This window comes from Dipodomys merriami, unplaced genomic scaffold (genome assembly GCF_024711535.1).
Source record: "Dipodomys merriami isolate MVZ:Mamm:240054 unplaced genomic scaffold, mDipMer1.0.p SCAF_70, whole genome shotgun sequence".
Lineage (NCBI taxonomy): Eukaryota > Metazoa > Chordata > Mammalia > Rodentia > Heteromyidae > Dipodomys > Dipodomys merriami.
The window spans coordinates 2,782,447-2,918,966 of record NW_027206291.1 but is presented as its reverse complement, the minus strand read 5'-3'; the positions used below and the strand labels follow the sequence as shown (position 1 = coordinate 2,918,966).

Here is a 136,520-nt window from a genome sequence, read left to right as displayed (position 1 = left end):
AGGTGAGCGGTCGGGATTCCCACGCGCGTCCCTGAGAGGACCTCAGGGAGGGGCCGGAGCCCGTGGAGGAGGCTGGCTGCGTGGGCACAAGTCAGAAGATGAGCAGAAAAAAAAAAGAGTAGACCTGAACAGTTTGCTGCCAACCATCACCAGCCACCTGTGCGGCCCACGCCGCAATCCCAGCTTCTCAGGAGGCTGAGTGAGCTCTGAGGGTTAATGTTTAAAGCCGGTCAGGGATGTATGTACGTGTGTGCCAGTCCTGGGGCTTGAACTCAGGACCTGGGTGCTGTCCCTGAGCTGCTTTGGCTCCAGGCTACCTCTTGAGCCACAGCGCCACTTCTGACTTTTTCTGTGTATGTGGTACTGAGGAATCGGACCAAGGCTTCATACATGCTGGGCAAGCCCTGTACCACTGAGCCACATTTCCAGCCCCCTAAGCTTTTTTTGCTCAAGGCTGGTGCTCTATCACTTGAACCACAACTCCACACTTGTTTGGTTGTTCATGAAAGATAAGAGCCTCATGGACTTTTCCTGCCCGGGCTGGCTTTGCATTCTGATCCTCAGATCTCAGCCTCCTGAGTAGCTGGGATTATAGGCATGAGCCACCAGTGGTGAGCTTTAGTGTGGTTTTGATTTTCATTTCCCTTATGGCTCATGCCGCGGACTCTGTCTTCCTCTACCAGCTCTAGCCATTTGTATCCCTTCTTCTACAAACCCTCCAGTTGATTTGCTCTCTTATTAACTGGATTATTTATTATTCTGTGGTTCAACTTTCTGGAGCTCTTTAATCTGGACATGAAGACCCTCTCCCAAGGGAGAGCTGGCTGCAAGACAGGAGAAGTCTAGCTCTGCCCAGGGTAGTATGGTTTGTTGGGGTTCAGCTGAAGTCTCTCTCCTCCCTTCAGCCCCAGGAGGAGAGGAGGTGGGTTCTGGGGAAGTTGAAATGGGATGTGAGATTCTCACTGAGCAGAGCTTGGCCAGCTCCCAAATTGAGGCCGTGGTGGTCAGGCTGTTGCTTCAAATCAGAGCCTGCCATTTAACCAGACGCACAGAGGACCTGGGGGACCCCAGCGGTTGAGCCACGCTCGCGTGGAGACATCAGCTACCTCACACTCTTTCTAAAGCCCTCTCCATGCCCCACTTCACCCTATCCACTCTTGTCCTCTTCCCCTCCTCAAATACAGCCCACTGCTGACCCCAGGGCCTTTGCAATTGCTGTTGTCACTGTGTATGGCTGTAGCTAGTAGAGCCCCCTGTGAAAATTGGGTTATCTGCCCCATCCACCGTGGAAACCAGGGGCCCTGTGCAGCTGCTGAGCTCCAGGAAACTGGCCAGGTGTGACTAGAGAATAGAATGGACAGTAGAGCCTGGTGTAGTGGCTCACTCCTGTAACCCCAGCGACTCAGAGGCCTGAGAGCTGAGGATCATGATCTGAAGCCAGTCCAGGCTGGAAAGTTTGTGGGCCTACCCAAAAGCCAGAAGTGGAGCTGTGGCTTCAAGTGGTAGAGCTGTAGCCTGGAGCAAAAGAGCTCAGAGAGAGAGCCCAGGCTCTGAGTTCGAGACCCAAGACCAACAAAAATAGATAGATAGATGCCAGACATGGTAGTGTATGAACTGTGTCTCAATGAAACTATTAGCAACGAATAGAAACAAATAGCAACAACAAAAACAAGCAGAAGGTGGGTGAGATTTGGCTGGTGAGCTAGCATCTGCAGATGCTCCTCATGGTAGGCCCAGAGCGCTATGAGAAGGGTGTGTGTTGTGGGGTGTCTCCTGAGTCTCATCCCTGCCTTGCACGGATAGAGGTTAAGTCCCTGCTCACACTAGCATGCCACAGGAAGCACACAGCATCCTGAAGTTTGGGCCTAGTCTCTGTCTCTATGCTCCAGGCCTGGCTGACCTGCCCTGCTCTTGCCCCGCCCATCCCTCTTGCCCCGCCCATCCCCCCCAGCCTGGCGTGGTGGACCGCGTGGCCGCCATGCCGCTCATCAGCTCCACCTGCGACATGGTGTCCGCCGCCTACACCTCCACCAAGGAGAGCCACCCCAACGTCAGGGCCGTGTGCGACATGGCGGAGAAAGGCATCAGGACGTTCACGGAGGCTGCGGTCAGCGGGGCCCAACCCATCCTGTCCAAGCTGGAGCCCCAGAGTGAGTGACCCACACAAGCCCGTGGGGGGAGCTCTCTGCTGGCTGGCCGGCCGGGGTGATTGCTCTCTTGGGCCCCTATGAGAGGGTGACAACTCTTATCTCTGCTTCCTCCCATCCCCTCGTAGTCACCTCGGCCAGCGAATATGCCCACCGGGGCCTAGACCGCTTACAGACAGTGCCTATCCTGCAGCAGACCTCAGACAAGGTAAAGAACAGCCAGGCGGCCGGGGCTCGGTGAGGTCACCTGGGTATGGGGTCTGTAGGTCCCAGCATAATCAGATGAGACAAGCAAGCAAGAACCTTCATTCCAGGGAGGCAGGGGAGGCAAATAACCTGAATATACCACCCTTCTGTATCCAGCCCCAGGACCTTTGCACATACTGTTTTACCATGGATCAATTTCTCTTTTTCTTTCTTTTTTTTTTTTTTGTCAGTCGTGGGGCCTGAACTCTGGGCCTGGGCGCTGTCCTTCAGCTCTTCAGCTCAAGGCTAGCACCCTACCATTTGAGTGTCAGCCCCACTTCTGGCTTTTTCTGCTTATGTGGTGCTGAGGAATCAAACCCAGGGCCTCATGGATGCAAGGCAAGCACTCTACCACTGAGCCACCTTCCCAGCCCCTGGATCAATTTCTTGTTGTTGTTTTTTTTTTTTGTCAGTCGTGGGGCCTGAACTCGGGGCATGGGCGCTATCTCTCAGCTCTTCAGCTCAAGGCTATTGCTCTACCACTTGAGTCACAGCACCACTTCCGGCTTTTTTCTTTTTGTTTATGTGGTGCTGAGGAATCAAACCCAGGGCCTCATGCATGCAAGGCAAGCACTCTACCACTGGATCCCAGCCCTGGATCAATTTCTTCAACTCTGATTTCTTTTTTTTTTTTGGTCAGTCCAGGGGCTTGAACTTGGGGCCTTGGCTTCTTTTGCTCAAGGCTAGCATTCTACTACTTGAGCCACAGCACCACTTCTGGCTTTTTCTTATTATGTGGTACTGAGGAATCAAACCCAGGGCTTCATGCATGCAAGGCAAGCACTGTACCACTAAGCCACCTTCCTAGCCCAACTCTCTGATCTTGAAAGGGTTTTCTGCCCTACTTAAGAGGTCCTAGCCAGGTACCAGTGGCTCACGCCTGTTATCCTAGCTACTCAGGAGGCTGAGATCTGAGGATCATGGTTCAAAGCCAGCCCAGGCAGGAAAGTCTATGAGACTCTTTTTTTCTTTTTGCCGGTTTTGAGGCTTGAACTCTGGGCCTGGGTGCTGTGCCTGCGCTCTTCAGCTCAAGGCCAGCGCTTTACCCTTAAGCCACAGTGCCACTTCTGGTTTTCTAGTGGTTTATTGGAGATAAGAGTCTCATGGACTTTCTTGCCCAGGCTGGCTTTGAACCGTGATGCTCAGATCTCAGCTTCCTCAGTAGCTAGGATGACAGGCGTGAGCCACTGGTGCTGGCTGTGATACTCTTATCTCCACTAAACCACCAGAAAATAGCCAGAAGTGGAGCTGTGGTTCAAGTGGTTGAGCATTAATTAGCCTTGAGCAGAAAAGCTAAAGGACATTATCCAGGCCCAGAGTTCAAACTCAAGGAGATACACACACACACACACACACGCACGCACACGCACGCACGCACACACACATGAGATGAGCTAGGGAGTGTCTCAAATGGTAGAACCCCTGCCTAGCAAGCAGCATACCTTGCGTTCAACCCCCCAGTACTACTGACAAAGTGAAAAAGCCTGCCCCCCTTCGTGGGTTTGGGGTGACAGAAGGTGAGTTCCACGGAGGCCCCAGGACGTAGCCCCAGCGTCCTTGCCCTCTCCTCCTCCCTGTGATTGCAGCAAGTCCTGGAATGTCCCGCGGCTGCTTCTGATTATGGAAAGGTGAGCTCAGTCTCCAGCTGTCCAAGGTCATCCAACTGGGCCAGGCCAGGGGGCCCCCAGCTCTTGGTTGGGATCCTACAGCAGGGCAGGCTTTCCCTGGGGCCCAGGGCTGGAGATGGGTATTGTGTGCTTTAAAGGTGAGCCTCGGGCTGGGAAGGTGGCTCAGTGGTAGAGCGCTTGCCTTGCATGCTTGAGGCCCTGGGTTCCATTCCTCAGCACCACATAAGAAAAAAGAAAAAAGCCAAGGGGCTGGGAAGGTGGCTCAGTGGTAGAGTGCTTGCCTTGCATGCAAGAGGCCCTGGGTTCGATTCCTCAGCACCACATAAGCAAAAAGCCAGAAGTGGCGCTGTGGCTCAAGTGGTAGAGCGCTAGCCTTGAGCTGAAGAGCTGAGGGACAGCGCCCAGGCCCCACAACTGACAAAAAAAAAAAAAAAAAAAAAATTAAAAACAAAACTCTTAAGAGACTCCATCTCAGAGCTAGACACAGTGAGAAGCCCAGGCAGGAAGCCAAGCCCTATCTCAAAAATAACCAGGGCAGTTGGGCGCTGGTAGGTCATGCCTGTAATCCAAGCTATTCAGGAGTTATCTGAGGAGCACATTTCAAAGCCAGTCAGGACAGGAAAATGTGTGAGACTTTTACCTACAATCAAACAGCAAAAGGCAGGCATAGAAGTGTGGCTCAAGTGGTAGAGGGCTAGCCTTGAGCAAAAAGGCTAAGGGACAGTGCCCAAGCTCAGAGTTCAAGCCCCAGAACCAGCACACGTGCACACGTGCACATGTGCACACATGCACACACACACACACAAACAGTGCAAAAAAAGGGCTGGAGGCATTGCTTCTTAAGTGGTAGAGCACACAGCTAGCAAACACAAGGTGCTGAGTTACAGGAAATGAGGATGCGGCCACATTCCACCATCCTAGGGCGTGGAGATTAGTTCTGCATTCTAAGAATTGGAGGAAGAACATTCACCACTCTGGATTAAGGAAACAGAAGCTGGGTGCTGGTAGCTCATACCTGTCATCCTAGCTACTCAGGAGGCTGAGATCTGAGGATTGTGGTTCAAAGCCAGCCAGGGCAGGAAAGTCCGTGAGACTCTTATCTCCAATAAACCACTAGAAAACCAGAAGTGGCACTGTGGCTCAAGTGGTAGAGAGCCCACCTTGAACTGAAGAGCTGAGGGACAGTACGCAGGCCCTGAGTTCAAGCCCTGAGACAGACCCAAAAAAAAAAAAAAAAAAGAATCAAGTTGAGGGCCAGGCATGGGTGGCTCATGCCTGTAATCCTAGCAGCTACTCAGCAGGCCGAGATCTGAGGATTGTGGTTCAAAACTAGCCTAGGCTGGAAACTCCACGAGACTCTTATCTCCAATGAACCACCAGAAAACTGGAAGTGGTGCTATGGCTCAAGCGGTAGTGGTCACACCTTGAGCTGAGCTCAAGGACGGCGCCTGTTCAAGCCCCATGACCTACGAAAAAGAAAGAAAGAAAGGAAAGAGAGAGAAAAGAAAGAGAGAGAGAGAGAGAGAGAGAGAGAGAGAGAGAGAGAGAGAGAGAGAGAGAGAAAGAAGAAAGAAAGAAACGAGGAGGATTTGAACCTAGGCAGTCCAGTTGCAGGTCCAGGAAAGGCTGGGGCGGGATTTGATGCTCTTTGGCACCCCCTGGTGGCTACTCTGGGGTACACAGGGCCCAGGCCAGGAAGGAAGGAAGGAAGAACTTTGTCACTGTCCTCTTCTCCTTAGGTCCTGGCTGACACCAAGGACCTGGTGTCAACCAAGATGACGGAGGCCAGAGAGATGTTCTCCAACACCGTGTCCAGCGCCAAGGACACCGTGGCCACGAGCGTGACCGAGGCAGTAGACTTGACAATGTCCATGCTCAGCATGGGCATGAACTCAGTCATGGGCACCCGCATGGGTCAGATGGTGACCAGTAGGGTGGACACCATGCTGGGCAAGTCAGAAGACTGGGTGGACAACCACCTGCCCCTGACGGATGAGGAGCTGGGTGAGAGTGGCCTCCTGGGGACCTCTGGGATGTGTCTGTCACCTGCTGTCCTGTACCTCCCTTCCCCACTCACCTTCACCCTGAGTGCTGTCTGTCCTCCCCAAAGCCGCCACCAGAGGGCGCCTGGAGCAGAGGCCGGTGTGCCGCCTTTCCTCCCTCCCCCCATCTTCAGCCCCCCACCCTGTTTCCTCTGCCTACAGTCCTCTGGGCTCCCATCTTCCTCAGGGCCCTGCACAACCTGCCTGGTCCCTTCCCTGCCTCCTTCTTCCTCTGCCTCTCTCTGCTCCTTGCTTGCTTCTCCGTCTGGCCAGGCTCCATCTATCCTGCCTCAACGTCCCCTTTTGTTGGCTTCTCTTTGCCCATTCATTTGGTTGCCGTTAGCCAAATTGTGGAATCTATCCAGCCCCCTCTCAGTTCTTTTCCGTGTGATTGTGTGATGTGTATGCATGGTCTGGGTGCTTTTGTGCTCAAGGCTGGTGCTCTACCACTTGAGCCACAGCTCCACTTCTTGCTTTTTGGTGGTCATTTGCACATAACCATCGCATGAACTTTCCTGCCTGGGGCTGGTTTTGAACTGAAAATCCTCAGGTCTTCCTCTCTTGAGTAGCTAGGATTACAGGCCTGAGCTACTGGTGCCCTACTCCATGTGATTTTTTGTCCGGGAGTGGGGTTGGGGCGGGCAGTATGCGTCTAGAACTTGATGCCTAGCAAGTATTGGGTGAGCGTTTTGTTTTTGGGGTGCTGGGGGTAGACACAAGGGCAGGGCGGGCAAGCACGCACCCCTGAGCCCCACTCCAGCCCTTGCTTTTCTGGTGTTTGTTTTGTTGTTTTTGAGACAAGGTTTGCCCAGGCTGGCCTGAAACTTGATCCTCTTGCCTCTGCTCGGGATTACAACTGGAATAAGTTCAGAATAAGAGCTGGAATGACCCCACAGCCACCACACCCTGGCTTCCTTGGAATTGTTGGTTCCTCTTGGTATGGGGAAATCCATTCTAGGCCACAGTGGGTAGCCTGAGCCTGAAGCCGGTGCCCTGCTGTGATTGGTCAGAATGGCTGCCACTCAAGCCCTGCCCCAGCTTCCATCCTCCACCCCCCCACCCCACCCTGACCTGGATTGTACTGGTATGAGGCCACCCAGAGAAGGGAACACGTCCCTGCAGAGCTGCTGGCGGGACTAGCTATGCACGGGGAGAGGTGGTGCGTGCCAGTCACCCCTGCAGGCTGAGGCCGGGATGGAGTTCCCAACCTCATGTGCATGAGGTGTGGATTTTTTGCTTCTGTCTTGGGGCTTGAACTCATCCTTGAGCATCTTCTTTTTCTCAGCCTCCTGAGTAGCTAGCTAGGGCCCCGGCTAAGAGTACATCTCTTTGGGGGCAGTGTCACCCCTTCCCTGGCGCTCTCCCAGCTGGTGGGGACTCTTCTATAAGGCGACCATGTGAAGGGTTGCGAGGGTGGGAATGGGGGCCCAGGGCCCATAGAGACTCAAAGCGCGAGGGCGTGGCCTGAAGTGTGGGCGTGGCCAAGCGCTGGGGGCGTGGCCAAGCGCTGGGGGCGTGGCCTGAAGTGTGGGCGTGGTCAAGCGCGAGGGTGTGGCCTGAAGTGTGGGCGTGGCCAAGCGCTGGGGGCGTGGCCCGCGCAGAATTCACATGTGAGGGCGTGGCTGTGACGGGGGCGTGGCTTTGCGTGGTAGGGGCGGGACTCCAGCCGTAGAATGCGTGGCTCCCTGGGATGTCAGACGTTCGAGCTCCAGTACTCCCACGAAAAGAAGGAAAAGCTACGAAGGGAGTGGCCATCCAGGCCAGCTCTGCCCCCTGGCCGGGTGGTTTGAGCAAGTTGCTTAACTTCTTTGAGCCCCAGTTTCCTATTTTAAAGATCACATAACCCACAGATGGGGACCCCCGAACCTAAGCCCCTGCACCCTGACATATTAAGCCATTAGCGCTCAAGGGGAAATGCCTGGCACCAAGCACCGAGTTAACGACCAGCCCGTGTGGCGCCGGGCCATCATCCCAGCCCGGGCTTCGCCGACAGGTACCTCACCGGCCCCTCTGTCCCCGCAGCCCGACTGGCCGCGTCGGTGGAGGGCTGCGACCCGGCCTCGGTGCAGCAGCAGCGGCGGGAGCAGAGCTACTTCGTGCGCCTGGGCTCGCTGTCGGAGCGCCTGCGGCAGCGCGCCTGCGCACACGCGCTGGGGCGGCTGCGGGGCGCCGGGCAGGGCGCGCAGGACGCGCTGCAGCAGCTGGCGCATGCGCTCAGCCTGGTGAGGGGGCGGGGCGTGGGTGAGGGGCGGGGCCCGGGCGGGACTCAGATCGTGGTCTTCCTGTCGCCCCTCGTCCGCTGGCGCCTTCCGGCCTCTGTCCTTGTCCTTGTGTGTGTCTGTGTGCTTGCCTAACCTCGGTGATGTGTTTGTGGCTTTCGTGGGTATTTTTTTTTTCTGCCAGTCCTGGGACTTGAACTCAGGGCCTGGGCGCTGGCCTTGACCTTTGAGCCACAGCGCCACTTCTGGCTTTATGGTGGTTCACTGGAGGTGAGACTCACAGCCCTTCCTGGCCAGTCTGGCTTTGAACCGCGATCCTCTGGTTTCAGGCTCCTGAGTAGCTTGAATTGTAAGTGTGAGCCGCCAATACCCAGCTGACTCATCTTTTTCTTTTTTCTTTTGGTGCAAGTACCGAGGCATGAAATCAGAGCCTTGTGCTCTTGTTTTATGTTTTCCTCTCCAGGCTAATGCTCTACCACTTGAGCCACAACTCCAGTCCAGTTTTGTGCTGGTTGATGGGAGATAAATGTCTTACGACTTTTCCTGGTTTTGAACTGTGATCCTCAGATCTCAGCCTCCCAAGTTGATAAGATCACAATGTGTGAGCCACTTGTGTCCAGTTCCTTCTTTTTAGGGCGCTGGCAATGAAACCCAGGCCCTAAGTGTGCCAAGCAGGTGCTCTTCTACTGAGATGATCTTCCCTTGCACATCTCAGCAGCATTCAGCGTGGTCACCTGGCTGTTCAGCCATTCCCCCCGCCCCCCATTATTGGTTTCCAGAACCTTCCATCTCCCAGACTGCAGCTCTGTCTGTCTCCAACTCTAACTCCCCTCCTTTCCCCCTTCCTGCTTCCTGTTTCTGTGGCTCTGATCACTCCTGGGACCTGAGATCCTTTCCTGTCCTTCTATGTCTGTCTCATCATGAGTGTCATCTGCATATTCAACTGTGGGTTCAAAATTTTCTTTTTTTTTCATGGCTGAATAGTATTCCACTGCATGCAATTTCAAGCTTTCATGTCCCTTTGGCTAAAGCCAGTCTAGTGGCCAGGCCTTGGGGCAGGAGGAGGGAACACTATCTCCCTACCTCCCCACTGGACAACTCACATGGAGGGCGGGCGGGGGTCAGGGCCCCCTCTGGGCCTGGGGCGGGGGAGGAAGGGGGTGTTAGACACTTTCCTCATCTCCTCCTCCCTCAACTGCAGATCGAAAGCGTGAAGCAAAGTGTGGATCAGAAGCTGGGGGAGGGGCAGGAGAAACTGAGCCAGATGTGGATGAACTGGAAGAACATGAAGACCCCGAACAAGAAGAACAGTGAGAGGGACCCGGACCCCGCAGAGCCAGAGGTACCCACCGGACCCCCCGTGTTTCCCACCACACTCCGGTCTGTGGATCCGTCTGTCAGCAGTGATTTCTCTCCTATAAGCGGCGGTTATTGGCCGTGCCACCTCCTCCAGGAAGTTCACCTTGCTTTCTACTCTGTGGCGTGGCCGCGGCCTCTTAATGATGAAGTGGCTCCACCTGTAAAAGCCAAGTCTTGGTGTCTTTCATGCCCCATCTGTCCTGTGGGTTCTAGTGTGGCAGTTCATGACTCCCAGTATTGTCTTCCATGGTCCCCACGTCTCTGTGTGTGTATGTGCATGCGTGTGCACGCGCATGTGCACATACATGCACCAGTGCTGGGACCTGAACTCAGGGTCTGGGCACTGTCCTGTGATTGTTAATCAAGGCTGGCACTCTACCACTTGAGCCACACCTTGCTTTTGACTATTTTGGGGTAACATAAGATAGAGATAAGAGTCTCTCACAGGCTTTCCTGTGCTGGGCTGGCTACAAACCTCGGCCCTCATCTCTCAGCCTCCTGAGTAGCTAGGATGATGGGAGAGCCACTGGGGCCTAGCTATAGGTCAGTTTTAAGAAGGATTAAATGACACCAGGTTAACTAATGAACCACAAATATCATGGTGCCTGCGAGCTGCTGGCTGTAATTCAACTTTCCTTCCCCCCGCCCCCCAAGTCCTGGGGCTTGAACTCAGGGCCTGGGCACTGTACCTGAGCCATTTGTGCTCAAGACTAGCGCTCTACCACTTGAACCACAGCGCCACTTCCTATTCTCTGGTGGTTTATTGGAGATAAGAGTCTCACAAACTTTCCTTCCTGGGCTGGCTTTGAACCGTGATCCTCAGATCTCAGCCTCCTGAGTAGCTAGGATGACAGGCGTGAGCCACAGATGCCTGGGTTAAGTCTCTCTCCTATCCTCTTCAGCCTGGCTGTTCAAAAACAAAAGTAGGGAGCTGGGAAGGTGGCTCAGTGGTAGAGTGCTTGCCTTGCATGCATGAGGCCCTGGGTTCGATTCCTCAGCACCACATAAACTGAAAAAGCTGGAAGTGGCGCTTTGGCTCAAGTGGTAGGGTGCTAGAGCCTTGAGCTGAAGAGCTGAGGGACAGCGCCCAGGCCCAGAGTTCAGGCCCCAGGACCGACAAAAAAAAAAAAGTAGGTTCATGGCAGGTGCACTCACACATGGAGAAAAGTGCCTGTGGAGTTTGACAACAGGGTTGGGGTGTGGCTCATGGGAAAGGCCTAGTTCCAGTAGCCCAGGGGACTAGGAAAAGCTTGACTCTGAATAATAAAGTGGGTTTTGGTATATTTACAGAGTTACACAACCATCACCACAACTAAATTCCAGAACCTTCTCTCCCCATGACAAAAGAAACCCAGTCCTGGCAGGGAGCTGCCTCCCCAGCCCCCTCTAGTCCACTTCCTGTCTGTGGACTGGCCTGTTCCAGCCTCAGGTCCCCATGCTGTGCGGTGGATCAGAGCCTTGTCCTGCTCTTGGCTGCATGGTACTCTGGCATGGTGCCCACTCATCATGATAGAAGCTCGGGATTAGGTTGTCTTTCTATGAAGCTTCACGTACAAGTGTGGGGTAGGAGGAGCGGGGCGTGGTGGCTCACTCCTGGCATCCTTGCTAAGATATGAGGATCATGGTTTAAAGCAAGCTCAGGCAGACAAGCTGGAGAGACTCTATATCCAATTAACCAGTAAGAAAAGGTAGACTGGGGCTGGGAAGGTGGCTCCGTGGTAGAGTGCTTGCCTTGCATGCATGAGGCCATGGGTTCAATTCCTCAGCACCGCATAAGCAGAAAAAGCCGGAAGTGGCGCTGTGGCTCAAGTGGTAGAGCACTCGCCCTGAGCCGAAGAGCTGAGGGACAGCGCCCAGGCTGAGTTAAGCTCCCACGACCAGCAAAAAGAAAAGAAAAGGAGGTTGTGCCACCATGGAACCAGCCTTCTTCCACTGCCCCCCCGCCCCCTCCTCTAGGTGTCTCAGGACACTGATACAATGCCATGGCTTTGGGCACTGTTAACATTGTATCACCAAGGAGGGCAGGGGGTGGTCTGGATGCTTCAGTGCTTAGATCACTTAAAATTTTATTTCCAGTTGGGCGCCAGTGGCTCATGCCTGTAATCCAGGCTACTCAGAAGGCTGATATCTGAGAACCATGGTTTGAGGCTAGCCGGGGCAGCAAAGTCTGTGAGATTCTTATCTCCATTGGACCAACAAAAAGCTGGAAGTAGAGCTGTGGTTCAAGTGGTAGAGCACCAGCCTTGAGAGAAAAAGCTCAGGAAAAGTGCCTAGGCCCTTCATTTCAAGCCCCAGAACTAGCAAAAACAGGAGGAAAAAATAATTTCTGTATTTCCACTTGAGTCACACCTCTAGCTGGTTTTTTGCTGGTTAATTAAGAGATGGATTCTCATGGACTCTTCTGTCCAGGTTGACATCTTGATTAAACACTTATACCCCCAAAACCCCTCTCCCTTACCCAGGCACTGGTGGCTCAGGCCTGTAATCCTATCTACCCAGGAGGCTGAGATCTGAGGATCCTGATTCAAAGTCAGCCCAGGCAGGAAAGTCTGTGAGACTCTTATCTCCAATGAACCACCAGAAAACCAGAAGTGGTGCTGTGGCCCAAGTGGTAGAGCACTCGCCTTGAGCTGAAGAGCTGAGGGATAGCGCCCAGGCTCAGAGTTCAAGTCCTAGGACAGGCAGAAACAAAAAAACAGCCCTCGCCCTTGAGAAGTCTTCTCTCCGAGGCCCAAGGAGCCACCCGTCTGTCTGTCCCTCTGGCCTCTGTGTAGTCAGCCAGAGGCCCTGACTGGTCCCGGCTGTCCTTTCTCAGCAGGTGGAGTCACAGGCGCTGAGCATGGTCCGAGACCTCACGGGGCAGCTGCAGAGCGCGTGCGTGGCCCTGGGCGCCAGCCTGCAGGGGCTGCCGGCCCAGGTGAAGGACCAGGCCCAGCAGGCCCGCCGCCACGCCGAGGCCCTCCATGCCACCTTCGCCCACGTCCGGTCCTTCCAGGACCTGTCCAGCGGCGTCCTCGCCCAGAGCCGCGAGCGCGTGGCCGAGGCCCGGGAGGCCCTGGCGCACATGGTGGAGTCTGTGGCCCAGAACCCACCCCTCATGTGGCTGGTGGGCCCTTTCTCCCCGGGGATCACCGAGAAAGCTCCGGAAACCAAGAAGTAGGGTGGGAGGAAGGGCCAAAAAAGGGGGGGGGCTGCGTCCCCCCTGGAGTTCAGGAGGAGTCTTTCAACGAAGTGGGCCTCCAACTGACAGCCACTCACCTGTGCGCTGGGCAGGTGCGTTCGGTGAGCCTCACCTCATCAGGTGAAGTTCCCGGCAAGGAAAAAAACACATCCCCCCCCCCCAGAAGCTTCCAAACCCTTTTCTTTCTTCTAAATGTTAACGATATTGTTCTTATTACGCCCTACTTCCTTTCCTATCTCAAGCTTTTGTGCAAATGGATTTAGGTCCAAGAAGCTGGCCTCTGGCCTCTGGCCTCTGGGATGAGCCAGCCAGCCTTGCTCTGTTCAGTGTTTGGTGATGCCTTAATAAACTTTTCCCTGCAGCTCAGCACGGCCGTCTGTGTGTGATCTGAGTGTGATCTGAGTGTGATCTGTGTGTGATCTGTGTGTGATCTGTGTATGATCTGTGTGTGATCTATGTGTGATCTGTGTGTGATCTGTAGGTCTGTGCTCGAGTCTCAATCCAAGTTTGAGGCTATGGTGGAAACTGTTTCACTTCCAGTGACAGAGGTCACTGGCAAGGCTGGAAGCCTGGCCTGACTAGGCTTCCTGGGAGAGTAGGCCTGGGCTCTGCTCTGGCCTCTGGTGTGTGTGTGTGTGTGTGTGTGTGTGTGTGTGTGTGTGTACACTAGAGAACTCAGGGTGTGTGTGTGTGTGTGTGTGTGTGTGTGTGTGTGTGTATACACTAGAGAACTCAGGGTTCCAGACACTGTCCCTGAGCTTCTTTTGCTCAAGGCTAGCACTCTCCCACTTGAGCCACCTTCCCAGCCCCAATGTCCTCAATTTTAAGAGGTAAAGAAGGGACTGGGAAGTTGGCTCAGTGGTAGAGCGCCTGCCTTGCATGTCTGAGGCCCTGGGTTCGATTCCTCAGCACCACATATGCAAAAAGAAAAAAGCCGGAAGTGGTGCTGTGGCTCAAGTGGTAGAGCGCTAGCCTTGAGCTGAAGAGCTGAGGGACAGCGCCCAGGCCCAGAGTTCAGGCCCCACGACCGACCAAAAATAAAGAATCGCAAAGTCTTTGCCGTGGGGTGTCGGGGCGTTGTTGGGGGCCGGGCAGGGGAGGGCAGGGGAGGCCGGGCAGGGGAGGCCGGGCAGGGGAGGGGAGGTGGGGAGGCCGGGCAGGGGAGGGAGGGGAGGCCGGGCAGGGGAGGGGAGGGGAGGTGGGGAGGCCGGGTAGGGGAGGGAGGGGAGGCCGGGCAGGGGAGGGGAGGGGAGGGGAGGTGGGGAGGCCGGGCAGGGGGAGGGAGGCCGGGCAGGGGAGGGGAGGGGAGGCCAGGTCAGAGGTGGGGAGGGGAGGCCGGGCAGGGGAGGCCGGGCAGGGCACGGCAGGGGAGGCCCCGGCTGCGCGGGGGCGTGGCGGGGCTGCGCCGGGACTTTCCCGGGCCGGGGGCGGGGCTTCGCGTCACCGCCGCGTCACCGTTACGTCACCGCGCCAGGCCCCGCCCCGCCGGCCGGGACCCGGAAGGAGCGCCGCCGCCGCTCCCGCCCGCCGCGCCGGCCCCGCACCGCACGGCCCCGCACCGCACGGCCCCGCACGGCCCCGCACCGCACCGCACGGCCCAGGACTCCGCGCCGCGGCCCGGGTAGGTGGGGCGCGGGGACCCTCAGCTCCAGCCTCCCCCCAGCCCCGGGCCCCACACCAACACGTCTCCCCCATCTCCCAACCCCTGAGCCCCAAACCCCTGGGTTCCCCCAACAGCACCCCAGATTTCACCCCAGCACCCCGATCTTCTCCTGCTCAAGTGGGTGCAGTCCCCCTCCCCATTTCCCATAGGCTGGGGGGCGGGAGGTCCTGGGGTCACCACTGGAGCACAGCCCCCCCCCGCAGCCCCCAGCCTCCTGGGGGACCCCACTGCCTGGGCCGGGCAGGCTGGGGACTTGTGAGAGGAAAGGAAGAGGGGGGTGCACCCACTTGTCCCGGCGGTGGGGGGTCTGCCTGGCATGCCAAGGGTGAGCGCCCAGGTGCTCTGTCTGTGAGTGGGGGGGGCATACGGGTTTTTTGTGCCCATCCTGGGGTTGAACTCTGAGCTTTTGTTTTGTCCAAGGCTAGCCCTCTACCACTTGAACCACAGCTCTACTTCTGGCTTTTTGCTGGTTCATTGGAGATCAGCGTCTCATGGACTTTCCTACCTGGGCTGGCTGAGTAGCTGGGATGACAGGTGTGAGCCTGGGTAAACGGTTCTTAATGAGGGCTCAGGGCAGTTGGGGGGGGCGGAGGGGGAGGACCACGGGCATGTGCTCATTCAGTCACAGGTGATGCTTTTATACAGCATTGCCTGGTGTCAGCAGAGTAACTAAAACCCAGCCCTGAGGTTTCCCATGCAGAGTGACACTTGCTACTTGTCTGGCCTTAGCAGGGAGAGAAAGTCAAAAGTGTGGCATTTGGAAAGAGAAAAGTCTGGCTGGGCATGTGTGGGGAAGGATGCTGTTCAGGCTGAGGGAAGGCTGCGCAAAGGCCCTGGGGCCACATGGAGCTGTGTCCAGGAGTGGGGTGGGGGAGACACCCTGTGGCTGGAACCCAGGGAGCCAGGGGCAGAGGCGGACTGGCCTAGGAGGAGGACTTGGTCAAATGACTTTCCCTCTTGACCCCAAACCAGGTTCCCCCTCCCCCACTCCAATACCATCTCAGGTTCTCAGGACCAAATCCAGGGCTTGTCTCCAAATTATCCCCTAACTAATCCAGCCTCTTTCCCCCGAGGGCTGTGCCCCTGCCCTCTCCCATGTCGTTGTCTACTAGCTCAGTTCTCCCAGCTCCCCATTCTGCTGGCAGGGGGGTGCAGGGGGAGCAGCGCTGAAGTCAGATCTCCTCCTCCTCCTCCTCTTCCTCCTCCTCCCACAGCCCTTTATGGCTCCCACTTTCCTTGAGCCCACAGGGCCCTGTGCCCGCCCTCCTCCCTCTCTGCCCCTTGCCCCACAAGCCTTGCTGCCCCTCCCATGCCGCACTCCATCCTGCCCCAGGACCTTTGCACAGTCACACACCCCCAGCTGTCTCCTTGGCCTCTGGGAGATCGGGGCTTGGGTCACCTCCTGCCCAGGAGGCCTCCATGGCCACCCCTCCCCCCTGTGCCCCAGGCTCTGCAGCCCAGCCCAGGCTGCTTCCTTCTGGCACTTTCTCTTCTCAGTTCCTGTTGTGCTGAGAGCAGCTCAGATACCCATGGGGACCACGTCAGCTCACCAAGCCCGGTGGGTGCTCAGTGAATGCCCACTCCACGTGGGGAGGGCGCTGAGCTGGGAGCCAGGGGCCAAGGCTGTGGGTAACACCAGGTCTGACAGGTCTGAAAGATCCCCCCCCCCCCCCGCCCTCCGGTGGTTATGAGGCTTGAACTCAGGACTGTGAACATGCCAGACAAGTACCTTGCCCCTTCAGCCCCTGAAAAATTCCTTTTTTTTTTTTTTTTTCCCAGAGCTGAGGACGGAACTCAGGGCCTTGCACTCTTCCGCTGAGCTAAACCCCCAGACACCCCCCACCCGAAAACTTGCTAAGAAAAAGAAAAGAGAGCCAGGCGCTGGTAGTTCACGCCTGTCATCCTAGCTACTCAGGAGGCTGAGATCTGAGGATCGCAGTTCCAAGCCAGCCTGGGCAGCAAAGTCTGTAAGACTCCTATCTCCAATAAACCACCAGAAAACCGGAAGTGGCGCTGTGGCTCAAGTGGTAGAGCGCTCGCCTTGAGCTGAAGAGCTGAGGGACGGTGTCCAGGCCCAGAGTTCAGGCTCCACGACCGACCAAAAAAAAGCAAAAAAAAAGAAATGCTAGTAGTTGTGTAATAATGTTGGTTTCCATTTGGTTTGTTGTGCTGGTCTTGGGCCTTGAACTCAGAGCCTGAGCTCTGTCTTTTAGCTTTTTCACTCAAGGCTGGCTGAGCCCACGGACACTGGACTCCAGAGCCAGACATCCTGGGGTTCTGATCCAGTTGCAACCCAGAGATGAGCTGGGTGGTACTCCCCAAAGGACTGGATGTCCACGTTAGTCCTTCCTTTCCTTCCCCCATCCTCCCCCCACTAGTATGTTTCAGGTGTTTTGTTTGGGGGGTTTTCTTTGATGCTGATCCTGGGTCTTGAACTCAGGACCTGGGCGCCATCACTGAGTTATTGTGTTCCAAGCTGGCTCTCTACTCCTTGAGCCACAAGCTCCACTTCTGGCTTTTTGGTGGTTCATTGGAGATAAGAGTCTGATATATTTCCTCCAACCTCAACCTCTTCAGTGGCTAGGACTACAGGTGTGAGCCACCAGTGCCCAGCAACAAATAGTTTTGATGGGACTGGAATATTCTGTGCCCCAACTACCCAGTTCAGTCAGAGAGGGACCTCACCTCTGCTCTGTCACTCACCGACTGGTGGGTAAAGCAGAGAATGAGCAGAGATCTAACATACGGACCAAGCTCTGATGTTCACACCTGTAATCCCAGCTACTTGGGAGGCAGAGATGGGCAAGATCATAGTTTTTTGGGGGGCCTGTAATCCTAGCTACTCAGGAAGCTGAGATCTGAGCATCAGATCTGGGTAGGAAAAGGCCATGTAGCTCTGTGTCCAATTGGTTAATTAGGCAAAAGCCAGGCTGGAGGCATGATTCAAGTGGTAGAATGCCTGCCATGAACAAGAAAGCAAAACAAGAGTGCATTACCCTAGAGTTCAAGCCCTAGTACCAGCAGAAAAAGATATAAAATCAACTCAAAAGGAAAGATGTAACTCACAAGAAAAGGCCACTGGACAAGATTACTACTGTGTGTTTGGAGGAAGGTTGGCTGGGCGGGGGGCAGGGGAGGGGGGACAGGCAGAGTTGGGGACTAAGGGTGGCAGTGGAGAGCCCCCTGAGATGATGATGATGATGATGATGATGATGATGATGATGATGATGATGATGATGATGATGATGACGACTTTGGAGGTTGTAGGTCTTGAACTCTGGGCCTGGGCGCTGTCCCTCAGCTCTTCAGCTCAAGGCTAGCGCTCTACCATTTGAGCCATAGCACCACTTCCAGTTTTCTGGTGGTTCATTGGAGATAGGAGTCTCACAGACTTTGCTGCCTGGGCTGGCCTTGAACTGTAATCCTCAGATCTCACCCTCCTGAGTAGCTAGGATTACAGACATGAGCCACCGACACCCTACTCAGGCTTAGAACTTTCTATCACTTAGTTCTTTTATAACCAGGCCATAGATGGGCAGGGCTTCTGTGTTCCTCAGGACTGCGGCCTTGTGGCTCAGCCCCGGAGCCCAGTGACCTGAGTTCCAATCCGGGCTCTGTCACTCCTCCGCTGTGTGACTTGGGGGAAGTGACTGTATGTCTCTGAGCTTCACCTGTACACCACCATGGGAGGTGGGGGAGGTGACACACTGGTTTGTCCAAGGCCCGGGAGGGCGGGCAGAGACCCTGGGAAGGTCAGCGTGTCCCCTCCTGTCCCCGCAGGTGCACTTGCTCCAATCGCCCTCTCCGAAGCGGGCAGAAGGCGGGGCGTGGATCATGCCTCCGCCCGTCCGGGCTGCGTGCCGTGGCTTCCTCCCTTACCCATGTCCGGCCCGGGCCCATCCCTCGCCGGTGTCCTGCAGCTTCTGGAAACTGCCAGCCCAGACAAGCTGGCCGGCCTGCAGCAGAAGCTGAGGACGCCCGGGCCCGGCGGCCCTGAGGCCGAGCTCCTGCGCGCCATGGTGGCGCTGGCGCTGGGTGGGGACGAGGCGGCTGCCCGGCGGGTCAGCGTGGACGGCCTCCGGGCCACGGGGGAGACCCCGGATGTGTCGTGGGCCGTGGCTCGCGTGTATCACCTCCTGGCCGAGGAGAAGCTGTGCCCGGAGTCTGCGCGGGACGCGGCCTACGCGGCGGCCCTCCGCATGCTGGACGCGCAGGGTGACCGCCGGCTGGACCGGCTCCGCGGCGAGGCCCGGGCCCGGTGCGGGGGGGCCGCGATGGCCGACGCGGGGGGCTTCCAGCCGCTCCGATCCGACCGGGGTGACCTGCCCCCCGCCTCACCGCCGCCCTCGGCGCCCCGCAGCCAGCCCTGGCCCATCAGCGCCCTGGCCGGCTGGAGCCGCGCCTGCTCCCTGCGCTCCAGCGGCAGCCCCGGCTCCGTGGGCGCCGAGCTGGAGATCAGCCAGTCCCCCACGCTGCCCTTCCTGAGCCCACACCGCGCCACCCACGGGCCCAGCAAGCTGTGCCCGAAGCCCCCGTGCGCACCCAGGGGCCGCCAGGAGCCGGAGGAGGTGAGCTGGCCTTCCTCTGCGGAGCCCCCGGACCCCGACCGGCTGCACCCCGGCCCAGGGCACCCCGAGGTGGCCCTGGCTTCCGTCTCATCTAACTCCACCGTACCTCCAGATGGGGGCTCCCAGGACTCATTAGAGAGGAGTGGGGCGTGTCGGGATCCCCCGTTGCTCCTCTCAGCCAGCTTGGACCCCACAGAAAATCCTTGCCCTGGCGAAGATCACACAACCGTCCAGAGTCCTGGAGATGCCACCAGGACCAACGCCCAGCCCTGCCCAGCAGCCTCCTCCTTCCCCCCAGCCCCACCTCCTACCCCTGCCCCATTGCCTTCCGGTCCCCAAGCCTCCTCAGCCTCCTTCCCTCTGGCCTCTTCCTCCTCAGCCTCCTTCCCTCCGGCCTCTTCCTCGGCCAACTTTCCTCCAGCCTCTTCCTCAGCCTCCTTCCCTCCACCCTCCTCCTCGGCCAACTTTCCTCCAGCCTCCTCTTCCTCAGCCACCGTCCCTCAGGCTTCCTCCACTTCAGCCTCTTTTCCTCTGGCCTCCTCTTCCCCGGCCTCCTTCCCTCTGGCCTCCTCCTCCTGGGCCTCCTTCCCGCCAGTCTCTTCCTCTTCAGCCTTCCACGCAGACACGACAGGACAAAAGTTCTACAACTTCGTGATTCTGCACACCAGAGCGGACGAGCACGTGGCCCTGCGTGTCCGGGAACGGCTGGAGGCCCTGGGGGTGCCCGAGGGGGCCACGTTCTGTGAGGATTTCCAGGTGCCTGGCCGCGGCGAGCTGCGCTGTCTCCAGGACGCCATCGACCACTCCGGCTTCATCATCCTGCTGCTCACGGCCGCCTTCGACAGCCAGCTGGGGCTGCACCAGCTGAACCAGGCGCTCATGAGCAGCCTCACGCAGCTGGGCCGCCAGGACTGCGTGGTCCCCTTCCTGCCCATCGAGAGCTCCGAGGCACAGCTGGGCCCCGACACCACCAGCCTGCTGGCCGGCCTGGTGCGGCTGGATGAGCGCTCCGCCATCTTCGCCAGGAAGGTGGCCAACACCTTCGCCCCGCAGCGGCTGCTGGTGCGCCGCGCGCACTGGGCCCAGGAGCAGCAGGCCCGGGCCCTGCGCCAGCAGCGCCCGCAGCCCCCCGGCCACGCCACCTACCCCACGGCCAGCCTCGGGGCCTGGGGCGCCTCCCAGCCCCAGATCCACGCGCTCCAGGAGGCTTTGGGGAGCGGCCTGGTGCTGGGGACTCAGACAAGTCAGCCCCTTCGAGTGCCTTTGGGGGGCCAGGTGCCCCCCTTTTCTACCTGGCCAGGCTGTCCACAGACACCGTCATACGCCTGGCAGGCTGGCACCCCACCACCAGCCTTCCCGCAGCCCCCTTTCTTTCCTCAGCCCCCCACTTCCCCGCCAACGCCGACAGTGCCTTCTCAGACCTCCGGACCACAGCCTCTCATTATCCAGCACGCTCAGATGGTGCAGCTGGGGCTCAACAACCACATGTGGAACCAGAGGGGGGCCCCAGCACCCCAAGATGACACGTCACCCCAAGAAGCGGACAGACCAAATGACCGCGACTGATCAGGCCGGGGCCTGGGAGTCTGACCTGCATTCCAGCCACCACACACACACACACACACACTGGCAGAGAAAAATGCTACCCAGCGTGCCTTGCCTGTTTACCCGGAGCAGCTTGGATATTTTATTGTAATAAATATTTATTGAGCGTTTCTTCTAGGCCGTGCCCTTCCGGATCCCATCTAACAACCCCGCATTTCACCTTCGCCCCAGTAAAGGGAAGTTCATTGTTTTACTCGCATCTCATTGGATTAGAAGAGGCATGGTTTCCCCACCCTCTGCTGCAAGGACCACTGGGAAATGTAGTCTTTGTAGAGGACAGCCATTTTCCTGTCAGTTGACTCCTAAAGCCTGGGAAAGTGGGGAGAAAAAGACCCTGAGAGAGGTAGCCGGTTCCTACCACAGTCTTCTGTTTGGGGGGGCTGGGACCCCCCCTCTCCCAGCAAGCGTGGGCTCATCTCACTGTCAGGTCTCGCTTCTGTGAGCCTCTGCTTTTCTTTTTAATTTAGATTTTATTGTAAAGGTGATGCACCGAGGGGCTACAGTTACGTAAGCCAGGTCACGAGCACATTTCTTTTTCAACAGTGTCACCCCCTCCCTCATTTTCTCCCACTTTTTCCCCTCCCTTGCTCCCTGATCCTCTGCTTTCTTACCTGAAAATCAGTTTATTTCTTATTAACTACCTGATAATCGATATTTTTAAATTTTTTAGTTGTTAAAAAAGTGATGTACAGAGGGGTTATAGTTACATAAGTCTGTTAATTGGTACTTTTTTCTTTTTTGTTGGTCGTGGGGCCTGAACTCTGGACCTGGGCGCTGTCCCTCAGCTCTTCAGCTCAAGGCGAGCGCTCTACCACTTGAGCCACAGCACCACTTCCGGTTTTCTGGTGGTTTATTGGAGATAGGAGTCTCACAGTCTCTCCTGCCCGGGCTGGCTTTGAACCACGATCCTCAGATCTCAGCCTCCTGAGTAGCTAGGATTACAGGCATGAGCCACCAGCACCCACCCGGCTGAGTACATTTCTTATCAAGCATTGTAGCCTCCTCCTTTGTTTACCCTTCCCATCCCTTCCCATCCTTCCTCCCCCCTTCAATCTTTCCCACCCCCAAGTTGTAAAGTTCGTTTTTGACATGACAACTTATACTTCTCATTGTTGCAACAGGTCCACCTGTATCCTTATTTAAACGACTTGTTTTTCCCCTTCCCCTCCACAAATTATACCAACATCAAATACAGTGAAAGCAGGGGTTATACTGTGGGGGTATACCTCAGCTCTTTTGCTCAAGGCTAGCCCTCTACCACTTTGAACCACAGCTCCACTTCCAGTTTTCTGGTGATTAACTGGAGATAAGAGTCTGCTTGCACAGGCTTTTTTTTTTTTTTTTTTTTGTCGGTGGTGGGGCTTGAACTCTAGGCTTGGGCGCTGTCCCTGTGCTCTTCAGCTCAAGGTGAGCCCTCTACTGCTTGAGCCACGGAACCACTTCCAGTTTTTTTTTTTTATTTTTTGTCGGTTGTGGGGCTTGAACTCTGGGTCTGGGTGCTGTCCCTCAGCTCTTCAGCTCAAGGCAAGTACTCTACCACTTGAGCCACAGCACCACTTCTCCACTTCCAGTTTTCTAATGGTTTATTGGAGAGCCACAGCACCACTTCCCCACTTCCAGTTTTCTAATGGTTTATTGGAGATAAGAGTCTCCCAGACATTCCTGCCTGGGCTGGCTTTGAACCTCGATCCTCAGATCTCAGCCTCCTGAATAGCTAGGATTACAGGTGTGAGCCACCAGCGCCTGGCCCTGCGCCGGCTTTGAATGGTGATCTTCAGATCTTAGCCTCCTGAGTTGTTAGGATTACAGGTGTGAGCCACTGGCACCCAGCTTTTTTTTTTTTTTTGGTCGGTCGTGGGGCCTGAACTCAGCCTGGACGCTGTCCCTCAGCTCTTCAGCTCAAGGCTAGCGCTCTACCACTTGAGCCACAGTGCCATTTCCGGCTTTTTCTGCTTATGTGGTGCTGAGGAATTGAACCCAGGGGCTCATGCATGCAAGGCAAGCACTCTACCACTGAGCCACCTTCCCAGCCCCAACATCCAGTTTTGAATACATTTCTTTTTTCTTTTTTTTGGGGGGAGGGGCGGGGGTCCAATTGTGGGGCCTGAACTCTGGGCCTGGGCACTGTCCCTCAGCTCTTCAGCTCAAGGCTAGCGCTCTACCACTTGAGCCATAGTGCCACTTCTAGCTTTTTTTTTTTTTTTTTCTTTTTGCTTATGTGGTGCTGAGGAATCAAACCCAGGGCCTCAGGCATGCAAGGCAAGCGCTCTACCACTGAGCCACCTTCCCAGCCCCCTGAATACATTTCTTTCTGGACATTGTCACCCCTTCCCTTGCTCTCTCCGTTTTTCCCTCCCTTGCCCACCCACAAGTCGAGTTCATTTCCCACAGTGTCTCATGAATGCCACTGCTGCATGTGTTCACCCTCTGTCCCTCCATTTCTATGCCTCCCCTTGCCCTCCCTGTTAGGAAACCGAGTCATGAGTATTAGGAAAGATCAAGTGGACAAAAGGGGAGACAGAAGGCAAGAGAGGCCTGAACAGAACAAGCGTCAGTCGTGTCTGTGGAGGGTCGTGTGGAACACTAGCAGGGGGGAAACACGGGGGGAGGGCATCAGGTTTTTATCTATTCTAGGGTGAGACTCTTCTTCAGAGTTCCTTTGTTCTGTCCTTGTGGGGGTTGATGGTGGAAACTGTCCAGTGTGGGGTTTTGTGGCAGTCCTGCACTTTCAGATAAGGTCAGGGGTGAAGTTTGCCTGGGAAGCAGGAGAGGTCCAGAGGTCAGTGGGTCCTGGGGGTGACACCAAGTTATGAGAACAAAGCAGATTCCATCACTAAAGACAGGGAAGGGGGCAGGGGTGGGGCTGGGAAGGTGGCTCAGTGGTAGAGTGCTTGCCTTGCATGCAGGAGGCCCTGGGTTCGATTCCTCAGCACCACATTAGCAGAAAAAAGCCAGAAGTGGGGCTGTGGCCCAAGCGGTAGAGCGCTAGCCTTGAGCTGAAGAGCTGAGGAACAGCGCCCAGGCCCAGAGTTCAGGGCCCACGACTGATCGACTGATACACTCACACACAGAGAGAAAGGAACAAACGACAAAACAGAACCCTCTCATTTTCATTTCTGGAATTCATTTCGATCCATTTCTATGATCAGAGGGATTGTACTTTTGTGTTCCTACCCTAAGAATATCCTCCTTTGTTCTCCCTGTATGTGAATGCCTACAGTCCTGTATAATTTTTTTTTTTTTTTGGTCGGTCATGGGGCTTGAACTCTGGGCTTGGGCGCTGTCCCTCAGCTCTTCAGCTCTAGGCGATCACTCTACCGCTTGAGCCACAGCGCCACTTTCGGCATTCTAGTGGTTTATTGAAGATAAGAGCCTCACGGACTTTCCTTGCCTGGGCTGGCTTTGAACCATGATCCTCAGATCTCAGCCTCCTGAGTAGCTAGAATGACAGACATGAGCCACCGGCGCCCGGCTAGTCCAGTATAATTTATCATGTATTTTAGATCTAGCTTCTGCATATGGGAGAAAGCATACGCTGTTTGTGTCTCTGGGCTTGGCTTACCTCACTTAACGTGATTTGTTCTAGGTCCTTCCATTTCCCTGCATATGACATAATTTTATTTTTCAGAATGGCTGTGTAAAATTCCATGGTGTATAGATGCCACATTTTTTGGATCCACTCATCTATTGTGGGGCATCTGGGCTGTTTCCATATCTTAGCTATTGTGAATAGTGCAGCAATGAATATGGATGCACAGGTGTCTTTATCCTATCTTGGCTCATGAGGTTCAGGGTAGATGCCCAGGAGTGGTAGTTTTTTGAGGAAGCTCCAGACTGCTGTCCAGAATGGTTCTACTAATTTACATTCCCACCAGCAGTGTGGTAGAGTTCCTTTTCCCCCACAGCCCCACCAGCATTTGTTGTTCCATTTTTCAATGTTGGCCAATCTCACTGGGGTGAGATGGAATCTCAGAGTTGCATTTCCTCACGTGATTCTTTGTCATTCTTACCTCTTCTGAGCAGTCACTCTTTAGTTCTCTGGTCCATTTAGTGATTGGTTTATTAGGTTTGAGAGGGATTCGTTTCTTGAGCTCTTGTAAATTTTGGATATTAAGACTTTGATGTATTGCTGGCAAAGATCTTCTCCCAGTCTGTTGGCTGTCTTTCTAGTTTAGTAACTATGTCCTTAGCTGTGCAGGGACTGCTGGTGAAATCCCATTTGTCAAGACTCTCGTATCTGCTATGTCCCTCAGATCCTTTTTTTTTTTTTTTTTTTGTGGTCCTGGCGCTTGAACTCAGGAGCCTCTATGTGCTAATGCTGTAGGACTTGAGCCACAGGGCCACTTCCAGCTTTTTCTGAGTGTATTACTAGAGATATGAGTCTCAAGGCTTTTTCTGCCTGGGCTGGCTTTGAACCACCGGAGCTTGGCACCCCTGAGCTTCTTTTCAAAAGTGTTTGCCTATCCCAATAAATTCTAGTGTTTCACCGGGTACTGGCTGTTATGCCCAGGTCACAGGACCCCCACCAAGAAGACCACCGAGAGTCAGACTCTACAGCTGTTTTATTTAAACGGGCTACAGCTCAGGCCTCGTCCTACACTCCGACACAGCGGAGCCCAGGAGGAGAGCCCCGAGCTAAGGATTTGCAGGTCTTATAAGGGCATACAACCAGGTGGTTTAGCACCACGTGTTGCTCTGCTCTGAAACAAGCAACAAAGGGTCACTGCCTCAAATACTTTAACCCTTCACTGTGGCTCACGCCTGTCATCCTAGCTACTCAGGAGGCTGAGATCTGAGGATCTTGGTTGGAAGCCAGCCTGGGTAGGAAAGTCCATGAGACTCTTATCTTCAATTAATCACAGAAAAAGCTGGAAGTGGTGCTGTGGCTCAAGTGGTATAGTGCTAGCCTTGAGCAAAAGAAGCTCAGGGACAGAGCCCAGGCTCTATGAGTTCAAGCCCCAGGACTGGAAAAAAGATTAAAAAAAAAAACATATATATAGTAAATACAGACATACATATATGCATTCCCCTCCCCCCAGTAACCTTCATGGGAGCGTTGGTGAAGTGGGGGTCCATTGTACAGATGGGGAAACAGAGGTTGCAGGCATTGTATTATGGCTCCTGCTGTTACTCAGGAAGAGGAGATAGAGAAAGCCAAGGGAGGGGGGCAGGCTGGCAGGAAAGGGCCAAACTGCACTGACCGGGCCTGGAGACTGGGGCTCCCCCTCCACTGCCCGGCCTTGGGCTCAGCGCCCCCCCCTTGGTGGCCACAGGAGGGCAGAGACGCGCGAGTCACCCTCAGCTGGTGCCACTTTCTCCTTCAGTGTCTGAACAGCACCTGACCTCACCTTCTCCCCCTTTGGCAGCCCCGGAAGTGACACCCGGAGCACCATAGCTCAGGTCGGGGGCCGGGCCAGGCTGGCTGTGGCTGACCTTTGATCAGAGAGGTGGCCTGAGCTGGCCGTGGCTGCCCTGGACCGGCATGTATTAAGTGCCAGCTGTGTGCCACATTTATCTCAGGCAGGACTGGTGCTCTGCTCCTTGGGCTAGAATGGAGGGAACAAGGGCCAGGTGTGGTGGTGCGTGCCTGCAATCTCGGCACTGGTGGGTAGTCAAGACAGGAGACTTGTGAGTCCAGGCCAGCCTGGAGTCACAAATTCAAGAGGAAAGCGTGGGGTGGGGAAGAGACTTCCACAAAATCAAAGCGGGGGCGTGGTAGGGAACGTCCCCGTGTCCCAAGAGGGAGGATTTTGGTGGGGGCCGAAGGGCTGGTATTGATCAGAATCTAGACCTAGAGGAAGAGGGGCTGGCCATGGGAAAAGCCAGGGCACACGCCAAGGCCCCGGGGCTGGATGGAGTCTGGCCTGTTGGAGGAGCCATGAGCCAGGGCGGAGAGGGAGGAGGGGGCGGGGAGGGGGCGGGTTGGGTGAGTTACTGCAGCACCCTGAGGCTTTGACCCTGAGAGAGGAGGGAACAGCTGTGGAGGGCAGTGGACAGAGAAGGGAGGGACTGGACCCCCTCTGGTGGTCATGCCTGGGAGGACAGAGCGTGGGGAGGCCAGGTAGAGGAGGTGGGAGGGGCCTGGCCACCTGGGGCCGGCGCCGGGCTGCGGGGAGAGCCAGGTCTGCGTGCCCACACCACCTCATCCATGTGAAGCAGGTCACAGCTGCGCCCCGACATCCACAAGAATGCAATGGGAAACGCCCAGGCCCACGAGCCTGCTTCCTGGGGGAGCCCGGGGGGGGGGCTAGCACTGAGCCACCAGTGTATTGAGGAAACTGAGGCCCAGAGAGGTACAGTCCCTTCTTCAAGGTCACACAGCTTTGGGGGGCAAAGGAAGGCTATACGACCTGTGGACCCAGTCCCATCTAAAATGTGTGTGTGTGTGTGCTTGGGATGAATGGGAGCACCCTCATGCTGGGCAAGGTCACTCCTGAGCCACACCCTAGCTGCAGGTGGAGCTGTGGTTCCAGCACTAGCCAACCTTGAATGAAAACGATGAGAGAACATGAATCCTGAGTTCAAAGCCAGGTGCCAGTGGCTCACGCTTGTCATCCTAGCTACTCAGGAGGCTGAGATTTGAGGCTAACGGTTCAAAGCCAGCCCAGGCAAGGAAAGTCCGTGAGACTCTTATTTCCAGTAAACCACCAGAAAACCTGAAGTGGTGCTGTGGCTCAAGTGGTAGAACACTCGTCTTGAGCTGAAGAGCTGAGGGCCAGTGTCAGAAAAAACCAAAAACCAAAACCCAAGACGTTATGTGTGTGCACACACACATCCATACACGCACGCACACCCCAGGCAAACATGGAGTCTGCAGGTGGCCACTGAGCAGTGAGCAAGAGCCAACTGATCCTCAACTCACCCCCACCCCGCCCTTTCCAGGCCCCAGGCTCTGCTGGGCCTTGCCAGGGTCATTCTGACCCTGAGGCCCAAAGCCATCAGGGCCTGGCCTTGCTCAGGAGATAGGAGGGGCGTCTACAAGGAGGGAGGCACTATGGCTGCGCAGGCCGAGGTGGCCCCTGCGGGACCCACTGTCTGGATTGTTCCTCCTCCAGGTCCCGCCTGGCTCTCTCCACGTTCCCCAGGAACCCTGCTCTCACTGGGGGTTCCCCTGAGCACCCTGCTTCAAACCCCCAGTGGCCATCACCCCCCTCCCCCCCATTCTGGCTGCCCAAGGGGCTGCAGTGATCCAGGGTGACCACCAGGGGGCAGCAGCGCCAGCCTCGGCCCTGCCCAGGGCTGTGGGGAGAATGGGTTTGGGGGACTCCAAAGTGCAGCAGGTCCCAGCTATGCAAGCCTGCTCCCACCCCGGTCAGTGACCAGAGAGGACAGCCATGGAAATACCCCCTCCCCCCACAGGGGGGATTCCCACGGTGGGTTTCCCTGCTGTGCAGGCAGGGGAAACTGAGGCACCATGGGTCAGTGCCAGCTGCCTGCCCAGACCGAAGACTCAAATGGCCCAAGGAGAGAGGGCAGAGCTCGACCCCTGGGAGTGGCTCGGGGACACCCCGGAGCCCAGAGAGGGAGGACGCTGTCGGGTCAGGCAGCGAGTGCTGGCCTGGGCGGACGTGACCCTGGTGACCTGCGACTCCTGTGACTCTCAGATGCCACCAAGCGCCTGGGTGGGGCTCTTTATTTTTAACCTGACCCATGGCTAGGCCTTTTTATAGCCCAGGGACGTGGCTGCAGCGGGGTCCGGTTTCCAGGGGAACTGAAGTACTTCCTGGGACCTGGCCCCCGCTCTCTTCCCTGGGCTGATCCCTGCCTGTCCCTCGGTGCCCCTCACCCTCGGACCCTCGGGCTGGGCACTTGGTGCGCCCTCTGCCTGTCCCTGTCCCTCTCTGGGCCTCAGTGTCTCCAACAGGGCTGGGCTGCACTCTGGGGTCTGTCAGCAGTACTTCCCACATGGAAAGGATGCATGTTAGCCGAGTGCGGTGGTTCATGCCTGTAATTTCGGCTCTCGGGAGGCTGAGGCAGCAGCATTAGGAGTGCTAGGCCAGCCTGGGCTACACAGAGGAAAAAAAGTTTCCTGGCATGGGAATGCATCTTGCCTGAAAGATTCTAAGTGCTTTCTTTGTTGTTGTTGTTGGTGGTGGTGGTGCTTGAACTCTGGGCCTGGGCGCTGTCCCTCAGCTCTTCACTCAAGGCTAGTGCTCTACCACTTGAGCCACAGCACCACTTCCAGTTATCTGGTGGTTCATTGGAGATGAGAGTCTCACGGACTTTCCTGCCTGGGCTGGCTTTGAACCGTGATCCTCAGATCTCAGCCTCCTGAGTAGCTAGGATGACAGGCGTGAGCCCGGCTCTATGTGCTCTTTTAAATGTCTCTCATCTTTTTGGGGCTAACACAGGAGGCGGGAATCTGTGGACATGTGGACACCCAAGGAGGCACGGGTGGGCGTGGAGGGCTGGCCCTGGCGGGTGGGGGTGTGGAGGGCTGGCCCTGGCGGGTGGGGGTGTGGAGGGCTGGCCCTGGCGGGTGGGGGTGTGGAGGGATGAGGCGGGCAGTGAGCAGAGGCACTGGGATCCAGCGCCCAGGTCTTGAGTTCTCCCCTGGGGATGGTGACAGGTGCTGGGTTGGGGGGCAGCCCCCGCCCCCGTTCCCAGCCCATGTTTGGGCCTCGGGTCACACTGCACCCGCCATCCCCGGCTATCTTTAGCAGGGACAGTACCCCACCCCCCACTAGAAGGCCTTATGTGGGACAGCGGCCTTCATTCGCTCACCTCAGTTTTTCCCCTGCCTCTCTCCCTGATTAGGGAGCTTGGGGTACAGGTCAGGCCCAAGACTGGGGTGCACTCAGACCGCCATAGGGTTCTGGAAAGGCAAAGAGCAGCCAGCCTGGACAGCAGGGCGGGGAGCGAGAGGCTCCCTCCCTTGATGGGGGTGGTCTGCCTGACAAAATAAACCCTGACTCAATCCTGGGAGCCCCACACGGGTGGCCTGGGACCACAGGACGCCCTTCCAGCCCGTTGCCCAGTGTAAATAACTTGGTCCTCCCGGCTGTGTGGATTAAGATGGCCACTTGGCATCTGGGAGCCTGGTTTCCCCACCGAGCAACTGTATCACTGTATCACAGCATTGATGTGTGGACTGCGAGCTCAGACCCCGCCCGTGGTGCTGGGCCTCCCCCACTGAGCCCCATCTGCAGCCCAATCCGGCCGCCGCCAGCCTCTTCCAGTCAGCTGCCTAAGTTCTGGTGGGTCCAGGTGCGGTGCCCACGTGCTCTCTGGAAGGGAGACGTGAAGAGGATCCTGCGATTCTCTGTGCGTCATACTATAGCCCCCGTCTCCAGGACCAACCTGACCCCTGACACCTGCTTAGGCTGGCTGATGGCCTCATCGGGAGGGATGAGGCTTACTTTTCTTTGTGCTTGAATTCAGGGCCTAGGCACACGCTCAAGGCGGGTGCCCTACCACTTGAGCCACAGCTCTGCTTCCGACTTTTTGGTGCTTACATGGAGATAAGAGTCTCGTGGACTTTTCTGCTTAGTGTGGCTTCAAATCTTCATCCTCAGATTTGTTTCCTGAGTAGCTGAGATTACAGGCATGAGCCACTGGTGTCTGCTTGAACTTTAAAAGATTACTCTGTCTAGATCTTTCCTTGTAGCTTTGCTTGGGGTCAGAGGTCAGTGTCCTGGCAGAGCATGGGGGGGGGGGCTGTCCGCTGTGGGCGACATGGGAACATGGGAGTAAAGGGGTGTTGAGCAACCCACCATCAGATTTCTCTGTAGGGATGGAGCTCAAGCGGTGGAGGGTGACGGCCCTGGGTTCGAGTCTCCGCTTTGTCCACGTGCTGTTGTCCTCGGCCAGCTCCTGACATCTCTCAACAGCCCGCTTCTTTGCCAAAGTGACGTGGTTGGCGTGCGGCCCGGACGCCTGCAGTCAGCGCTCAATAAACGCGCACTAGCGTGGCACCAAGATGGGGCTTGACTGAAATCCGTCCTGCCAGCCCTGGAACCCAGCGGAGCCCCCAAGTCCGGCCTCCCCTGTCCTTCCTGGGATTTCGGGGTGCTCTGGGGGACAGGGTAAAGGAAGTGGAAGGCACCCACAGGGCCCCCCCTCGTCCCACAACCGCACAAGGACAGGCCAGGCGGCTCTGTTCAGTCACCCGCTCTTTAATGTGAACCCGAGCCCAGACGGACACCCACTGGGTCAGCTCCAGCCTCGTGTGCTGTTGAGCATAGAAGGGTCTGGAAGGCTGGGAGTGTGGAAGGTCTGGAAGGCCGGTGGGCCTCCCTCATGAGCCAAGCCCATGCCATGTTGTGCATAAATAATAATAAATAGAAGAGTCTGAGCACGCGCGAAGGCACTGGGCGCCTGAGGGCGGATGGAGGGCTGGCGAGGCAACCGCCAGGTAGCTCACCTGTCACCCCATGGGGGGTGGGGGTGGGGGGGGCCTTTTGGCATTCCGGGCACTGGGCACCACCAGAAATGCTCACTCCATCAAACAAAGAAAAAAACAAAAGAAAACAAAACAACAAAATGGCGGGGCCTCGGTGCAGCTGGCCGTCCACCTCACCCACTCACTACGCAAACAGCAAACCCACGCACGCTACTGGGAGGCGGAGGCCATCTACGCCCCGCGACGCCCCCACCCCTGCCACCGTCCCCCACTTCCACTGGGTGCTTGGGGACACTGGCCTGGGATGATGGTCTTGGGGGGGGGACACAGCCTGAGGGGCACCCGGTGGACTGGCCGGGACGGTGTGCGGTCCCCACGCCCTCCCCCCGCTAGTGCAGCTCGATGAAGGCCTCCAGGTCCTCGGGGATGAAGCCCTTGTAGGGCACCTTGTTCCGGTGCAGCGCGCGCGCCGCCAGGCACTGCAGGGACACGTGGTTGAAGGGCTGCAGGGCGCCGGCGGCCAGCAGCTCGCCGGCCAGCAGCTCCAGCGGCGTCTTCCTGAAGGCGTTGGTGGTGTCCAGGTGCGCGCCGGCCTCCACCAGCGCGCTCATGATGGCCGGGCAGTTGTTCTGCGCCGCGATGTGCAGCGGCGTGTTGTTGTCGAAGTCCCGGCTGTCGGGGTCGGCGCCGCAGTCCAGCAGCACCCGGACCACGGCGAGGGACGGGAAGAGGCCCACGCGGTAGCGGCCCACGTGCGTGGTGTCCTTGTCCACGGCCATGTGCAGCGGGGTGAAGCCGTTCTTGCCGCGGGGCGCGCACTTGAGCAGGCGGTAGACGGTCTGGTGCTTGAGGTGCTCCTGGCTCGGGCTGCACTCCACTTTCTCCAGCAGGTAGAGCAGGTGCAGGATGATGGCCAGCGCCTTGGCGAACTGGCCGGCGTCGCCGGGCTCCTTGGGCAGCTGCAGGGCGCGCTCCACCTCGCGCACGCCCTTGCCCAGCACGCCCATGAGGTCGGCGAAGCCCACGTGCGGCCCGGGGCCCGGGGCCTTGGCCGATCGCTCCTGCAGCACGTAGGAGAAGAGCTCGGCGAATGACAGGAAGCTGCTGGCCGTCATGGGGCTCAGGGGCTCCAGGTGATTCTGCTGCATGTCCAGCGCGTACTTCCACAGGCCGATGCAGCGCTGGAAGTTGCCCGAGTCGGCGTAGACGGCGCCGCGGTAGCGGATGTAGTAGGAGGTGTCCGGGTGCGAGGGGCCCAGGATGCGCTCGCGGATCAGCAGCGCCTGCATGCGCATCTCGTCCGGGTCGGTGATGAGCGCCTCCAGCTCCTGCACCGTGCTCACCTCGCGGGCGTAGCCGTAGGCCAGCACGAGCTGCGGGGGCTGCGGCTTGGGCAGGTACTCGCCGCCCTGGTGCCGCAGCTCCATCGCCCGGCGCCAGTGCTTCAGGGCCCCGAGCAGATCGCGCTTCTTATCCACGTACGTGGCGCCCAGCAGCTCCAAGGCCTCCACCGCGGCCTCGCGGCTGGTGGGGCAGCAGCTCTCCACCGAGGGGGCGTCGGGGTCCCGCTGCTCCTCCTCGTCGTCCTCCGGGTCCTCCGGGCCGCCGGGGCCCCGGGGCGGGCGCTCCAGGCCCGGCTGCGCCTGGATGAGGAACTCCACGATGTTGGTGTGGCCTGTGACGCTGGCGGCCAGCAGCGGGGTCATGCCGTAGCCGTCCCGCTCCATGCGCGCGCGGCGGCCCAGCAGCAGCTGCAGGATCTCCAGGCTGCCGGACTCGGCGCAGTCGTGCAGGGCCGTGTTGCCCTTGGCGCTGCGCCGGTTCACCCGGGCGCCCTGCTCCAGCAGGTAGCGCGCGATCTCGCGGTGGCCCTTGTAGCAGGAGATCATGAGGCAGGTGTGGCCGTGCCGGTTGGCCACCTCCAGGTCGGCCTGGTGCTCGCCCACCAGGTAGCGCACCACGTCCAGGTGGCCGTCGAAGCAGGCGGCGCGCAGCGGCGTGGAGTTGGTGCGCGTGGTGCGGTTCACCGAGGCCCCGCGCCGCAGCAGGCTGCGCACCACCGCCAGGTGCCCCGCCGCCGACGCGGCCCACAGCGGCGGCGCGCCCTCGATCGTCTCGCCGTCGAAGTGCACCGAGCCGCCGGCCTCCACGTCCGCGCCGCACCGGTCCACCAGGAACTCCACCACGTCCAGGTGGCCGCGGCGCGCGGCGATGAGCAGCGGCGTGCCCCCGCCCGCCGCCGCGCCCATCAGCTCCTCCAGCTCCTCGCGGCCCCGGCCGCCCAACAGCTTCTGCAGCAGCTGCAGCTTGCCGTCGCGGGCGGCATTGTACACGGCGGTGTGCAGGTCCATGGTGCGGGGAGGAGCGGGGCGGGGGGCGGGGGGTGGGAGGGGGACCCGGCGGCTAGCGCCCCGGCAGCCCGGCCGCAACCTTCACCGTCCCCCCCGCTGCCATCTTAAGGGCCGCGCGGGGCGGAACAAGATGGACGCCGCGGCCCCGCTGGTGTGACGGCACGACGGGAAATGGAGTTCCGGGCGGCGGCTTGCTCCGTGAGACCCGGGGAGGACAGCTAGGGGAATCTCGACTACACTTCCCATAAGGCAGAGGGACAGCCGCTGCGACCGGCGAGGGAGGGAGGTGCTTGATGGGAATCGTCGTTCCAATCGTTGAGAAGGTAGGAACCAGGCGGTTTGAGAACTACAATTCCCGTCGGGCCATGCGAGCCGCGAGCAAGGTGCATGATGGGAATCGTTGTTTCAGTCACTGTGATCTGGCGCCCTAGGCGGGTGGGACCGGGCATGACGGGAAATGGAGTCCTTTACTGAAAGCCGCTTTGTAAGATACAGGAAGAACAGCGGAGAGATAGTCACTACATTTCCCAGAAGGCCGAGGGCTGACGCGTACGGGAGTTAGCAGTCTGAGAACTACAATTCCCGTCGTGCCATGCTGCAAGCTAAAGGGTGTGCCCCCGAGGGAAGTTTGGTGGCGAACTTCCGCTTGCTGTCACTGTGCTTTTACAGACAGGAGGACTACATGTCCCAGATGGTACGCGAAGGGACTCGGAGTCCGGCCGGAGCGAGAGTCGGCTTCGGGCACCCAACCGGTAGGGGTCGCGCGGAAGAAGCAGAAAAGCGACCTAAGGCGAGGACCACAGAGCGGGGCCTGGCGGGACAGGTGGCGAAAAGGGTCAATCCTCCTCACTCGTCCATTCTTTGCATTAGTTGGTCTATAAACATTTGGGATATCATAGGGACAAGATCCGAGAGCCAAATTTTCCCAAAGGTATTTGGCCTGGAGTGGGCTGAGTACTGATTCGAATGTGAACGTCCCGTTAGGTCTTTATTGTAAGCACCCTTGGCTGTTTTCTGTGAGCCAAGCTATTGATTGACAGTTGGCCGTCCCTTCCTTTGATTGACAGCGCAAGCCCCGCCTCTGGTGACCGCTGTCAATGTAGCAGTCCCTTCAGCAATACTGCACGGGGATCTCCGCGCCTGCTCCAGGGATCTCTACGAATACCGCTGTTGCCCTGAGCCCTGCTTTCCGAGGCCTTGTTCCGGTCACAGGGATCAAGGCAGCCCCACGCAAACTTCTCTTCCGGCCTGATGAATCTAACCCGACTCCAGATCGCCCGACCTCTAGGTACGCTCAGAGCCCAAAGGGAACGCCTCCTCCGTGTCTCAGCTTGATTGACTGCCTTGAGAGGCTTGTGATTGGTGGAAGCCACGCAAGACCAAGGCGGTGATTGGTGGGACTTGAGGCGGTGCACAAGCAAGCCACGCCCACTTCTGGCTACGTAAGCCGGCTGTTTTCTGCCTTTTTATAGGCATCTTCCTTGTCTGTCTTCCTCTGTCCCTTGTAACGTTTGACTAAAGTAAAGACTTCCAAAATGGTATTTTTTTTTTTTTTGCCTACTTGTGTGGCGCTACTTTTTTTGGGGAAAGGGAGGGGCAGTCCTGGGGTCCCTCAGGACCTGGCAGTCCCTCAGGTCTGAGGGCTGTCCTGAGCTTTTCTACGCAAGAATAGCGTGATAAATGATATGACAGGCATAAGATGTGCAAAAAGAGCTAGGCACCACTGACTCACACCTGTAATCCTAGCTATTCAGGAGATTAAGATCTGAGGATTATGGTTCAAAGCCACCCTGGGCAGGAGTCTGTGAGATCCCAGGCTCTGAGTTCAAGCCTCATACCAGCAGCACAGATAAAATAAAATATACAAAATAAGGTACAGTAGGTACAAAATAAGGTACAGTAGGTAGACTGTATTGTTATTAAATTCATATAAAGTAGTATACATTGGCTGGGAAGGTGGCTCAGTGGTAGAGTGCTTGCCTCTCATGCATGAGGCTCTGGGTTTGATTCCTCAGCACCACATAAGCAGAAAAAGCTGGACGTGGCTCTATGGCTTAAGTGGTAGAGCACTAGCCTTGAGCTGAAGAGCGGAGGGACAGCGCCCAGGCCGAGTTCAGGCCCCACAACCAAAAAAAAAAAATAGTATACATTGTTACTATATGAACATTGTATAGTTTGTCCAGGTCTGTGGACAGAGTATCAAGGGGTCTTCAGGGTGTTTCCTATTACATGCTCCAGGGGTCGTTGGGCAAGAACTCAGATCTTCCCTTCAGGGACCCACAAATCCAGGGTCAAATGGATAAACAGAGGCCAGGTGTGGCAGTGAGTACCTGTAATCCCAGCTATACAGGAAACAGAGGTAGGATTGCAAGTCTCAGGGTGACCTTGGGCAAAACTGAAACCATATACCATAAAGTAAGTAAAGCAAAAAGGGCTGGGGGCATGACTCAGGGGTAGAGGGCCTGCCTAGCAAGTTTGAGGCTCTGAGTTCAAATCCCAGTACCACCCCACCCCCCAAAAAAAAATCCAGCCAGAAAACTTAAACATTAATTAGCCTGTCATCACATCCATGACACCCAAATTCTGATCTTTTGCATCTCCTCAAAAGTCTCTGCTTCCCTTCCCTTAAATTTTTTATTTATACACCTGTTTTCTTTTTTTTTTTTTTTTTTTTTGTCAGTCGTGGGGCTTGAACTCTGGGCCTGGGCGCTGTCCTTCAGCTCTTCAGCTCAAGGCGAGCGCTCTACCACTTGAGCTACAGCGCCACTTCCTTCCCTTCCCTTAACAGCTGGTTGATCTCCAACCCTGAACCAGGTGGGATCAGACAAGGATTAAATGTGCCAGGTGTGCCCTCCTAGCATGGGGGTCACCGTGTTGCCTGGGCTCCTCCAGCATCCAAGGTTCAGCCAGTGTGGGGTGGTGCCCTGGGGTTGGTGGTGAGGGGGGACTGGGTGGGAAACTCAACCATCTCTGGCCGTTGGTGGCTGTCTGTTGCCATGGAGACCCAAGCCACTCTCTGGTGAAGGACCCATTAAGGGGCAGGAAATTACCAAGGCTTTCTGGATAGACCCCACCCTCCTGCTGAGAGCTGACAGGACCAGCAGTCGCAGCCCTCAGAGAGGGCATGGAGGCGGGGTTAGCGTGTCTGATCCTGCCTCCACCCCCACCCCCAACATAGAATCCTCTGAAATATATATTGGGGACCCCCAATGCTTGCACCTGGGACTAATGGAGTTGTCCCCAGCAACCCTCTGAGGATTCAGGCTCACCCCCAGCTGTGATGGCTCACGGGGAAAGGGGTGGAGGAGCAACCATCCCAAACATTTTTCTGGTCGAGTCTTCATCCTGACATCATCCCCCCGGGAAAATGACCAAGGGACACGTCAAAGACACCATGCTGTCCCTGAATGTTGAATCATTATGGGAGCTCAGCTGGCAAGCCTGGGCCCTAAGGCCATCTGGATTTGAATCCAAGTTCTGCTGCCTACTTGCTGTGCATCCTTGGCCAACTTGCTTTACATTTCTGGGCCTGCGTGTCTGCTTCTGTATATAGGGTACAACGAACCACCCAGCTTGTAGAGGTCTGAAGAAACAAGTGAGGTGAAGCCGGGCGCCGGTGGCTCATGCCTGTGATCCTAGCTACTCAGGAGACTGAGATCTGAAGATCACAGCTCAAAGCCAGCCCAGGTAGGAAAGGTGTTGAGACTCTTATTGCCAATAAACTACCCAGAAAAAGCCGAAAATGGCACTGTGGCTTAAAGTGATAGAGCACTAGTCTTGAGCACACACACAGTAATAATAATAATAATAATAATAATTATTATTATTATTATTATAAAATAAACCAAGCTCAGTAGCTCACATCTGTAGTCCTAGCCATGGTAGCAGGTTCATGGTCAGAGTCCAGTTCTTCACAAAACTGTTGAGTCTCTACCTGAAAAAACAATACTAGGGTTATGGCTCAATTGCAGGGGTGTGGTCTTGACCTGGAAGCTGATTTTCCCTGGCAGGTGACAAGGGCAGAACCTGGATTAGCAAAGGAGTCCACAGTGTAAATGATTTTGAAAGCTAGAGGGGCTGGCAATTAGTGGCCCCAACCTATCTTAAGCAAAAAAAAACTAAGGGAGCTGGTGTGTTGGCTCACATCTGTAATCCTAGCTACTCAGAAACCTGAGGTATGAGGATCACAGTTCAAAGCTAGCCAAGGCAGGAAAACCAGAAGTGGTGCTGTGGCTCAATGTGGTAGAGTGTTTGCCTTGAGCAAGAGAGCTCAGAGACAGTGCTTCGGCCCTGAGTTCAAGCCCCATGACACACCAAAAAAAAGCGGGGGGCAGAGAAAGGGGTGATACTGTCCAAAACAAAAAATGAATGAAAATGTTAACCCCTTTGTTGAACACCTTAATAATATATTTTTAAAAAGTTAAGGGAGGACATGAGGCCCCAGTATTGGCACGCACACGCACACACACACACACACACACACACACACAGAGCTGGCTATGCCAGGCACTGGTGAGATCTGAGGATGGAGGTTTGAAGCCAGCCCAGGCAAAAAAAAGTCCTCAGGAGACTCTTACCTCCAATTAACCACTCAAAAAATCAAGGCTGGGAATGTGGCTTTAAGCCCTGGGTTCCATTCCTCACTACCACATACACAAAAAAAAGCCAGAAGTGGTGCTGTGACTCAAGCTCTTTTGCCTTGAGCAAAAGAGGCTCAGGGACAGCGCTCAGGCCCTGAGTTCAAGACTCACAACCCAGGGTGGGGAGGGGAGGTGTCTGCATGTATCTCTTCCTGCCTTCTTCCTTTTATAGTTCACCATCAACCTGGAGGGAGCTGGGAACCCCCGAACTTCCAGCCCATCGGTTAGCACATGGGTAGTAGCCCCAGAAACCCAGAACTAGTGACTGGCATCTGAAGCAAGGACAACCCTGTTGAGGGGCTTTTGTTTAACCCCAGTGGAACCTGGCAGAAACTGTGGGAGGGAACCACAGATGTAGGGTCATGGCTTCACATTCACCTTCCAGTATACAGCCAGCACGTTAGCAAAGCGGAGGAGGGAGGAGCAGCCCTCATTCAGCTGCGGGTGGCTGGGCTCTGTCCTCGGCATGCCGATTGGACCTCTGTAGTCTCTGCACAAACCAGGGGTCCCCACTGAGCTGTGCTGGAATGGCACCAAAAGTAGAGATGGCAAAACAAACAGAGCCCCTTGTTCGAGGTTTGCAGGAGGAGGCCCTACTCCTGTCTCATGAAAGCTTGGGGTGATGGAGGATATATTCTTAGGGTTTCACTAATGCAGCCCACGGGGACATCAGACATGATCCTCCTGCCTCAGTCTCCTGAGTGCTGGTATTATAGGTATAGGTGTGAGCCACAACTTGTTGATTGAGATGGGGGTTGGATCACTTTTTTTTCTTCAGGATGCTTGTGATGCTCTTCATCTCCTCCCACTTAGCTGGGACTGCGGATGTGAGCTACCACACCACACAGTCCTGCAGGTGGTAAGGGGGTGGGGGAACTTTGGTATGTAGAGCGACCCTTGGATTGATGGAGACAAGTTAGAGAAAGATGGGGGGGCAGATGAAGGGTCCTGTCCTTGCTGACTGATTCAAGGTCACTGTGGAACTCTGGACAGAGTCTCTGGACACTGAGACATCAGAGGACACCCATGCTGCCTTTGGCATCCTCTCCCGCTTCCAGAGAAAATTCTAGGGAACTTGCATTGCCTTCCAGGACCGGACTCGGCCTAGACACGGGGCCTCCTCTCCCACCCTTCCCCTCCATTCATGAACAGCCTTGGGCATTTGGGTGATCTCTCTAATCATATTTTCTCTGCTTGTTAATGGGCCCACTGAGGGGATTCTCCTGGGAGGGAGGAAGATCACATTTGTCTGGGGATGGAGCAGGATACAGGGGTTGCCCGAGATAATGACGGATCAATGCCTCCTAATTGCTAATTAAACCAGCCTGGCTCTCCCTCACGAGGCTGTTAGTTGGCAGGATGACCCAGGAGTGTACACAAATTTAATTATGGTCCTTCCCCCAGACACCTGCCACCCCAGTCAGGATCTGGGGGAGACCCAGGTGAGGGGGGGTCTTCTTGTGTGTATGTGAGAGAGTGAGGAGAGAGAGAGCCATTGATCTTTTTATAGGTTTATTCACTTTTTTTTTTTTGTCAGTTGTGGGGCTTGTACTCTGGGCCCTGTCCCTCAGCCCTTCAGCTCAAGGTGAGTGCTTTACCACTTGAGCCACAGCACCACTTCCGATTTTCTGGTGGTTCATTGGAGAAAAAGAGTCTCACCGACTTTCCTGCCCAGGCTGGCTTTGAACTGTGATCCTCAGATCTCAGCCTCTTGAGTAGTTAGGATGACACTGGCACCCGGCTATTCATTCATTCATTCCTGTGCTAATCCTAAGGCTTGAATTCAAGGCCTTAGCACTGTCCCTGAGCATTTTCACTCTAGACTAGCACTCTACCACTTGAGCCACAGCTCTGCATCTGGCGTGTGTGTGTGTGTGTGTGTGTGTGTGTGTGTGTGTGTGTGTGTGTGTGTGTGTGTGTGTGTGATTAATTGGAGATAAGAGTCTCCTAGACTTTCCGGCCCAGACTAGCTTCAAATTGAGTTCCTCAGATCTTAGCCTCTTCAATTGCTAGGATTACAGGTGTGAGCCACTGGTACTAAGCAGATCTTTTTATTCATTTATTTTTGATGCCTTTACTGATTGGACAAATCCATGTGCATCACCTCCGGGTGCCTGTGCTCTTTATACCCACAATGATTGCGCTTCCACCCTAGAACCCAACACCCCAGGTCCAGGAGAATGTAGGTAAATACAGTGCTGATGCGGGTGGCCAGGGATATGGAAAGTGCCTCTCCTGGTGGAGAAATCCCCAAAGGCAGAGTTGGCCATGGGAGGCTGTGGGGCACTCTGGGAGCAGAAGCCACAGCAAAGCCCAAGGGCTTTAGGGGCGGGGCCATCCCACGGTGGCCGGCAAGTGACTGATGATTGGCATGAGTGTTGGTGACACTGCCACCGGTTACAGCTCCACACCTGTCTTGTGGCTGGCATGTGGAACTAATGGGTGGCAAAAAGAAAAGAAAGAAAAAGAAAGAAAGGAAGAATCCTATCCAGAACTTTGATCGATCGATCCCCACTTTGGTTCTGGGTCAATGTCCAGTGGAACCACACAGATCCCCACTTCTCCCTGCATGGAAATACTCCTTCCCGCCCGTCCCCCGCCCCTTTCCTCCCTGGCCCCCCGTTTTCTTCTCTCGGGGCTCACGTGTCCACTCCAGGCCAAGGTCGAGGGGAGTCTGCGCTGTGAGGCCGGCTGTGACTTGTTGTCATGGTGATTAGAACAACAAAATCACCAGTCTTCCACACAGTGCTAGACCACAAGCACGGAAGTCTTCTTCCTCGTCTTCCTCGGCCTCCACCCCACATCCCGCTGCCTCCCTCCCTGTCCCCTCCCCTGCCAGCCTCCGGTGCAAGGGAAGTGGAGCCAGATGGGGGGGGGCGGTGTTGTAAAGCTTCTCCTTGAAGGGAGCAGGGTGTTAGGGGCAATCTGCTCCTCTAAGACCTCAGTTTCTCCAACTGCCACCTGAGGGTCATTAATACTCAAGTCACATGGTACAATCTACCCCCAAACTCACAGAGGGTTCTAATCTGGGGGGTGCCACCTTGTTTCTTCCCCCAATCACTTACAATTAATCATTATGTACTTTAATCTTGCCTGAAGATCTAGGGAAATAATTTTTTTTTCTTTCTAGATCCCCTTAAATGAGCGGCAATTCCCTAGAATGTGGGGCCCCTCAGACCACCCTCTCCCAGGCACATCTGCTCCTCATCCCCAGACGGGGTCAGAGCCCGGAGGTCTCCCCCACCCCCTCACCCCGGGGCGCTGTCCACATTCCTGGTGCTGAAACGCGACCTCTCTGGAACTGTCCACACCACGGTGCTGAAGTGTTCAGAGACACCACCACCTGCTTGCGGGAGGTGAGGGGCTGTGTTGCTCTCGCCTTCCTCAACCTCCTCACCCCCTTCCTGTCTCTCCATTTATACCCTCTTCTCCACACAATCACAGTCGGCACTGCACCCCCCTCCCCCAGGCTTACCTTCCAGAACTCTCCTCCCAGGTAGCTTTACACATGGTCAGAATTCGCTTTCTGGAAAGATGTCCACGTGCTGACCTGCACACCAGCCGGTGTCCCCAGGTTCCTGGGCCACCCAGTGCATCCCAGTCCCCCTGGCCATATCCCGTCCCTCAGCTTCTCTCCCCCCTCCCCGTTCCCCTCCCCAGCTCCTCACCTGCTTCCTATCCTGTTGAAGGCACAGGTGTCCTGGAGCAGTGGAGCTCCAGACAACAGCTTTTATACTCTTGGGCGTGGGCGTGGCTCCGGGAACCCCGGGGCGTGGCTTCAACAACTGACCAATGGGAATCCCTCTAGATGGAAGCTCTAAGGATTACCTCATAGGTTGTGGCTTCAGTTTCAGAATAAAAGTCTGACATATGCCAAGAACGCTGGTTTTATGGATAGGGGTGCAGGGAGGGTTGTGAGGGTCCATTCAATGAGTGTTCCTCAACTCCAACAAACTACCAAGGGCACAAATTTATGCGTATGCTAGATGGGGAGAAAAAAAACGGGGATAGTATCTTGGAGGAAAAAAAGGAGCCCAAGCCGACTGCCAGTGGTTCACCGCTGTGATCATAGCTATTCAGGAAGCTGAGACCTGAGGATCAAGGTTCAAAGCCAGCCCCTGAAGGAAAGTCCATGAAACTTTTTATATCCAATTAGCCACCAAAAAGCAAGAAGTGAAGCTATGGTTCGAGTGGTGGAGCACAGGACTTAAGCAAAAGAGCTTAGGGACAGCACCCAGGCCCTGAGCTCAAGCTCCAGGAAGGAGGAGGACCAAAAGGAGGAGGAGGAGGAGAAATAGGAGGAGGAGGAGGAGGAGGAGGAGGAGGAGGAGGAGGAAACTTTTGGGTTCACAGTAAGATCTGAAGAAAAGGAAGGCTCAGAGAAGAAGTTGGGATGTGGGGGGAATATGGAGGTTCAGTCCTACTTTTGTATGTTTTTGTGTGTTAAAACCTGGAACAATCCAGTTTGGCATACAACTTTGACACCAGAGGCAAAGTCAGATGGGTTACTCCTCGCCGTGGCTGCTGGGGACTGAGAAAAGTCTTTATGCCTCAGTTTCCTCCAATGTGATGAGGTGGAGATGGCAGCATCTTTTTTTTGGGGGGGGGTCCGGTCGTGGGGCCTGAACTCTGGGCCTGGGCACTGCCCCTCAGCTCTTCAGCTCAAGGCTAGCGCTCTACCACTTGAGCCACAGCACCACTTGCAGCTTTTTTTGCTTATGTGGTGCTGAGAAATCGAAGCCAGGGTCTCAGGCATGCAAGGCAAGCACTCTACCACTGAGCCACCTTCCCAGCCCCCAGCATCATCTTCTCAGAGCATTGTGAGGGGGTTTTAGAGCCTGAGTGTGGATTTCACAGAGGTGTAGTACAAAATTTTAAGGGACATCAAAGAGTTCAATAATCAAGATAATGTTCTGTGATTTTTTTTTTTTTTTTGGTGTTGGGGGTGAAACCCAAGATCTGTGCATCTTGGCAATTTCTGCCAACTCTAGCCCTAATGCAATCATTGAAGCATTCAAAATTCATGCAAAAGGAAAAAAAATCCAAGATTAGCAAAAGATAACACTTTTTAAGCACTTTTATGTCAATGCTGGGGCTTAAACTCAGGGCCTTGGCATTGTCCCTGAGCATTTTTTGCTCAAGGCTTTCACTTTACCACTTGAGCCATACGGCTCCAGTAGTTAATTGGAGATAAGGGTATCATGGAAGCCAGGTACCGGTGGCTCACACCTGTAATCAATCCTAGCTACTCAGGAGGCTGAGATCTGAGAATCATGGTTCAAAGCCAGTCTGAGTAAAAAGTCTGAAAAACTCTTTTCTCTAATTAACCACCAAAAAGCCAGAACTGGAGGGGTGGCTCACGTGGTAGACTGCTAGCCTGAACAAAAAGAAAAAAGAAAAAGCTCAGGGAGCCAGGCGCCAATGGCTCACACCTGTAATCCCAGCTACTTAAAAGGCTGAGATCTGAGCATTCACAGTTCAAAGCCAGCCAGCGCAGGAAAAGCCATGAGGCTCTTATCTCCAATGAACCATCAGAAAACTGAAGTGGAGCTGTGGCTCAAAGTGGTAGAATGCTTGCCTTGAGCAAAAAAGTTCAGGGACAGCACCCAAGCCTTGAGTGCAAGTCCCACCACAGGGGCAGGGGGAGATATTCCAACCCAGGAACAAAATTTCCTCGTTCCTCTACCCCCTCATCCTCCCCCAACCACAGGTGACTTCGGGGGTTGCTAGCATACACACAGAGTTTCCCTTACATGGAACCATGTGTTTGTGATGTCACACACTGCGCTGTGTTGTGTCAGGAGATTTTGGGACATCTGTTGTGTGGGTGGAGGTGTTTGTGTAAAGGCTGTGGGTGATTCAAGGACATAAGGTTCTGGGACACCTCTGGTGTTTGGAGATTATGGGTGAAGGTGCTGAGAATATTCATATCAAGGCTTTTTGCATAAACAGCATGTTCCCTTGTTTTCAGACCCTGTATATTACAGGCTGGCCCAAACCCAAAATGTTGCTGAGTGCCTGTATTCTCAGCTACTCAGGAGGCTGAGATTCAAGGATCACCATTTGAAGCCAGGAAAATCTGTGAGACCCTTATCTCTAATTAACCAGCAAAAAGACACAAGTGCAGCTGTGACTTAAGTGGTAGAGTGCAAGCCTTGAGTAAAAATGGTCAGGGATAGTGCCCAGGACCTGAGTTCAAGCCCCAGGACTAGTGTACATGCACACATGCAATGATTCTCCAGCCTCTACCTCAGAGGGCTGGGATTACAAGCCTGCATCACTGTACCTGGCTTCTTCTTCACTCCCTTAGTATAACTACCCAGGAAAGTAATGGGTAGGTTACCTGGTAGCTGAAGGTTTAACTTTACAAGAAACTGCAAAGATTTTTTTTTGTCCCCCTCCCTCCACCTCCCCACAGTGGCTGGGTTGTGGTACATTCTAAGAAGTGAAGGGCATGAACTCAAGTTAAGTCACACTCTGATCAGCAGTTGATCCTGTCTTGCTCATGGCTGGTGCTCTACTATCTGAGCCATGCCTACAACCTGGCCTTTTGCTGGTCTTCTGGAGATGGAGTCACAAACACTTTTATATCCAGACTGGATGTGAACTGTGATACTCTGGGTTTCAGCTTCCTGAGTAGCTAGGATTACAGGAAAGAGTCACTGGCACCAAACCAGCCTATCTTCCCTTCCTCGTTCCTTTCCTTCTTCCCTTCCTCCCTCCTCCTCCTCCTCCTATGTCTTCTTTTGTCAGCCATGGGGCTTGAACTCTAGGCCTGGGCACTGTCCCTGAGCTCTTCAGCTCAAGGCCAGCACTCTACCATTTGAGCCACAGCACCACTTCTTTTTTTTTTTTTTTTCTGGTGGTTAATTGGAGATAAAGAGTCTCATGGACTTTCCTGCCAGGTCTGGCTTTGAACTATGATCCTGAGATCTCAGCCTCCTGAGTAGCTAGGGTTACGGGCGTGAGCCACCAATGCCCAGCTTCTCCTCCTTCTTCTTCTACTTCTTCTCTGAATTTCTTCTTCTTTGAATTTCTTCTTCTTCTTCTTTGGTGCCAGTTTTAGGGCTTGAATCCAGGGCCTTGGCGCTGTCCCTGAGCTTTTTTGCTCAATGCTAGCACTCTACCACTTGAGCCACAGTGCCAGCTTTTTGGTAGTTCATTGGAGATAAGAGTCTCATGGACTTTCCTGCCCAGGCTGGCTTTGAACTGTGATCCTCAGATCTCAGCCTCCTGAGTAGCCGGGATGACAGGCGTGAGCCATTGGTTCCTGGCCAAACACATCCAAAACAGTAAGTTTTAAAATATTTACTCTTTTTTTAAATTAAAAAAAAATTTTTTTGTCAGTCATGGGGCCTGAACTCTGAGCCTGGGCGCTGTCCCTCAGCTCTTCAGCTCAAGGCTAGAGCTCTACCACTTGAGCCACAGTGCCACTTCTGTCCTTTTCTGCTTATGTGGTTCTGAGGAATCAAACTCAGGGCCACATGCATGCAAGGCAAGCGCTCTATCACTGAGCCACCTTCCCAGCTTAATACTTAATCTTTTTTTTTTTTTTAAAGGTTTAGTTGGGAAGAAAAACTCCCAGGTAGTTATTACTCAAAAATAAGGAAACTAGCCAGGCGCCGGTGGCTCAGGCCTGTCATCCTAGCTACTCAGGAGGCTGAGATCTGAGGATCATGCTTCAAAGCCAGCCCAGGGCAGGGAAGTCTGTGAGACTCTTATCTCTAATAAACCACCAGAAAACCGCAAGTGGTGCTGTGGCTCAAGCGGTAGAGTGCTGGCCTTGAGCTGAAGAGCGCAGGGACAGCGCCCAGGCCTAGAGTTCAAGCCCCACAACCACCAAAAAAAAAAAAGGAAACTAGTGGGGCGCAGGTGACTAACGCTTCTTGTCCTAGCCAATCCGGAGGCTAAGATCTGAGGATCAGGGTTCAAAGCCAGCCCTGGGCAGAAAAATTCCATGAGACCGTTATCTCCAAAATAATTCACAAAACCACGGCAGGCTGGCATACACACAGACGTGCACGTATGTCCCCCCCCCGCCCCCCCCCCCGTGTACACCCAGCGAGGCAGGCCCAGCCCCTTCCTCAGAGTTACTATAGTGACCCTCTCCCCCCACGGGAGCAGTGACAGACCTAGAGGCACAGATGGTGGCCTCAGCCACCCCAGCCTTTCCCCCTATGGAGACAATTTCTGGAACGGGGAGGATTAAGGAAACACAGCCCGTCCTGGACAACATCTGCCTGGGCCTGAAACCTGACCCGAAGCCAGGCAGAGGGGAGATTAACAGAGGCCTTTGCCTGGAAGTGCAGAACACACAAACAGGACCACACACACACACACACACACACACACACCCCTCACCCTCCCCACCTGAGGCCACCAGGGAACTCCTCCTGGAGGTCCAGGCCCCAGGACAGAATATGGCAAGGAGGTGAAGGTGGTTCTCCCTAGACCAGGGGCTCAGGACCTGCCCCCGGGGTGTATGGATGGGGACTTTGGTGGGCACTATCTCTCCTGGCTTAGAATTCTCCCTGAGGGGGCTGGGAAGGTGACTCAGTGGTAGAGCGCTTGCCTTGCACACATGAGGCCCTGGGTTCCATTCCTCAGCACCACATACGCAGAAAAAGCTGGAAGTGGTGCTGTGGCTCAAACAGTAGAGCGCTAGCCTTGAGCTGAAGAGCTGAGGGACAGCGCCCAGGCTCAGAGTTCAAGCCCCATGACCAGACCCCCCCCCCCAAAAAAAAAGAATTCTCCCGGAGAGAAAAGGACAGAATCTCACTTTCCAGAGTGGAAACTGAGGCTCAGAGAGATTGAGCTCTTCTCCTCCCAAGGACAGACATACTGCAGGAATTCAAGCTATACCACATTGGGGGGGGGGGAGGAGGAGGAGGAGGAGGAGGAGGAGGAGGAGGAGGAGGAGGAGGAGGAGGAGGAGGAGGAGGAGGAGGAGGAGGAGGAGGAGGAGGAGGAGGAGGAGGAGGGTTTAGTAGTGTTTAGCAGTCCTGGGATTAGAGCTCGAGGAGCCTGGGCACTGTCCCTTAAACTTTTCACTCTAGGCTAGTGCTCTACCCCTTGAGCCACATCTCCACATCCTCCTTTTTGATGGTTCATTGGAGCTAAGGGTCTCAAGACCTTCCAGCCCAGGCTGGCTTCGAATTGTGATCTTCAGATCTCATCTTCCTGAGTAGCTAGGATTAGAGAGGTGAGCCACCAGTACCTGGCTAGAATTTCTTTTCTTTTTCTTTCTTTCTTTCTTTCTTTCTTTCTTTCTTTCTTTCTTTCTTTCTTTCTGTCTTTCTTTCTGTCTTTCTTTCTGTCTTTCTTTTTGTCTTCTTTCATCAGTCTTGGGGCTTGAACTCAGGGCCTGGGCACTGTCCCTGAGCTTCTTTTGCTCAAGGCTAGCACTCTACCACTTGAGCCACAGAGCGACTTCTGGCTTTTTCTATGTATGTGATATTGAGGAATTGAACCCAGGGTTTCATGCATGCTAGGCAAGCACTCTACCACTAACCACATTCCCAACCCTAAAGTTGTCTTTTTTTTTTTTTTTTTTTGTCGGTTATGGGGCCTGAACTCTGGGCCTGGGCGCTGTCCCTCAACTCTTCAGCTGAAGGCTAGTACTCTACCACTTGAGCCACAGCACCACTTCTAGCTTTTTCCTGCTTATATGGTACTGAAGAATCGAACCCAGGGCCTCATGCATGTGAGGCAAGCGCTCTACCACTGAGCCAACTTCCTAGCCCCCCTAAAGTTGTCTTTTTAAACCACACTTCTTGCTGGGTACCAGTGGCTCATGCCTGTCATCCTAGCTACTCGATAGGCTGAGATCTGAGGATCACAGTCCAAAGCCAGCCAGAGCAGAAAAGGCTGTGAAACGCTTATCTTCAAACTGGAAGTGGCACTGTGGCTCAAGTGGTAGAGCGCTCACCTTGAACTGAAGAGCTGAGGGACAGCGCCCAGACCAAGAGTTCAAGCCCCATGGTTGACAAAAATTAAAAATAACTAAATCACACTTCCTTCAAAAGTTCAATCTGTCTTTTTTTCTTTTTTCTTTGGGGGGGTCCAGTCGTGGGGCTGAACTCTGGGCCTGGGCACTGTCCCTCAGCTCTTCAGCTCAAGGCTAGCGCTCTACCATTTGAGCCACAGCGCCACTTCCAGCTTTTTCTGCTTATGTGGTGCTGAGGAATGGAACCCAGGGCCTCATGCATGCAAGGCAAGCGCTCTACCACTGAGCCACCTTCCCAGCCTGTCTTTTTTTTGTGCCTGTCCTGGTGCTTGAACTCGGGGCCTGGGAGCTGTCCCTGGGCCTTTTCGCTCAAGACTGGCGTTCTACCACTGGAGACGGAGCTCCACTCCTAGCTTTCTTGGTAGTTCATTGGAGATCCGAATCCCACGGCCTTTTGGAGCTTCCAACCTTGATCCTCAGCCCTCAGCCTCGGGAGTTGCTGGATCACGGGCGCCGCTGCGGGGGCCGGGTGGAACTCTATTTCTGCACCAGGGCAGTCAGTGAACGTCCAGCGAAGTGGGTTCGTGCGGAGGAATGCCGGATCTTGTCCATCCTGTTCCCTGTGCCCCCAAAATGGAGAATTACCCAAACTGGAGGAGCTCCCCCCCCCCCCCCCCCCCCCCCCCCCCCCCCCCGCCACTGGCCAAAGCTGCCTCCCCAGCGCGTGCACACAGTAGGTGCTTAATACATGCCTGGCTTGCTGCTGTGAGGCAGGCCTGGCTCTTCAGCCCCCAGCCCCAGCCCAGCCCAGCCCCAGCCCAGCCCAGCCCCTGCCCCAGCCCCCAGCCCCAGCCCCCAGCCCCAGCCTCCAGCCCCCAGCCCCAGCCCAGCCCCGCCCCCGCCCCAGCCCCAGCCCCCCAGCCCAGCCCCAGCCCCCAGCCCCAGCCCAGCCCCAGCCCCCAGCCCCAGCCCAGCCCCAGCCCCCAGCCCCAGACCCCCAGCCCAGCCCCAGCCCCAGCCCCAGCCCCAGCCCCCAACCCCCAGCCCAGCCCCAGCCCCAGCCCCCAGCCCCAGCCCCCCAGCCCAGCCCCAGCCCCAGCCCCAGCCCCCAGCCCCCCAGCCCAGCCCCAGCCCCAGCCCCAGCCCCCAACCCCCAGCCCCAGCCCCAGCCCCCAGCCCCAACCCCCAACCTCAGCCCCTGCCCCAGCCCCCAGCCCCCCAGCCCAGCCCCAGCCCCAGCCCCAGCCCCCCAGCCCAGCCCCAGCCCCAGCCCCAGCCCCCAACCCCCAACCCCAGCCCCAGCCCCCAGCCCCCAGCCCCCCAGCCCAGCCCAGCCCCAGCCCCCAGCCCCCGCCCCCAGCCCAGCCCGGGCCCAGCCCCCAGCCCCCGCCCCCAGCCCCAGCCCGGGCCCAGCCCCCAGCCCCAGCTCCAGCCCCCAGCCCCCAGCCCCCAGCCCCTGCCCCAGCCCCAGCCCCAGCCCAGCCCCAGCCCCCAACCCCCAGCCCCAGCCCCAACCCCAGCCCCAGCCCCCACCCCCAGCCCCCAACCCCAGCCCCAGCCCCCAGCCCCTGCCCCAGCCCCAGCCCCCCAGCCCAGCCCAGCCCCCAGCCCCCAGCCCCAGCCCCAGCCCCCCAGCCCAGCCCAGCCCCAGCCCAGCCCAGCCCCAGCCCCCAGCCCAGCCCCAGCCCCCAGCCCCCCAGCCCAGCCCCAGCCCCCAGCCCCTGCCCCAGCCCCCCAGCCCAGCCCCAGCCCCCAGCCCAGCCCAGCCCCCAGCCCCCAGCCCCCAACCCCCGCCCCCGCCCCCAGCCCCCAGCCCGGGCCCAGCCCCCAGCCCCTGCCCACGAACGCTGCTCCCGCCGCAATTACGGTAATTAGCCCGGTGCAGGGGCGGGGGGGGGGAGAGGAGGGGGAGGAGGCGGACTTGGCCCCCTCCCCGGGCTGACCTGCTTCCTCGCCCGCCTCCGATTGGCCAGCGCCGGGCACGTGACGCGCGCGGGGGGACTTGTTGCTGGGCATCCCGGCGTTGCCAGGGCGACGGCGGCCGCCGCGGCTGGAGCTGGCGCCTCGGGAAGAAGTGGCCGAGCTGAGGGTCTCGGGGCGCGGCTGGGGAGGGGGCTCTGGGGGTGAGGAGGTGGGAGCGAGGGCCCAGGCGGAGTCCCCAGACCCAGGAACAGGACGTGGCCACAAGGGCAGGGATTCGGGCGACCCAGACGGACCGACAGACAGACAGATCGTACCTGCAGTTACTGGAAGCTTCAGGCTCAGAGCTCACGTTCAGAGACGATGCCTTCAAATCTCCCTGTCCCCCCAAAGGCCTTCTGGTCACCATCACAGGTCCTGGCCCGTATCTGTCAGTGCTGAGGCTCAGTTCTTCATGTCCAGTGTGCAGATGGGGAAACTGAGGGTCAGGGTCGGCATACACTCAGGTATGAGATTCTATGTGTGTGTGTGGGGGGGGGGGGGGCTGAGGCTTGAACTCAGGGCCTGGCAGCTGTTCCTGAGCTCCTTTGGCTCAAGACTGGCACTCTACCACTTGAGCCACAGCACCACTTCCAGCTTCCACTGGTGAATTACATGTAAGAGTCTCATGGACTTTTCCAGCCTAGGCTGGGTTTGAACTAGGAGCCTCAGGTCTCAGCCTCCTGAGTAACTAGGATGACAGGCATGAGCCACCAGTGTCCAGCTTCTGATTGTTTTTTATCCATGAGATAAACACAGATGCGTCACCCCGTGCCGGCATAGCAGCCATCGGGACAGGCAAAGGATCCCCGTCAACCATTCCGTAGCCCAGTGCCAGTGGCTCACGCCTGCCATCCTAGCTACTCAGGAGGCTGAGATCTGAGGATCGTATTCAAAGCCAGGCCGGACAGGAAAGTCCGTGAGACTCTTCTCTCCAGTGAACCAGCAGGAAACCGGAAGTAGAGCTGTGGCTTAATTGGTAGAGTGTTAGCCCTGAACAAAAAGTGCTAATGGACAGCACCCAGGCCCTGAGTTCAAGACTGACGAAAACAAAAAGTCTGTGGGGCTGTGGTGGGGTATAGCAGTAAGCTTAAGACCCTGGGGTTCAGCCACAGCACCATAGAAGGAAATAAAATCGGATGAAGCCATCCAATGGGTAGGCATGTGAAGTATAAGGGCTGAGCTCTGATCAGCCTACCATGCACCAGACAGCCCCCCAACCCTATAGCCACCCAGACCCCCTCCTCAGTACTGGGAACAGCAGGAGCCCTTGGGGGTGTGTCCACCCCACAGGGAAGGGGTTGAAACCATGTCTCCACCCACTGTTGCCCCATGCAAAACTCACCAGCTCTCACCAGTGTGGCCACTGCATCTTTGCAGAAGAGAATTTCCACCAGGCGTCGGTGGCTCCCGCCTGTCATCCTAGCTGCTCAGGAGGCGGGGATCTGAGGATCCCAGTTCGAAGCCAGCCAGGGCAGGAAAGTAGTGAGGCTCTTATCTCCAATGAATCTGCAGGAAACCGGAAATGGAGCTGTGAATTAAATGATAGCGAACCAGCCATTAGTGAAATAGCTCAGGGACGCGTGCAGGCCTTGTGTTCAAGCTCCAGGATTGGCATGGGTGTGTCCAGTGTAAGAATGTACATTGTTTCATTTAAGGCTAAAGCAACCTTGTCACCAAGCTTTGACAAAGTCACACTTCTCAAGATATAAACTGTTGCAAGTTGGTGGTAGCACAGGCCCAGTGTGTCATGGGTAGGAGTTGTGGGGGTTAAACTCTGGGCCTGGGCGCTGTCCCTCAGCTCTTCAGGTCAAGGCTAGTGCTCTACCACTTGAGCCACAGCACTACTTCTGGCTTTTTCTGCTTATGTGGTACTGAGGAATGGAACCCAGGGCTTCATGCATGCAAGGCAAGCAAGCACTCTACACTGAGCCACCTTCCCAGCCCCAGGGTAGGAGAACATTGTAACAAAAGACATTGGTCTCCCAGGTGTGGTGGCTCACGCCTGTAACCCCAGCTACTCAGCAAGCTGAGATCTGAGGATCACGATTCAAAGCCAGTCCGGGCAAGGAAAGTCTAGGAGACTCTTATCTCCAATGATCTGCCAAAAAGCCAGAAATGGAGCTACGGTTCAAGTGGTAGAGTGGTCGGCCTTGAACAACAACAACAAAAAGCCCAGGGGTAGCACCCAAGCCCTTAGGTCAAACCCCAGGACTGGCAACAAAAACAAAAAGAAAATTGAAGAGGGCTGGAGTGTGCAAAGGGCCTGTGGCATGAGGAAGCATTGCTCATTGTAGGCCAAGAGAGTGAGGGTATATCTTAGTTGGTGATGTCACCAGGTCCTGGGGAGAAGGTCGGTATTGGAGCTAGTTATAGGGGACATGATCAGCCCCCTAAACCTCTAGCCTGGGATCTGGGATGGATAACTACTAGCCAGGATGGGTGAGGGGTTTGAGTTGGGAGGCATTTGAGGACCCCACAGCCGATGGGGCCACGGGAGGGTGGCAGGCAGGGCAGGAGGAGTCAGGGCTGGCGTGCAGAGGGACATGGGGGGGGGTCACAGAGAACACATGATGGATCTCATGAGCCCACCATGAACCATCTCCTCGCACGGGAATGAGGTCAGGGCCCACAGTGGGGGATTATCTGGATTGAGGGCCCAGGCTTCTAGAACATTCCATACATTTGTACTTCCATTGAACTGAAAGCCAGGAAAACATACAGAAGCAGAAAAAATGCTTCCTTCAAAGAGACAGAAAGGGGGGGGGGGAGAGAGAGAAAAAGGGGGGAGGGAGGGGAGGGAGGGGAGAGAGGGAGTCAACATCCTTTGGAAACCATAGCGACAATGTGGTAGAAATGTCTGTAGTAACTGTGGATTTTCCAGCATGAGCCGCTGCGTGGGCAGCTGTGGGGGGGCATCAGAAAAGTGGGGGACAGCAGGGAGGGAAACTCAGGAGACCACACAGTACTGGGCTTCTGTGTGTGATTGCCCAGTGGTGTGGATCAGGCTCTTTGGCCTGTATCTTCCTCCTCCTCCTCTCTCCTCTTCCCCTTTGCCTTCTCCTCTCCTTCACCCTTACTCCCTTTCCTCCTCCTCCTTTCCTTCTTGTCATTATTACTATCATTATTATTACCATATTTGCGCCGGCCCTGGGGCTTGAACTCAAGGCCTGGGCGCTGTCCCGGAGCTCTTCTGCTCAAGGCTAGCGCTCTACCACTTTGAGCCACAGCACCACTTCTGGTTTTCTGATGGTTCATTGGAGATAGGAGGCTCATGGATTTCCTGTCCAGGCTGGCCTTGAACGGTGATCCTCAGATTTCAGCCTCCTGAGTAGACTAGGATTAAAGGTGGGGTGGTGCCTGCTTGTAATCTCAGCACTCAGGATTTAGTGGCAGGAAGATCTGAAGTTCCCAGCCAGCCTGAGCTACCCTGGCTCAAAGAAATAAACGGGGCTGGTGGCTCACGACAGTAATCCAAGGTACTCATGAGGCTGAGATCTGAGGAGCACAGTTTTTTTTTTTTTTGGGGGGGGGGTCCGGTCGTGGGGCCTGAACTCTGGGCCTGGGCGCTGTCCCTCAGCTCTTCAGCTCAAGGCTAGCGCTCTACCACTTGAGCCACAGCGCCACTTCCGGCTTTTTTTCTTTTTGCTTATGTGGTGCTGAGGAATCGAACCCAGGGCTTCAGGCATGCAAAGCAAGTCCTCTACCACTGAGTCACCTTCCCAGCCCCTCCATGAGACTCTTTTTTTTTTTTTTTTTTGGGGTCCAGTTGTGGGGCCTGAACTCTGGCCTGGGCACTGTCCCTCAGCTCTTCAGCTCAAGGCTAGCGCTCCACCACTTGAGTCACAGCGCCACTTCCGGCTTTTTTTCTTTTTGCTTATATGGTGCTGAGGAATCGAACCCAGGGCCTCAGGCTTGCAAGGCAAGCGCTCTACCACTGAGCCACCTTCCCAGCCCCTCCATGAGACTCTTATCTCCAATGAACCACCAGAAAACCAGAAGTGGCGCTGTGGGTCAAGTGGTAGAGCGCTTACATTGAGCTGAAGAGCTGAAGGACAGTGCCCAGACCCAGAGTTCAAGCCCCATGACTAGAGAGGGGGGAGGAGACAAATAAAATATGAGCTGGATGCTGGTAGCTCATACCTGTAATCCTAGTTACTAGCTACTCAGGAGGGTGAAAACTGAGGGTCGAGGGTCAAAGCTAGCCTGGTCAGGAAAGTCTATTAGCCTCTTATCTCCAATGAGCCACCAGAAAACCAGAAGTGGAGCTGTGGCACAAAGTGGTAGAGCGCTCACTTTGAGAAAATGAAGAAGAAGAAGGAGGAGGAGGAGGAGGAGAAGGAAGAGGAGAAGGAGGAGGAGGAGGAGGAGGAGGAGGAGGAGGAGGAGGAGGAAGAAGAAGCAACAGCGTAGCTCAGGGCAGAGCCCAGGTTGAGTTCAAGCCCCATGACTGACAACAAAATAAAATTAAAAAAAATCAGATAAAACTCTGGGCCAGGCACAAAGCCCTACCTACTCAGAAAGTTGGAACAGACAGGATCACAATTCTAAGCTAGCTCAGGGAAAATGTTTGCAAGACCTCATCTCCACCAAAGGTGGGCCAACCCTGCCATGTTTGTCATCCCTGCTGACACGGATTGAAGTCTAGGCCTGACCTTTCTCTACCTGTAAAACAACGAAAAGGGTTGGTGACATGGCTCAAATGGTAAAGGGCCTGCCTACCAGGCCCAAAGGATCTGAGATGATCCCTAGTCCAGTCCCTGCCATCCAAAAAAGGAAAATCTGGAATGAAGACTTTATGTCTAATTGACTCTGCTGTTCCCGTGCCAATTTCCTAGCTTTGAGAATGTTCTAGAAGGATCCAAAACACTCTCTGCGTGTGGGAGGTGGAGGGAAGAGTATCAGGGAGTTGTCTACACTATTTTTATAATTTCCTGTACCACTGATCATAGTTTTTATTTTTAAGTGTTGTATAAATTCAGAGATGAGAAAAAAGAAATACAAAGATCACACTGCTTTTCTCTCTTTAAGGTGCGTACGCTTTGGAAAATAAGTAGGAGAAAATGGGAAAATTGCCCCAACACACCGAGTCTTGATTTAATAAGCCTGTGTCTGGGTGCAGATGTTGGGGCTCAGAGGGGGGGCTCCCGGCATTAGGGAGGGGGCTGAGGGGCCCAGCCCCACAGGTGCAGAGCGTGTGACCATGCGTGTGGCCGCCCGGTGACCCAGGAGGGGGCACCGGATTGGGTTTCACGGGAGGAGGTGGACTGTTCCACAAGGCGCCGTGAAAAGCCGGTGACGGCAGATTTCTGGCAATGCCAGGACAGGGAGGCGAGGCAGCTAATCCCCAGGTGTCTGGCTGGCTGACCACCTGCTCTTGCTGTCTCCCAAAGCGGGAGTCCAAGGAGGGAGGGAAGAGGAGGTAGGGTAGACACCAGGAGAATGGGAGAGGTGGGTGGAGGGAAGACGGGGCAGAGAGAGAGAGAGACAGGGACAGAGACAGGGCCAGGCCTGGGACAGAGAGATGGAGAAAGAAAGTCACAGAATGACAGCGAGATTGTGGGGCACCTGGGACTCACACATGTAATCCTAGCTACTCAGGAGGTTGAGCTCTGAGGATCACAGTTCAAAGTCAAACTGGACAGGAAAGTCCATGAGACTTTTTTTTTTTTGGTTGGTTGCGGGGCTTGAACTCTGGGCCTGGGTGCTGTTCCTCAGCTCTTCAGCTCAAGGCTAGCACTCTACCACTTGAGCCACAGCACCACTTCCATTTTTCTGGTGGTTTATTGGAGATCAGAGTCTCATGGGGCTGGGAAGGTGGCTCAGTGGTAGAATGCTCGCCTCGCAAGCATGAGGCACCACATAAGCAGAAAAAGCTGGAGCTCAAAAGCACAGGGACAGGGGCTGGGAAGGTGGCTCAGTGGTAGAGCGCTTGCCTTGCATGCCTGAGGCCCTGAGTTCGATTCCTCAGCACCACATAAGCAAAAAGAAAAAAGCCGGAAGTGGTGCTGTGGCTCAAGTGGTAGAGCGCTAGCCTTGAGCTGAAGAGCTGAGGGACAGTACCCAGGCCCAGAGTTCAGGCCCCAAACAAACAAACAAAAAAAAGCACAGGGACAAGGCTGGGGAAGAAAAAAATAGCACAGGGACAGTGCCCAGAATCAGAGTTGAAACCCCAAAACTAGGAATTTAAAAGAAAAAAGATTAACAAAGGACAGATGGGCAGGAGAACAGAGACGAGAGAGGCTCTAAATTGATTAGAATCAGTACTGGAAGAAAGGAAGGAAGGAAGAAAGGAAAGGAAAGGAAGGAAGGAAGGAAGCCAGGCAGGCGTAGAGACAGAGACAAAAGCTACCCCAGAGTACTAGGTCAGATCTATACCCTCTTGTAAAAGCCCAGAAAGACCACATTAGCAACAGGACCATCCCTGCTTGACTGCAGGGATGAAAAATCTCAGCCCAGCAAGAGAGCTGAAGGCCTGGAGGGCATAGACAGCCATCAGGCCCCAGACAGGGGAGATGAGGCGTGGGCTGGGGGTCCCAGCGCTGGACCTCCAGTAGGGGCTGTCTTAAGTGATTCATCTGGATGGTGCCCAAAGACAGATCTGGATGTACCTGGGTTTCAGGAGAAGCAATGCATTCCTCCATTAAGCTTTTACTGAGCACTTGTTATATGCTCAGGGACACTCCAAGGCCTGAGAGCCGGCTGGGGGCATCTCCTCACCACCTCCTGCTGAGAATGGTTACCTTCCCTCAGACCTCTCCACGGCTGAGTCCTCACGGACACCACTCTTGGCTCCAGCATCGAGTCAAACCCACTGAGTTCAAGCTCCAGGACCTGCACAAACAAAAACAGGATTTCACAGGTCAGAAATGTGGATAGCGAGTTGGGCGCCAGTGACTTCCACCTGTCAGCCCAGCTACTCAGGAGGCTGAGATCTGAGGATCATAGTTCAAAGCCAGCCTAGGCAGGAAACTCTGTGAGACTCTTAACTCCAAGAAACTACACAGAAAAAGCTGTAAGTGGTGCTGTGGCTCAGAGTGGTAGAGCACTAGCCTTGAGCACAGAGAGGCTCAGGGACAGCGCCTAGGCCCTGAGTTCAAGCCCCAGGACTGGCAAAAAAAAGAAAAATTTGGAGAAGGAACAGGGAAGGCAGTTGGTGCTACAGTTTGGATAAGACAAAGGTCCGGGTGTGGCACTCTTCAGAAGTGGTGGGTCCTTTCAGAGGCAGGGCTTAATGAGAGGTCTTCAGGCCATTTGGGGGTGTGGCTTAGAAATGGGCGTGTCCATGAAGAGGCGTGGTCTTTAGAGGAGTGTCAGAAAGGAGTGGTTAAAGAGGGGACATGTTGTTGATGGGGGTGTGGCCTTTAAATGGGGCGTGGCTTGAAGGAATGTGTTGTTGAGGGGCGTGGCCATGAGGGCCCTGATTCCTGATGGGAGTGGTTTGCTCCCCTCTGTGCTCTGTCCACAGGCCAGAGGCCCAATTGGTGGTAGATGGACACCTCCAAAACTGTGACCTCAAATCAACCTGTTTTGGTTTTTTTTTATTTTGGTGCCAGTTCTGGTGTTTGAACTCAGGGTCTGGGTGCTGTCCTTGAGCATTTCCTTCTCTTTCCTTCCTTCCTTCCTTCCCTTCCTTCCTTCCTTCCTTCCTTCCTTCCTTCCTTCCTTCCTTCCTTCCTTCCCTTCCTTCCTTCCTTCCTTCCTTCCTTCCTTCTTTCCTTCCTTCCTTCCTTTCTTCTTTCCTTTCTTTCTTTCTTTCTTTCTTTCTTTCTTTCTTTCTTTCTTTCTTTCTTTCTTTCTTTCTTTCTTTCTTGTTTCTTTCCTCAAGGGTTAGTGCTCTACCACATGAGCCACAGCTTCATTTCTGGCCTTGTTCTGGTGGTTAATAGGAGATGAGAGTCTCACGCCTTCCTGCCTGCATTGGCTTCAAACCAGCATCCTCAGATCTTGGCCTCTTGAGTAGCTGGGATTGCAGGCGGGTGTCATCAGCACCTGGCTTTGCCCGTGGTTCTGTCTTATTTCCACACTATTTTTTTAATTTTAATTTTTTGTAGGCTTGGGGCTTGAACTGGGGGAAGGGGAGGGAGGGAAAGGGGTCTGGGCACTGTCCCTCAGCTCTTCAACTCAAGGTGAGCCCTCTACTGCTTGAGCCACAGCGCCACTTCTGGTTTTCTGGTGGTTTATTGGAGATAAGAGTCTCATGGACTTTCCTGCCCCAGCTGGCTTTGATCTGTGATCCTCAGATCTCAGCCTCCTGAGTAGCTAGGATGACAGGCCTGAGCCACCAGTGCCTGGCTATTTCCCCACATTTCATCCTCTGTGTCCTGCTTTCTGTCAAACATTTCCGAGTTGGTTTCCTGGCTGAGAGCAGTTGTGGAGCCTGTGAATGGTGGGTGGGAGGGGAGGGAAGATGGACGTGTGTGTGTGTGTGTGTGTGTGTGTGTGTGTGTGTGTGTGTGTGCACAGAAATGACCGACGCTGCCATCTTCTCTTCTTTGTCCTCATCTCAAGAAAGGGCTGAGAGGTCCAGTCACCATCACCAGTACATTTTGGAGAGAATGACCTTGATGGGCAGGGCTGGCCATTCTAGATTCTGATCTCCTTATCTCTGCCTCGTCCCTGCCTCTGCCTTATCTCTGTCTGGTCTCTCTCCTTCTCCTCCTGCCCTTTCCTTTAAAAAGTTCCACTCCATCGATTTCTGGTTGGGCTCACCTCCGCCCATGCCTCCCATCTGCCCTGCTCACGGCTAAGTTGGATTTATTTTTTGGAAGAGGAGAAAATTCCAAAGTTGGGGTACAAAGACTCTTCCTCAGCTACAAGGGCTTCCTGTGCTGCCCAGGCCGGCCTCAGCCTCCCCTCTGCCTGCCTCAGCCTCCCCCTCCGCCTGCCTCAGCCTCCTGAGAGCTGAGATTTTATTTTATCTTTTGTACCAGGCCTGGGGCTGCTGTCCCTTAATTTTCTACCACTTGGGTCTCAGCTCTACTTCTGACTTTTTAGTGGTTCATTGGAGATAAGAGTCTCATGGGGGCTGGGAAGGTGGTTCAGTGGTAGAGCACTTGCCTTGCATGCTTGAGGCCCTGTGTTCGATTCTTCAGCACCACATAAAAAATAAAGCCGGAAGTGGCACTGTGGCTCAAGTGGTAGAGCACTAGCCTTGAGCTGAAGAACTGAGGGACAGCGCTCAGGCCCAGAGTTCAGGCCCCACGACCGGACCCCCCCCCCCCCAAAAAAAAAAAAAAGAGTCTCATGAACTTTCCTGCCTGGGCTACCTTTGAACTGTGATCCTCAGATCTCAGCCTCCTGAGTAGCTAGGATGACAGGTGTGAGTCACCGGCACCCACCAGGGAGGATATTTAATAGGATAAAATACACTTGGGGACCCTTTTTTTTTTTTCCGGTCGATCTTGGGGCTTGAACTCTGGGCGCTGTCCCTCAGCTCTTCAGCTCAAGGCTAGAGCTCTACCACTTCAGCCACAGTGCCACTTCTGACATTTTCTGCTTATGTGGTGCTGAGAAATTGAACCCAGGGGCTCCTGCATTCAAGGCAAGCGCTCTACCACTGAGCCACCTGCCTAGCCCTTGGGGACCCTTTTGTGTGTGTATGTGCCAATCCAGGGGCTTGAACTCAGGGCCTGGGCACTATCCCTGAGCTTTTTGCTCAAAGCTAGTGTTCTACCACATTGAATCACAGCGCCACTTCTAATTTTTCTGGTAGTTAATTGGAGATAAGTGTCTCAGAGCCCCATGCTGGTGGCTCACGCCTGTAATCCTAGCTACTCAGGAGGCTGAGATCTGAGGATCACATTCAAAGCCAGCCCGGGCAGGAAAGTCTATGAGACTCTTATGTCCAATAAGCCACCAAAAAACCAGAAGTAGCACTGTGATTCAAGTGTAGAGCACTCGCCTTGAGCTGAAGAGCTGAGGGACAGCGCCCAGGCCCAGTGCCCACAACCTACCAAAAAAAAAAAAAAAAAAAAGAAAGAAAGAATCTCACAGACTTTTTTGCCCATGCTGGCTTGGAACCTGGATTCCCAGATCTCAGCCTCCTAAGTAACTAGGATTGTAGGTGTGAGCCACCAGCTTCCAGCTCCAGAGCCTCTTATCTCCAGTTAACTACAAAAAAAGGCAGAAGTGAAGCCAGGTGCCAGTGACTCACACCTGTAATCCCAGCTACTCAGAGGCTGAGATCTGAGTATTGAGGTTCAAAGACAGCCTGGGCAGGAAAGTCTGTTGAAACTCATCTCCAATTAATTATCCCTTCCCCCCAAAATGCTGGAAGTGGAGCTGTGGTTCAAGTGGTAGAGTGCCAGCTTTGAGCAGAGAAAGCTTACACACACAGAGGCCAAAAACTCAGCCCAGCATTTGCACGCGTGCAAATGCTGGGCTGAGGAGGCCCTGTGTTTGACCCTGTGTCACAAACGAAGACAACAACAAACAAAACCCTCACTGTGGGTTCTCTGCATTGAGCATCTACTATGCACACGGTTGGCCCTTTTCTGTATTTGCCCCTCCCTCGGGAGTTTGCCTATGATCCTCATTACAGATCATCAACTGGAGGCTCAGAGAGGGTGACTTACCTACCCAAAGTCATGCAGCACAGCTGGGATCTCAGCACTTGGTCTGAGGGAGCTGGAAAGAAAAATCAGAGTGGAGGACATGTTGCAGCAGGTTCTGTGGATAGAGCCAAACAGGGGGAACCCTCCCAGAACCTTCCCATCCTTCCATCAACCCCCGCCTATCCCCTCTTCATTGTATATTTAGTCTTCAAACAGATGGTTGTGCTGAACTGAAAATACCAGAGTGGCCTTGAGATATAGGGAAGGTGGGAGCTACTGGAGGAGGAGGAGGGGGAGGAGGGGGAGGAGGGGGAGGAGGGAGAGGAAGAGGGGGCGGAGGGGGAGGGGGGAGGAGGGGGGAGGGGAGGGGGAGGGGGAGGAGGGGGAGGGGAGGGGGAGGAGGAGGGGGAGGGGAGGGAGAGGGGGAGGGGGGAGGAGGGGGGAGGGGAGGGAGAGGGGGGAGGGGAGGGGGAGGAAGAAGAGGGATGGAGGGCCTGCTTGTGCTCCTGCCCTTCCCCCAGACCCTCTTATACCGCCCCCCAAGAGGGAGAGCGGCCGTGCCATGTCCCCCATCCTCCCTCCCATCTAGCTCAAGGTTCTCCTGGGACAAAAATAGCCAGCCAGCTGAGTCATTCTCTCCCTGGCACTTCTGGGCTGTGGAAAGGCCTAGAAATAAATATCTACCCTGGGTCAAGGCAGGTAGCTGCTCGTGGGGCGACTGAGCCCAGAGTGTGTTATGGGTCTCAAACAATCAGAAGAGAGAATTTTGAATTTTCCCCCCTTACCATAAAGCAGAAACAAGAAAGGCGCAGAAGGCAGGCTTTTCCTGTGAACCAGGGTTATGCCAAGGATGTGTGCGTGACGCTGTCACATCGTAACACCCGTGATTAGGCCTTGTGTTATTTATTTTGGGGGTGCTGGGGGGTGAAACACTGAGCTTTATTCCTACATGCTGTGCAAGCATTTTACCCTCCGATCACACAAGCCAGACTCTTTTTCTTTTGCCAGTCCTGCGGTTTGAACTCAGGGCCTGGGCCTGAGTTCAAGGCTAGCACTCTACCACTTGATCCACAGTGCCACTTCCGGCTTTTTCTGTGTATGTGGTACTGAGGAATCAAACCCAGGGCTTCATGCATGCTAGGCAAGCGCTCTACCATTGAGCCACCTTCCCAGCCTTATCCCTGATTTTTTTTTATCTCAAGGCTGTCACTCTACTGTTTGAGCCACAGCTCCACTTCTCAATTTTTCTGTAGTTGATTGGAGATGAGTCTCATACACTCTCCTGCCCGGGCTGGCTTCGAACTACCATCCTCAATTCTCAGCCTCTTCTGTAGCTGGGATGCCCAAGCGTAAGACCCTGCAAGTCCTTTGCTTTCCTTTTTCTTTTCCTTTTATGAACTTTTGCTAAGGCATTTTCAGATGGTTAGACTTCAGGTAGGACAGGCTGCCAACCCTCCCTGATAGAAACCTGCTTGGGTCCAATGCAAATATGAGGCCAAGAGCCATGGCTCATGCCTGTAATCCTAGCTACTCAGGAGGCTGAGATCTGACATCTCGGTTCAAAGCCAGCCCAGGCAGGAAAGTCCGTGAGACTCTTATTCCCAGTGAACCACCAGAAAACCGGAAGTGATGCTGTGGCTCAAAGTGGTAGAGAGCTAGCCTTGAGCTGAAGAGCTCAGGGGCAGCGGCCAGGTACTGAATTCAAGACCCACAGTGGAGGTCGGGGTGGTGGTGGGGGTGGTAGAAAAATGAGTGCGGCTGGGACCCTGGAGCTCCACTGTTCATTTGCTGACCCCTAGTGGATAGACAGGACACTGCGCCTGCCCCAGGTCCTCTCCCCGCCCCAGGTCCTCTCAGCTAACACCGCAATTAAAAGGAATATGGTTCAGCTTCTGCTTTGTGTGTGGATCACTTAATTTAAGATAAATGAGGTCTGGGGGCCTCGATGGACTTCTAGAGAGAGTGAACGAGTTTTCCTCCTTCACCAGGAAGCCCTCCTATATTACTCCACAGCCGCCACCAACGCCAGTCCCTTCTCTTATCTGACCAGCTTGTTTATTGATTCATAATTCCAACAGGGGACTATCTAGATTCAAGGAGCAAGTAATATACAGTTTGAGGACTGGTCATGCACCCGTGAGCTCACAGCCTGGTGTGGGGGGTAGGAGGAGGAGGAGGAGGGGGAGGGGGAGGGGGAGGGGGAGGAGGAGGAGGAGGAAGAGGAGGAGGAGGTGGTACTGAGGGGAGTCTACACCTGGGATTATGGCAGTGATCAGAGACTCTCTGTATGCCCTGGTCCAGGAGGAGAGGCTTAGTGCTGACTAGGCTCAGGGACAGTACCTGGAGAAGAGGAATTGAACCCTGGAGAAAACAAAACTAAGAGGACAGAGCCTGTGCCAAGGCCCTGGGGTAGGATGGAGCTGTGGGAAGGCCCAAGGGGCTTGAGCAGAAAAAGGGAGCAAATGAGAGGGAAGGGATGTGGTGGGACACGCAGGGTCCTGGGTCTGCAGGGCATGGGGAGCTTGGCTTTGTGCCCCCCCTCCGTCCCGTGGGATGATTGGGGCCATGGGGGGGGGCTGTGGGCAGAGGAGGGAGGGACAGGACTCTGCTCTCGCATGTGTGCCCTGTGGTAGTTGCTTGGCAGACTGGCAGGTCCAGGAGCAGGCGCCTGGTGTTTTGAGGGGAAGGAGGGTGTGCACTATAGGTATTTTGGAATGGGTACTTATTTAATTCACTCAGTGATCGAATGTGGGCAGGGTCCCGGTGGTCCCCAGATGTAGCTGAGTCCCAGGAGCTCAGAGCTATGCTCAGCTGGGGTTGGGGCTGCCAGAGGTGCTGGTGTAGAGGGACTGGTCAGGTGTAAACGGCCATGTTGAATGTGAGACCCACAAACTCCCACCCCCAATCTGGAGATATCTGGTGACAATGGAACCCCAAGTCTGGTGCTAGGAGAGGCCCAGGCTGGAGGAGGTCTGTGGGTGTCTGCAAGCGCAGAGAGGGTCTTGGGGCACAGCCAGAGAGGCTTGTGGGCAGAGGAGGGGATGGGACCCAATGCTGCGCCCCAGAAGGAAAGTAGGAGCATGGTAGGTCAGCATGGTATCCCAGGTGAACTGCTGGAAAGGCAGACGGAGAGCAAGCTGACACTGGGTTCAAAATATAACAAAAGTCGGCACCCATGGCTCACGCCCCTGTAATCTCAGCCACTCAGGAGTTGAGATCTGAGGATCGCGGCTCAAAGCCAGCCTGGGCAAGCAAGTTTGTGAGACTCTTATCTCCAATGAACCACCAGAAAACCAGAAGTGGAGCCATGGCTCAAAGAGTAGAGTACAAGCCCTGAGAGCAAAGAATTCTAGGATAGCACCCAGGCCAGGAGTTGAACTCCTAGGACTGGAGTAAGAAAAGAGCTCATAGAGGTTGGGTGCCAGTGGCTCATGCCTGTAATCCTAGCTACTCAGGAGGCTGAGGTCTGAGGATCGCGGTTCAAAGCCAGCCCGGGCAGGAGAGACTGTGAGACTCCTATCTCCAATAAACCACCAGAAAACCGGAAGTGGCGCTGTAGCTCAAGTGGTAGAGCGCTCGCCTTGAGCTGAAGAGCTGAGGGACAGCGCCCAGACCCAGAGTTCAAGCCCACAACCGACAAAAAAAAAAAAAAAGAGGCTGAGATCTGAGGATAGCAGTTCAAAATCGTGGCAGCAAAGTCTGTGAGACTCTTATCTCCAATAAACCACCAGAAAACGGGAAGTGGCACTGTGGCTCAAGTGTAGAGTGCTGGCCTTGAACTGAAGAGTTGAGGGACAGCGCCCAGGCCCAGAGTTCAAGCCCCACGACCAACTAAAACAACAAAAGCATATAGGAGTTTAAAGACATTATTAATATTTCATGGAAATGCAAATCATGCTGATTTAATGACTAAACACTGAGTGTATTAACTTATCATCTTGTGCCAACATAAATGTGTGGAATTAGCCAGGCGCTGGTGGCTCACACCTGTCATCCTAGCTACTCAGGAGGCTGAGATCTGGGCATCGAGGTTCAAAGTCAGCCCGGGCAAGAACGTCCATGAGACTCTTATCTCCAACAAACCACAAAAAAACTGGAAGTGGCACTGTGGCTCAAGTGGTAGAGCGCTAGTTTTGAGCTGAAGAGCTGAGGGACAGTGCCCAGGGCAGAGTTCAAGCCCCATGACTGAAAAAAAAAAATGTGTGCAATTACTATGTATTGATTAAAAGCCTTGACCATGACAATCACTCTATTTCTCTCTCTCTCTCTCTCTCTCTCTCTCTATATATATATATATATGTATATGTATATATGTATATATGTATATGTATATGTATATGTATATGTATATGTATATGTATATGTATATATGTATATGTATATGTATATGTATATATATACCACTGAGCCACCTTCCCAGCCCCTAAACTGGTTATTTTTGAGATCACGTCTCATCTTCTACCCTGGTCGCTGCTTGGACTACAGCCCTCCTATCTTAATCTTTCTGTTGTAGATGAAGTAGCAGAGGGGTGCCACCATGTCAGGTTTCAGAGACTTTTCTGCCTAGGCTGAGGGTGAACCTCCATCCTCCCAATATCAGTCCCCTAAGCACCTAGGATTACTTGAGACTCTTGACTCCAAAGAACCACCAAAAAGTCAGATGTGGAGTTGTGTGGCTCAAGTTGTAGAGAGCTAGCTTTGAGAAAGAAAGAAAGAAAGAAAGAGTCAGAGACAGCACCCAGGCTCTGAGTTCAAGCCCTAGGACTGGCATACCTGCACAAAAACGTGTAGGGGTGAATGAATTTCTAATCCTTGAGGAGGTGGGGTTGGTGAAATAATTCATGTGCCCTCTCAAATGCCCATCTCTTTCAAAGGGCAGATTTGGGCCTGGAGAAATTATTTTGGGTCCCCCGAGGGAGTCTGATATAATCACAGGAGTCTTTTGTTTGTTTGTTTTATTGGGGGGGGGTCTGGTCATGGAGTCTGAACTCTGGGCCATGGGTGCTGTCCCTCAGCTCTTCATCTCTGCCACAGCACCACCTCTGGCTTTTTGCTTATGTGGTGCTGAGGAATCGAACCCAGGGCCTCTGGCATGCAAGGCATGCGCTCTACCACTGAGCCACCTTCCCAGCCCCAGGCACAGGAGTCTTTATAAGAGGGTCCAGGGCTTGCCAAAGATGAGGAGTGGAGAGCACACCAGCCTGGGATACCAGGCCTCTGGGAGCTGGGACAGCCCAGACTTGGACCCTCCCAATGGCCCTGGGTGGGAGGGGGGGGAGGGATGGGGAGGACGGGGGAGGGGAGGAGGACCAGCTTGCCCCCGTACCTGCCTGCACCACCTTCATTTAGCACAGAGAAGCCCATGTCAGGTCTTGAGCCTCAGACCTGTTACATGGAAAAACAACAACAACAAAACCCTGCATCATTTCTAGCCAGGAAATCTGCATCAGTGCTGGCCACAGAAAGCAAATGCAGCATGTGATTTTGAGTTTTAGAATATTACATGAAAATATAATTTATTCTAGCCAGTTGTCGGTGGCTCACACCTGTCATCCTAGCTACTCAGGAGGCTGAGATCTGAGGATCATAGTTCCAAGCTAGCACCGTCAGGAAAGTTTGTGAGACTCTTATCTCCCCTAAATTACTGAAGAAGCTGGAAGATGAGCTGTGGTTCAAGCGGTAAAACGTAAGCCTTGAGCAAAAGAATCTCAGGGACAGCACCCAGCGCTCAGGTTCAAGCCCCAGATCCACTACACACACACACACACACACACACACACACACACACACACACACACACACACACACTATGTGTGTATGTATAGTATACTTATTATAGATAATATATTTAATATATAATTATATAATACACATGTTTATCTATTTAATATATAAATGTAATTTCTTCTCCTCCTCCTCCTCTTCTTCTCCCTTCCTTCTTTCCTTTCTCTTTCCCCAGATTAGGTCTTGAACACACACACACACACACACACACACACACACACACGAATGGAAAGTTCTATTCACAAAGCTCCTTAAGGAGCTGGACATAGAACGGGGATTCCTTACAGAAACTGAAAATGGCTCTTGCTGCTGGCATCGCGTCTGTGAGGAACTCAGGGCAGGTGAGCTTGATTTGCGATGGAGTAGCAAACTTTTTCTTCTCTCTTGGATTCTTCTCCTGGGCGGTGTAGTTAATTGGTCCAGTACTGAAGGTCTGCGCGCGTGCGCGCAGGTGTTCATCCGCCTCTGCTCCCCGGCCTCTCCCTCGGGGCTCCTGGGAAGTGACACTGTTGCACAGGTTGCAAAGTGGCAACATTGTATACCTGCATGGTCAGGGGGTCGGAAAAGCGGCCCTCCGCGGGTTTCCGTAGTGTAGCGGTTATCACGTTCGCCTCACACGCGAAAGGTCCCCGGTTCGATCCCGGGCGGGAACAGCTCGCTCTTTCTTCTTTGTTGCTTTCTCTCATTGTACACCTTCTCTCTCTTTATAATGAGAGCAAATCTCTGACACGAATCTTAGCACCGCTCGTTTTCTCTGTTTCTTTTATATTTTAAAAGTTTTCTTTAACCGAAGTGTGAGGAAACGAAAAGGCCATTCTGAATCCTTCAGTTGTGCAAGAAAAGCGAACTGCGTTGGCCGGGAATCGAACCCGGGTCAACTGCTTGGAAGGCAGCTATGCTAACCACTATACCACCAACGCCCGCCTGCAGAAGAGTTCTCTCTTAGACTATTTATCAGAGAACTCAGCGGTTGGGCTGGACCGTACCAAATCTCGCGGGGGTGTTCGCCTCAGGATTTCTCTCCTGCCCGGAAACCAAACGTCGCCTGCAGCGCTGGCCGCACGGCCGGTCTCCGTCCCCCCCCCGGAGCTCTGTGCGTATTGGTACCGCCCAAACCTTAGCCAATCACAGGCCGCCGCTTGGGCAGCTCGACTTCCGGGTCAAAGGAAGCTGAGCCGGCGGGTCCCCGTGTCCGCCGCCGCCGCTGTCCCCCCGCGCCCGCCACTTCCGGGGCCGCAGTCCCGGGCATGGAGCTTCGCGCGTGAGGCTCCGCCGGCCCCGGGACGCCTTTGCCCAGCCCGGCCGCCGCCTGGCATCCCGGTGAGCAGCGTCCGGAGCGCCGCGTCCCTGTGTTCCCACGGCCTTGGACCCGCCGTGGACCGGCCTCCCCCTCCCCCCAGCCTCCGCCCGGGCCTCCGCGCGCCCCGGGGCCCGCCATCGGGGCGGCCCCCCCTCCCCACCCCCAGTCCCCCTGCCTCAGTTTCCCTGGCGTCCCGCACCACCCTCTCGCTTTCTGACCCGCCGGGGCACACCTCGCCGTCTGTCCTGCTCCCGACCCCGCGTCCCGTCGGTCCGTCCCGGCGGCGCTGCCCCGGTCGCCCCCCCTCCCCCCCCCCGGGTCGAGGCCCCTTCTGGAGTCGGTGCGCCCGCCGCGCCCGGCCACCGGCGCCGGGCCCCCCCACCCCGCCGCAGACCCTCCCCGAGGGGCGGCCCGGCCCGCGGACCCGCCGCATGCCACCCCTAACTTTCCCAGGCCCCGATTGCCCCGAACTGCCGCCTGGTCCCGCTCCCGGGCCAGTGCAGCCCCCCCCCGCCCGCCTCGGCACCCCTCTGTCCAGCCTCTATCCCAGGCAGCGGCCCCTTGGGGCGGGGGGTGGGTGGGGGTCCGAGAAAGCCCCTGGTCTGAACAGTAGGAACCAACTTGCTTTCCAAGAGCTGGGGGATTATGGCCCAGCCGGTGTGAAAGGTGGGCAACCGGACCCCGGAGGCGCCAATTGGGTCCTGGGGTGAGGGTGGGGGGCAACTGGACAGCCGGGATGCCTTGTCTCCCAAGGGGGACAAATCCCAGGGGGTGCAGATTCCCGGATGCGGAGTGGAGTGGGACTATGATGGTAGAAAATGAGCAGGCCGAGGGCGGTCTAGCCACTGTCGTGGCCTTCATGATATCTTCGTTCTATCCAGATTCAGGACTCTGCCTGTGGCCGAAATGGAAGTTTCTGGGAGCCTTTAGGAAGTTGGCCTGTGCTGGGGCGCGGCAGCCAGGCAGGCTGGGAGAAGGGGGGGATGGTGGTGGTGTGGTGGACAGATTTGTGCCACAGCTCTGGAATTTGGGATTGACAGGAAGTGGCTTTTCAAGGCGGCCCTGGGGTCACTGACCCAGGGAGATGGCTGTAACTTGGTGGGTCTGACGAAGGCTTTGCCTTCCATCCATTGTCCCACCCAGCTGTCCCTGGAAAGAGCCTACCCAGGAAACCCGAGATAAAATGGGATGAGGGCTGATGCAACTGGATGGAGCAGGGGGCGTGGCTGCCCCTGTCCACCACACCCAGGGATCCACATTCAGTCTTGGGGCTTCAAGTTGGTGCTCACCTTGCTGTGGTGTTTATTGACATATTTAGCTGACAGTGGTTTAGTTTCTATCATGTCAGGTGTCATAAGAGCTCTGTGTGTGTGTGTGTGTGCCAGTCCTGGGGCTGGAAGTCAGTGCCTGGGAGCGGTCCCTGACCTTTTTTGCTAAAGCCACAGCTCTGCTTCTGACTTTTTGGTGGTTAACTGGAGATACGAGTCTCACAGACTTTCGTGCCCAAGCCGACTTTCAGTTTCCTCAGTAGCTAGGATTACAGGCGTGAGCTACCAGTGCTCATCTGAACCCAACTCTCTGGCATGGAGTCCTCATCTTTGTCACTGGGTTCAAAACAATCTCACTTTGCCTCTTCTGCTCTGACCTCTGTGTTCCATGTCCTGATGTGACATTCTGTGTGTGTGAGTGTGTGTGGTGTGTGTTCCTGAGGCTTGAACTCAGAGCATGGGCCGCTGTCCCTGAACTTTTTCACTCTACCACTGATCCACAGCACCACTTCTGGTTTTTTGGTGATTAACTGGTGATAAGGGTTCTCACAGATTTTCCTGCCCTGGCTGGCTTTGAACAGGGATCCTCCGAGTGGATAGATGTGAGCCACCTCAGATGTGAGCCACCAGCACGCAGCTCCTGAGCTTTTTTGCTCAAGGCTAGCTAGTGCTCTACAACATGAGCCCCAGTTCCACTTCTGGCTTTTTGGTGGTTAATTAGAGAAAAGATTTTCTGGGCTGGCTTCAGACTGAGATCCTCAGATCTCAATCTCCTGAGGAGTTAGGGTGACAGGCACCCAGCTCCCGCTGTGGGGCTTGAATCAGGGCTGGGGGTGGGGGTGGGGGATTGTCCCTGAGCTCTTTTGCTAGCTTACTACTCCTTAACCAATTCCGGTTTTCTGGTGGTTCGTTGGAGATAAGGGTCTCACCGACTTCCCTACCCGGGCGGGCTTCCTACCGCGATCCTCAGATCTCAGCCTCCTGAGTCGCTAGGATGACAGGCGTGAACCCTCAGAGCCCGGCCTGGTGCCCGGCCTGGTGTGGTGACATTCTTAATTCTTAATGTCTGAACGCCTTCCCGGCGTGAGTCCTGGCTCTTCTGCGCCAGAGGCGGGGGGGTTGGGCAGGGTCCCCTTGGCGTTGGGCAGTGGATCGGGCCTCCTCCCTCCAGCGATGGGGGAGGGGCTGCCGCCTGGGATGGGGCCTGGTGTGTGTGTGGGGGGGAGGGTGTCAAGTAGAAATGACAAATGGACTTACCGAGCGGCCGATGTCCCCGCGATGCCCCCCGCCCCCTGCGCCGGGCCTCCTCGCCGGACCTCAGGGGGCGCCTGGGGCCCCCGCAGTGCGGGGCCGCGGGGCGCGGCGGGGGCAGGGGGGAGGCCGGGCGGCGGTGGACAACAGCGGTCGTTGCCAGGACGACGAAGCGCTGGTCCAGGCTGTGGCAGCCGACAGGTGGCCCGGCGGATGAATGCGCAGGGGAGGCGCCCGGGCGCCGGCTGCTGCGGGAGGCGCCTGGGCGCGCGGCTGCTGCGGGGCGGAGCCGGCGCGTGGGGGGGGGGAAGGCCGAGGGGAGGGGAGGGGGGAGGAGGCGGGGAGGGGGGAAGAGCGAGAGGCCCCCGCGGCCCCCGAGGCCCCCCGCGGCCGGGGTCGGGAGATGCCGAGGCCGCGGCGTGATTTCCGGCAAGTGCCGCGCGGACAGCGACGCCGGAGCCCCTGGGAGCTCCGCAGGGACTTGGTTTCCGGTTGTGGGGCCGAGGCGTGTTCAGGGGGTCTCCGGGCGGCACCGGGGAGCACCCGGAGGCGCGGCCGGGCACCCCGCGGCCGGCGATGGGTAACTCCTTGCCGGGAGAGCACGGCCCCGGCCGGCGCGGCAGCGCGGCCGCCGCAGCCCCACGGCCCCTCGGCCCCGGCTGCGCGCGCGGAGCCCGGTGCGCGGCCGATGCGGCCGCGGCCCCGCTCCGCCCGGGCCCGGGCCCCGGCTCCGCGGCCCCCCTGCGCCCTCCCGGTCACCCGGTGCGGCTAATGCAGAAGGTCAAGAAGTTGCGCGTGGACAAGGAGTTCGCGGGAAGTTGGCCGAGGTAAGGGGAGGCCGGGGCCGGGGCCGGGCCGCGGCCGCGTTCCGCCGGCGCACCGGGGCGCGCCGCCCGTTCTGCGGTTCTGCGGTTCTGCGGGAGGCAGCGAGGCCTTGGCGCGGGGTGGGCCGCCCGGGCTCGGGGGGGGGGTCCCCGAGCAGCATCTGCCACCCTCGCAGCCGCCGCCGTCGACCTCCCCCAGCCGTGACAGCCTCGGCGTCTCCAGACACGGACCCCGTTGGCAGGGTGTGCGCCGTGGCCATCCTGGATCTTGGGGGTTCCCCTCCTCCTCTGACTTGGTAGGATCGTGGGCCTTCAGACCTCCCACCCTGGGTTTCCTCGCCCCGGGGCCGTCCCCATCTTGAGTACACTGCAAACTGCTTAACCCGAATCCAAGGCCTCGGGTGGAAAGACCTCGGATCTCCTGCCGCGGAAAGACCGCGGGATCTCCTGCGTTACGGGAGCCAGCCTGGCACATGTTTTTTCCTTCCTTTTTGATTTTTGTTGCTACTAGGATTTGAACCCAGGGCCCTGCACTTGCTAGGTGGAGCTCTACCGCCGAGACTCCGCCCCCTGCGTCGTACCCCCTCCCACCACCGTTGAGCCACACCCAATCACTAAGCCCTACCCATCCTGGGAGCCCGGCTCCTGCTGTGGAGCCCCGCCTCCTGCTGCGGAGCCCCGCCTCCCAATGCAGAGTCACACCCAATCACCGAGCCCAACTCATGATGAATCCCACCTCCCACCATGGAGCCCCGCCTCCTGCCGTGAAGTCACACCCAATCACTGATGTACACTCCATCGTGCAGCCCCACCTCCCACTGCAGAGCCCCGCCCCACCCGGGAGCCACGTCCGCTGGTCTTTCTCTTTTTTCCTTTTTTTTTTTTTTTGTTTTGTTTTTTGCTGGTTATGGGGCTTGAACTCAGGGCCTGAGCGTTGTGTCTCTGAGCCTCTTTGTGTCCAAGGTTAGCGCTCCACCACTTGAACCACAGCGCCACTTCCGGCTTTTTCTGAGCATTTTATTGGAGATAAGAGTCTCACAGACTGTCCTGCCCGGTCTGGCTGCAAACTGTGATCCTCTGATCTCAGCCTCCTAAGTAGCTAGGATGACAGGCGTGAGCTACTGGCTCCTGGGTTGTTTGCTTGCTTGCTTTCTTTGCATCTGAGCAGCTGGGACCATAGGTGTTTGCCACCACCCCCCCTTCCTCCCCCCCAAGCAGTACTCCGGTTCTGATGCCCTGGAGCAGTGTGGTGGCTTTGGGGTCTGGGGAGGTGTGGACAGGACAGCTCTGAGCCTGGCTGTTGGTCTGTGGATTAGGGGAGGCCCTAGTGGATGATCATCCCTACCTGTGTTTGTACCACATCCCAGGTGGGCAGAGGACAAAGCCAAAGGCCTTGGGACAGACTAAGAGAGCCCTACTCCCCCTCCCCTTCCTTGCTGCCAAGCCCCTTTGGGGAGCCCCGGCGCCCCAGGGGCTGCAGTAGTGCTGAGAACCTACAGTTTCTCCCTGTCTTTGGCTGTCTTCCCTCACCGGTGGTGTCTGAGGGGTGCCAGGCAGATGCACAGGGCTGTCCCCCTGCAAATGACACCACAGAACCCCAGCTGGGCTTCGGTAGTGACCTCGTCAAGAAGGCCCAAGTGATCTCTGGTGGCGTGGCGCCAGGCAGGCTTGAGTGCCCGCCGTCTGCCCCTCGCCCCGCTGGGGAAACTCTTGAGGAGCTGTACAGCACGGTCACCTGTGGCACACAGGAGCCTCGCGGTCACCTCCCCTGGCACCTGCTCCTTCAGCCTCTCTGCAGCCTCAGCTTTGCTTCTGGGTACAGACGGGGAGATCCAGGTGGCCAGACAGTAAGCCCCAGGTCTCAGCCAGTCCTGGAGCCCAAGCTGGAAGGTTCTAGCCACACCTAGAAGGTTCCTGTCCATCTCTCCCCATGTCTCGTCTAATCTCCCACTTCCTGGATTGCGGCTTTGCTTCCTGGGTTCTCTGCAGGGATCGGAGGCAAGAGAATTCTTTGGGGTTCTTAACTACGAAAATGATCCATGGGGTCTTAGAAAGGCCTTGCCAGGCTTTCAGCTCTGTGGTTCTGATTTTGTTTTATTTTTCCTGATGAGCAAGGCTGGAATTGGGGTGGCGTAGTTTAAGGAGTGCTTATGCAGGTTAAAGGTGCCCCTCAGGCTGGGGTTTTAGGGTTTATTGCTAGCCACCCTTTGGGCTCCTGAGCCCCCAGACTGTCCTGGCCTCTAGCTAGCACTGCCCATGGCTCCCTGCTGCCCTGGAGATAGGGGGAGTACCCAGGCGCGCCCTGGGTGAAAGCTGCCATAGGTCTCTATCCTCTGTCGGTTTGGTGTGTGATGGCTCTGGACCGTGGTGGTCCATGGCCCATGGCTTGGTAACGTGTCCGGAGCACTGGGCTGACCGGCCCAAGTCCTCTGCCAGCGGGGGGGGGGGGGGGCAGGGAGGGGCGCCTCTGTCCTCGCCGGGGTGTGGCAAGCTGCCTCAGGAACAGCTCACCGTGGGGCGTGGGGGGCCACCTGCCCCAGGTCAGCTGCCGCCCCTCCCCAGCCTGGCCCGGCTGCCAGGGAGGGACATTGTTGGGTCTTGGCGTGGGACACAGGGTTGCATGGTGGGCTTTGGGGGCCCTGCCTGCAGCCCCTTAGTGCAGGCTGGGAGGCAGGCTGCTCCTAGTGGAGCCCTTTTCTCATCCCCCAGCCTGTCTGCCTCCCTGTGCAGGGGGTGGCCACCTGCCCTCAGCCTCCCTCCTCCTTCCCTCCCAAAGTTGGCCCGGGTCCTTCTGATGACAGTCCCTCTGTGGACCTTTCTGTTGTTGTTGTTTGCGAGTCCTGAGGCCTGAACTCAGGGCCTGGGCACTATCGTTGACCTTTTGCTCAAGGCGACCACTCTAGGAAGGTTTGAGCCACAGCACCATTTCCGGCTTTTTCTGTGTATGTGGTACTGAGGAATCAAACCCAGGGCTTCATGCCTGTGAGGCGAGCACTGTACCACTGAGCCACCTGCCCAGCCCAGGTTTCTTGACATAGCCTAGGCTGACCTAAAACGGGTACTCTTCCTTCCTCAGCCTCCTGTGGGCTCGTGTGACAGCCAACTCCCTGTCCCTGGCTCTGAGGGTGTCTACGGGCCAGGGCCGTGTTGGGAATCATGGAGCCTGCAGGGAGCGAGGCTGTGCGTGCTCGCCATGCCAGACCACTGGCGCTGCCGGAATCGGGTCCCATAGCTGGCTGTTTAAATTTCCTAAAACAAATATTTACCTGCTTGGTCCTGGCCAGTCAAGCCTGTGTGCGAAGCCGGAGGCCAGGCAGCATCGGGGAGGGTGCTGCCCCGGACAGTGGGCAGCTGCGAGGGTGAGAGGGGGTGTCAGCTCGTCAGACTCTGGGAGGGTGCACAGACTCCAGCTCACCTGGGGGCATCCAGGGCAGTCTCCCCAGTGGCTAGTAGCTTCTCACCCCGCCCCTCAGGCCCCATGCCTCCCATCAGGCTTGGCGAGAGTCATTCGCTCTGCAGCCCTCCCTGAGCCAGCCTCTAGGCTGCCAGGGTCCACGGTGAATGGGGCAGATATGGGGGAGACAGGTCTGAGTAATCACAGTGACCCATGCTGACAGGGGCAGTGGTCATTCGGGTGGCATGTGAAAGATGACCAGAAAAACCAGCTTTGCTTGAGCTGGAAGGCCTAAAAGATTTTGAGGCACCTGCCAGAACAGTTAAGCTATCAAGCAGACAGAGGAAAGCATGTTCCAGGCAGAAAAGATAGCGTGTGCAAAGGCCCTGGGGTACATGAGAAGAAGTCTAGCCCATTTGAGCAGTCCACCAAAGGCAAGTTTAGTTTCCCTGGGGCACAGTTTTTGGCGGAGGGGATGGTGGGGGGAGTGGGTAGGGCTAGCCTTTGAAGGCCATGATGAGGACTAGGGCTTGGGGTGTTTTCTTTTGCAGTGCTGAGGATGGACACAGGGCCTCGCACATACCATAGCTTCGGTCCTGGGGGCTGTGGAAAGCCAGGAAGAGCATTAAGGCTGAGATGGGTGCTTTGTGGGCCGAGTCCAGAAAGATGGCTTCAGGCCCTAGCTTGGATTGGCAAAGCCGTTGGTGGCTTCCCAAGAAGAGGAATAGCGGAGACCTCTTAGGGTGTCGGACAGGCAGGGTGCATGGGCCGGTGTAAAATGAGAACGGGGGAGCCCTCTCACCATCTCCCCCCACCCTTTCAGCTTCTCACTGCCGTCTGAGGGGACGGAGAGGATGTCGGGGGCCCTGCCTGAGGAGCAGGCCGCCGCCACCGCCGCCGCCGGTGACATGGACGAGGCGGCCGGCCGCTTCCAGGTGCAGAAGCACTCGTGGGACGGCCTCCGGGGCATCATCCACGGCAGCCGCAAGTACTCGGGCCTCATCGTCAACAAGGCCCCGCACGACTTCCAGTTTGTACAGAAGACAGACGAAGCCGGCCCCCACTCCCACCGCCTTTACTACCTAGGTAAGCTGGGCCTTGGCCACGCGCCGGGGGGCCAGGGGGCAGGGAAGAGCCTCTGCGGGGGTGCGCCCGCGAAAGCAGGGCAGGACCCAGGTCCCCCGCGGGAGCCCCGTTCTCCCCCGCAGCCCGCCCCACGCGGCAGGTGAAAGGGGCCTTTGCTGAGGACAGGACACCATCCATGACTACGAAACTGCCTGCCACCGCCCCTTCCTTTACAGCCCGGTCCTCGTCCAGGCTCTGGGGCTCCCACAGCCTCGGGCAGCAGGCCAGGCCTGGCCCCCCACCAAGGGACAGGATGTATGTGAGGAGCTGGCCACGGGGCCTGACTTCGCCGCCAGGGCTTCCCGGGCTGGGAGGAAGGAGGCCTGCCAGCCTGCTGCTTCAGCCTGGTCCTTCATGTGGCTGTGGGATCAAAGATCAGGGTCTGTCTCCTCCCTGGGCACAGAGGGGCCGATCATTCTCCCGCCTGGCATCCTGGGCCTTGCAAAGCGCCGGGCAGCTACCATAGACCTCCACCCACTCCACGCCAGCAGCTCCCCAGTGGCGACAGCCACATGTCCCCAGATATTACCCCATGACCGGGGGCGGGGGGGGGAGAGGAGGAGGGGGCAGGTCCCCCACAGTTGGTTCACTGTCCTAGGGGCAGGATGGCACTGAATTCACCCTCAGGCCCCTCCTCTGCCTCCCCCCGCCACGTCCCCCACTTGTCCTCTGGTGAGTGCAGTGAGCGGGCTGACCGTGTGCTGGTGGTGCCAGAGCGAGACGGAAGCCCCAGGATCTCCTCCCCTGCCCTGCTCATGGCCCTCCAGAGGCCCAGGTGGCAGTGCGTGGACATCGCCAGATGAAAACCACACAGACACAGTAGGGAGGAGGGTTTACCCAACCCTGGGCGTCCGGGGCCCGCCCACCCCATCTCCTGGCTGGTGGCTTTCCAGCAAGCACGAGGAGCAGCGTGGCCAGCACAGAGCATGCGCAGCTCTGCCAGGCAGCAGCCGGGGATGCCTGTTCCTTGGCCTGTGGCCCCATCCCTGCCGTCTCTGCCTCCCTACTCACGCAGCGTTGGACGTTTCCCCTCTGCCTCCCTCGTAGAAGGAGGCAGGCACAAGAATCTCAGCCCAGTTTGAGTCCTGCTCTGTCCACAGCTCACAGCCCCCTGTCCTACCACACAGGGTGGCGTTTGCATCCAGGCCCGGAGAAAAGGGGCATTTTTAAAAAAATTCATTGACTTTTATTGTTTATCATAGAGGAGATGTACAGAGGGATTACAGTCACATGAGCCAGGTAATGAGTACATTTCCTTTTGTACAGTGTCTTCCATTCCCTCATTCTCTCCTAGCCCCTCCCTCCCGTCTCCACCTACCAGTTATATAGGTCACTTTCATCAATGGGAAAGGGACATTTTTTCTTTGGAGGCTGCTATTCAGTCTCTCAGAACTGTCAGCAAGGGATGGAGACACTCAGAGCTGGCCTCAGCCACAAAGGGCACCTCCGAGTCGGAATGCAGGGTGGCACATAGAAGCCATGGGCATAAAGCCCACTGGCCTCAGGAAGTAGATCAGGAGCCTTCCAGAACCCAGGCAGGGCCCTATGTGCTGGGGCCTACCCCACCAGGGCTGCCCACCTCCCCTCCCCCACCTCCCAGGCCCCAGGGCTCCACAGAAATGGAGGATCTCTACCCAGGTCTCTGGGAGAAGGGATCGGATTGGCCCATCGTAGATCAGATGGTCCAATCAGCTTCTGTGCTTATCTCTGGTGGATGAGTCCTTATCAGCTTTCCCCAGGTTTCCAGAAGGAATCTGATTGGCTCAGCCTAAGTCAGATGGTCCAATCAGTGTTCCCTGTGCTGTGTCTGGGTTAGTGAGAATGCCCCTGAGAAGAGGCTGCTGAGAACCCTGCCTGGCATCTGGCCGGGGCTCCAGAGAGGGGTGTGCACCTGGCAGAGACCCCAAAACCAGCCTGCAGCAGTCGGGCACCGTGCTGTCTGTCGGGGTGATGGTCTTGTCCTTGTTACTAACACTGCCAGGCCACCACGGATACAAGGACGGTTCTGGCCCTGCCAGGCCACAGCCCATGACTAGACAGGGCGTCAGGACAGATCCAGACACCTGCCGTGCTGTGACTGCAAAGTGGGTGACAGTGGAGGGCACAGCTAGAAAGAGCAGTCAGGGAGGGACCGTGGTGGCTGTGGCTGACAGCCTTACTTCCCACCTGCCGCCCCCCCCCCCCAGTGCCAGGTGTCATGGGGACCAGTGCCAGCAGCAGCATGTCCTGGAACACACTTCGCTGGCACCCTTGGTGTGGTCACTTATTAATCAGCCGCTGGGGGGGGGGTGAGGTGTGGCTCCAGTGTCCGTGGCAGGGCCTGGCTGTACTTGGCCACTTCCTGTGTGGAAGGAAGGTCTCAGCCACCCCCAGGGACTCCCGCAGGCAGGGCTGTCCCCACAGAGCACACGTGTTTGCTAGAGAATGGCCACCAGCCCTCTTGTCCTCCTGCCTCACAGTGTCCTGGGTGGCACTGGAGTTTGAACGCAGGGACTCTTGCTTACTCGATAGGGGCTCTATCACTTGAGCCATGCCTCAACCCTTGTGGCTTGCTTTATGCCCAGGCATATGCCCAGATCCTGCACATTTGTCCTCCTATTTGTGTTTCTGGGCTAGCACACCACTGAATGAGACAGAGCCTCACAAACGCGTAAGTGCAGGCCAGGTGCCAGGACCTCAGGCCTGTCATCCTAGCTATGCAGAAAGCTGAGATCTGAGGATCATAGCTCCAAGCCAGCCTGGGCAGGAAGGTTCATAAAACTCTCATCTCCAGTTAACCACCAAAAAACCCAGAAGTGGAGATGTGGCTCAAGGGGTAGAGTACTAGCCTTGAGTGAAAAAGCTAAGGGGCAGTGTCCAGGCCTGGAGTTCAAGCCCTAGGACTGTACCTAAACAAACAAAATCTCAGGAAAAAGCCAGGTGCTGGTGGCCCCCACCTGTAATCCTAGCTACTCAAGAGGCTGAGATCTGAGGATCAGGTTTTGAAGCCAGCCTGACCCTTATCTCCAATTAACCACCAGAAAACCAGAAGTGGTGCTATGGCTCAGTGCCAGGTAAATGGCGAAAACGTCTTGTATGCCATTCAGTCAGCACAAAGTCCTCACTTGGCAGGTACTGGCACCTTATCGGAAGGGTTAGGTCAAATCAATGGTGGTCACTGAGGTGTGATGGCTGCCCCCAAGGCATGCTGGGAGATGTGTGGGGACACCTGTCACTCTCGTGCTTCTGACGTGGAGCAGATGCAGCGCACACCCTGCACACAGGATACCACCTGGATGGTTCTGGCAGAAGGCCGGTGGACGGCCAATGGCCTTGGGGAGACCGTGACAGGGACACATCCCCACTCCTCTCCACAGGCCTTCCCTCCCTGCCATCCCACACCAGCAGAGCCCCTGCCATGTATGGGGGGGGGGGACATGGGGCAGAGCCTGCCCGTGGGAGCTGTGCCTGGCCTCAACCTGCAAGCCAAGGGGCCTGGGGCTGCCACTCAGGACCACTTCCTGGTGCTGGCCAGGGTCCCCATCCTGGGTTTGTTCTCTTTCCCCAGGTATGCCTTATGGCAGCCGGGAGAACTCGCTTCTCTACTCTGAGATCCCCAAGAAGGTCCGCAAAGAGGCCCTGCTGCTGCTGTCCTGGAAGCAGATGCTGGACCACTTCCAGGTGAGCCACACCTGGGGGCCCAGCGGGCCAGGTGGGGGCCAAGGCTGTCCCCACACACCGAGAAGAGCCCTTATCCCAGCCTCTCCACTTTCTAACTGCATGAAGGGCCAGGAACCGGCTAGGAGGAAGGAGGTCCTTCCAGGAGTCTGGCTAATGATTAATACCCTCCACGACAGGCCCTGGGGTACCTCTTGGAGGGCCTAGAGGCGACTGCCTTTGGCACTGGTGTGTTGACTTCTTGTTTACTGCAAAAATACTGGAAGTCAGGGCTGGGAAGGTAGCTTAGTGGTAGAGTGCTTGTCTAGCATGCATGAAGACCTGGCTTCCATTCCTCAGTGCCACATACACTGAAAACGCTGGAAGTGGAGCTGTGGCTCAAGTGGTAGAGGGCTAGCCTTGAGCAAAAGAAGCTCAGAGACAGCGCCCAATCCTGAGTTCAAGCCCCAGGATTAGGGGAAAAAATAAAAAAAGCCCTGGGTTCATCCCAGTGCTGGAAGAGAAAAAAAAAAAAACAACAGAAAAATGGCCAGGAGGTAGCTGGCGGTGCAGTGTGCTTGAGTCTCCACCAGGTCCAGCCCCCAGAGTGACCTAGCTGAGGTTGTAACACTTTCTGTGCAGTCAGGGTAATCTTGCCACTGGCTCTGCCCTGTCATTTAGCTTGTTTTGTCGGACTGGAGATGCACTGAGCCATGCTCCAGACTTAAAAAACTCACTGCTCCTGTTAACACGTACCCTGAGATCTAGAGGATCACAGCTCCAGGCCAGCCCAGGCAGGCACCAGAGGCTCATCTGCCAGCACTGGCTGGGTGTGGTGGCTCATCTCTGCCATTCCAGCTGTATGGGAGGCTGAGATTGGACAGCCCTGGGCAGAAAAGCCCATGAGGCTCCATTTCCATTGAAAAATCTGGGCATGGTAGTGTGTACTTGTCATCCCAGCCATGATAGGAAGAAAATGAAAAAGAAGCTCATGGAAATAACCTATTTCATAAGTGTGAGGCCAAGTTTCAGTACCGACAAAGATAGATAGATAGATAGATAGATAGATAGATAGATCTGTCTGATCTGACCTATTTATCTGTCTGATTTCTCTCTCTCTCTCTCTCTCTCTCTCTCTCTCTCTCTCTCTCTCTCTCTCTCTCTCTCTCTCTCTCTCTCTCTCTCTCTCTCTCTCTCTCTCTCTCTAGTCCAGGTGTGCCCGGTGGCATTAAGCCTTTGGGAGTCTTGAACTTGTACCCTCTCTATCTAGCTGTGGTTGGGCGGGGTGGGGTTAGAACAGGAAGGGGCCATGTTCGAGGTAGAAGGGTCAGCTCGATCAGCATGGAGGAGAGGCTTGGGAGTGGCCAGCCTGAGGCCCCCAGTTCAATCCCCAGTGCCAGAAGTGAGGAGTAGGGGCGTAGCTCGGTGTGGGCGCTGGGCAGCCCCTCTGGCCACAGGTTCGAGACTTGACCCACAGAAAGTTCTCCCAGGCATGCCTCAGGGGCAGCCCAGGCTGTGGGGAGCAGGGGCTTCCACAGGCTACTGTCGCCAGCACGGCCTGTCCCTGTGTCCCCAGGCCACGCCGCACCACGGGATGTATTCACGGGAGGAGGAGCTGCTCCGAGAGCGGAAACGCCTGGGCGTGTTTGGCATCACCTCCTACGACTTCCACAGCGCCAGCGGCCTCTTCCTCTTCCAGGCCAGCAACAGCCTCTTCCACTGCCGTGATGGGGGCAAGAACGGCTTCATGGTGCGGCCTGGGGGCCCCGGGGTGGGGAGGGGGGCAGCGGGGGCTGCAGCCCCTGGACAAGGATGGCTTTGGGGTTTCCGGGGGGCCATAGGGTGAGCAAGGGTGGGTGCAGGGATTGTGACTAGCCCTGAATGGGCCTCTGTCCCCAGGTGTCCCCCATGAAGCCACTGGAGATCAAGACCCAGTGCTCAGGGCCCCGGATGGACCCCAAAATCTGCCCCGCCGACCCCGCCTTCTTCTCCTTCATCAACAACAGCGACCTGTGGGTGGCCAACATTGAGACCGGAGAGGAGCGGCGCCTCACCTTCTGCCACCAGGGTGAGGCTGCCAGGGGCCTGCTTCTAGAAAGCCCTAGAACTTTCCTGAGCAGAGTACCCCCAACGCAGAGGCCATCTCTGCCGGGGGTGCAGCTTACCCCCGTGTCTGGCCACCACCCCGGGCTGCCCACTCAGCCTGCCCCTCCCTACCTTCTAGCCACCTGGCCAGCCCCAACCTGCTCTGCCAATGGGACCCCTTCCAGGCCTGGAGCCACACTTAGGTGTGCATCGGGGGCGTGGTCCTGGCAAGGAGTGGGAGGTGCCGTGGCTCAGCACTGTCCCAGGCCCAGGACACGACAACCCCACCCCCTGGGGAACGAGCTGCCCATGTCCCAGTGTCCAGCCAGGGAGCTAAGATGCTGCCCTCTCCCCAGGATCATCCAGTGTCCTGGATGACCCCAAGTCGGCCGGCGTGGCCACCTTCGTCATCCAGGAGGAGTTTGATCGCTTCACGGGGTGCTGGTGGTGCCCCACAGCCTCCTGGGAAGGTACGTACCCTGCCTACCCACCTGGCTCAGGGCCCTGCCGCCAGCCAGTCTCCGCGCTGTCCCTGTTACCTGCAGTGTCCCCGGGGTCAGGACGAGTGACCACTGTGGCTTCCCCCACTGGCCTGCCCTGCAGCCCGTGTCTGGAGACGGCAGTGGCTGAGAGATAGGGTGAGCTGTGGCCCACCTCCCCCGTGGGCTTGCCCCAACTGCAGCCCAAGACTACGGGGCACAGGGCTCCGACGTGTGGTGGGGCTGCTCCCACCCGAGTCCTCTCAAGGCCTCACGTGCCGCTTACCCGTCGTGGACAGTCAGGCCCCATCTGGTTTGGCAGGCAGCGCAGGTCCTGAACCACAGGCCCAGCCCTGCGCATGTCTGAAAAGTGTGGCTGCCCAGCGCGTGCCCTTCCTTCCAGGCTCTGAAGGCCTGAAGACACTGCGCATCCTGTATGAGGAGGTGGACGAATCTGAGGTGGAGGTCATCCATGTCCCCTCGCCGGCCCTGGAAGAGAGGAAGACCGACTCCTACCGATACCCCAGGACAGGTGAGGCCTCCCGGGCACGCACACATCAGCCACTCATGGCCAGAGGGGTTTGTCCAGAGCCTGCCTCCACCTGGCCCAGCCAGGCCTCATCATCACAGAGCTCAGAGCCCACAGGCTCCCGTCTCAGCTGGTCACTGCTGCACCTACCCAGCCCTGCTGCCATAGACCACATCAATCACAGACAGAATGTATGGGCTGTGTGCCTGGGAATGGCATGGAAGCTCATTCCTATACTCAGGAGTCTGAGGCAAGAGCGTCATTTGAGTTCAGGGCAGCCCAGCTAAGGCCTCATAGCCAGACTTGCCAAAAAAAAAATAAAAAAAGAGGAAGCCTTTTATTATTATTATTATTATTTTTTTTTTTTTTTTGCCAGTCCTGTGGCTTGAACTCAGAGCCTGGGTACTGTCCCTATGCTTCTTTTTTTCAAGCACTCTACCACTTGAGTCATAGTGCCACTTCTGGCTTTTTCTGTGTATGTGGTACTGAGGAACTGAACCCAGGGCTTCATGTGTGCTAGGCAAGCACTCTACCACTAAGCCACCTTCCCAGCCCATCTAAAACCAGGAGGCAGGATACATGGATTCACCAACCCTGTCACTGCCAGACAGGACTGCAGGGCCCGTCATTCTGTGAGGTGCCTCATGCTGGTCTTCTACCTCCCTCCTCTTTCTTTCTGGCATCTTCCCTTCTTCTCACCGTTCAGAGTGTCTGTATGCGGAGTCAGCTCTGCCTGGGAGAGGAAGACCAGGCACCACTGGCAGATCAGCAATTCTCTCCAGTCATTTTAAAATGGCTCCTGAGCTGGGCATGGTGGCACACACCTGTAATCCCAGCACCTGAGAGGCAAGTTGTAGGCCAGCCACAGTGAGACCCTGTCTTGAACAACTAACTAAATGAAAAGCTCCCCTGAGCCAAGCAAGCCCTGTGCTGGACTCAACCCCAGGCCCCACCTGCAGCCTGCCTGGTGGTGAGGAGCAGCTCTCCACTCTGCCCCTGACCGTGCCCACGGGGCCTTCCCAGGAGCACTGCCGGCCCCTTCCTCTGTGATAACCCACCTCTGCCCTGCCCTGCTTGGCAGATGGGCAAAAGGCTGACCTGCCCTGACTTCTAGAGTCTAGGGCCAGGACGAGGTCTGCCAGCGTTTCCCTCCACTGCTGTCCGAACCAAGCCCTACCTACAGAAGTCCCGCTGACTGTCCCCACCTGTGGCTGCTGCCTCCCCCTGTGCTGTGCAGGGTCTGCTGTTCCCAGATGTTCCCCGCTGCCACCAGCCCTTAGCTCCACCTCCAGCCCCGCCCTGTGCCAATCCTTAGCTCTGCCTCCAGCCCTTAGCTCCGCCTACAGCCCAGCCCCACCCTTAGCTCCGCCTACAGCCCACCCCCAGCCCTTAGCTCCGCCCACAGCCCAGCCCACCCCTCCATCCCTTAGCTCCGCCTACAGCCCAGCCCCACCCCCAGCCCTTAACTCCGCCTACAGCCCAGCCCCACCCCTCCATCCCTTAGCTCCGCCTACAGCCCAGCCCCACTCCTGTAGCCCTTAGCTCCACCCACAGCCCCGCCCTATGCCAATCCTTAGCTCCACCTCCAGCCCCGCCCTATGCCAATCCTTAGCTCCACCTCCAGCCCCGCCCTATGCCAATCCTTAGCTCCACCTCCAGCCCTTAGCTCCGCCTACAGCCCAGCCTCACCCCTCCAGCCCTTAGCTCCGCCTACAGCCCCGCCCTGCGCCAGCCCAGAACTCCATCTCCAGTACTTAGCCCCACCTCCAGCCCAGTCCCCATTCTGCACGGCCCTTAGCTCCGCCTCCAGCCCCACCCTGCATCCAGCCCCACCCTGCATCCAGCCCCACCCTGCACCAGCACTTGGCTCTGCCTCCAGCCCCGCCCTGTGCCAGCCCTTGGTTCCGCCTCCAGTCCTGCACCAGCCCTTAGCTCCAGCCCCTCCCCCCCTGCCCTGCACCAGCACTTAGCTCTGCCTCCGGCCCTGCCTCACCAGTACCTAGTCCCATCTCCAGCCCTCCCACACCAGCACTTGGCCCCGCCTCCAGCCCCGCCCTGTGCCAGCCCTTAGCTCCGCCTCCAGTCCCACCCTGCATCCAGCCCCACCCTGCATCCAGCCCCACCCTGCACCAGTACTTAGCTCCACCTCCAGCCCTACCCTGCGCCAGTACTTAGCTCCACCTCCAGCCTGACCCTGCCCCAGAACTTAGTTCTGCCTCCAGTCCCACCCTGCACTCTGCAGTCAAGGAGACCAGTTCCTGTCAGAAAAGTACAGGCCCCCAAGTCAGTTCCTGCCCAAGGGGACTTGGTGGCATGCGAGGGAGGGGACTCACGGCAGGCAGACCTTTGTATCCCTCTCCCCCCACGGACCCGCCACACCACCACGTGGGCCCCGACAGCCAGGCGTTCCAACTTGCTCTCCCATCACAGGCAGCAAGAATCCGAAGATCGCCTTGAAGCTGGCCGAGTTCCAGACAGACAATCAGGGCAAGGTAGGGGCGGCTGTCCCGCAGAAGCAGGGAGAGGGATGGGAACACATGCCCCTCCCTCCGTCTTTTCTCTCTCAGTCTCCCTCCCTCTGTCCAGAGCCTCAGCTGGCCCTGGCCCTGTTTATGTCTGAACCTCTGGCTAGATGAACAAGCTTCCCACGAAGGCTCCCTAAGCTGGGAGCAGTGGGAGCTGAGAACCCCCAGGCCCAGAGCTCAGAGCTTGAGGGGCTTGGGTGTGGAAGTACCTGAGCTTGCAGGGCGGCTTCCTCACCCCAGCATCTTAGGCTCACCTCTGCCAGCCCAGCAGCTGTGGGGATGGGCAGTGTTCTGGATGCTTCTCCATTCCCCCCATTGGCATGGAGCTTGGGTTCCACACTCCTCCCAGGTACAGATGATATAAAAGGCACCATCATCCCCTAGCTACTACCATGACCTGGTCTCAACCTCAGGCCCGCACGCCATGGGGCACTCAGAGCGAAGCTGAAATCTGACATGTCAGAGGCGTGGGGGATGTGGCGTTGGAGGGCTCCCTAGGGCAGATCCTGGGCAGGGGGACCAGGCAGAGGCTGCACATGCAGGCCTTCCCAAAACACCTAGTGTGTTCTATAGCAGACCTGAGATCTCATATGTGTCGAGTGTTCCTGCACATTCTGGAGCACATCTGAGGGCACGCGTCCTTGCTATCATTGGGGGCATATTGCATCCTCATTGGCTAAACCTCTTTCACTGTCATCTGGAAGCTTCCAGCCTGTGGGAGGTGGATGTCCCCAGCCACTGTGCATGGCATACCCAATCCCCACCCCCCAGGCAGCTTCAGGCCGCCCTTGCCCCAGGTCTGGACAGAGGTGATGAGCTGGGGGGAGGGGGGTGCTGGTGTCCATGTGAGGGGGAAGGAGGGATCCCTGCGTCCCTTTCTCCCCACCGGTCCTGTTCAGGATGGAGAACCAGGCAACCAGGAGTTGTCTGCCCAAGGCAGGTGGCTCCACCAGGACAGTCCTGAAGCCTTTGGTTTCCAGAGCAGCCTATGCTGCCATGGGCCTCCTGCCTCCCTTCTTGCCCCAGTGGGGGGGAGGGGCAACCAAAGCCCACCAGGGCAGCTGTAGCAAAGTGCCATGGTCTGGCAGCTTGGGCAGCAAGCAAGTAGGAGGGCCATGTTCCTGCCACTGGCCGTGGGTCTTCCACATGTCTTGCATTGGACAAGGCACATCCTACCTTGTGTGACATGGTCAGCGTAACTTGTGACATGTGTAGGTGCCGCATTTCCAAAGTAGAAGGCATTCTAAGGTTCGGGGGGGAGGGTCTGAGTTCCAGCTCACCAGGGCCCACCGCCCCCAGCCTGGTGACCCGTGTCTGTCTCTACAGATTGTCGCAGCCCAAGAGAAGGAGCTGGTGCAGCCCTTCAGCTCCCTCTTCCCTGCGGTGGAGTACATCGCCAGGGCTGGGTGGACACGTGACGGCAAGTAGTGAGTATTGCCCGCCCAGCGGGACGGGGTGGCGTCCACTCATGGCTTCTGGGCCCAGCTCTGTCCTCAGGCCGCTCCTAGCCTCAGTGGTGAGGGCACAAGAGCCCGATGGCTGCTGGCACCCCCACGCTGGAGCTTAGTTCTGCAGGGGTGATCCCAGTCAGGCATCAGGCCGTGCTTACTACTCTCCAGCCTTTGTCACAGACTCGTCTCCAGGGCCCCAACCAAGTCTAGTCACCAGCCACGCTCCGCTGCCCCCTGCCTTACCGCAGCCCATCAGCCAAAAGCACCCTAGTGATCGGGGCAAAAATCTAAAGACTTGGTAGTTTGGGGAAATTTTGTTTGTTTTGAGACAGTGTCTCCAATGGAGACCTTGTGATCCTTCCTCCCCCACATCCCAAATGCCCCTGTCCCCAATGCAGATTGTGTAACACTGCACACCAATAGGAAATCCACAACCCAGTGTACAGAGCTGTCCAGCACACGTGTGAGGACCTGCGGTCCTCTACCCATCTCCCCGGGCACCTTTCCCCGTCCACCTGTGTGTGACCTCCAGCGCTGAGGTGCTGCCTCTGCTGCCCTGGTTTGTTTTGTTTGGTTTTGTTTTGTTTCCGGTCGTGGGGCCTGAACTCTGGGCCTGGGTGCTGTCCCTCAGCTCTTCAGCTCAAGGCTAGCGCTCTACCACCATAATGCTCCTCTTCCTTTCTCTGTCACTGTAGGTAGATGAACATTTATGAACATTTACACCCATGGTGCCACCTTGTCTCCTTGTAGATAAACCAAAACTTAAACACTGTCCACTAAAGCCATGTCTTAGAGGCTCATGCCTGCAATCCTAGCTGCAATCAGGAGGCTGAGATCTAAAGATCATGGTTTGGAGCCAGCCTGGACAGGAAAGTCTATGGGACTTTTTTTTTTTTTTTTTTTTTGGTCAGTCCTGGGGTTTGAAACTCAGGACCTAGGCGCTGTCCCTGAACTCTTTTGCTCAAGGCTAGTGCTCTACCCATTGAGCCATACCACCACCTCCAGTTTTTGAGTAGTTAATTGGAGGTAACAGCCTCCCAGGGACTTTTCTGCCTGGGCCGGCTTTGAACCACAATTCCCAAATCTCAGCCTCCTGAGTAGCTAGGATTACAGGTGTGAGCCACCAGCACCCAGTTTCCTGAGTCTCTTACCACCAACTAGCCACCAAAAAGCCAAAAGTGGAACTATGGCTTAAGTGGTAGAGCACCAGCTTTGAGCGAAAAAGCTAAAGGACATAGCTCAGGCCATGAATTCAAGCCCCAGAACTGGTATTAGAGGCAAAAAAAAAGGAACAACAGCAGAGCCCCTGTCCATCCATTAAAGTGTAAGGTATATTAAGTAGGTAGGTTTCATTAGGTAGCTGATGAAGAGAACACCATGCATTACTCAGGCAGGAAAAGAAATTTATTTACCTAACTGCTGCTGTCCCCCTCTCCCCCCAATGCATGGTGGAAAGGCATGGCCAAAAAAGGAGGCCTCCCCCAGGCCAGGGACAGGAAGAGGTGTGGCCAGGTAGAGGGAAGGTGTGGCCATACTGGATCTGGGTGTGACCTCAGGGCCTGGGACCCGCCTATAGTCCGATGGAAGGCCAGGGACGGCCTAGGATGTGATCTAGCAGGAGTGGGAGGTGACTACTTCCAGTTACCTAGGTAACAGATACTGTGCCAGTTACCTAGGTAACAGATACTGGGTAGAAACTTAGCCAAGAGATAGGGGGAGGTGTCTGCACAGGGCCTGCATGGCCTGGGGCAGACCTTACATGAAGGGTAGGGGGCTTAGTGTTAGAGCTCCTGCCTAGCCAGTGGGATGTCCGAGTTCAAGCCCCAGTAACCCCTCCCGACAGAACAATGCAAGCCAGACATTTGAGCAGTGATCTCAGCTCTGGGGAGGCTGAGGCTGGAGGAGCAGGCACTGAAGGTCAGCCTGGAATATATAATGAGACGTAGCTAAAAACAAACAACAAGGGGCTGGGAAGGTGGCTCAGTGGTAGAGCGCTTGCCTTGCATGCATGAGGCTCTGGGTTCGATTCCTCAGCACCACATAAGCAAAAAGAAAAAAGCCGGAAGTGGTAGAGCGCTAGCCTTGAGCTGAAAAGCTGAGGGACAGCGCCCAGGCCCAGAGTTCAGGCCCCCACGACCAGACCCCAAAAAACAAACAAACAACAACAAAAATTGCCTACTTAAAGCAAATCATGAAGTAAAAGATGGCGAGGGAGAAAGTTGGTGTGGCTAGCCTTGGGGTTTGGGGCAGGGTTTGCAGAGCCCAGGGCTGACGGGCTTTCTTGGCCTCCTGGTTCTAAGAAGTTCGGGCCAGTCTGCATGGAGTCAGCGAGGAAGCGGGACTGGCTTGTAGCAGGGCCGCTCCATCGTCCAGTCACTGAGGCCTTGGGCTTGCCTTCCTTCTTCCCCTCCCCCCCCCCCGTCACCCCCCCCCCAGCGCCTGGGCCATGTTCCTGGACCGACCCCAGCAGCGGCTCCAGCTGGTGCTCCTGCCCCCAGCCCTGTTCATCCCAACCCCCGAGAGCGAGGCACAGCGGCTGGCCTTCGCCAGGGCCGTCCCAAAGGACGTCCAGCCCCACGTGGTATACGAAGAGGTCACCAACGTCTGGATCAACGTGAGTGGACACAGAGCTGAGGGCTGCCCCTCCCCAGCGGGCCTTGCTTGGGGCAGGCCGGAGCCACGGAAGCCAGCCTCTTCTGATGCCGCCTCTCTCCCGTCCCGCAGGTGCACGACATCTTCTACCCCTTCCCTCAGGCGGACGGCCAGGAGGAATTCTGCTTCCTCCGTGCCAATGAGTGCAAGACCGGCTTCTGCCACCTGTACAAAGTCACTGTTCTCCTCAGGGCCAATGGCTACGACTGGACTGAGCCGCTCAGCCCCCGGGAAGGTGAGCGGGAGGACAATCCCCATGGGGACCGTGGTAGTCCAGCCAGCCAGCAGCATGTGCCGAACCCCACAAGCTGTGCCGGGCCCTCCGCACCAGGGTTTGGCTCTCACCTACATGATAGGGGCGCAGGCCACGACACTGAAAACCCAGCTGAGGGCCCTGTGCTGGTGGCTCACTCCTGTAATCCCAGCTGCTCAGGAGGCCGAGATCTGAGGATTGTGGTTTGAAGCCAGTCTGAGCAGAAAAGTCTCACGCCTGTCATCCTAGCTACTCAGGAGGCTGAGATCTGAGCATCACGGTTCAAAACAGCCCGGGCAGGAAAGTCCGTGAGACTCTGACCTCCAGTGAACCACCAGAAAACCGAACTGAGGGATAGCGCTCAGGCCCAGAGTTCAAGACCCATGACTGACAAAGAAAAATGAAAAAGAGAAAGTGAGGTACAGAGGCCTGTGCAACTCGTAGTTCCAATTAAGCACCAAAAAGCTGGACATGGAGCTGTGGCTCAAGTGGGAGAGCATCAGCCTTGAACCAAAAGGCTCAGGGGCAGTCCTAAGTTCAAGCCCCAGTACTGGCACAGAAAACCCATCAGCTGAACCTTTGCATGGCTAGAGCCTGACCACGCCGAGTCCCAGTGAGGTCCTGATCCGAGCCCCCGGCTGCCGCCTGTCACCCGGGTGCACGCGTTTGTGACTCAGCCTCCCCAGGCTTCTCAGGCAACACAGGTGCCTGGCTCTCCTGCCCCTGCCACCCAGCCCTGGCATCCCCTCCTGTGCAAGTGGATTGTGGCCTCAGGGCCCTGGCATGGCTGCTGGGGTGCCTTCATCCTCTGCTTCCTTCCTTTGCAGATGAATTCAAATGTCCCATCAAGGAGGAGATTGCGCTGACCAGTGGCGAATGGGAGGTCCTGGCCAGGCACGGCTCCAAGGTACCTGTGGGCCCCATGCTGCCTCTCCCCCCACTCCTACCCCCAGCACCCAGGGTGGGCAGGGACCCTACCTGCCCAAGATGAGAGGCTGGGGGTGCAGGTCAGAAAGGGGATGGCCAGTCATGCGTCCCCATCCTGCTTCCCTCAGTTAACTGGCCTGGCCTCAGTTTCCCAGTCTGTACATCAGGATAAGGAATAGTCATATCGCAGCATCTGCTCTCCTGGGGCCTCTGCCCATGGGTCCCGCCAGGCCTGTGCAGCCCCTGACCTCCACTCCCTAGCCCTTACTCATCCCTGGGCACACCCCTCCCCCCCAGCCCACCTCCCCCCTTCACATTCTCAGGCCAAGAACTCCCTCCCTCACCGTGAGTGTCCCCCGACACTCCAGAGTCCCCCATGCGCTCAGCCTAGTGTGGGGCCCACCCGAACCCAAACCCCGTGCTTCTCTGTGGAGAGGAGGGGTGTCTTCTGAAGTCCTCTCTGGGGCCCTCCTGTGCCCCTTCCCGAGTGGGGACTCTCAGAGAGAAGCCACAGCCAGCAGCCGGGCCCAGGGCCCCATGGCCAGTGTGTGCCCAGACACAGCCTGTGCTGAAGAACAGTAGCCGCGAACACATAGCATTCTGGTACATTTCCACTGTTCTCGGAAGACAGTCGGTGCCCTGGAGCCCCCTCCTCCAGGCTATGGCTGCCCATGGTAGAAGGGCTTTGGGGTTCCTCAGAGTGCAGGGGTCACGGGGCGTCTCCACGGCCCATCCTGGCTCTACTGTTGCCTTCTTTTGACAGTGCGGGGCCTTGCGCTTGCTGGACAGGGGCTCTACTACTTGAACCACAGCTCAAACCCCTTTGTGGATTTTTGTTTGTTTGGTTTGGTTTTGGTTTTCTGTTCCTGTTCTGGGGCTTCAATTCAAGGCCTAGGTATTGTCCCTGAGCTTTTTTGCTCAGAGCTGGCGTTTTACCCCTTGAGCCACAGCTCCACTTCCAACTTGTTACTGATGGACAGACTTTTCTGTCCAAGCTGGCTTTGGGCTTTGTACTGTGATGCTTAACTCTCAGCCTCCTGAGTAGCTGGGATTACAGGTGTGAGGCACTGTACCTAGCTATGCTTGCCATTGTTTGGTGGTGGCCATGTCTTCCCCGCCAGCCCGGTCTGCACAGTGAGACCCTGGCTCAGAAAAAAAGGCAACTGCTTTGCTCACCCCTCCTTCCCCCGCCCTCCTGTCCTATGGAAAGTATTTTGCCTTCAAGGTGCTGGTTGGACCCCAAACCAGCAGTGCGGTTCCAGCCCCTCCTCCTCCCACCCCGGCAGGCCCCCTGTCCTTCATTGATTCTTCCATCCCCTGCTGGCCTGACCACTCCCTGCATTCTCTGCTGGCCGGGCCTCTCAGGACCTGGGCTGTGGACTCCCATCCATGTTCCAAAGCAACCAGGTCCTTGTCCTGGGGATGCTCCCCCTCAGAAATCCATGCTCTGTTGCCTCCATTTGGGTCACCAGTCTTGCTGGCAGTGTGCATTTCTGGGATCACTCTCATCTTCACCCACAGAAAGAACTCCAGCCGCCTCGGGCCCAGTGCCCTGCTGCTCTGAGCCCCGCCAGGGACCCCACCCAAGTCACGGGAGCCTCAGCGCTTCCCCAACACCTGGCTACAGGGACTGGCAGTGCAGGCTCCCCAGCCTCTGATCAGGCTCAGATTCTGCCTCATTGTCCCAGGACCCATCCCGGGGCTGAGGCTGAAGCGAACGCAGCCTCATTTGGGGTCACATAGGCACAAGAGACAGTGCGGGTGGAGGGGAAGGGGTCGGCTGGGAGAGGGCCGCTCACAGGCGCCCGGGTCCCTTGCAGATCTGGGTCAATGAGGAGACCAAGCTGGTGTACTTCCAAGGCACCAAGGACACGCCGCTGGAGCACCACCTCTATGTGGTCAGCTACGAGTCCGCCGGCGAGATCGTGCGCCTCACCACGCCCGGCTTCTCCCACAGCTGCTCCATGAGCCAGGTGGGCCCTCTTCCCACACCCCTTGTGTTCCCCGCACCCTCCCCATGCCCCAGCCCATGCCAGCAGGCAGCCTGCTGCCTCCTAGGGGAGAACAGGGATGGGGGCACAGCCGCTCACCTGGAGCCCATCTTCTGGGCCTTCCTGCTGCTGCTGTGGGATGTGGAATACACCCCTTAGAGCACAGCCCTCAGAACATTCCAGAACATACAGTAGTGGCCATACTGGCCCTTCCCCGTGCAGTGCCCCGATGGCTATAAAGCCAGCAAGACCAGCAGGCCTGGGTGACGACCCTGGAATGCTGGCCAGACTCAGTTTCCCTGTCTGTATCGTTGTCCCAGGCGGTTGGCCCAGTGCTAGAGCGCCCAGCCGAGGGTGGGCGGGGCCTGGTGGGTGGGTGGGGCGACAGGGGAAGGGCCTATGTGTGGGTTGCTGGGGCGGAGCCTAGTGGGTGGGCGGGGTGACGGGAAGGGCCTATGGGTGGGCGGGGCCCTGTCGGTGGGCGGGGTGACGGGAAGGGCCTATGGGTGGGCGGGGCCCTGTCGGTGGGCGGGGCCGCGCCCCGCTGAGCGCCCCGCCCCGCCGCCCGCCCGCAGAACTTCGACATGTTCGTCAGCCACTACAGCAGCGTGAGCACGCCGCCCTGCGTGCACGTGTACAAGCTGAGCGGCCCGGACGACGACCCGCTGCACAAGCAGCCGCGCTTCTGGGCCAGCATGATGGAGGCGGCCAGTGAGTCCGGGACCCTGCATCCCGCACCCCACCTCGGACCCCGGCCCGGCCCGGCCCGGCCCCCGCACGCCCCGCGTGGCCGAGGCCGGGGTGACTCCTCCCGCGGGGGTCTGAGTCAGGAGCGGGGTCGGCCACCTGGGAGCCCCGCATCGTCCCCCCGGAGCCTGCGGCCAGGGGTTTCCCGTGCTGGGAGCGACTGTCAGCTGTCACCCCGACCCCCGCCACCATCTCAGAAACAGAACGGAAACAAGCACGCAGCCCAGCGTAGCATCTGGTTACCCTGGTGGCACCTGGTTAAATGGAAAACCAAGCCAGCCCCCAACTCCACCCTACCTGCCATGCTGGTAGAAAGTGTTCTAGAAACTAAGAACTGTGTGTGATGAGCTAGAAAGTATTTATTGTTCCATCGTCACCTCCAGAACAAAAGCAGGTCCCGCCCATCCTTGAGCATTGTCCCTGTGGGTTAGGGTTTCATCCACGGGGAAGGGAGGGGCCTCACTGAGGCCAGAGCCCACGTCCCACGGCGCAGGTGCACAGATGCCTATGCCAGGAACGGGTGAATTGGGGCCAGCGCCGGCCACCGTGTGGTCACCCTGGTGTCTGTGCCCAGGTCTGCGCAGCAGCATGGAGTTTAGTAGCTGTGCCACCGAGGTGGAACCGTCTGGCCTTTTACAAAACTTACCCCTGTTACTGCTGGCCTGCCTTCCTCCCTTCCCTTCCCCCCAAAATGCTTTTAGTATTAGGCTTTGAACTTAGGGCCTTGTACTTGTTAGGCAAGTGTTGTGTTACTACTTTATACTTTTCCCCCATTTTTGCGTTAGATTTTTTTTTTTCCTGATCCTGGGCCAGGACACTATCCCTGAGCTCCTTTTGCCCAAGGCTAGCACTCTACCACTGGAACCACAGCGCCACTTCTGGCTTTTTTAGTGATTACTTGGAGATAAAAGTCTCACAGACTTTCCTGCCAGGACTGGCTTTTTTTTTTTTCCTTTGGTCGTGGGGCTTGAATTCTGGGATTGCACACTGTCCCTGAGCTCTTCGGCTCAAGGCAAGCACTCTACCACTTGAGCTACAGTGCCACTTCTCATTTTCTGGTGGTTAATTGGAGATGAGTCTCATGGACTTTCCTGCCTGGGCTGGCTTTGAACCACAATTCTCAGATCTCAGCCTCCTGTATAGTTAGGATTACAGGCGTGAGCTTCAAATAAACCTATGACTATCCTATAACTTCTTCCTACCTGGGATGACAGGTGCACGCCACCACACCCAGCTCATTGTTTGGGATGAGGTCTTCCTTACTTTCTCTCCAAATTAGTCTCAACCTGTACCTCCCAAATAGCTGGATTACATGTATAAGCCACAGCACCTGGCCCGGATTTTCCTTTAGACCTGCTGACCTTATTTTCCTAAATAAATGCACTTGAATTAAAAAAAAAAAAAAAAAGCCTTGGAGACGAGAGAATCATGAGTTCCAGACCAGTCAGGGCCACATAGAGAACCTATCTAGAAAGAGAAAAGAAAGGAAGGAAAGCTTTGGCTCCATCATGGTGATTGGACATACAGTTTTTGCTTAAGTCAGTGAGAAGCAGACCATGAAATGAACCAACACGGCCAGCGCTCTTGGCCCTCTGTCCTGCAGGCTGCCCCCCGGATTATGTGCCTCCAGAAATTTTCCATTTCCACACACGATCTGATGTGCGGCTCTATGGCATGATCTACAAACCACACGCCCTGCAGCCAGGGAAGAAGCACCCTACCGTGCTCTTCGTGTACGGGGGCCCGCAGGTGCGTGCAAGCCTGGCCCCGGCCCAACCCGGCTTCTGCCACACCTGCTGCCTCTCACTTCCGCTCCCCATCTCCACCTCCCGGGGCAGGTACAGCTTGTGAACAACTCCTTCAAAGGAATCAAGTATCTGCGGCTCAACACGCTGGCATCACTAGGGTACGCCGTGGTGGTGATCGATGGCCGGGGCTCATGTCAGAGAGGGCTTCGCTTTGAGGGGGCCCTGAAAAACCAGATGGTAAGTTTTCTTCTCTGTCTGAGCCCTTTCTTTGCTGCCCAGGGAGCTCCCTGGGCACCATTCACAGAGGGTCAGTCAGTCCCATGCTGCTCAGAGAGCTATGGGCACCACACGCCTCCACAGTTACTGCCAGTCCTACAAAGATGGCGCCCGTAGCCACATGGTGGAGTGCCTGCCTTGCTGCCCCGCTCAGAGCGGGCAGGGGGACACACGTGTCCACCCATCCACACTAGCTAGGAAGGCGTGTGCAGCTCAGATGCAGCAGATGCTGTGGGAAAGCCAGCCCACAGGGAAGCCAGCAGCCAAATGATGGCCTTAGAAGTATGTTAATGGGGACCATGGTGGTGATGATGATGATGCTAGTGATGGTGATCGTGATGATCGTGATGGCAGTGGTGATGGTGGTGGTGGTGGTGGTTACAGTGGTGGTTGCTGATGGCGGTAGTGGTGATGGTGGTGATGTTAGTGATGAAGGCAGTGGTGATGATGATGATGGTGGTGGTGACGGTGGTACTGATGGTGGTGGTAATAATGGGTCATGGTGCTATGGGACAGCTTCTTGTTAATATTTCTCTTCAGCCATGAGTAGACTGAGGACCAGGGAAGGAATGTGCTGTTTCAGAACCTTCCAGGCATTAGGTGGCAGATCCGGATGGGGGCGACCCATCTGGCCATGGTCCCTAAGGTCCTTCCAAGAGCAGGCAGGCGCTGCAAGGCTGGCAGTGATGGAACTTGGGGAGGACTTCTTCCACCCAGGGAGGAAAGACCCCCCCGGAGGGGCCACGTAGAGTAGGCTCACAGTCCCACAGGGCCCGGGGAGGTGGCCCTGAGCATGTCCCGCCTTGTCCCCAGGGCCAGGTGGAGATTGAAGACCAGGTGGAGGGCTTGCAGTTCGTGGCGCAGAAGTACGGCTTCATAGACATGAGCCGCGTCGCCATCCACGGCTGGTCCTACGGAGGCTTCCTCTCGCTCATGGGGCTCATCCACAAACCCCAGGTGTTCAAGGTAGGCCTGCCCTCAGCGAGCCCTGGCCGCAGCCCCCTCCCCTCTCCTCCCCTCCTCTCCGGTCCCCTCCCCTCCCACTGGCTGCCCGATCACTGCCCACACCACCGGGCCTGACCCCGGGGGAGGCACCTCGGCAGGGGCCTTGCCACGTGGCTGTTTCTCCCTGCAGCAGCCCCGTGGGGCCGAGCCCCCCTCCTCATTGCCCGCCACCGCTGACCCCAGGATGGCGTCCGGCTGCACAAAAGCCCAGCAGCAGCTCTCTGTGGGAGGCTGAGCCCGGGACCCCGGCCTCGGATGGGCAGAGGTGGGGCGTGGTGCAAAGAGCATCGGGGAGGGAGCCGGCCAGCCGCACTGTGGGGCACGGCAGGGCTGCGGCCATGAGGAGGAGGAGGAGGCAGGAAGGTGGGACGGGCACAGTCCACGGGGACACCGGTGAGGGTCACAGCCCCACCCACCACGTGCATGCCCGCCCTCACCCTCCCCTCTGCCCGCCAGGGTGGCCTGGGAACCTTGCACAGGCCGGCTCTGGACCTGACGCCCGCCCCCCTCCCCTGCTCTTCTGCCCCTGTGTCCTCCAGGTGGCCATCGCGGGCGCCCCAGTCACAGTGTGGATGGCCTATGACACAGGGTACACGGAGCGCTACATGGATGTCCCCGAAAACAACCAGCAGGGCTACGAGGCGGGCTCTGTGGCCCTGCACGTGGAGAAGCTGCCCAACGAGTAAGACGCCTCCCCTCCCCATGGCCCCCCTGTGCCAACTACTTGCCTCATTTTGACTTGCTGGCACTTCCTGGCCCGTGGAAGAAGGAAAATTCTAGAATCCCTGCCACTTAACTGGCCTAGTCTTCCTGGTTTCTCAGAAGCAGTTGACCTGACCCCCAAGTGCAGTCCCCAGGGCTCGTGCCCAGCCGCAGGCAGCCTGTGGGCACTGGCGCTGTTCTGGGACGCAATCTGGGGGACAGCTTCTGGTCCCCAAACAGTTCAGATGCACTGTTTTCCTGTGCATTCCAAACTGGGGCTGAAAGGCTGCCTGGATCCCCTCCCTGAGACCACCCTGCGGTCCCAGCACTGCTCAAGCGAAGACAAACTGACAATTGCTTCTCTGGTGCAGCACTGTGGTGGTAGAATGTTCTAGAACATGTGGAATGTTCTGGAACAGGCATGCAAAGCGATCTGACAACATTGCAGGGGTACCCAGCACCACAGTGTACAGCTGAGAATGTCGCCTTTAGGTCTCTTTTTTTTTTGCCAGTCCTGGAGCTTGAACTCAGGGTCTGGGCGCTGTCCCTGAGCTTCTTTGCTCAAGGCTAGCACTCTACCACTTGAGCCATGGCACCACTTCTGGCTTTTTCTGTGTATCTGCTACTGTGGAATCCAAACCAGGGCTTCATGCTTGCTAGGCAAGCACTGTACCACTAAACCACATTCCCAGTCCTAGGTCCCTTAAGTAGATATCAATTTTGAAAAAAATAATAATAAAAATAAAAATTATCTGGTTGTGGGGCTGGGAAGTTGGCTCAGTGGTAGAGCGTTTGCCTTGCATGCCTGAGGCCCTGGGTTCTATTCCTCAGCACCACATAAGCAAAAAGAAAAAAGCCGGAGGTGGCGCTGTGGCTCAGGTGGTAGGGCGATAGCCTGGAGCTGAAGAGCTGAGGGACAGTGCTCAGGCCCAGAGTTCCGGCCCCACAACCGGACCAAAAAAAAAAAAAAATTATCTGGGCACCAGTGGTTCACATCTATAATCCTAGCTAGTTAGGAAGCTGAGGATCTCGGGTCAAAGCCAGCCTGGGCAGGAAAGTCCTTGAGACTCTTATCTTCAATTAACCACCAGAAAACCAGAAATGGCCCTGTGGCTCAAGCAGTAGAGTGCTTTCCTTAAGCTGAAGAGCTCAGGGACAGTGCCCAGGCCCAGAGTTCAAGCCCCACGACTACAAAAAATAATAATAATAATAAGTAATTGGACTGGGAGGGTGGCTTAGTGGTAGAGTGCTTGCCTCACATGCATGAAGCCTGGGTTCGATTCCTCAGCACCACATACACAGACAAAGCCAGAAGTGGCGCTGTGGCTGAAGTGGTAGAATGCTAGCCTTGAGCAAAAGAAGCTCAGGGACAGCGCCCAGGCACAGAGTTCAAGTCCCAGGACTAGCAAAAAATTAAATTAAAAATTAGCTTACAAAACTGAAGTGAAAAAGTCACGTGTCCGTCAACCCTGCCGCTCTTCTTGTGCTCAGTGGCCCAGGAGGGCAGTGTGGTTCTAGACCATTCCATCACCCAGAGTGCCAGGGAGCGGGGCCTTGCATGGCCCCTCTGCTGGCCGGAGCCGGGACCCTGACCGCCTTCCTGCCAGCCTCACCCACACTCATCTTCCAGGCCCAACCGGCTGCTCATCCTCCACGGCTTCCTCGATGAGAATGTGCACTTTTTCCACACCAACTTCCTCGTGTCCCAGCTCATCCGGGCGGGGAAGCCCTACCAGCTCCAGGTGAGCCCGCCTGCCCGCCCTCCCTCCCTCCCTCCCTCCCTCCCACCCTCCCACCTCCCAGCTGCTTCCCGCTCCCCAGCTCATGCAGAAATCTGCTCACACAAGGTCAGATGGCCACCACAGGGCAGCCCCCATACATCAGGGCTGGGCACATAGGTGGCACCCCGGCTGCAGCCCAGTGGGGGAGGGCATCGATCCAAACTGAACACAGACCTCTGTCTCTGCTGAGGGGTGTCCAAGAGGAAAGGAAGCATGGGAATGCTGGAGTGAGGACTGTAGGAGGGAGGAGCTTGAGGACTTCACACAGCTGAGCCAGGCCGGGCCTGATGTGGAGGAGGGGTTTCCTTGTGGGTGGAGCGTCCCTGGTTGGGGGCGGGGCCTCTTCAGTCAGGGGTCCTCTGACTAGAGGGCAGGGCCTTGAAGGGAGGTGGGGCTCCCCGATGGGCGGAACCACTGGGGCCTGTGCCTTGGCAGGCCCCGCCACACTGAGCAGGGAGGAGGATGGGGAAGAGCTGGTGGACCATCCCCCAGTGCCAGCAACCTTAGCAGATGTGAGGTGTGGAAGGGAGGGGGTCAGGAGGGGTCTCGTTACATAGGAGGGATGGGTGAATGGAGGCAAGCAGAAAGCAGGATGGCTCCCCACGTCACAGTTGGGTGGCCACGGCGGGCCTGAAATCCCGGGTGTTGGGAAACTGAGTGGGGTAGAAGCACCTGGCTTTGTAGGAGTCCTGGAAAGAGTGGGGCTGTCTTTACACTGTTCCAGCCCTGGGGAGCTGGGGACCCCCTCCCCCCCCCCCCCGAAACTGCTCTCACAGCTCAAGGCTGTTCAGGCCCCGTCTCCATCCAGCCCAGGACCAGGCCACCGGCTGGCCCAGATCGCAGGGACCAGGTTCTGTGGCGTGTGTGCCATATATCTCTATCCTTTCTTGGCCCCTTCAGAGGGTCAGGGGACCCAGAAAACAGCCTGGGGCCTGAAGCTGGGCATGAGGCCCTGTGGGAAATGGTGTGGCTGCAGACAGGGGCCCCCAGTGTCCAGCCAGGCTTTGTCACTGAGCAGGCCTGGAGCTTTCCTATGTGCCAGGCAGGCCACAGCCCAGCACGCAGACAGCCTGCTGCTGGTAGTGCTGGCGCTGATGGGAGCAGTGGCCTGTCAACCCAGCCCTCCCCCCTCCCCCCCCCCCGTGTCCCTGTCCCCACAGATCTACCCCAATGAGAGACACAGCATTCGCTGCCCCGAGTCGGGAGAGCACTATGAAGTCACACTGCTGTACTTTCTACAAGAGCACCTCTGAGCCCCCGCCTGGGAGCCCCCACCCCAGCCTTCACATCCTAGTGCAACCGGATGTCAGGAGGAACCGGGGAGGGGGGGCCCCCCACGTCCCCACAAGGTACCTCCTCTCACCACCCCGCTGGACAGCTGCGGCCACCCTGCAGCTGGCCGCCGCCTTCGCCCTGACGCCTTTCATCCTCTCGCTGGCGCTCCTGGCTTCGTGGCTGCTTCTCAATTGCCAGGACACAGTGACAGTGGCCAGCCTCCCCGAGGCTCTGCCTGGTGCCATCCCCTCCTTGTCCCCCGTTGTTGGGGAGGTGGGGCTCCCTCGTTCCCTCGCCTCCTCACCCCTGCTGGAAGGGCTGCAGCTCGGGCACCTTCGCCAAAAGACCCTTGGAGGAGCTGGGGCTGGGAAGCCAGCCACCAGAGGCCCGGGCACCCCCGTGTGTGGCTCTCCAGGGCCTCTCGGTCCCCTGGCCCCGCCAAACCACCGTCCCTAGCACAGAAGCATGCAGTGCCTGTCCTCCCCGCCAGCTCCCACTTCATTGTCGTGTTGTGTCTTAGGGGGCATTTTAAATAATTATTTAAAGACAGAAAGCAAAGGGTGTCCCTAAATCCAGACTTGGGGTCCACCACTGGGCCAGTGGTGTTCCAGCCCAGCACCTGGAAGCCCCCAGTGCCCAAAGCAGAATGCAGAGAGAGTGAAGCAGGTGGGGGGGGGGGGAAGGGGGGAAATAGGGGAATCACAGCAGGTACACAGTGTGGCTTCACCCCACCGGCCCCTCCCCACCCAGCCATCCAGCCCCGTGTGTGTGTGCAAGCGTGCGTGTGTGCATGCGTGTGTGTGTTTGCAAGCGTGCGTGTGTGCATATGTGTGTGTGTGTGTGTGTGTGTGTGTGTGTCTGCCTGGCCCTGTGCCTGCCCTGGAGTCTGGGGGTTGAACCTCCCCCACCTCAGGGTCATCCCCCCCTCCCCTTCCTGACCCTCCCTGCCAAGAGTTTGGGCATAAAGAAGGAAAAAAGAAAGCTTAAAAAAAAAAACCCAGAACCCCTCTACATATTATGGAAAGAAAATATTTTTGTCATTCTTATTCTTTTATAATTATGTGTGTAAGAAGTAGACTCATTAAACGATTCCAGATGGAAATATGGCCACTTACCTGGGGTCCTTCTAAGACCTGGGGATGCTCTGAGTGGGAGGGGGTCTGGGGGGCCTGAGCACAAGGTGTCGCTGACAGGTGGTCTCCACAGGGCCTGGAGCTGCCCTGGCATAGATGGGGCAGGTACGCCAAAGACACAGCTGGAAGCTTCCTACCCAGCTTGCCTGGCCAAGGAGGAAACAAAAGGGTCATCAGCTGAAGAATCTCATGGGCTCCTCTCCATAACATAACCGTTTTTGGCCAGCACTCCCTCCCAGATCTCTTTTTGTAGCCCAGAACCTGACTGAGGACCCTATGGTGAGTCCTACTGTCTCCACCTTCTGTGGAGGTGGCAGGGTCATGTGACACTTTCCCAGAGGACTGCCAGCTCTTGTGCAGGAACACCCCCTTGCAGGTCACAATTAGACATTTAGACAATTATACAATCAAGACATCCTCACAGCCTTCTGTGCGTGTTATGCAAATCCTCTACACTAAGCCAAACACCAGCCCACACCATGAGAAAAATTGGGTTTTTGTTACATTGATCAGAAGAAAAACTTTATATACATATTATAAACATATAATTTTATTCTAAGGTGATGTACAGAGGGGTTACAGTTACATAAATTAGATAAAGAATACATTTCTTTTGTTGTTGTTGGTTGTGGGGCGTGAACTCTGGGCCTGGGCGCTGTCCCTCAGCTCTTCAGCTCAAGGCGAGCGCTCTACCACTTGAGCCACAGCGCCACTTCCAGCTTTTTCTCCTTATGTGGTGCTGAGGAATCGAACCCAGGGCCTCACGCATGCACGGCAAGCGCTCTACCCCTGAGCCACCTTCCCAGCCCACTAGATCAATTTGACATGCAATGAGTCCACACACACACACACCAGCCGCCGCAATTAAAAGTCATTTTCCTCGCTCCCCAACTACCAATCAGAAGAGGTGTGTGACGGTCACGTGACAGTACAAACCCCGCCCACAACACGAAGACCAAGCTGCGGGAGGGGCGTGGCTTAGGGGAGGGGCGGTGCTTATAGGTCACGTGGGTGGACAGACTGTGACGTGGCGTGCGACCGACGCCCCACGTGTCCCTCGCCGCGCCCCGTCCGCCCGCCGGCCCCGGGAGGCCCCACTCCCAAGATGGCGGCGCCCAGCGGAAGCCGCGGCGCTGGCGGCGCGGCCTGGTGGGCTGCGCTGCTCCTGGCGGCCGTGGCTCTGAGACCGACGGGGGCCGTGTCCGAACCCACGACCGTGGCGTTTGACGTGCGGCCCGGCGGCGTCCAGCACTCGTTCTCCCAGAACGTGGGTCCCGGGGTAGGTGCGGTCGGAGGTCGGCGGGGCGGGGCGGGGCCCGACGGGGGTCACGGGCCGCAGGGGGCGGCGCGGCGCGCGGGCCTGCGGGGCGGGGCGGGGCGGGGGGCCTGGGCGCCGTCAGGCACCCGTCACCGGCCAGCTGTCACTCACCCGGCGCGGCGGGCCCGGGGTGGGGGGCCCGGCGTGGGGGGCCCGGGGTGGCGGGCCCGGGGTGGGGGGCCCGGGGTGGGGGGCCCGGGGTGGGGGGCCCGGGGTGGCGGGCCCGGGGTGGGGGGCCCGGGGTGGGGGGCCCGGCGTGGCGGGCCCGGGGTGGGGGGCCCGGGGTGGCGGCCCCGGGGTGGCGGCCCCGGGGTGGGGGGCCCGGCGTGGCGGCCCCGGGGTGGCGGGCCCGGGGTGGGGGGCCCGGGGTGGGGGGCCCGGCGTGGCGGGCCCGGGGTGGGGGGCCCGGGGTGGGGGGCCCGGGGTGGAGGGCCCGGGGTGGCGGCCCCGGGGTGGGGGGCCCGGGGTGGGGGGCCCGGGGTGGGGGGCCCGGCGTGGCGGGCCCGGGGTGGGGGGCCCGGGGTGGGGGGCCCGGGGTGGGGGGCCCGGCGTGGCGGGCCCGGGGTGGGGGGCCCGGGGTGGGGGGCCCGGGGTGGAGGGCCCGGGGTGGCGGCCCCGGGGTGGGGGGCCCGGGGTGGGGGGCCCGGGGTGGCGGCCCCGGGGTGGCGGCCCCGGGGTGGGGGGCCTGGGGACCAGCCGGGCCCCGGGGTGGCGGGCCCGGGGTGGCGGGCCCGGGGTGGGGGGCCCGGCGTGGCGGGCCCGGGGTGGCGGGCCCGGGGTGGGGGGCCCGGGAACCAGCCGGGCCCAGGCCGCCGTGGGAGCACGCTCCGCAGGCACAGCTTGCCATGTCCAAGCGGAGATCTGAGCCGATCGTGGGTGCCCAGCCACCCCGTGCAGAAGAGCCCAGGAGACTACATCCCTCCAGCCCCTCTCCAGTCAGCCAGCAAAAAGCTGGGAGTGGAGCAGCTGGGAGTCAAGTGGCAGCGCACCAGCCTTGAGAGGAAAAACCCCAGGGACAGCACCCAGGCCCTGAGTACAAAAAGAAGAAGAAGAAAAAGACACAACTTGCAAACCAGGCCCCGGTGCCTCTAATTCTAGCTACTCTGGAGGCTGAGATCTGAGGATCGAGGTTCAAAGCCAGCCCGGGCAGGAAAGTCCTTGAGACTCTCATCTCCAGTTAACTACCAGAAAACCGGAAGTGGTGCTGTGGCTCAAATGGTGGAGCGCTAGCCTTGAGCTGAAGAGCTCAGGGTCAGCGCCCAGGCCCTGAGTTCAAGGCCCAAGACTAGACAAAAAAAGGAGCATAGGCCGGGCACCATGTCTCACGCCTGTCATCCTAGCTACTCTGGAGGCTGAGATCTGAGGATCGCAGTTCAAAGCCAGCCCGGGCAGGAAAGTCTGTGATAAACCACTCAGAAAACCAGAAGTGGCGCTGTGGCTCAAGTGGTAGCTACGCACTTGCCTTGAGCTGAAGAGCTGAGGGACAGCGCCCAGGCCCAGGCCTCATGACAGACCCCCCCCCCCAAAAAAAAGGATACAATTTGTCGGGCTTAATTATGTCCATTGCTTAGGCAACCCATACAGATCAGGCAGTAGAAGCTCAGAAGGTTTCCCCTCATCCCGCCCCTGCCACTCACAGTGCCTGTGTCTAGCAGGAGTGGAGGAGGTTGGCCACTTGGCCGCTCCGATTGTTCGGCTCCTATAGAGGAAAGGAGGTTGGCAGGGTATAGCAGGCCTCAAAGGCCAGAGGGAACTTCCTGTCCATCCGTGATTGTGGGCACCCAGAGACCAGCAGTTAGCTCCTACCAAACTCTTTTCTGCCTTCTCTTCTCCAGGACAAGTTCACCTGCACATTCACCTACGCTTCTCAAGGAGGGACCAATGAGGTAAGTCATTCAAAACCCCACCTTGACTGTCCAGGGGACAGTGGAGTTGGGCCTCAGCTTTCACACTTTGAGCTGTTCTTGCCTGGCTAATAAAAAGAGCCTGCTGCCGGGTGCTGGTGGCTCATGCCTCTAATCCTAACTGCTCAGGAGGGTGAGATCTGGAGGATTAAACTTCAAAGTCTGCCTAGTCAATTAACCAGCAAAAAGCCAAACTGGAGGCGTGACTACAATGGTAGCACACCAACTGTGAGCAAGAAAGTGGAGTGTGAGTGTGAGGCCCTCAGTTCAAGCCCTGATACTACACATACACACACACACACACAAAATACCCATTATAATCTCAGGGTTCTGCCTGGCACTGGCGGCTCACGCTTGTCATCCTAGCTACTCAGGAAGCTGAGATCTGAAGATCGCAGTTCAAAGCCAGCCCAGGCAAGAAAGTCTGTGAGACTCTTATCTCCAATGAACCACCAGAAAACCGGAAGTGGCGCTGTGGCTTAAGTGATAGAGCACTCGTCTTGAGCTGAAGAGCTTAGGGACAGTGCCCAGGCCCAGAGTCCCCAGTAGCTAAAGTCCCAGTTCCCTGGCCACTCTGACACTCTGGGAAGCGTGAACACTTGTTCTTGCTGTTGATAGGATTCAGGCCTTTTCATTAGGAGGGCTGAGGTCATGTTTTCCTCTGGGCTGTTCTCTCCTCCATGAAGGAATCAATGACATGGCCGATATTTGTACAATAGAATATTACTCAGCCAGGAACAGGACAAGGCTGTGACCCATGCCACCACATAGAAAGACCCTGGGATCACCTTGTTGAATGAGAGAAGCAGACACCAAAGGCCCCACAAATGTGTGCCTCCATTGATAGGAAACTTCCAGAACAGGAGGATCCAGGCCCAGGAAGGAGACTGAGGCTGGGGAGGGAACAGGTGACTGCTCATGAGGAGACAGGGTCTCTTGGACAACATTGAGGATGCCTGAAATTCCAGCACAAGGGGGGCTGAGGCAGGAGGAGGCGGAGTTCCAGGCCATCACCCTAGGTTACTTATTTGATTCATCTTGGAGAACCCCTAAAGAAACCATCCTGCCATATTAAACAGGAGGTGGGCTGGGGGGGAGGGGGAGGGACTGAAATCTGTTTTGTTGCTGAGAGGCCTGGGAGCTGGAGCTAGGGGGGTGGGGAGGGGTTCCTGGGGACCTGCCTGGTGCCCCACGCAGAGCCGCTGAGGCCATGGTAAGTGCTGAGCGCTGGCGCGCTGGGTGTGGCGCTGGCGCGCGGGGCGGGGCGCTGGCTGTGGCTGTGTGTGACGCGCACTCCGCCCGCCTCCAGCCCGCCTCCAGCGCGGGGAGCAGCGGTGTTCGTCCCTCTGAGCCTGCCTGGCCACCTTTTCCCATCTCACAGCTGGACGGGGCCAGCTCCAGGGAGAAGTGGCACGTGTCGTGAGAAGGGTGGGCAGTGGGTGATCCCCCCCCCCAACCCACCACAGCCACCAAGAGGACACGGGAGGGTGAGCGCGTGGCGGGCCAGGCGTAAGCAGACGCTGGCCGGCCCCTGGTCACGCGCTCTGTGGACTGGGAGGTGCGGGTAGAGCCTGGCTGACTGCGCCCGTCCTCCCCCCGCAGCAGTGGCAGATGAGCCTGGGCACCAGCGAGGACCACCAGCACGTCACCTGCACCATCTGGAGGTGAGCCGCCCTGGCACCCACGCCCGCCGCTGCCGCTGCAGGCGTTGCCCACTGTGCGGCCAGCGCTGCCCGCAGGCAGGAAGGAGCGGACGGGACCCAGCTCCTGGAGCGCAGGCCCGGGGCGGGAGGAGGGCCTGAGGCCCACCGCGGTGAAGCTGGGGAGAAGAGCCTGGGCACCGCGACTAGGGAAGGAGATGTGCGGTAAGGGGAGCGCCATCTTCCCCCCGGGGTCTCCAGGACACCAGAGGGCTTCTGTGGCAAGTATTTGAACTTTTCAAAAATGTGAAATTCAGCCTTCTAAAACAAATAGGTAATTGGAGGTGGACTCCTGTCATCCTGGCTATTTGGGAGACAGAGATTGGTAGGATCCTAGTTCAAGACCAGCCCCAGGAAGAAAAGTCAGACCCCCTTCTCAACCAATAGCTAGCTGGGCACCCCTCATACCAGCTGCATGGAGCTTGTGATCCAGAGGATCGAGGTTCCAGACCAGCCTAGGCTGGACAGAAAAGCTGGGCCGCGTGGCTCCTCCCTGCCTGTCATCCCAGCCATCACAGGAAGCACAAATAGCGTGACTGCCTTCCCGCCGGCCCAGAACAGCCTAACCGCGAACGGCCAGTGCAGAGAGGGCTGGAGGTGGTGGAGCCCCTGCCCATCGAGTCTGAGGCCCTGGGTTCCAGCCCGGGGGCCGCCCCTCCGGGAGTGGAGCTCAGGGCACACACCAGGCCCTGGCCACCGTCCCCAGAGAGAGAACTACACAAAAAGATTGTTCCAGAACATGCCTCCGCCTCAGAAGCAGGCCCATCCTCATGGGCAGTCGCCCTTCGTCACTGGCACCGCCCGCCGGCCCTGATGTCCTCGGTGGCCCTGGCGTGGGGCCCAGTGCAGGCGCCGGGGGTGTGGCCCGGGGCGGGCCGATGGGGCGTGGTCATGACGGGGCGGGGCCTGCTGACCCCGCCTTCCCTCCCGCAGGCCGCAGGGCAAGTCCTACCTGTACTTCACCCAGTTCCAGGCCGAGGTGCGCGGCGCAGAGATCGAGTACGCCATGGCCTACGTGAGTGCCGGGGACGGGGGGAGGGGGAGGCGGGGACCCTGCGTTCCCCCCACTGAGCCCCGGGAGCGGGCGCAGAGCCGCATGTGTCCTCCAGTGACGGCTCCCATTCTTGCAGTCGAAAGCAGCATTTGAGCGGGAGAACGACGTCCCCCTGAAAAGTGAGGAGTTCCAGGTGACCAGGACGGCAGGTGGGTGACGATCGGGTCGAGGTGGGGGGCAGAGCTGGGCCCCTAGGCCTCGCTGGGTGCGCTCGCTCTCTCCCTCCTTCTCTCTCTCTTTTGATGCCAGTCCTGGGGCTTGAACTCAGGGCCCGGACACTCCCTGAGCTCGTTTTTGCCCAAGGCTAGCGCTCTACTGCTTGAGCCACAACTCCCATTTCCGGCTTTTTTTTTTTTTTGGCGATAAGCGTCTCAGGGACTTCCCTGCTCCTGAATGTAACTCTATCCAAAACGATGACTAAAGCAGAGAAGAGGCTGGCGGCGTGGTCCAAGTGGTAGAGCATCTGCTTCCCACACACCAAGCCCCAGGTCCCAACCCAAAGGAGGAAAAAAAAAGGGCCACTGGCTCACCCTGACCCTGCGTGGCTCCCGCGCGGCCCCCCTGCCTCTTGGTCTCCCATTCCCCATTTGCTTCCCCCCCCCCCATCCCAGCCCCCAACCCCGGTGGCTCCCAGACCCGGCCTGACCTTGTGCTGTCCCCCCTCTCCAGTGGCTCACAGGCCTGGAGCCTTCAAAGCTGAGCTGTCCAAGCTGGTGATCGTCGCCAAGGCCACCCACAGCGAGCTGTGACTGGCACCCACGGGGCGGCCTTGCCCCCTCCCCACCGAAGAGCCCCGGCCCACAGGGTGCTGGCGACCCACTGCTGTCTGGGGCCATGCACAAGGCACAGATCGGTGTTTGCACGGAGCCCCGCCCTCCTGGCCTGGCTCAACTCCACAGGACCGCAGCCCGCCTGGCTCCGGTGACCCAGACACCTCCCGGCGGAGCGTGGAGCGTTTCCTCGCATGCACGGTCAGCTGGCCCTGGACAGCACCCTTGAACCCTCAGTGGAGGGCCTGGGACCTCCTTTCAGACCAGCCTCGAAGACAGAATGTTTTGATATTTAAATAAATGGAAAGCCGGCTGCCAGGGGGCTCGCGCCTGTCATCCTAGCTACTCAGGAGGCTGAGATCTGAGGATTGGGGTTCAAAGCCAGCCCGGGCACAAAAGTCCAGGAGACTCTTCTCTCTAGTAAACCATCAGAAAACTGGAAGTGGTGCTGTGGCTCAAGTGGTAGAGCGCTAGCCTTGAGCTGAAGAGCTGAGGGACAGCGCCCAGGCCCAGAGTTCAAGACCCATGACCAACAAATATAAATAAATAAATGGAAAACCAGAGCACCACCCTGCGCTCCTAGGGTGTTTGGGGGTGGGGGAGGGCTGAGGATGACAGCCCCTCCCCTGGGCTGGGGGCGGGCCAGCCAGCCTGCTGTCCCTACCGTGGTTGGTTGGTTGTTAGGTTGGGAAGTGTGAGCTGTAAGGACGATGGCTGTTGAGTCGGTGCAGAGCTTGATCCAGCCTGACCTGCAGCCCACAGCCTGGGGACCACAGCATCCCCGGGCCGTCCTGCCCGCCGCCCCTCGGCCCCTCCACAGGCAGCCACCGGCTCGCTTTCCAGACCATCCTCAGTGGGTCCTGGGGGCCCAGAAGTTTTCCCACCAGGGACTAGAGGGGACACTGGTCCTGCAGGCGCTCAGGGCCCAAACCAGTTGTTCCACACCCCGCCTAGACCGGCCAGCTTTGGAGTCCCAGCACCACAGCCTCTGGTGTCTAGGTCCACCCCAGTGCTGGTCCCTGAGGCTCCACGGGGTCCCAGACATGAGCTTGGGGACAGGCCTAGGGCCCCAGGGGGGTGCTCACCAGAGACATACCCAAGCAACTTTCAGGTAAACTGAGCCAGCACAGTCTCTGCCACTCTGTCATTCTACCAAGTCGTCGCCCAGCAGAAACAGCTGGTCACCCAGCCACACGGTGACTCAAGCACGGTCTTCACGTAAAGGCACAGTCAGGTGCCACGGTTCACACTCAGGAGGCTGAGGTAAGGACACAGAATCCCAGGCCAGCCCGTGCCACACGGTGAGACCCTGTTGCCTCTGATCCTAGCCAATCAAGAGGCCGAGATCTGAGAATCAAGGTTCAAAGTCAGCCTAGACAGGAAAGTCTGTGAGACTCTTAACGAACCACCAAAAAGCCAGAAGTGGAGCTGTGGTGCCAATGGTAGAGCACTAGCCTTGAGTGCAAAAGCTCAGGGTAAGTGTCCGGGCCCTGAGTTCAAGCCCCAGGACTGGCACTAAACTACTTAATGCAATGCAAGTGCTCTGGAGGGTGAGGGCGTCAGCTGTAGGCCCTGCGATTTCTCAGTGCAGGGGACGCAGAATGGTCCCAGAATGCCTTGCAGAGCTCCTTTTGTTCTAACTGAATGTCAGGTTTATTTATTTAGGTTCTTTGGTGGTGGTGGTTGTGGCTTGAACTCTGGGTCTGGACACTGTTCTTCAGCTCTTCAGCTCAAGGCCGGTACTCTACCACTTGAGCCACAGCGCCACTTCTGTTTTCTGGTGTTTTATTGGAGATAAGAGTCTCATAGATGGGCTGGGAAGGTGACTCAGTGGTAGAACACTTGCCTTGCATGCATGAAGCCCTGGGTTCAATTCCTCAGCACCACATAAGCAAAAAGAAAAAAGCTGGAAGTGGCGCTGTGGCTCAAGTGGTAGAGCGCTAGCCTTGAGCTGAAGAGCTGAGGGACAGCGCCCAGGCCCAGAGTTCAGGCCCCACGACCAGACCCCCCCCAAAAAAATGCTCAGAAAATGGAAGTGGGGGGCTGGGCAGGTGGCTCAGTGGTAGAGCGCTTGCCTTGCATGCCTGAGGCCCTGGGTTCGATTCCTCAACACCACATAAGCCAAAAGAAAAAAGCTGGAAGTGGCGCTGTGGCTCAAGTGGTAGAGCGCTAGCCTTGAGCTGAAGAGCTGAGGGATAGCGCCCAGGCCCAGAGTTCAGGCCCCACGACTGGATCCCTCCCTCCCCCCCCCCAAAAAAAAAGAGTCTCATGGAGTTTCCTGCCCGGGTTGGCGTTGAACTGCAGTCCTCAGATCTCAGCCTCCTGAGTAGCTAGGATTACAGGCGTGAGCCACCAGTGCCCAGCTTATTTAGTTTTATTTTAGTCTTTTGCTAGACTTTGGGCTTGAACTCAGGGCCTGGGCACTGTCCCTGGGCTCCTTTTGCTCAAGGCTAGCGTTCTACCACTTGAACCACAGCGCCACTTCTGACTTTTTCTCTGATTAATTGGAAATAGAATCTTAAGGACTTTCCTGCCTGGGCTGGCTTTGAACCATGATCCTCAGATCTCAGCCTCCTGAGCAGCTAAGATTACACCAGCCCCTGGCTTTCAGATTTATTAAGAAAGGAAAAGTTATGATTGACTAGGGATCAGAGAGTTCTAGCCCAGCTCAGCCATGGCTTGGGATGGGGGGAGTGGGACATCGGGACCCTGGGGGACACTTTTCCTGCAGAGCTTGAGTTGGAAGGACAGTAGAGGCAGGAGCCTGCCAGCAGCTCCTGCGAGGCCCACCAGGGGGCAGCGCAGGCCGGGCAGCCCCAGCCCGCTCAGTGCCATTGCCACAGGCTTAGTGTTGGCAGTTCCTCAAACTTGCAAGAAGACGGCCAAATCCACTTAGTCGGCCTCCCGTTAGTGGCCTTTGCCCTAAGTAGACTGCACCCCAAATAACCCTCCTGACCTGCAGCGTGGCTGAGCGGCATGCCCCAAGGGCACCCTTGCCTTTGGTCCTGAAGGGGGGGGAGAATCTTGGGTGTCTTTCTGGGTTTTTTACCCATGCTCTTTTTGCTCAAGGCTAGTGCTCTACCACTTGAGCCACAGCTCTATTTCCAGCTTTTTTTCGGGGGGGGAGGAGATTTATTGGGGGTAAGAGTCTCATGGGCTTTCCTGCAAGGGCTGGCTTTGAACCCTGGTCCTCAGATCTCAGCCTCCTGGGTAGCTAGGATGACAGGCGTGAGCCACCAAATGCCTGGCTTGGGGTGTCTTTTTTTTTTTGGCTGGTCATGGGGCTTGAACTCTGGGCCTGGGCGCTGCCCCTCAGCTCTTCAGCTCAAGGCCGGCGTTCTACCACTTGAGCCACAGCACCCCTTCCGGCTTTTTCTGCTTATGTGGTGCAGAGGAGTCGAACCCAGGGCTTCATGCATGCGAGGCAAGCGCTCTACCGCTGAGCCGCCTTCCCAGCCCCTCCCAAAGCAATCATTGTGGGTTTGTGGTGGGTTTTCTTTCCTTGTGCAGAGCCTGCACCTCCCACTTGTTAGGCAGCTGCTCCCCCTCGGGCCCCCACACCCGGCCCATCTGGCATTAAAACAGCATGGGTGAGCCAGGTGCCGTGGCTCAAACCTGCAATTCCAGCTACCCAGGAGGGAGACACTGGCAGGATCGTAATCCTAGCCCAACCTCGCTAAAAAGCTAGTGAGCCTCATTTCAGCCAGCACGCTGGGCATGGCAGCGCGGGCCTGACATCTCACTATGTGGGGGTTCTAGGGAGGAAGATCAAGGTCCAGCCCTGGGCAGAAACTGTGAAATAAAACTAGAGGGGCTGGGGTGCGCCACTCAGACCACAGAGCGTCTGCTTAACAAACCCAAACCCAACACGGCCAAGAAGGACTTTTTCCCCCCAAAGGTGCAGTTATAATTCCAGGGACGCACACACCTCAGGGGGCTGTGGCGTCTCCTGTCACTGGCACTGTGGGTGACCGTGGCGGAGCCCACCACCCCCCGAGTCCCAACTTCCCATTTCCAGGCAAGTCGGGGAACCCTTGCCAAGGGGCCGCACCCCCTCTCCCAGTGTCCCGCAGGGGGCTCATTCATCCATTCCCTGAGGTGGGCGGGGACAGAGCCCCCACAAAGTGAAGACCTCAGAACATCAGGCTGACTCTAGCTCCGTGCTGGAGGCTGAGGCTGAGGCCGAGGCTGGAGGTGGAGGCCGGGTCTTCCTCAGTCTCTACTCGTGGAGGCCAGTCTCTCAGTGCGCATGTGTGCGTCCAACATTCCCCCGGCGTAAAGACTCAGGTCAAGGCTGGATCGGGGTAGGGGGGCCCAACAGCGGGTAGGGTGGCCAGGCCTGTCACCCCAGCCCTTGCTTAATGGGGGACAGGGGGGATAGTGACCTCCATCTGGGGCCAGCCTGGGCTCCCTAGCATGTATCTCTGGCTCAAAGATGGGTCAGGGAGGGTTGGAGGGGAGGTGCTGGGTGCTGAGTCGAGGTGCTGGGTGCTGAGTCGAGGTGCTGGGTGCTGAGTCGAGGTGCTGGGTGCTGAGTCGAGGTGCTGGGTGCTGAGTCGAGGTGCTGGGTGCTGAGTCGAGGTGCTGGGTGCTGAGTCGCAGGCCGGGAGGACAGGGGGCCCGGGGGGGGGCGGAGTTCAGATGCTGTCGGTGTCCAGCATGCGGCCCAGCCCGTCGCAGATGCGCTGCAGGTGGGAGCAGTAGGGCTCGGCCGGCCCGTACAGCGCCGCCAGGAAGTCCCCGTTGGCAAAGTGGCCGAACACGTGGTTGATGCGGCCGTGGGACTTGGCGGTGAGGTGGGGCCCGGTGGCCTGGTGCAAGAGGTCTCGGCACTCCAGCAGCCCGGCGGCCAGCACGCGGCGGTCGAAGGTGAAGGCCACCTGCTGGAAGCTGACGGCCGTCATGGCCAGGCTGCGCGCGCGCCGCCGGAAGTGGCCGAGCTGGGCCAACTGCTCCGCGCCCAGCTGGCCGGCCCGCAGCACCACCGCCACCTTCACCGCCACCTTCACCAGGTCCTTCAGCACCCGCTGCGCCTCCTTGCGGCTGCGCGTGAACTCCTTGGTGGCCCGGTACAGCTCGTCCAGCACCTGCGTGCTGGTGTCGTCCGCAAACACGGCCACCATGGCCTTGGAGGACATCTTGCTCAGGACCTTCTTCTGCGCCTTCAGGGCCAGGCTCTGCGTGCTGAACGTGTCCATGGCGGCCTGCGGACAGACGGATGGACGGACAGACGGGGCTGATGTCTGAGGAATGAATGGGGAAGTGTGTAGGGCGTCTGCTGCCCACCCCACACCCACGGAATCCTGGCTGAGTGGACCGGGTTCCTGTCCCTCTGTGAGTCTAGCCTGCTGTTCCTGCCCCCCCCCCCCCGTCCGATCCCACAGCTCCTGAGTTCTAGGCCCTGGACGGTGGCTGGGATGGGGAGGAGGTAATTATGGTGACTTGTGTCCCCAGCCTCCCGGCCCCTAAAGGGATCCACAAGACTCTCCTGAGAGCCGAGCGCTGGTGGCTCACGCCTGTCATCCCAGCTGCTCAGGAGGCTGAGATCTGAGGATCTCCAGTCGAGGCCAGCCTGGGCAAGAAAGTCCATGAGACTCCTATCTCCCATGAACCACCAGAAAACCGGAAGTGGCGCTGTGGCTCAAGTGGTAGAGCGCTGGCCTTGAGCTGAAGAGCTGAGGGACAGTGCCCAGGCCCAGAGTTCAAGCCCCATGACAGACCCAAAAAAAGCTGGAAGTGGAGCTGTGGTTCAAGTGGTAGAACACCCACCTTGAGCAACGAAAACTCAGAGACAGCACCTAGGCCCTGAGTTTGAGACAGGACCAGCACAAAATAATAAGGAGGCCCAGGCCCAGTAGGGCAGGGGTCGGGAGACATCACAGCCCACTCAGACCCCAGCCCAGGCAGCCAGAACAGTAGGGCCCTGTGGGACCCTCACCCCAGGAGCCCCACAAAAAGCCCATCTGTGTGCAAGCTGAGACCTAGGGAGGAGCCCCAGCCCCCCCCTTCCCTCAAAAATCAGGATGAAGTGGATGGGCTTCCGTGCCACCACCCAGCTACTGGACCCTGCTGTCCACAGGCCAGAGACACGCCAGTTCCTCCACAACCCAAAAGCTCAGAGAGGCCCAGCCACTTCCCCAAGGCCACACAGCAATACACTGCTGGTCTCCTTGGTGCTTCTGAGGGGCCTTGAGCCTCTGGGTGGGGAGATGGGGGAGCCGCACACTCTTCCCTGTGACAAGAAAACCAAGCTCACTCTTGAGGGCCCACTACCAGCCCTGCCTCAGTTTCCCCAGCTGTGAAATAGGAATAGACAACTCAGTTCTGGGGCAGAAGGCCATGACAACTTCAGTATCCTCCACATGACAACTTCAGGATGGTCCCCTGGTATTCCCCTTTCGATGCCATCCTGCCCGTTTCTAGAACATTCTACCCCATCTCTTCAGCCCAGTTGTTGAATGCCTGAGAGCCCATGTGCAGCCAGAGGAACCCAGAGAGATCCCCACCCCACCCCCACAGGCCTTGGACCCAGCCTCCTGGATTACAGATGAGCCAGGAGGGGAAGATAGCTGTGCATCTCAGAGGCTGTGCGTCCTTGGGCAGAGCTCCGTGCCTCTCTGGGCTGGGACACTGCACACGTTGGCTCAGAAAAGAGTGGGCCTGTTGACAGACTTTGGAGATGCCGCAGGAAAGGGGAGGGGGGCGGGCAGCGCGGCCTCCTCGCTCCCAGCCCAGAGGCCTGGCCACACCTGGGGCGGCCAGCCGCCCCGCTCCCCTTCCCTTCCTATCCCGGAGCCCATTGTTCTGCCAGAAACTCCCCCAGGGACCAGGCCTGGACCAAAATAAACCCCGGCCTTCCTTCCTGCCGGGAGGCACTACAGACACCCGGGTCCCTGCTCCGGCCCGGGGGGACCCAGGCCCACACCGACCCAAACGAGTCAGTCAACACGCAGTTCTAGAGCACCAGCTGTACACCAGGCGCCCGGGGTCACCGCGATGACCACAGAGACAGGCCCCTGACCTCAGAGCCGCCGGCCCGAGCGCCACGCTGGCCTGGGGCAGCCGCGCGCTGGTCTGCATCATCCCCGCCCCAAAACCAAAACCAAACAAGCTCACGCCTGTCATCCCAGCTACGCAGGAGGCTGAGATAGGAGGATCGCGGTTCAAAGCCAGCCCGGGCAGGAAGGTCCGTGAGACTCTTATCTCCAATGAACCACCAGAAAACCAGAAGTGGCGCTGTGGCTCAAGTGGTAGAGCGCTCGCCTTGAGGGAAAAAGCTCAGGACAGCGCCCAGGCCCTGAGTTCAAGCCCCACCACCAACCCAGGGGGAAAAAAAACAACACAAAAACACAACCAGATGAAGGGACGGCCAGGCCTGATCACCACACAGCCAGGACACGGCAGTGACACACTCGACAGCCCCGGGGGGGGGGGGGCTGGGGGGGGGCGGGGGGGGGCAAGGCGCTCAGGCAGCAGCTGCTAGGAACCACCCGGAACAGATGGAGCCAGAGACAGGAAGTGGGCTGGTCAGGCGCTGGCAGGGGCGGGAGGCTGCTTACGGGGACTGCTAAGGTGGCTGGAAAGTTCTGGAAGTACAACACAATGTGTGAATCATACCATTGTGCACCGTAAAACAGTGAATGTTTAAATTTTCATTTGGGGGGGGCTGGTTTGAACCTCAGGGCCTGGGGGCGCCGTCTCTGAGCGGCTTTTGCTCAAGGGTGGCGCTCTACCACTTGAGCCACCGCTCCACTTACAGCTGTGTGTGTGTGTGTGTGTGTGTGTGTGTGTGTGTGTGTGTGTGTGTGTGTGATTAATTAGAGGAGTTTCACAGACAGCTCTGCCCAGGCTGGCTTCGAACCTCCATCCTCAGATCTCAGCTCCCTGAGGAGTTGGGGTTACAGGCGTACATCACCAGCACCCAGCTGTAATAGTGAATTTCATAGTCTGTGAATTGTCCCTCTGAGCTGAGCATTCCCAACCTAGGCCTCTCTTCCTCTATATTTCATAACTCACTGAAAGGATGGGAAGGAAATCTGAGGAATTAAAAGTATCAGGATTTGGGCTGGGCGCCGGGGGCTCCCGCCTGTCATCTAGCCGCGGGGAAGGTCAAAGCCAAGGCAGGGGAGGTCAGAAAGGCCTCTCTGCAGAGTAAACTGGGGTTATGAGTTGCAGGGGAGAGGGAGGCCGGCCTGTGCAAAGGTCCTGAGGCAGGGACACGTCAGGTATGTAGGAGACTGTAGCCCCTTCCATCCACCGGCCCGAGATCTCCCCACCCTGACCCCAGAGCCGCCCCAAGCCCCAGGGCACAGCTTTTCCATCTCTAAAATCGACATGCAGCCAGCGCCAACGGGGCTCTGCCCACCCCTAGCCCTGCCCCCACCCCCACATTCTACCTTAGGTCTGAGCCATGGGGCTGCCCTCTGCCAAACCCCACTTCATCATTTGCACTCTGAACTCTGCCCCTACCCCCCCTGTTGGATACTCTCAACAAAACCGGCCATGAACGAACGGATCCTGACTCGCACAAGGCCAAGGTCCGAGGCCGGGCTGTCTCTCTGGGCCTCCCCTGAGTCAGGGAGCGCGGGGGGGTGGGGGGGTGGGGGGGTGCCCTGTGAGGGAGCCCTGCTTGCACCTGCTTCTCTAAAATACCTCCCAGGCCCACCTGTCCCTGAGTCACCCGAGCCTCCCTTCCCCTGCCTTCCTGTCCAGCTCCAGGAGCCTCCTGGCTGATTTTGTAATACAGTCGGCCTCAGGGCCTTTGAATGTCTGAGCCTGTGTGCCTGCCCGGGCGCTCTGGACCTTTGTCCTGTTTGGTGGTGGCCCCAGCCTCTCCACCAAACCATTTGTTAGACAAACATGAGGAAACGAGACCATCATCCTGCCGGGGGCTGTGGGACACCAGGCCAGGCCAGGCCCACAGCTGGCGCTCAGTAAGTACCGCATGGCTGAATGCTACCTGGGGTGGGGGGCGGGATTCTGGCCCAGCACCAGTGGCTCACACCTGTCATCCTCACTACTCAGGAGGCTGAGATCTGGGGATCTCAGTTTGAAGTCAGCCCATACAGGAAAGACCCTGAGACTCCTTCCTCTCCAATGAACCACAAAAAGCCGGAAGTGGTGCTGTGGCCCAAGTGGTAGAGCACCAGCCTTGAGCAAAAGAAGCTCAGGGACAGTGCCCAGGTGCCCTGAGTTCAAGCCCCAGGACTGTCATGGATGCACAAAGTCTGGCCAGGTGTAATCTCAGCTTGTGGGCAGTGGGGAAGGGGGGGGGGGGAGGGAAGGTTGGAAATAGAGTCTGGTGCTCTAATACTTGAGCCACGCCTGTAGTACAGCTTTTTATTTGTGAGTTATCTGGAGGTGATAGTCTTGCAGACTTTCCTGCCCGGGCTGGCCTCAAACCTGGATCCTCTGAATCTCAGCCTCCGCTGAGCAGCTAGGATGACAGGCAGGAGTGATCCACCTCCCAGTTCTGTAGCTTCATTTTGTCTTATTTATTTATTTGTGTTGCAGGACTGGGGATGGATGCAGCCCAGGATGTCATCATCCTCGCTGCACAAGCACTGAGGTATTTATTTTTGGTCTGGTCGTGGGGCCTGAACTCTGGGCCTGGGCGCTGTCCCTCAGCTCTTCAGCTCAAGGCTAGCACTCTACCACTTGAGCCACAGCGCCACTTCCGGCTTTTTTCTTTTTGCTTATGTGGTGCTGAGGAATCGAACCCAGGGCCTCAGGCATGCAAGGCAAGCGCTCTACCATTGAGCCACCTTCCCAGCCTGGGCTCCCCTCTTTTATTTACACATAAGCCCCCTCACGGGTGCACCCCTGAGGTGCATGCGCGGTCACTTCTCCTAGGGCTTTGTGGGAGGGACCCGATGGCAAAATTCCCAAAAACACAGCCGGGTCTCTCGTGAGCTGGCTCCGGCCCATGAATTCTTCATGTCCCACACGAAGAGCATCAATAATTGATGGCCAGAGCCGGGGGCTCCCTGGCTGGGCACACAGCCCGGCCCCGTGGTGTCCCAACGCGGCCTCCGCCTCTGCCCCACAGCCTTGCGGAGCCCTGGGGGGGGGGACACACACAATGCCACCACAGTACCGCCCCCCACCACAGGCTCCTGCTGCACCCACTCTCTCCCCCCACTGCGCAGGCCCGGCCAGCTGGTGCTGCTGGCTCCCGGACAAAGGGGGGGTGCACCGAGGGTTCTCCAACAGGGTTCACCAGAGCCCTCACCCCAAAATGGCGGGGGGGGGCCTAGCCACCTGGAGGGGTGCACATGGAGCCACTCCATTGGCTCACGTCTGTTATCCCAGCAACTCAGGAAGCTGAGATCTGAGGATCCCAGTTCAAAGCCAGCCAGAGAAGGAAAAGTGCCTAAGACTCTTATCTCCAAGGAACCCAGCAAAAAAAAGCCAGAAGTGGAGTTGTGGCCCAAGTGGTAGAGAGCCAGCCTTGCATTAAAAATAATAATAATGGGGCTGGGAAGGTGGCTCAGTGGTAGAGCGCTTGCCTTGCATGCTCGAGGCCCTGGGTTCGATTCCTCAGCACCACATAAGCAAAAAAAAAAAAAAAAGCTGGAAGTGGCGCTGTGGTTCAAGAGGTAGAGTGCTAGCCTTGAGCTGAAGAGCTGAGAGACAGTGCCCAGGCCCAGAGTTCAGGCCCCACGACTGGACCCCCCAAAAATAATAATAATAATAATAAAAGCTCAAGGGCAGTACTCAGGCCCTGAGTTCAAGCCCCAGCCTTGGAAGAAAATGGAAGGTGTGTGGGAGCCCCAGGCCCTGCGGGCCACAGACCCCAGTGCCCTTGCACCAGCTTGACTTCCTGCAGGTGCTGATTACTGAATGAATAAACCAGCAGCCAGCGCCAGGACAGGATGTCAGAGACCTCAGCCAAGGTCCAAGGTCCCGCCGTGGAGGCTGAGTCCCACACACAGATGTGCCAAGGCCCACGCCAGCCCCCACCCTGCGTGGAGGGGCTTGCGCTCAGCAGCTCCCAGCTCTGGCCCTTCCCAGAACACAGACACACAAGGGAAGCGGACGGCCAGGTTCAGCAGCTTCACCTCCACAGCCTCAGGGCCTGATTCTCTTCACAGACAAGCAAAACGGGCTGTTGTTACTGAGGGGGAAACTGAGTCAGGGTCCATACACAGCCTTGAGTTTTGGTTTTGGTTTTGGTTTTGCCAGTCCTGAAGCTTGAACTCAGGGCCTGGGTACTGTCCCTGAGCTTCTTTTGCTCAAGGCTGGTGCTCTACCACTTGAGCCACAGCACCACTTCCAGTTTTCTAGTGGTCTATTGGAGATAAGAATCTCATGGCCGCCGGGCGCTGGTGGCTCACGCCTGTAATCCTAGCTACTCAGAAGGCTGAGATCTGAGGATCGCGGTTCAAAGCCAGCCCGGGCAGGAGAGACCGTGAGACTCCTATCTCCAATAAACCACCAGAAAACCGGAAATGGCGCTGTAGCTCAAGTGGTAGAGCGCTCGCCTTGAGCTGAAGAGCTGAGGGACAGCGCCCAGGCCCAGAGTTCAAGCCCCACGACTGACAAAAAAAAAAAAAAAAAAAAAAGAATCTCATGGCCTTTCCTGCCCGGGCTGGCTTTGAATGGTGATCCTCAGATCTCAGCCTCCTGAGTAACTAGGATGACAGGTGTGAGCTACCAGCACCCGGCTGGCTTTTCCTATGTGTGTGGTGCTGAAGAACTGAACCCAGGGCTTCATGCATGCTAGGCAAGCACTCTACCACTAAGCCATCTTCCCAGCCCCAAGCCTAGAGATTTGGAACCAGCCCTTATTCCAGAGTTCTCTTCCCCTCTTTGCAAGTTTGGAGTTCAAATCTCCCCTTCCCCACAGGCTACCCTGCAGGGAAGATGCCTGAGGAGCCCTTTTTGGGACCAAGGCCCCCCAACCACAAACTCTTCAAGGTTAGAGACACACAGAAGCCCCCAACCAGGTTCTTTCCCAGCCCTTCCTTAGGGGACCTCAGCAAGGGAAACTGAGGTCGGAGGGAGGGGGGGGCTCTGCCTTCTCCCTGGCCTATCAGCACCCAGGACTCCACCTGGGCTCCATCTCCGGGTAGTGCCGTTTCCATGACAACATCTGGAGGTGTGATCCGCCTCCCTCCCCCCCCTCGCTGGGATCTTGTGGATCCATTTCCCAGACAAAGCCACCCCCCCTCCCCATATTCAATGTCCCTGAGGCTCAGGGCTACTCAAGGCCACAACAAGCCATGGAGTCCCCCCCCCCCCGCCTGCTTGGGGGTGCAGCCGTCATCCACCACCAGGGGCTCCGGCCTCTCCACAGCCCTGGCCAGAGGAGCACCTCCAGGTATGGCCCACCCCATCTCTTTGTCCCTGGTTTCCATAGGTACCGCGTCCCCCTGGCATTGTCCCCAGCCCAGTCCCTCCCCCCTCTGGGCCCCTCCCAGCGGCCAGGCCCAAGCGGGCACTTCCTGGGCCCCGGCCCAGCAAGTCAACTTGTTATGTTTTAAAGTTGGCGCCTGTGTGAACCTGTCCTGCTGGTCTCGGGCAAAGGCCCTGAGGCTGCACCAGGCCTGGGGAGTGGCTGGAGAGGTGGCTCATGCAGGGACCATCCTCCCAGGGTCTCCCTCAAACCCAGGCAGTCACGGCCCCCTTACCCCATTTCACACATGGGGGAAATCGAGGCCCACACGAAAGGAGTTGCTTGTGTAAAGTGCCACCACAGCTCCAGGGCCAGGTTTGTCCCCCATGTTGTCACTGCCCCCACCAGAGCTCAGGAAGTGACCTGGGAGTCCGGTTTATAGCTGGCGCGTCCCCTCCTCCCTCGTTCCCCCCCTTCCCCTCTTCCTCTTTCCACCCTCACCCCCCCCCCCCATGTAGAATCCAGAAAGTCAGCAGATTCCCCACCCTGCCTCTGTCTACGTCTCCTTGGCCAAACCGCTGGCCTCTTGGCTGGCTCAGTTCACCCTTCCTGGGAAATGGGGCCAGCGAGGGACCCAACAGAGGCCAGGAGGGGACAGCCCTGGGGCTGGGCTACCTACCAATTACCTTGGCGGCGCCAGTCCCATCCATCCCTGGTAAAACTGAGGCCTCGGGGAGCGGGCTGGGGACCCTCTGGGTCCTACTCAGCCATATTCTTGGCTCCCAACACCTAAAATTTGGCCCAGCCTCAAGCCACCTGCTCTATGAAAGGGGCAGAGTCCATGAGAGTTCTCCCAGAGGGTGGCCAGTGGTCCCAGGGCAGGGCTCCAAGCCAGTGCAGGTGGGCAGTCCACACCCAATCTTTCCCCCTTCAACCCCCACAACCAGTGACAGACCGGGAAACTGATGCAGGAGCATGGGCAGGCAATGGGAAGGGGCTCAGGGAGGGGCCCGGGGGGGGGGTGAGGGCCACAAGAAAGCCAGGTGGGCTCCATCTCTCTCTCTCACCTGCTCCTGGGTCCGTCCGGGCGTCTGACCGTCGTGGATCCGTCCAGCTGTCTGCTAGGGGTCCGGGGCTTGTGCCGGAGCAACAGGACCGACGCCCGGGGCAGGGACACTGGGCGGGGCGGCCGGCGAGTCCCCGCCCCCTCGCAACCACGCCCATTCGAAACCACACCCACCGGCTCCAAAGTCTAGGAGGGAGGGCGGGCCCATCGCACGGAAGTAGCCAATGGCAGCGCGGGCGCTGTACGAAGCTGCCAATGGTGTGGCGGGGGCGGAGCTGAGGGCGGGTCTCGGGACAGGGCAGGGCGGCCGGCGGGGGATTCCTCCGGAATTGTGGACTGACCGGATGCGGGGGCGCGGCGAGGCGAGGGGCGCAGGCCGGGGAAGCGAGAGGAGGAGATACCGAAGAAGACCAGGGCCGGGGAAGGCAGACCCTGGCAGAAAGAGACCCGCGAGCCCAAAGGAAGCAAGCCACCTCCCGGGACTCAGTTTACCGGCTGGGTGGAAGGAGTTTGTCCCGAGGGCCTTGGGGAACCTCTCTGGTCTGATCCACCGGGAGCCCCGGGACGAGGACAGGGGCTGAGCCTGATCCAGGGTTTGGGGGGTTGGAGATGAATCTTTGGGGAGCTGTTTCGGGCAGGTCGTGCTGGGCTTAGAGACAAGGCCAAGGACTCCGCTATTCCCGCTTCGATCTCCGTGGGAACAGGGGGGTCAGGCAGGGGCAGCAGGTGGACGGGGCGCGGGGCCAGCTGGTTCCCCCCCCCAGCGGAAACAGCTGTGCGTCCTGGGAACTGGGCTTGGGGTTGGCTCCCAGCTCCCCTGAGCCCTGTATCCGCCTGCTGTCCAGCCTGGCCTGGGGGGTGGGAGGGATACCGACTCAGAGAGGGCCCTGGGTGGGAGGGACACACAGCGCCCGGCTGTCCCCTCCAGAGACGTCCAGGCAGACCCTGGCCCGGACCTTACGTGGCAAGAATCAATATGAGGACCCCAATATGGAGGGAGAAACTGAGGCCCAGAGTCGGGGACTCACCCCAGGCCATGCAGGCCCAAGGGGCAGAGCCAGGGTTGCAGCTAGGGGGTGGTCGGGGGGTTCACCCTCAGCCTCTCCCTCTGGACAGCCTGGTCCCCGAGTCCTCTGCGCCTTTTAGGTTTGGGGGCGCCGATTCCCCGGGCGCCCGGCAGGGGGCGCGCGCTGCACACGGCGCGGGCGCTCTGGGAAAGCATCTTCGCGACGGGCGGGGTCCTCAGGCCGACCTGCCAGCGACCCCGCACCCCGAGACTGGGCTTTGCACCCCCACAACGCCGTGATCCCGAGAGAGCCGCCCCGTCTCGGGGCCTCTGCCTCGCAGTGGGGCCGTGTCTGGGGGTTCTGGAGGGGTGGGGGTGGGGATCTCCGTTCCTGGGAGCCCCTTCTCCCCTGCGTGGCTGCGTGCCCGCATCCGGGGGTCCCAGCCGACCGCTGGCGTGTGGGAGAGGGGTGCGTGGCTGAGGGAGTGGGGGGAGACAGCGTCCTGGAGCAGCGAGCCCCAACAGCCTGGACAGGAGGAAATTCACTGTTGAGCATCTCAAGCACACCAGCTGTGAGGATGGGCAAGGTGACAAGGCCAAACACGAAGATTTCCAGAACTCTTAAGGTCATTGGGGCGGCCTCCACCACGCAGGGACACAACTAGTGCCGTGGAGCCCTGCCCCTTACTGCTGGAGCCACGCCCCCACCGCTGGAGCCACGCCCCCACAGCGGAGGCCACGCCCACGAGTCCAGCCTCTCCCTACGGCTGGAGCCACACTCATCATGTCTTGAGCCACGCCCCTTACAGCCATAGCCACTCCTGTACCGCTGAACTCACGCCCCTTACTGCTGGAGTCACGCCCCTTACTGCTGGGGCCACGCCCCCTACCGCTGGGGCCACGCCCCTTACAGGCATAGCCTCTACCATACCGCTGGAACCACGCCCATTTCCTCAATAACCACACCCCTTGCCCTGGAGTCACGCCCCTTAGCGCTGGAGCCACACCCCTTCGCCACTGGAGTTACTTTTACTGCTTGAGCCACCGACTGGAAACTAAGAGATGTAAGGGCTCTGTGTCCAGCGTGCCCAGGATGCGCGCGCACACACACACAGCCAGAGAACTGACCCACTTGTCCTCCGACTCGAAGCACGTTGGCAGTAGGCTGCTACCTGGAACTCAGCTCTGAGAGCCACCGTGCACCACCCCAATGTCCAGCCCGCCCAGGCCTTGGTTTAGAACTACAGCCTAGGGTCAGCTGGGGTCAGCTCCGGGCCTGGAGGAGCGGTGACCCGGAAGCCAATGGATGAGCAGAGCAGTGTCCCAGAAGGAGACCACAGTCTGAGCCCCTTGATCAAGCTGTATCTGAAGTTCCTAGGCTTTAAGATAGCTTCGGGAATCTCTGGATCCCGCCAAAGAGGTCTGCTTCTGCCTCTGTCTTTGTTTTTTCTATCTTTGAGTCAGATCCTCACCATGTAGGCCCGGCTGGTCTCGAACTTGCCAGTCTCCTGCCTCAGCCTTGCAAATCACTCTGTACTGTGGCAGCGAAGAACATAGGGCCATGTTCTCCCCATCCCACCCCTGACCCCCAGACTGAGCACCCTAAAGGACAGCATTGGGTCTGCCCCCAATTGTGGCTGAGAAAGCAGAGTTCAGAAAGAGCAGTGCTTTTGTCCAGGAAGAACACAGGAAACGCAGTCAGGATTTGAATTCAGGCCTGCAGGTCTCACACGGACATTTCCCTTCACCTCTGGGCCAGGTCTACCATCTTCCACAGGATGTCCTTGAGACCACTTCCCATGAGCCGGACAGCTGGGCCGGACAATCCCGGAGGGCTTCCTGGGGGGAGGAGACCCCCCCCCCCCCCCCCCCGCACCCTGTGAAGTTCCCTTTGGTTTGTACCAGGCACAGGTGAGAAATCCACTTTTACCTCTGTCCTGGCCCACTCCCAGAGCCTCCGGTGCACCGTTCCCACCCCTGGCCGGGCCCAGGGACAGAGGTGTCACGGGCTCCCATCAGTAGATGGGGAACACCGTGTCCTGAGTGGGGTGAAGAGAGGAGTTGCTGGGGCAGGTCCAGCCCAGCTGCCCCTTGGGTGCATTCTTCCAGTAGCCACCAGGGGGCGTCTGAGGACGCGGCATCCAGCCCCTTCGCTTCTGCACGAGCCCCCAGCGGCTCCCATCTGCCTCAGGGTGTGGTGGTGAGGGGAGGCGACCCTTCCTCTTTTCTGGGCCTCGGTTTCCCCATCTATCAAACAGACAGGTTCTTCCACCTTTTTCCAGTGAAAACAGCAACAGCAGCCTGGCGCCAGTGGCTCATGCCTGTCATTCCAGCTTACTACGCAGGAGGCTGAGATCTGAGGATCGTGGTTTGAGGCCAGCCCAGGCAGGAAAGTCCATGAGACCCTTACCTCCAGTTAACCACCAGAAAAAACTGTAGGTCAAGGGGTAGAGCATAATGTTATGCTCAAAGACCCAGGAATGGCACATTACATACAGCACACCCAAAACCTTGCTATGAAAATTGTGCCTGTCATACCATGCTCAGGCATTCTGCCTTTTAGTTGCTCCTTCCCTGATAAAATGGTAGGGGCTCCTTATTGACTCCTCCAACTGGCCAGGTGCAGCCTGCCCCAGGGCCTTTGCACAGTCTGTTCCTGCTACCTGGAGCCAGAAAGCAAATAGAAAAGCAAATATCCCTATGTTACTGGTCCCCAAACATTCTCCTCCTCCTCCTTCTCTTCCTCTTCTTCTTCCTCCTCCTCCTCCTCCTTCTTTTTGGTCAGGGACGGGTGAGGACAGAACTATGGGCAGAGGCAGGCTGGGCCAAGGCTGTGTCCTGAGCAGAAGGGAAGAGATGGGGACCCACAGATAGGGCCAGGCAGGAGGTGAGTGCTCATCCAGGGTCCTGGATCGGACTGTGCCTGCAGCCCATCTCCACGTTATCTCCATTCTCTGAACTCCAGCCCTCCACTGCCCGAGATAGAATAGAATGGTATTTTTATACCTTCTTGTTTTTCCTGTACAGAGTTCCATGTGCACAGAGCTAAATTTAAGAGGGAGGATCGTGGAAAAATGGAAGGGAGGAAAAAAAGCCACATTCCAGGTGTCCCCTTCCTTGGAGATGCGACAGAAGGAAGGAAGAGGTGGGCGCGGAGCGCTACATCGCACCTGGGCCCAGCTGCTGCACCCACTCCCTGGGGGTTCTGGTGGCTCCAATCACAGCTCCAGCTCCGGTCACTGGGGCCGGGTGACACTCACCTGCTCAGGGGCTTGTGGCTCCTCCTGCCTGGAACCCATTTTCCACACATCTTTTAGACCGGCTAACTCTCCATCTGCCCAGTGTGGTGGCTCACGCCTGTAATTCCAGCTACTCAGGATGGTGGTTCAAAGCCAACCAGAGCAGGAAAGTCTGTGAGACTCCAATTAACCACCAGAAAACCGGAAGTGGTGCTGTGACTCAAGTGGTAGAGCGCTAGCCTTGAGCTGAAGAGCTGAGGGACAGCGCCCAGGCCCAGAGTTCAGGCCCCATGACCAACAAGAAAAAAAGGAAAAGGAGAGAAAAAAAACTATACACTGAAAGATGTAAAGGCTGCTGCATGTAGAATGTGTGTGTGTGTGTGTGTGTGTGTGCGCGCACGCGCGTGTGCTTGCACAGGTCCTGGGGCTTGAACTCTGGGCCTGGGCGCTGTCCCTCAGCTCTTCAGCTCAAGGCTAGCACTCTACCACATGAGCCACAGCGCCACCTCCGGCTTTTTTCTTTTTGCTTTTGTGGTGCTGAGGAATCGAACCCAGGGCCTCATGCATGTGAGGCAAGCGCTCTACCACTGAGCCACCTTCCCAGCCCTTCCCTCAGCTCTTCTAGTTTTCTAAGTGGTTTATTGAAGATAAGAGTCTCATAGACTTTCCTACCCCGGGCTGGCTTTGAACCGTGATCCTCAGATCTCAGCCTCCTGAGTAGCTAGGATGACAGGCGTGAGCCACGGGTGCCAGGCCCCCCAGGAGAATCTCGGGAGACATTATTTTGCCCCCCACAGTTGGTTTTGTGCCATCTACAACTGGCTCGGGGTCTCAGAATCTCCCCTGGGGCCCTGCCCTCCCCCACCCCCAGATCTCCTCCTCCAGGAAGCCCACCCGGCTGCAACCCCAGGGAGGCGGGGGGGGGCCATCCCATCTGGAGACCTGCGTGACACCCCCAGACTCGACTCAGGGGACACGCTGCACACAGCTGGTGCTCCACACTTGTGCGTGACTGTGTGAGTTCAAAACCGACATCCATAGAGTCTGGTGCGATAGAGGCCGGGGAGATAGAGGCAGGGCGATGGGGGGGGGGTGATAGAGCCTGAGGCAATAGAGCCTGGGGTAATAGAGGCCCGGTGGGGCTGGTGGGGCGGGGCTGGACAAGTGGCTCGCAGGGCCCAGGCTTTTACTTAGATTAATTGATTGCTCGCTTCCCTCCCTTGGGGACACAGGACGCCAGCTGGGCGCAGGCCAGCGCTGGAGAGCAGGAGGGAGGGAGGGAGGGAGGGAGGGAGGGGGGCAGGCTCTGCGGGCTCCAGCAAGCCTCTCCAGCGCCCTGCCCACCCCCCAGCCAGGCCTGCAGAAAAGGGGAGAGGGGCCGGCTCCCCTCTCCTCTCCCCAGACTTCGACTTCACCCCACCCCTGTTTGATGTTCCACGCAGAGGGGAGGGGCCACGTGGGGAGTCTCCCCCCAAGCCTGCCCTGCCCCCACCCCAACTGATACTTCACACTGTCAGAAACTCAGATCCGCACCTGGGCTTGGGGAGCTGTCCCCTGCCTCTGTTTCCCCTCTGGAGAATGGGGTCCTAGCCCAGCCACGTGATGCGGGAAGCTGGGTTCAGCCAATGGCATGCCACAGGGGCGGGGGTCCCAGGAGACAGCGACGGGGGGGGGGGGTAGGCCCCCTCCCCAGCCAGACCCTCCCAGCAGAGATGGGAGGATCACAGTTCAAAGTCAGTGGGCAGGGGAGTTATGGAGACCAACACCCCGCCCCAGCCCCATCTCTACAAATAAGCCAGGCATTGTGAGTGAAGTCTACAAGCTCAGCAACACAGGTGCTGTAGGTAGGGAAATCTGATTCCAGCTGGTCCTGGGCAAGAAGTCAAGACCTTACCTGGAAAAAAAAAAGAAAAAGAAAAACAGCTAAAGCACAAAGAGCTGGGGAGTGTGGCTCAAACAGTAGCGCATCTGCTTAGCCAGCAAGCCGGGCACCAGTGTGGCTCACGCCTGTAATCCTAGCTACTCAGGGGGCTGAGATCTGAGGATCATGGTTCAAACCCAGCCTGGGCAGGAAAGTCCATGAGACTCTTATCTCCAATGAACCACTCAGAAAACTGGAAGTGGCTTGTGGCTCAAGTGGTAGAGTGCTAGCCTTAAACTGGGGGGACAGCGCCCAGGCCGAGTTCAAGCCCCAGGACCAACAAAAGCAGAGGAAAAGGAGGAGAAAGAAGAAACTGGGCTCATTGGGTCCCTCAGTTCTGCAACCCTCTGTGTGACCCCAGGACCTTTGCTCCTGCTGTTCCCTCAATACACCTGGCAGACTCAGCCTTGGGGCCTTGCTGTAGGGCACTGGAGCATCTTTCAGAGATGGCCTAGCAAATGGGCAGCTGGGAGTGGGGGGAGAGGCCCAGCTGGGGCATCCCCACGCCCTGGCCTCTGTCTGCTGGGATCCTCTCACCCAGCATCTCCTGGGGTCCCCCCTGCCTCAGCTGCTTTTCCCCTGTCCCTGCCCTGGAGAAGACCTTGGGCTGCGGGCCCGACGCCCACTGTCACCTGTAGCCCTTCCTCTGTGGCTGGGGGGGAGGGGCAGGACAGCCGGGCCTCAGCCATCTGTGGTTTGCCCAAAGCGCCAGGAGCTGATAATAGGCGTCATTACGATAATGATTTTAATTATTATCTAATAAAAGGAGATTGAGCTTATCTCCTCCGCCAGCGAGTAGCGGCTCCAAGCCCCATCCAAATCCCTACAAGCTTTTCACCCCCACATCCGCCTCTATGGGCACCCCGTTTCTCTGGGTGTCTGCCTGTCCCCCCTTCACCTCCCATCTCCCTGGGGACCGGCTGGGGACACTGCTGACACCCCTGTCACCCCAGCTCCTTGTCACATCCCCCGGAGCCTGAGCTCAGCTCGGTCCCTAGGGACCCTCCCCCCACTGCAGGCCACACCATAGGGGGACAGGGCCGCTCAGTGCCCTGCCAGGGGCCCCTGGGCAACACAGTGCCACCTACCCATCCACCCATCCACCCACCCACCCATCCACCCATCCACCCACCCACCCATCTACCCATCCATCCACCCACCCATCCACCCATCCACCCACCCATCCACCCATCCACCCACCCACCCACCCATCCACCCACCCACCCACCCATCCACCCACCCATCCACCCATCCACCCACCCATCCACCCATCCATCCACCCATCCACCCACCCATCCACCCACCCATCCACCCATCCATCCACCCATCCACCCATCCATCCACCCATCCACCCATCCACCCACCCATCCATCCACCCACCCATCCACCCATCCACCCACCCATCCACCCATCCACCCACCCACCAACCCACCCACCCACCCATCCATCCACCCACCCATCCACCCATCCACCCACCCATCCACCCATCCATCCACCCATCCATCCACCCATCCATCCACCCATCCACCCATCCACCATCCACCCATCCATCCATCCATCCATCCATCCACCCATCCACCCACCCACCCATCCTCCCATCCACCCATCCATCCACCCATCCACCCATCCCTCCGCCCATCCACCCATCCATCCACCCATCCACCCATCTATCCACCCATCCACCCATCCATCCATCCTCCCATCCTCCCATCCACCCACCCATCCACCCATCCATCCATCCATCCACCCATCCACCCACCCATCCACCCACCCATCCACCCATCCACCCATCCACCCACCCATCCACCCATCCATCCACCCATCCACCCATCCACCCATCCATCCACCCATCCATCCATCCACCCACTCATCCATCAACCATCCATCTATCAGGTGGCCTACCACCCACCCACCATCCATCCATCCATCCATCCATCCATCCATCCACTCATCCACTCACCTATCCATCCATCCACTCATCCACTCATCTATCCATCCCTCTACTAACCATCCATCATCTTCACCCACCCATCCATCACCCATCCACTTGAGCATCCACTCATCATCCATCCATCCATCCACCCATCTGTGCCCCCATCTTATTAATCTCCCCCCCACTCCGTCCTGCAGGGCAGGCAGGCTCACCCTTACCCTCCCCCATGCCCACTTGCTGTGTGCCCTGGAGCCCGGCCTCCCCCTCTGGTCATTGGTCCTGACAGCACAGCCCCACCAGCAAGCCTGGTCGCTACACCATAGCCTTCCCCCCCTTCTCCTCCCCACCCCTCTCCCCCGCAGAGGGACAAGGTCAGGTGAAGGGCACCTTCTGGGACTTGAGTCTCAAATCTGCCATCCCGCCTGTGACCTTGGCCTGGGCTGTCTGCGGATTGTGTGCTGTTCCTCAGGTTCTGGGTGGGGCCGTCCCGAGTTCATGGGGGCCCCCAGGAGAAGGCAGAGCAGGGAGTCCCTGGTTTGGGGGCCACAACTGGGCAGGCGGAGGCTGTGGCAGGGGACCTGCCTGATCAGCAGATGCAGCCATGTCAGGCTTTCCTGGGGAAACTGAGTCACACCTTCAGGGCCCCCCCCCCCATTCCAGGTCTGGGAGGCGCTGGAAGTGGGACCCGCCCCGCTCAGGAGGAAGGGAGGCTGGCTGGTGACAAGGTTTGGGGATACAGTGGGGACAGCGGGGATGGGGAGGGGCCTTTCCCATGGCCGCGGCTCACCTCCCGCCCGCGCCCCGCCTGTCCCGGGGTCCCTGCGAACCTCGGTCCCCTCCCTGGAACAGCGCGGCCTCTGTGTCCCGGCTCGGCGTGTGCCAGCGTTGCCCAGAGACGGTGGGGAGCAGGCGGCCCGGCCCGCCGCAGCCCGGCCCCCACCCCGGCCTCGGGGACCCCGCGTCGGGGAGGAGGGGCCCGGGGCGCCGGGGCCTGGGAACGAGGCCTGGGGGCTGTGAGCCGGGAGGGGGAGGGGGTGACGCGGCCGCTCCTGGGACAGGTGTGCCGGCAGGAACAGGCCCTAGGATCCCTTTCGGAAGCGGACAGTCACGGGCCACCCGCTATTAATACTGGCACAGCTGCCGGGGTGGGCTGGGAGGGGTGCCGTGGGGGGGGACACCAGGGACCTGGACGGCCCCGGGAAGAGCATGGGGGGACGAGCCCTGAGCCCTGAGGACCTGCTCAGGTTTCCGCCTGGAGCCGGTGACCGGAGACACTGACCCCGGCCTCGTGGGGGACCCAGACTCGCAGGCCACGCCCCCACTCGACCGGGCCACGCCCCCAGGCTGCCATACTCCATCCAGCACCACCGGCCACGCCTCCAGACCACCAGGCCACGCCCCCACACGACTGGGCCACGCCCCCACACGACCGGGCCACGCCCCCAGGCTGCCATACTCCACCCAGCACCACCGGCCACGCCCCCACATGACTGGGCCACGCCCCCACATGACCGGGCCACGCCCCCGGCTTCCATACTCCATCTAGCACCACCGGCCACGCCCCCACACGACTGGGCCACGCCCCCACATGACCGGGCCACGCCCCCGGCTTCCATACTCCATCTAGCACCACCGGCCACGCCCCCACATGACCGGGCCACGCCCCCAGGCTGCCATACTCCATCCAGCACCACCGGCCACGCCCACACCCCAGTCCACTCCCCAACATGACAAAACTAAGCTCTCGTGGAGAGGCCACGCCCACACCTCGAGGACACACCTCCACACTTCCCAACCACGCCCTGCACTGCGAGGCCTCGACCCCAACCGCAAAGCCACGCCCTCCCGCCGAGGCTCCGCCCCTCGGCCCTCCCCTCTCCCAGTCCTGCAGGTATCTCCCTTCCCTCTCTCCCTGGGCACTTCTCTTCCAGAAGCTTCCTTTCCAGAACCTTCAGCAAGTGACCACTGGAACTTACATCTTTATTTCTATGTTTTTTAGTGTGAATAGTTTTCAGGGGTGCCCTGTGCAGCCTCTTCTTCTAGGGTGGAGGTGACCCTGCACACACACCTGCAGAGACACCCCAAGACCCCCCATCTTCCCAGAAGCACCCTGTGTGAAGAACCTCCCTCCCACCATGTCTTCCTTCCACCACGTAGAGTCTTGCTCCCATGGGGGGGTGTCAGGGTGCGGCAGAGGGGCGCAGGGGGCTCATCTGGGGTCACTGGGCAAGTCTGGGGCTGGGCTTCTAAGCTGAAGGCTATAGGAGTCTGCAAAGGAGCCCTCCCTGAGGGACATGGAGCAGGGGACGGGAAGTTCAAAGGCCCTGAGGTCAGCGGGCAGCAGCCTGGTGTAGACATTTCTTTGCTGTGACCTGAATCTTTTTTTTTTTTTTTTTGCCAGTCCTGGGGCTTGAACTCAGGGCCGTGGCGCCGTCCCTGAGCTTCTTTTGTTCAAGGCTAGCACTCTTATCAGTTTGAGCCACAGCACCGCTTGCAGCTTTTTCTGTGTATGTGGTACTGAGGAATCAAATCCAGGGCTTCATGCATGCTAGGCAAGCACTCTACCACTCAGCCACCTTCCCAGCCCTTGACCTGGATCTTTTTCCGAGTCTTCCCGGGCCTCAGTTTCCCCATCTGTTCAGGCTCAGCAAGTGGCTTCACCCAGTAGGCCCTTCATACTGATTTCCCAGACAGGAAGCCAGGGCTGCGTGTGTGTGTGTGTGTGTGTGTGTGTATCCCGCTGTGGCTCCTGGGGGGGCCTCCTCCCCTGGAGCTCGGGGGCAGCTCGTGACCTCATCTCTGGCGGGGTGCCCCCTGCCCCCCTCCCCGGCTGGCCCACCGGTGCAGCCAGCTGTCCAGCATGTGTGCGGCCGCCTGTCGAGCCTGTTCCGGAGCACCTGGTGTCTTCTTCCCCAGGGATTTCGGGGCCCCCGGGGTCGCGGAAGTTGAGGGGCTTAACCCGGGGGAGCCTGGCGCCGGGGGGTCCTGGGGGGGAGACTCCATGCCCCCTAGACCTGGCCAAGAGCCCTGGCCACGCGCCCAGACCAGCTCCAAACACCACTGCTGTCTGCTTCAGGCTGGGCTGCCTTGGACAAGCCAGTCCACCTCTCTGGTCCCCGCTGCTTCCCATAGTCATGTTGCCATGCTCCGGGCTCCCGGCTCCTCCATGCTTGTGACTAAGGTGCCCCTCGTGACTAGGGAAACTGAGGCCCCAGGGATTAACGAACCAGCCCAAGTCACACAACCGTTTTGGGATACAGTGGAGACCCCATGGGAGTCGACAATATATAGCATCTTGGCACTGTTTTGGACTTTCTTTTTCCTTTTTGTGCCAGTCCTGGGGCTTGAACTTAGGGCCTGGGCACTGTCCCCGAGCTTCTTTTGCTCAAGGCTAGCACTTTACCACTTGAGCCTCAGCACCACTTCTGGCTTTTTCTGCTTCTGTGGTGCTGAGGAATCGAACCCAGGGCCTCCTGCATGCAAGGTAAGCGCTCTACCACTGAGCCACCTTCCCAGCCCCCTTTAATTATTTTTTGAAGAAGGAATTGATCTGTGCCCGTCCTCTCTCTGTCCGGCAGAGCTGGGGGGACAGGAGTCACCGCCACCCCCGGCTCCGCTGGCTGCGATGGGGAGAAGTAGATCACCTTTTCTTGCCCAGGCTGACCACTCTTGAGCCTGCAGATCTCAGCCTCCCAAGTAGCTGGGATTACAGGCGGGCTCACCTGCGCCCCGCTGAGCTCTGTTTGTCGGGGCGTCTGGCACGGGAGGGTGCAGAGCTGTGCTTATGAATTATTGCTGGAGTTGGCAATGATGTCATGGCTTCCTTTCTTATACCTGTGAGGAAAACTTCACCGGGACTCAGAGGACAGAAGGACGGGGGGGGGGGGGGACGTCACTGTCACTGTCCTCTCCACCCAGGCTGAAACCCACAGCCCTGTGCGAGTGTCCGGCCCACTGAAGTCAGGGCAGTTAGAACGAATAAACCCAGCTAGTGGCTCCCGCCTGTAATCCCAGCTACTCAGGAGGCTCACACAGGAGGAGCACGGGTTCGAAGCCAGCCCAGGCAAGTCCAGGAGACTCATTCCTGCAAGGAGCCACCAGAAAATATCAATACAAAAGCCGACGTGGAGCTGTGGCTCAGGAGGTCGAGCAGGAAGCAGCCCTGAGTGAAAAAGCCCAGGGTCAGTGAGTTCGAGCCCCAGGAGCGCACACGCCAGCAAGCTGAGGCCAGCTGCCTGGGGGCCCCCCTTGTTTCCCTGCCCCGTGGGGTGGTCTCCTCCTCACGGCGCCCCGACTCCCCCCACACACCCCGGGTGGGGAGCAGCAGCACAGAACCTGCCTCCTCTCCTCGGCAGCTGCTGGTAACCAGGTCAGCCGCCAACATCAAAGAGAATCTATTAATACAGCGCCGGGAAAAACAGACACCCGCGCCGCCCGGCCCGCGCTCCCAGCCCGCGGCCCACAGGGCCTCAGTTTCCCCCAAATGAAGACCTCCCCCTCCTCCTCCCCCACCAGGCTCTGGGAAGGAAGAGGCTGATGGGTGGCCAGGGGTGCACAGGGGCTTTGGAGCCAGAGGTGGCCAAGGCCCTAAGTTCCCCAACGGACCCAGAGCTCTGGAATCTTCTATCCCTGTGCTTCATGCTGGTCAGGGCAACTAAGCGGGGACTGCGGGCAGAGCCAGCTTGGGTCCTACCCCAGGGCCTTTGCACAGGCTGCGCCCTGGGCTTGGAAACCCCTTTCCCAGATTTCCCTCATGATTGAAAAAAACCAAACATTTTAGTCTCAATTCAAGCATTTGCTCCAGCGACAACAGCCCATAACAGCCACCCCTACCCTTCCCTCCTCCCCCTCTGCCACGGCCTCAGTTTCCCTATCTGAGGACTGGGTGGATGGAGGAGGAGGGGCAGACTCGAACTCCCCCCCCCCCCCCGGGGAGGAGGGGGACTTCCTCCTGCTTGCCAGGGTCTGTGGACTTTTGTAATGGGCATGCTAATTTATGCAGATTATATGCAAATGACAAGGCCTCTCGGCCTCACTCCTAAACTTCCTCAGTGGCCTGGGGGAGGGGGCGGGATCTGGGGCCTGGGGAGTGGAGGAGCCCCCACCCCACCCCCAGGGCCGGTCAGGACAAGGGGGACCCCAAGCAGGGGTTGAGCCTCAGCAGAAAAGCCGCCTCACAACCTTGCCCTCAGTTGCAGTCTGCGGGAACCTTCTGGAAGGGGGAAACTGAGGCCAGGCAAGGGAAGCCAGTGCCCTGAGTGTAATTCCAGGGCAAGACCACCCTGAATCTCACTCACTACCCCCCCACCTCACCTCACCCATTTATTGAGCACCTACCACGCAGCAGGCTGTGAGATGCTCCCGGTGCAATGATGCCTCCCTTTGAACAGATCTGCTCCTCCGCTGCCAGCCAGGACTGGAGCAGCCTGGGTGAGCAAAGGCCCTGGGGCAGCAGAAAGCTAGAGGAGGTGAGAAGGGGCTGAACGAACCCCCAAGCATTTCCTCCGCTCCCCTGCCTCCCCTCTTCCCTCCGGCTGCCCCGGGGCCTTTGCACAGGCTGAGTCCAGTACCTGGGTGCTTTTTACCCAGGCGCCTGCACACCCTCCTCTCTCCGGGTCTCTCTTCCTATGTCCCCATCCCTCTCCTCTGCTTTAACTTCTCTCCTTCGTGTCCTTTGACCCGGGAGAGCCCCTGGGGTTCTTCATGTGGCTTCCTGGCTGTCTCTCCCTTTGGATGTCAATTTCGCAGAGGTGGAGACTGTGTGTCCTGGGTATACCGCGTGCTCCTCCACGCCAGAAACCAGCGGGGCACCCAGTAGGTGCTCAATAAATACTCGGGCCGGGCCCTGGTAGCTCCCGCCGGTCACCACAGCAACTCCGGAGGCTGAGATCTGAGGATCGCCCATGGAAGCCAGCCGGGCAGCGAAGTCCTTGAAGAAACACTCATCTCTGACAAACCACACACACACACACACACACACACACACACACACACACACACACACACACACACACACACACCAGAAGTGGTGCTGTGGCTCAAGTGGTAGAGCACCAGCCTTAAGCAAAAAGGCTCAGGGACAGCGCCCAGGCCCTGAGTTCCAGCCCTGGGACCCAGGAGTCGGGGTGGGGTTCACTCCTGGGAGAACCGGGCTGTCTGTGGCCCCTCCACACCTGGTGGTGTCAGTGACACCCGTGCTTCCAGCCGGGCTGGTGACAATGACAAGGCAGTGAGGTCATTCGCACCCGGGCCTCTGCCTCCTGCCCTCCTCTCTCCGGTGACTGTGGCAAAATCCACACTGCATAAGAAATTCACCACTGTAAACGCTTCCAGCACGGTGGCACTGGGCACAATCACACAGCGGCCTTCTTATATGGCCTTACAGTCCCTCCCCACTTTCCCATTTCTAGAACCTTCCATCTCCCACTATCCTCACGGAGTACTGCCCCTCCCCATACCTGTGGCCCCCCTCAGATTCTTGGGACCCTCCCCTCCCAATCTCCTACCCTGTACGTGGGTCCTGCGGTGTGGGTCCTTCCTTCGGTATCTGCTGCGTGTTAGCGCAAGTATCAGGACTTCCAGCCTTTTCCTGGCTGCATAATATTCCCTCCAACATGGGACGGCTCTGAGGCGGTCGGCCCTGGACCTGGACCACGGGCCTCCATTCCCCCATCATCCAGTTCACCTGCGGACACAGCCCTGTGCGCAGGGACATGCACCTGCTCCTGTCTCCCGAGAAAAACCAGAGATGAGGTTATAGTAAGCACCTACTATGTGCCACAGTCTTGTGTTCGGGGCCAGGCTGGGAGGCCCAGGCAGGGGTGTGTTTGGGGCAAAGGGTAGGTACCATCTACCCCTGCGTTTCCTACAAGACCCTTGAACAGCTGTGAGCGCCGGCGGCTGAGATCTGAGGCTCACAGTTCGAAGCCAGCCTGGGCAGCAGAAAAGTCCCCGTGAGACTCCCAGTGAACCACTCAAAAGCCAGAAGTGGGGCTGCGGCTCAAAGCGCTGCAGCGCCAGCCTTGAGCACACAGAGGCTCCGGGACAGCGCCCAGGCCCGGAGTTCAGGCCCCAGGACTGACCAAGTCCCTGGCACTGGCCACCTCCTACTTCCTATTTGGGAAGGGGTGAGTGTGAGCGACTTCATTTGCATATTCTGTGCCTCATTTGCATATGCAGATAGCAGAGGGGATGGGTTCCCAGAGGGGGGGCCCAAGGCAGGGACCTGGGTTAAGGTGCCTCAGTTTACCCCTCCCACAGAACTGGGGGGCCCGCAGGGGAGGGGGGCTCAGGTGGGGCAGGCTCCCCAGCTCCGCTGAAGGCCTACGGTGCGCCCCACCTCCCCTGCCTCAGTTTCCTCCTTTCTCTCCACCAGAGGTAACCCTGGGACCGGTCACCCAAGAGGTGTGCAGTGCGTGCTGTAGGTGCTGCGTAAACGCTCCTAAGAAGCTCGGGGTGCGCAGAGCCCCCAGAGCATCAGCACAGGCTGCGGGGCTCCTCCCCGGCACCCCAAGGTGGGCTACATGGACACACGTGCCACAGGGTTGTGCTGGACACACAGGAGACGCCATGGACGCCCCAGGGCCGCTGCCACCCGCAAGCCCCCGGCCACACCCAACCCCCTCCCAGACCCGGCCTCAGTTTCCCCTCCCGTAAGGAGGTCCAGTTGTGGACAGCCC

The 136,520-nt window shown here is 57.7% G+C and overlaps 6 protein-coding genes, 1 long non-coding RNA gene and 2 other non-coding genes across 15 annotated transcripts in view; 6 read left to right on the top strand and 3 right to left on the bottom strand.

The window, feature by feature from the left end:
* The window catches only part of Plin3 (perilipin 3), a 17,851-nt gene extending 4,663 nt beyond the window's left edge, over window positions 1-13,188 (top strand). Inside the window, exons 2-8 of one of the 2 annotated variants that reach the window (XM_070008616.1) lie at window positions 1-2; window positions 1,952-2,150; window positions 2,276-2,355; window positions 5,761-6,025; window positions 8,086-8,285; window positions 9,484-9,624; window positions 12,457-13,188. The exon at window positions 1-2 is cut by the window's left edge and continues 351 nt beyond it. In XM_070008616.1, coding sequence (XP_069864717.1) covers window positions 1-2; window positions 1,952-2,150; window positions 2,276-2,355; window positions 5,761-6,025; window positions 8,086-8,285; window positions 9,484-9,624; window positions 12,457-12,801 — 1,232 coding nt within the window. In that variant the 3' untranslated portion in view covers window positions 12,802-13,188. Of the gene's footprint in view, window positions 3-1,951; window positions 2,151-2,275; window positions 2,356-5,760; window positions 6,026-8,085; window positions 8,286-9,483; window positions 10,041-12,456 lie in introns of those variants that run through there. The other variant, XM_070008615.1, reaches the window with a different exon arrangement.
* A 1,174-nt stretch (window positions 13,189-14,362) lies between these two features.
* On the top strand, window positions 14,363-20,776 carry Ticam1 (TIR domain containing adaptor molecule 1). 3 transcript variants are annotated; one of them, XM_070008005.1, is made up of 3 exons: window positions 14,943-15,019; window positions 18,266-19,433; window positions 19,488-20,776. In XM_070008005.1, exons 1-3 carry the CDS (start codon window positions 15,013-15,015, stop codon window positions 20,617-20,619), a joined length of 2,307 nt encoding a protein of 768 aa, XP_069864106.1. In that variant the 5' UTR covers window positions 14,943-15,012; the 3' UTR covers window positions 20,620-20,776. The 3 variants fall into 3 exon arrangements, with proteins under 3 accessions (XP_069864107.1, XP_069864106.1, XP_069864105.1); XM_070008006.1 differs by lacking the exon at window positions 14,943-15,019 and adding an exon at window positions 14,363-14,443 and having other exon boundaries at window positions 18,266-20,776; XM_070008004.1 differs by having other exon boundaries at window positions 18,266-20,776.
* Window positions 20,777-30,757: 9,981 nt separating this feature from the next.
* Window positions 30,758-33,718, bottom strand: Fem1a (fem-1 homolog A). The gene has a single exon (XM_070008598.1). It carries the CDS (start codon window positions 33,349-33,351, stop codon window positions 31,390-31,392), a length of 1,962 nt encoding a protein of 653 aa, XP_069864699.1. The 5' UTR covers window positions 33,352-33,718; the 3' UTR covers window positions 30,758-31,389.
* A 2-nt stretch (window positions 33,719-33,720) lies between these two features.
* LOC138817853 (uncharacterized) lies at window positions 33,721-34,892 on the top strand. The gene is made up of 2 exons (XR_011368925.1): window positions 33,721-34,103; window positions 34,419-34,892. It is a non-coding gene; the product is annotated as an uncharacterized lncRNA (long non-coding RNA).
* Window positions 34,893-66,816: 31,924 nt separating this feature from the next.
* Trnav-cac (transfer RNA valine (anticodon CAC)) lies at window positions 66,817-66,889 on the top strand. The gene has a single exon. It is a non-coding gene; the product is annotated as a tRNA-Val (tRNA).
* A 195-nt stretch (window positions 66,890-67,084) lies between these two features.
* Window positions 67,085-67,156, bottom strand: Trnag-ucc (transfer RNA glycine (anticodon UCC)). The gene has a single exon. It is a non-coding gene; the product is annotated as a tRNA-Gly (tRNA).
* A 253-nt stretch (window positions 67,157-67,409) lies between these two features.
* On the top strand, window positions 67,410-99,533 carry Dpp9 (dipeptidyl peptidase 9). 3 transcript variants are annotated; one of them, XM_070008416.1, is made up of 20 exons: window positions 67,410-67,556; window positions 75,097-75,359; window positions 78,946-79,058; window positions 80,611-80,784; window positions 80,934-81,102; window positions 81,476-81,589; window positions 82,002-82,130; window positions 84,558-84,619; window positions 85,979-86,079; window positions 88,540-88,717; window positions 88,828-88,990; window positions 89,836-89,915; window positions 91,756-91,908; window positions 92,502-92,637; window positions 94,277-94,422; window positions 94,512-94,658; window positions 95,511-95,663; window positions 96,242-96,384; window positions 98,035-98,146; window positions 99,346-99,533. In XM_070008416.1, exons 2-20 carry the CDS (start codon window positions 75,128-75,130, stop codon window positions 99,436-99,438), a joined length of 2,598 nt encoding a protein of 865 aa, XP_069864517.1. In that variant the 5' UTR covers window positions 67,410-67,556; window positions 75,097-75,127; the 3' UTR covers window positions 99,439-99,533. The 3 variants fall into 3 exon arrangements, with proteins under 3 accessions (XP_069864517.1, XP_069864518.1, XP_069864519.1); XM_070008418.1 differs by lacking the exon at window positions 67,410-67,556 and adding an exon at window positions 70,797-70,882; XM_070008417.1 differs by lacking the exons at window positions 67,410-67,556; window positions 98,035-98,146; window positions 99,346-99,533 and adding exons at window positions 70,795-70,882; window positions 95,833-95,967 and having other exon boundaries at window positions 96,242-96,328.
* Window positions 99,534-101,683: 2,150 nt separating this feature from the next.
* Mydgf (myeloid derived growth factor) lies at window positions 101,684-107,740 on the top strand. The gene is made up of 6 exons (XM_070007979.1): window positions 101,684-101,872; window positions 103,747-103,797; window positions 105,418-105,479; window positions 106,449-106,530; window positions 106,646-106,718; window positions 107,239-107,740. Exons 1-6 carry the CDS (start codon window positions 101,699-101,701, stop codon window positions 107,316-107,318), a joined length of 522 nt encoding a protein of 173 aa, XP_069864080.1. The 5' UTR covers window positions 101,684-101,698; the 3' UTR covers window positions 107,319-107,740.
* Window positions 107,741-111,210: 3,470 nt separating this feature from the next.
* On the bottom strand, window positions 111,211-120,833 carry Tnfaip8l1 (TNF alpha induced protein 8 like 1). Of its 2 annotated transcripts, none has more exons than XM_070008088.1 (2): window positions 120,744-120,833; window positions 111,211-112,543 (listed from the first exon to the last, which is right to left on the bottom strand). In XM_070008088.1, exon 2 carries the CDS (start codon window positions 112,535-112,537, stop codon window positions 111,977-111,979), a length of 561 nt encoding a protein of 186 aa, XP_069864189.1. In that variant the 5' UTR covers window positions 112,538-112,543; window positions 120,744-120,833; the 3' UTR covers window positions 111,211-111,976. The 2 variants fall into 2 exon arrangements, with proteins under 2 accessions (XP_069864189.1, XP_069864190.1); XM_070008089.1 differs by having other exon boundaries at window positions 111,211-112,582; window positions 120,744-120,789.
* Window positions 120,834-136,520: the final 15,687 nt, after the last annotated feature.

What these genes read in the sequence shown, in the direction of transcription:
- Tnfaip8l1 (XM_070008088.1), bottom strand. Translation starts at nt 112,537, where the DNA reads ATGGACACGTTCAGCACGCAGAGCCTGGCCCTGAAGGCGCAGAAGAAG.
- Mydgf (XM_070007979.1), top strand. Translation starts at nt 101,699, where the DNA reads ATGGCGGCGCCCAGCGGAAGCCGCGGCGCTGGCGGCGCGGCCTGGTGG. An exon ending in CCCAGAACGTGGGTCCCGGG is followed by an intron (nt 101,873 to 103,746) that starts GTAGGTGCGGTC and finishes TCTCTTCTCCAG; the next exon opens with GACAAGTTCACCTGCACATT. An exon ending in CCAGGTGACCAGGACGGCAG is followed by an intron (nt 106,719 to 107,238) that starts GTGGGTGACGAT and finishes CCCCCTCTCCAG; the next exon opens with TGGCTCACAGGCCTGGAGCC.
- Fem1a (XM_070008598.1), bottom strand. Translation starts at nt 33,351, where the DNA reads ATGGACCTGCACACCGCCGTGTACAATGCCGCCCGCGACGGCAAGCTG.
- Dpp9 (XM_070008418.1), top strand. Translation starts at nt 70,827, where the DNA reads ATGCAGAAGGTCAAGAAGTTGCGCGTGGACAAGGAGTTCGCGGGAAGT. An exon ending in CCACCGCCTTTACTACCTAG is followed by an intron (nt 75,360 to 78,945) that starts GTAAGCTGGGCC and finishes CTCTTTCCCCAG; the next exon opens with GTATGCCTTATGGCAGCCGG. An exon ending in TCACCAACGTCTGGATCAAC is followed by an intron (nt 88,718 to 88,827) that starts GTGAGTGGACAC and finishes CCCGTCCCGCAG; the next exon opens with GTGCACGACATCTTCTACCC.